This window comes from Choloepus didactylus, chromosome X, assembly GCF_015220235.1.
Source record: "Choloepus didactylus isolate mChoDid1 chromosome X, mChoDid1.pri, whole genome shotgun sequence".
NCBI lineage: Eukaryota > Metazoa > Chordata > Mammalia > Pilosa > Megalonychidae > Choloepus > Choloepus didactylus.
Genome location: NC_051334.1, coordinates 88,428,618 through 88,572,796, shown reverse-complemented (window position 1 = coordinate 88,572,796; position 144,179 = coordinate 88,428,618). Strand labels below are relative to the sequence as shown.

Below are 144,179 nucleotides of genomic sequence, written 5' to 3'. Positions count from 1 at the left end.
AAATTGATCTATAATGGAAAAATAAGAGTATGAAGTCAGGCAATAATTTGAAATTATTTTTCAGATTATCAGAGATGACAACATCTCATATTATATCTAAAAAAACAAAATGGAAAGAGATATATTTTATATGAGCAAAATATGTAATATGTATAAATACTAAATATTAAAAAATTATAAATTTTGAAAAATTTTTACATGAAAATAGATGCATAAAGTTTTAAGATAATATCAATCATTGAGTGATGTATCATTAATGATTGGAGGTGCAACAGAAAATAAATAGTTTATTATTTAGAAACAAACTATAGAAGTGTATAGACATAGAAGCATATAGACAGATAATGGGGAGAAGAACCCACTAACATATAAATAAACAGTAATCATGGCTTGTTTTCTGTAGGAAGTAACTTAACATCATGAACTAAATGCTACAATTCACCCTGCTAAATGCTATTACTTGGTTAATGTATGCAACCCCCACAGCAAAATATTTACATAGTTTGATATCACCTGATTTCCTGTGAGAAAGCCTAGGTGTCAAGAGGCTACATATTACTCTGAAAACATCCTATATGAAAGTGAGGAACCTGGATGAAAACACAAGTCTGCCATAATCAGTCCAGATTCTCTTCACCACACTTGCCTGACAGACTATTATTGATGAGATTTCTGTGTGTGACTTTCATAAGGAAGAAGTTACCCTAGAAAGCAATAAAGCTAAGAAAAATCTGATTAAAGTGAGAATTAAAGCATGTTGTAAAACAGAAGTATTCATGAAGACTGATGGTATATTATAAATAATCCAAGAAGCATTGAGGACAGAAAAACACTCACTGTACAAGTCCAGAAACCCATCACACTTCACGGTCAACATTAAAAGATGATAAGCTTGACTGATCTGTACAGGAAGTTCCTGAACAGGCAATCACCACTGGAGAAAACAAATCTCTCATCACAAAACTGACCATTCATCTGATTTTTCATATTTACAAGTAAATGTATAATATTAATTCATTATCTTAGAAAGAGTACTCTAGGATGTACAGTGCATCAGTGCTACACAAATATCTACATCATACTTAAATTTTAATTCTTAGAATATTTGTAATCATGAATCAAGATTATTTAACTCTTAATGCATGTTACTTCAGGCTTTGCTGATATGAACAATATAGTGTTTTAAGGAGGAAATCAATACATAAAGTCAATTTTACGTGTATGTTATTCATAAAAGCATTGATATATGTCTTGATGGAAAATATTACAAAAACCATAATTTCACAATATTCTATTCCATCTAGTAAATTCAGTTGTGATATTTAAAAGAGAAATACATCTATTTTTGTTGAGACCACCTGCTTTAGAATGCATGCATACCCACTATCCTGGCCATGATGGCTACTACATTCATCACTTATTGTATAAACACTTGGATACCCATGAATGAGACTGGGTGACCTTCATTGAATGAGTCAACCAATCCAAGATGTTGTTCAGTGACTTCAATTAGTGGATGATCTGTTCTAGTTTGCTAATGCTGTGGAATGCAAAACACCAGAGATGGATTGGCTTTTATAAAAAGGGGGTTTATTTGGCTACACAGTTACAGTCTTAAGGCCATAAAGTGTCCAAGGTAACACATCAGTAATCGGGTACCTTCACTAGAGGATGGCCAATGGCGTCTGGAAAACCTCTGTTAGCTGGGAAGGCACGTGGCTGGCATCTGCTCCAAAGTTCTGGTTTCAGAATGGCTTTCTCCCAGGACATTCCTCTCTAGCAAGCTTGCTCCTCTTCAAAATGTCACTCACAGCTGCACTGAGTTCCTTCTCTTTGAGTCAGCTCATTTATATGACTCCACTGATCAAGGCCCACCCTGAATGGGTAGGGCCATGCCTCCATGGGAATATCTCATCAGAGTCATCACCCACAGCTGGGTGGGGCACATTCCAAGCAAATCTAATCAGCACCAAAACATCTGCCCCACAAGACTACATCAAAGATAATGGTGTTTGGGGGACACAATGCATTCAAACTGGCACATTCCACCCCCTGGACTCCAAAATGACATTATCTTTCCAAATACAAAATACATTCATCCCACAACAATATCACAGAAACTTAAATCATTTCAGTAACAATAGTTAAGTACAAGATTCCTTCAATATCAATTATAGGCGTGGTCGGTCCTAAGGCATAATTCTCCTTTAGCTTTGGATCTGTGGGCTTAGAACAAGTTATATGCTTCCAATATACAAAGGAGGGACATTCATAGGATAAACATTCCCATTGCTGTAAGGAGAAACAGTAAGGAAAACAGGGTTAACAGGACCAAAACAGTTCCTAAAACCTGCATGACAAACTCCATTAGATTTCAAAGTCTGAGAGTCATTAACAAAATGACGTTGCATACTTGGGGCTTGAGAGAATGGGAGTCTAACCCTTCCTAAGGGCCTTTGCTGCAGGCCTTTCCTCTCCAAATGCTTGGGTGAATGCTCCAACATATCCACACACTGGGGAGACCACCTTCTCGGCCCCACCCTCCTCAAAGATTGGGGCAGCTCCCAGATTCCCTTCCATCTCTGGGGCACATGCTCAACCCCTTCAGAAAAGTGTGGTGGCAGCCAGGCTCTCCCCAATTCCCTGGGAATGTGCTTCACCCTCATTGGGGCTTGGGGTGGCAGGACATTTCCTGAGCATTGAGGTGGAAGGCCCGCCCTCAACCTCCAGGGCAAACTCACCCTTTCCATGCATGTGGGCCACTCTGCTCTCCCAGCCCAAAACCTCTTGACTCCAGACCTCAACCTCCATGGCTCTGTCTTTGAAGAAATTTTTCCTTCAGTTTGTTCCTTGTCTGTCTTCTCCAGTCCAGACTGGCAATAGCTCTGTCTGTAAAGATCTCGCAAAAATTCTGCTGGCTTTGCATGAAGCATGCAGGGGTCAAAGCCATCAGACAATAGGACTTTCCACCAATCCTTTCTGCTTAACTCCTTTTCCACTCTTGGCTTGTACTGAAATGGCAGCCAGGTTCCTTGTTTGGTTAAATCCTCACGTTGGGCTGTAGCTTCTGGGATTCCACCCCCTGGAAGCTTGTAATTATCCAAGCCATCAGTTTCTGGTCTCTTTGAACCCAAGAGTTCAGTTCTAAGTTTATCTCTCTCTGCTTGCATTTTACTATAAGCTGCAAGAAGCAGCCAGGGTACATCCTTCACATGTAGTCTGGAGATCTCCTCAGCTAAGTATTCCAGGATGTCACTTTCAAATTCTTCCTTCCATCTGACATGAGGATTCAATTTTGCCAAATTCTCTGCCACTTTAAAACAAGGATCGCCTTTCTTCCAGTTTGCAACAACACATTCATCATTTCTGCTCAAGTCCTCATCAGAAGTATCTTTAGAGTCCATATTTCCACAAACAGTCTCTTTAAAGCAGTTTAGGCCTTTTCTATCAAGCTCCTCACAATTCTTCCAGAATCTTCCCCTTATCCATTTGAAAAGCCATTCCAACATGTTTGGTATTTGCAGACTCAGCAGCAAAAGCACCCCACTTCTCTGGTACCAAAATCTGTTCTAGTTTGCTAATGCTGTGGAATGCAAAACACCAGAGACAGATTGGCTTTTATAAAAAGGGGGTTTATTTGGCTACAGAGTTACAGTCTTAAGGCCATAAAGTGTCCAAGGTAACACATCAATAATCAGGTACCTTCACTGGAGGATGGCCAATGGTGTCTGGAAAACCTCTGTTAGCTGGGAAGGCACGTGGCTGGTGTCTGCTCCAAAGTTCTGGTTTCAAAATGGCTTTCTCCCAGGACATTCCTCTCTAGCAAGCTTGCTCCTCTTCAAAATTTCACTCACAACTGCACTGAGTTCCTTCTCTTTGAGTCAGCTCATTTATATGACTCCACTGATCAAGGCCCACCCTGAATGGGTGGGGCCATGCCTCCATGGGAATATGTCATCAGAGTCATCACCCACAGCTGGGTGGGCACATTCCAAGCAAATCTAATCAGCACCAAAACATCTGCCCCACAAGACTACATCAAAGATAATGGCATTTGGGGGACACAGTGCATTCAAACTGGCACATGATCCATTACGGGAAAAGAAGTGAAACAGTGATCTTTGTGCCCACATTCAGAGGTCAATTTACAAGACTCTTTTTTTCATATTTCCTTGTCTCAAATTTTCCAATATTGTTCCTTCAAGGTTCCAAATAATCTATTCACTTTTGCCCAAGAGTTTATGCATATTTTTAACCCATGGCTATTTCTTTCTCTGAGACAAGTTGATGACCACATACCTTGCCTGAAAGTCAGTCCCAAGGAAGGTTTACCACTCATCACCTGTGTTTCAAAATCAATCCTGAGTGGGCCCTAGTGCAGCCAGCATTCTATACCATGCCAACGTATATAAATCTGTGAACATGGCCCAATTTTTCTTTCTTTCTTAATCAGTTAGCCATAAGGCACTTCTTAAGGTGCTGTGCCAGTTTGGATGTATTATGTCCCCCAAAATGCCATGTTCTTTGATGCAATCTTGTGGGGGCAGATGTATTATTGTTGATTAGATTGGTACCTATTGTTTCAGTGTTTCCATGGAGATATGACTCAATCAGCTGTGGGTGAGAAATTTCATTGGATTATTTCCATGGAGTTTTTGCCCCACCCGTTCAGGGTGGATCTTTATTGGATCACTAGAGTACTTTAAAAAGAGCCAAAGAGGCCCAGATGGAGAGCAACAGACAGTGACATTTTGAAGAGTGGCTACAGCTAAGCAAGGACAAGATGTCCCAAGAGCAACATTTTGGAGAATGACATTTTGAAATGCAAACTGGGAACAAGCAAACACCAACCACATGCCTTCTGAGCTGACAGAGGTTTTCTGGATGCCAATGGCAATCCTTCAGTGAAGGTACTCTATTGTTTACGCCTTACCTTGGACACTTTATGGCATTAAGACCATAATTTTACAACCAAATAAACCCCCTTTATAAAAGACAATCAATTTCTGGTGTTTTGCAAAATGGCAGCATTAGCAGTCTGGAACAGGTGCTATAGGAATCAGATATGGAATAATATTCAGTGAAACTGAGATAGGGAATGGGGTATGTGCCGGTTTGAGTGTATTGTGTCCCCCAAATGCCATTATCTTTGTGGTTTTGTGTGGGGCAGGCGTTTTGGTGATGGTTGGATTTGCTTGGAATGTGCCCCACCCAGCTGTGGGCAATGATTCTGATGAGATGTTCTCATGGAGGCGTGGCCCCACCCATTCGGGGTGGGCCTTGATCGATGGAGCTATATAAATGAGCTGACTCAAAGAGGAAAGAGAGTGCAGCTGGGAGTGATGTTTTGAAGAGGAGCAAGCTTGCTAGAGAGGAACGTCCTGGGAGAAAGCCGTTTTGAGGCCGGAGCTTTGGAGCAGATGCCAGCTGCCTTCCTAGCTTTACAGAGGTTTTCCGGAGGCCATTGGCCATCCTCCGGTGAGGGTACCCGATTGCTGATGTGTTGCCTTGGATGCTTTGTGGCCTTAAGACTGTAACTGTGTAGCGACATAAACCCCCGTTTTATAAAGGCCAATCCATCTCTGGTGTTTTGCATTCTGCAGCATTAGCAAACTAGGACAGATTTTGGTACCAGGAGTGGGGTGCTTTTGCTGCTGAGTTTGCAAATACCAAACATGTTGGAACGGCTTTTTAAATGGATAAGGGGGAATTTCTGGAAGAGTTGTGAGGAGCTTGATAGAAAAGGCCAAAACTGCTTTAAAGAGACTGTTTGTGGAAATATGGACTCTAAAGATACTTCTGATGAGGACTTGAACAGAAATGATGAATGTGTTGTACACTGGAAGAAAGGCGATCCTTGTTTTAAAGTGGCAGAGAATTTGGCAAAATTGAGTCCTGGTGTCAGATGGAAGGAAGAATCTGGAAGCAACAACTTGGAATACTTAGCTGAGGAGATCTCCAGACTACGTGTGGAGGACGTATCCTGGCTTCTCCTTGCAGCTTATAGTAAAATGCGAGCAGAGAGAGATAAACTTAGAACTGAACTCTTGGGTTCAAAGAAACCAGAAGTTGATGGCTTGGAAAATTACAGGCTTCCAGTGGGTAGAATCCCAGAAGCTACAGCCCAACCTGAGGACAAGCCAAGATTGGATAAGGAGTTAAGCAGAAAGGATTTGTGGAAACTCCTATTGTCTGATGGCTTTGACCCCTGCATGCTTCATGCAAAGCCAACAGAATTTTTGCGAGATCTTTATAGATGGAGCCATTGCCGGTCTGGACTGGAGGAGACAGACAAGGAAAAAATTAAAGGAAAAATCTCTTCAAAGACAGAGCCATGGAGGTTGAGGTCTGGAGTCAAGAGGTTTAGGGCTGGGAGAGCGGAGCAGCCCACATGCATGGAAAGGGTGAGTTTGCCCTGGAGGTCAAGGGCGGGCTTTCCGCCTCGATGCTCTGGAAGAGTTTTGCCACCTCAGGTCCCAAAGAGGGTGGAGCACATTTCCAGGGAATTGGGGAGAGCCTGGCTGCCACCACACTGTTCTGAAGGGGTTGAGCGTGTGACCCGGAGATGGAAGGGAATCCGGGAGCTGCCCCGATGTTTGAGGAGGGTGGGGCCGAGAAGGTGGTCTCCCCAATGTGTGGAAATGTTGGAGCACTCACCTAAGTGTTTGGAGAGGAACGGGCTGCCGAAAAGGCCCTTGGGAAGGGTTAGGCTCCCACTCTCTCAAGCCCCAAGGAAATGACTCTTGGACTTTGAAATCTAATGGACTTTGTCCTGTGGGTTTTAGGAACTGTTTTGCTCCTGTTAACCCTGTTTTCCTTACTGTTTCTCCTTATGGCAATGGAAATGTTCATCCTATGAATGTCTCTCCTTTGTGTGTTGGAAGCACATAACTTGTTCTAGGTTCACAGATCCACAGCTAGAGGGGAATTATGCCTTAGAACTGACCAAGCCTAAACTGATTTTGATGGGAATTTGTACTTAACTTTTGTTACTGAAATGATTTAAGTTTTTGTGATATTGTGATGGAATGAATGTGTTTTGTATTTGGAAAGATAATGTCATTTTGGGGTTCAGGGGGTGGAATGTGCCGGTTTGAGTGTATTGTGTCCCCCAAATGCCATTATCTTTGTGGTTTTGTGTGGGGCAGGCGTTTTGGTGATGGTTGGATTTGCTTGGAGTGTGCCCCACCCAGCTGTGGGCAATGATTCTGATGAGATGTTCTCATGGAGGCGTGGCCCCACCCATTCGGGGTGGGCCTTGATCGATGGAGCTATATAAATGAGCTGACTCAAAGAGGAAAGAGAGTGCAGCTGGGAGTGATGTTTTGAAGAGGAGCAAGCTTGCTAGAGAGGAACGTCCTGGGAGAAAGCCGTTTTGAGGCCGGAGCTTTGGAGCAGATGCCAGCTGCCTTCCTAGCTTTACAGAGGTTTTCCGGAGGCCATTGGCCATCCTCCGGTGAGGGTACCCGATTGCTGATGTGTTGCCTTGGATGCTTTGTGGCCTTAAGACTGTAACTGTGTAGCGACATAAACCCCCGTTTTATAAAGGCCAATCCATCTCTGGTGTTTTGCATTCTGCAGCATTAGCAAACTAGGACAGGGTATAAGCCATCCATTTGTTCATCCTGTGCCTTCTGAATCTTTTCCTCCCCAATCCTGGGTTTACCATTTTGATTAAACAAGGCATTGCTGCTCTGCCTGCCTATACTTATGCTTTGTTGGAACTTAAGATATCCAGACACAGAATTACTTGTTGTCTCTCTCTCAGGGCTCAGAAGCACAATAGCTACTTTATTTTTTAAATATATATATTTTTTTTTGCTGCAGGAATCATGCCATTACTCCAGAAACCCAGGATCCAATGGTTTCCTTTTCTTGAATTCCAGAAACTCAACACTTCATCCTTATTCACCATGAGTATTGTAGCCCCAAGGTTTTCCCAGGACACAAGACTTTGGCATCAAGACTACTTATGTCATGATGTGCATTTTTGCATAACCCCCCTCTAAAGGCCTTCTAAGTCAGATTATTATGAAGCTCCAACCAGTGTTCCCAAGTGCTTCTTGGGTTATATCCAATATCAAAAGGGACCTACCAAGAGCTGTCTCTTTTGTTCAGTGCTAAGAAATTGAAGGTGCAAAAATTTGCTCATACCTTGTAAGGATCTCTTAGAACACCTCATCCACTAGACAAAATCATCACCAATCTGTTAAGCCCCTGATTCTTTTTAATATTTGTTGTCTACCTTCTTGAACACATGTGACTTTCAAGGCTTTCTTAGTTTGCCAGGCTGCTTGATAAAAATAATTCAATGAGTTTGCCTAAAAGTGGGAATTTATTGCCTCACCATTTCAGAGGCTAGAAAACTTGCTTTGTCCTTGGGTCAGAATTTCTGGTCCTGACTTACTGCAATCCTTGTGATTCCTTGGTTTGCATCTGTGCCCCATATCATACAGTATTGTCCTCTGCCTTCTCATTTTGGTTCCTGCTGATTTCTTGCTTCTGGGTCTTCCCTGTAACTTTCTTTTTAAAAGGCTCTAGTAATCCAGATTAAGACCCACCCTGGTTCAGTTCATCACACCTTAACTAAAAATAGCATCTTCCAAAGTCCTATTTACAATGGGTTCATATTCACAGGAATGTGGATTAAGATTAAGAACATATATCAATTGGGGAAATTAATTCAGTCTCCCAAAGAGTGCATCCAGAACACACGCAATCTCTTAATCCCCAATTGTGAATAGTGTGATTCATCAATTTTGCAGGACAGCAAGTTGTTGGTGCAATATCCTGATGACCAAGGTCCATTTTTACTGTATTTTAACTATGAGGAAGACACTTAATATAGCCTGATGCCAAGACCATGGATGTGGACTTCTCTTTATCCCAGGGATTATGGACTGATTCTGATCCTATTTCCTGGTAGAAGTTATAAAGAATGCATTTGGGGGATCAAGGGCCACACAAAAGTCTCAAAAGCTGTGTAAATATATTCTGGTAAATATACTTCATCTCTCACAGAAACATCAATTGGAGGTAAAATTTGGTTGGTCCACCATCATCTGCATTGATTCACCAGGAGTTTTTAGGAGTCAGAAAGATAATTAAATGAGGATATACTGAGGATCACCACCTCTGCATCATTTATTTCTTTGAGATTGGCACTAACTGCTGCCATTCTACTCAGGATATACTATGTTTACTATTTTGGTCAATCAGGTTAGTGCAATTTTAAGGGTTTCCACTGGGGAATTATTTCCTTCATGACTTTTATACCACAAGTTATTGAATGAAAAGACCAGCCTGAGGATATCAACTCTTTTTAATACTCATAAACCTGAATATGATGCACTGTGATAACTTTTGAGCCAGGACTTCAGTTATCATCATTATTCCATTTATACCCTCTTAAACAAAAGGACCATGATGATAAATGGAGTTGGCTCTCCTCTTCTGTGCAACATCCTACAAAAAGATCAGGATATTTACTTGCCCCAATATGTAGTTACTCAAGAATATGTCCATATGTCCTTTAGGAGAAGAACTGGGGGGATTCACCACTGAGTATAATTGTCATGATGTTCTAGAGTTCTTCCTGATGTAATGAATGGCTTCCTCTGCAATAAATGGGATCTGGATCTAAGAACCAACTTAACTCTAGAAGCATGATGCTGGATCAGGAATTTCCACTGTTACTGATGAAATCAGCTTCTAGGTAAATCAACAAATGTTTTGATGATCTGCCCAAATATTTTACCTCTGGAAATACACCACCACTACAGATGCTTGCAAATCAGCCCAGAGATAATGACCATTTGGTGTTGCTCTTAATTTTGGTTAGCTAAACTTAAATTTTCCCTGAGGAATAGCTGCCTCAGATACTGCAGAATCTAGTCATCCTCACAGACACTAGGGTATCTAGTTCTGTAACAGCATCTGTTACTGTCACCTGACCTATGAAGGACAGCCATTAATAAACTTCCCACTGAGGTATTTCCCATTCAGTAGCATATTCTGTAACACTTTAGTGACATCTACAATGGTCTATAGTTATCTGGTGACATCTTTGATTTGAATATTTAATAGTTTTAATGTCAACACTTCTCAAAGTGTCTGGAAACTGTCTGCTAATGCCCTATGAAGGAAGGTCTGATGTCTACACCTCACATACTGTTGCAATTACTTTTTTTAAGTTTGAAAGTTCCTTTTTAACAGCATATTAAGATTGAGTCAGGATGTGTAAATCCTAAGTCCCAATAGAGAGCCTGTTGTAAAAGAAAATTCTCCCTTTTCTTGGCTCATATTTCATACTTACCTCCCTCTCCCCAGTTGAATATACTTAATATTCATTCCCATTCATGTCTTCCAGGTTCTTGCTGGTCAACAATAAATAAAACTTGTAGCTCTGTTAGTGAATAATCCCTTTTCTCTTGTAGCAGGGTAGTATTTCCCTGTCAGGCAATTTTGGGACTTGGTATTTGTCATTGTCCAAGAAGCAAAGGGGACAACAAAATGGCAGAGTAGGAAGCTTTAAGCACACATCTACTCACCCCTCCCCCACAGAAACTTTGAAAAATAAGCAGAAACTGTCAGAATGAACTTTCTCAGAATTCTGTAAATAGTCAAAGGTAAGTAGCAACAAATTGAATGCTGAATCAACAAAAGATCAGTCTAAAAATGGTAGGGAAACTGTGTGGCACTCTTACTTCCCCTGACCCCACTCCTCTGTCTTTTTCAAAAGTACTGGTGGGACAGCAGTTTGCATTCCTAAAGGTTTCCTTGGTATCTAGTTATGGAGGGACTACATCATGCCTAATGTACAAATTTAGTTTATATGTCTGTCACAACCTGTCCAGTGAGTCACTGAAGGAATAACTCAAGATTCTTATCTATTTTGCCTAACCTAAACCTAAATCAGGATGTCAAATCTGTTCAGAGAATTGACATGCATCTGAGCAAACTATAGCCACCTGTAGTGTAACAGTGAATTAGACATAAAATAAAATGTCTGGGACCTAGAAAGGAGAGCTAGGGAGAGAGCTTTTCTGTAGAGAAAACTAAGACATCCAAGGGAATTTGCACCTATTGGGGACTTTTTGAAACCTTCTATTCATGCCAAAGGCAAGATCCTGTTCAAAATGACAAAGGAAGAGCCTAACTTCACCATGGTCTGATTTATGATCCAAATATTAACTGGACTAAACATAAAGGAAGGCAGCAACACAGAGCCAAACTACACTAGAGCATTCAATAATAACAACATGTGAGGGCCCAAGGGCCCTGCCCCCTCTGCAATTTTGACAGCAACTCATGCAGCCATTTACATGATCAAAACAGTTGTTAAAGGTCAACAAACCTCTCACAGAGAAAGAATATATTGCCAAAGCATTAAAACTCCTCTCTCCTGTGCACCATTAATAACCAAATCTCATGAGACCTTGCTGAAACTCTGTTATCACACCCTATGGAACCTAAGCTTTTATAAGCCACTCCCTTTTCACTCCCCATTGCCTTTGTCATGCATCTCACTTCCCATGGCTGGCTGGAATCATGGAACTGTCTCCTGTCAGTAACTCCCAATTAAACCCATGTCCACTTCAGTACTGATGTGTCCTTTGGTCTTAAGGTTAAGCTGTTTTGAAAAAAATGGCAAGACAGTTGGTAGGGCCAAAGAGTCACTGGCCATAATGACCATGAGTCCTGGGAAAAGAGAATCTGAAGGGGGAATCCTGGAGTGGCCTGCTTCCTGGTTGCCCACTTGCTTGACTATGATGCAGTCAGCTGGCTGTTATGTGTGGTATGGTCAGCTATTGCAGACTGTCTCAAGAAGGGGAAATCCACAAGTCTATGGGGGTAATCCATAGGTGGCCTGCTGCCTTGATGCAGGGAGGGGTTGCCCATTTTCTTGATTGCATGGCAGTTGGCTGGCCATTATGTGTGAAGCAGTCATCTATGACAGACTGTCTTGAGGAAGAGAAATCCACAAGTTATCAAGTGTAATCCCAGGGTGGCCTGCTTCCTCAGTGTGGAGAGTGATCACCTACTTGCTTGAATGCACCACAGTTGGTTAGCCATTGTTATGTGTGGTAGGGCTAGCTATAGCAGACTGTCTCAAGAAAGACAGAAACTCACAGGATAAAAGAAAGTCAGAAAAAAACACATTTTGGGGCTCAAGCCCCCAGAGTCAGAGCCCTGGATCCCTCCATTCTCCCTGAAAAGGCATGACAAGTCCCTTTTCATTTTCCAAAGGAGGGAGGACAAAATTCCCAGTTGTGAACAATAGCTGGGGACCCCAATATTGGAGACCACATGTAGAATTATCCCTTTACTGGTCCCCTAATAACTGGCAGCAGTAGGTTATCAGGAGTTAGACATTGTAGCACCACAATTGTATACCACAGTCCAGAAAATCACTGGTTTATTACAAAAAAATTGCCTAATTGTGTTAATGTCATTTTGTATTAAATCTTCCTAATTCTTTCTTTAGTATAGTATATCCCTAGAAAAATCAAGGCAGGCTACATTTGCTTTCTCCAGGAGAGGCCAAGAATGGACTTTTACTGTGTTACCAAGGCTATATACATAGACAGACCACCTGCCATGGACTCATGGCAAAAGATTTGGCTAAGTGAAAAACTCCTGCAAGTATAACTCTATTTCACTGCACTGATAATGTCATGTTAATCTGTAACTCTCTTTTGGACTTAAAATGAGCCTCAGGCTCATTGCTATCTCACCTTAAAAGTAAGGAATATTCAGTCAATAGTGACAAACTGTAAGGCCCTTCCTATGTTGTCAAATTCTTGCACATTGTATGGTTGAGTAAAACACAATCTATACTTTCAGCTGTTGTAGATAAGGTGCAATGTTTCCCCACCCACAAACACCAAAGCAACTAATGGTTTTCTTGGGGTCATTGGGGTATTGAAAATTTTTTTCCTCACTTAGCCAACATGTTAAAATCTTTGCATGTTTCAATCTAAAAAGGCCATCCCTGTGAGTGGAATACATCCAAAAAGGCTGTGTTTGAGAATGTGAAAGTGGAAATAACACTGGCACAAACACTGGAGGCATAGATCTAGTCCTGCCCTATGAATTGGATGTAGCCAGCACTGCTATTGACTTTGGGTGGGGATTGTGGCAGAGACAACATTCTAAATGAATGTCTCTTGGCTTTTAGTCACAATTAAGGAAGGGACAAAACTGACATGCATGCCCCTGGAAAAGCAATTACATGCTGTATATAATGCCTTATTGCAAGTGGAGGGACTGACACAAAGATGCCAAGTCACCTTGAAAATGGCCATTCCTACTCAGGGGTGAATAAATGACACAGCTTATAAGCCACACTCTGGCAGTGCCCAACTGAGCACACTGGCCAATGGAAAGCTACTTGCTACAACACAGTATTTTCAATACCAGCCCTCTGAGTGCAAAAATGAATGCAATTTTAGCACCTGTGTCCTATATAGAGGATTCAACAGTTAAAGTTTCTGCACACGTGGTAGCTGTTGAAATGCCCATCACAGAAGGCACAGGTACCATTCCAGAGTCTGCTTGGTACACTAATCAGTCTGATATTGGGCAGCCTCCCACGTGCACTGCTGTGGCAGTGCAACACAATACAGACACTGTATGGTGGGAGACTGGTGCTATGCAAAGCAGTCAGTGGGCTGAGTTAATAGCAGTGTGGATGGTAATAGTGCATGAACCAGGAGACATGCTAACTGCCTGTACTGACAGTTTGGCTGTTTACAAAGGTCTCACAACCAGGATGGAAACCTGGAAGCAGGAACAAAGGACAATAATAGGTCACCCCCTCTGGGGATAAAAATTGTGAAAAGACACATGGGAAGCCTGCAAATGACAAAAGTTAACTGTTGCCAGGAGCTATTACACATCACTAGAGAGTGCCCCTCATGCCCTCTGCATAAAACTTTTAGGCTGCCACACCAGATAGAACATTTGAACTACATCCACTCTTGAAGGGGGTGAGGTAGGCTTTTACTGTTGTGAACATAGCTACAGGAATTTTGTTAGATTTCCCAGTATGGAAGGCTAAACAGAGGACCACCATCCACCGTTTATGAAAAGTGTGCAATTATATATCATACCGACACAAATAGGCAGTGATGGAGGAACCCATTTCACTGGACAAACAAACCAAGCATGGGAATATGGACTATCAAATCTCTACAAAATTGAACTAAAAAGTTCTATCAGACCTTAACTAACTTGAATGCAAAGCTGTGGGCTACTGCACCTGCCCCCATTGAAATGCTAATGATACTACCAATGCAAGCATTGAGAATACAAGTTAAAGGGCTAGCTGCTATACAGCCTAAAAGGGGGAATGGTAGTAACTTGTGGCTGCCTGTGCCTCAGACCATAAAAAAGGGAAGATAAGGTCCGTTGTCCTTGGTGCTGGCCTATGTAGTCATGTTGGTTAGGAATTCTAAGTACCTGTGGAATAGGTGTTACCCAAAATATCATAATAAGACCTAAATTCCTGTTAAAATCTTTATCACAAGTCTGAGACCTCGTATTCCCATGGGGAACTTTATGGATGCTTCTTATGCCCAGATTAACAATTGATTTAACTCTCAAAATTTGCAGAGGGAGAACATATAGTATTTAAAACCTCCTCAGAGTGTTCCTCTCTCTGGTACCCTGTTATCAACCAACGGATCTCTGACATGTAATTACCTCTTATTGTTCCCCATAAACATTTTCCTTTTTGGCCATAGCTCCCTAGCAAACAACTTTATAGACTGGGCTACAGCAATAACTCATGCACATGGTTAAACCCAAAGATTTGCATGGACTTGTCATATTCAGGTGCTCTCAGCTTTCTTTGGATTGTGGACCATGAAAATTGGACTGGGTCAAACACCCTGCTGGACTGGCTATTCAACACATTGAAAATCTGGAAAAAAAGTTAAATAAATTCCCTTTCTTGGCCATGGTGTCATCTCAATGTGAGTTTGTTCTCTCTGTGTAAAGGAATTCTAGTGTTCTGTTGTTTCTTACACTGCTGTTGTGGAATATGACTGCATTGTATATCCTATGGTCAACACAGTCTGATATGTGGGGGTGGAATGTGAGGACCCAGAGTCCCACTCCTCCATTTTGACAGCATGTCATACAGCCACATACACGACCAGGACAGATGCTAAAGGTCAATAAACCCTTCAGGGGGGAAGGAATGAATCAACAAACATTAAAACTCCACTCCATGATCACAGTTAATAACCCAATCTTGTGAGACCCAGCTGAAGTTCTTTTGTCACAACCTATGAATCTAAGGCTTTATAAGTCACCCACTTTGCACTCACCACTTTTTTAATTCAATTTTATTGAGATATATTCACATACAATGCAGTCATACAAAGTGTACATTCAATTGTTCACAGTACCATTATATAGTTGTGCATTCATCACCAAAATTAATTTTTAAACATTTTCATTACCACACACACAAAAATAATAAGAATAAAAATCAAAGTGAAAAAGAACAATTAAACTAAAAAAGAACACTCGGAGCCTTTTTTTTGACCTCATTTTTCTACTCATCTGTCCAAACACTGGACAAAGGGGAGTGTGGTCCATATTGCTTTCACAATCACATTGTCACCCCTCATAAGCTACATTATAATACAATCGTCTTCAAGATTCAAGGGTTCAGGGTTGTAGTTTGTTTCAGGTATTTACCACTAGCTATTCCAATTCATTAGAACCTAAAAAGGGTTGTCTATATTGTGTGTAAGAGTGCCCACCAGAGTGACCTCTCAGGTCCTTTTGGAATCTCTCTGCCACTGAAGCTTATTTCATTTCCTTTCACATCCCCTTTTGGTCAAGAAGATGTACTCCAACCCATGATGCTGGGTCTAGATTCCTCCCTGGGAGTCATATTCCACATTACCAGGGAGATTTACTCCCCTGGGTGTCAGATCCCATGTAGGAGGGAGGGCAGTGATTTCACCTGCCAAGTTGGCTTAGATTGGGAGAGAGGGCCACATCTGAACAACAAAGAGGCATTCAGGAGAAGGCTCTTAGGCACAATTATAGGCAGGCCTAGCCTCTCATTTGCACAACAGTTTTGCCAAGGACAAGACCCATGGTACAGGGCTCAGCCTATCAAACCACCAGTCCCCTATGTCTGTGAGCACCTCAGCAACCATCGAGGTGGGGAAGCCCAACAGCCCTGCATTCTCCACCAGCTCCTCAGGGGGGCTCTGCATATATTTTCATTGTTTTCGTTTTGTTTTAGTTTTATTAATTATTTTTTAAAATTAACTATATCAAAAAACATAAAATAAAAAAGCATTTCAAACAAATCATAACATAACAAGGGAGTAAGAAAAAGACAACTAGCCTAAAATAACTACTTTACTTCCAATATGTTCCTACTCTACCCCAAGAAAATAACCTAATATAGCAATATTTCTGTGAACTTGTTCATACCATTCTCACCAGAAATTAACAAACCATAGTCATTCCTGGGCATTCCCAGAATGTTAAATTTACCCACAATAGCCTATCTGTTCTTATTGGGTTATCATTCCCCCTTCATTAATTGCTCTCTATTGCTAGTTCCCTACGTTCTACATTATAATCCATTTATCTTACATTTTTCAATGTTCACGTTTGTGGTAGCATATAATATTTCTCTTTTTGTATCTGGATTATTTCACTCAGCATTACGTCTTCAAGGTTCATCCATGTTGTCCTACATTTCACAACATCGTTCCTTCTTACTACTGCACAGTATTCAATCGTGTATATACCACATTTTATTTATCCACTCATCTGTTGAAGGACATTTGGGTTGTTTCCATCTCTTGGCAATTCTGAATAATGCTACTGTGAACATTGGCATGCAGATATCTGGTAGTGTCACTGCTTTCAGATCTTCTGGGTATATACTGAGAAGTGCAATTGCTGGATAGAAGGGTAACTATATCTAGTTTTCTAAGGAACTGCCAGACTGACTTCCAGAGTGGCTGAACCATTATACTGGTCCCCCCAACAATTAATAAGAGTTCCAACTTCTCCACATCCTCTCCAACATTTGTAGTTTCCTGTTTCTTTAATGGCAGTCTTTCTATAGTGTAAGATGGTATCTCATTGTGCTCTTAATTTGCATCTCTTTAATAGCTAGTGAAGCTGAACATTTTTTCATGTGCTTCTTGGCCATTTTTATTTCCTCTTCAGACAACTGTCTTTTCATATCTTTTGCCCATTTTGTAATTGGGCTGTCTGTACTACTATCATGGAGCTGTAGGATTTCTTTATATAAGAAAGATATCAGTCTTTTGTCAGATACATGGTTTCCAAAAACTTTTTCCCATTGAGTTGGCTGCCTCTTCACTTTTTTCACAAATTCCTTTGAGGTACAGAAACTTGTAAGCTTGAGGAGTTCCAATTATCTGTTTTTTCTTTTGTTGCTTATGCTTTGGGTGTAAGGTCTAGGAGGTGGCTGCCTAATACAAGGTCTTGAAGACATTTCCCTACATTATCCTCTAAAAGTTTTATTGTAAAGACTTTTATATTGAGATCTTTGCTCCACTTTGAATTATTTTTTGTGTGAGGTAGGGGTCCTCTTTCATTCTTTTGGATATGGATATCCAACACTCCCAGACCCATTTGTTGAAAAGACTAAGTGCCAGTTCAGTGGCTTTGGAGGACTTATCAAATACCAGTCAGCCATAGATCTGGGGATCTATCTCCAAATTCTCAATTCAATTCTGTTGATCAATATGTCTATCTTTGTGCCAGAGCCATGCTATTTTGACTATTGTGGCTTTATAATAAGCTTCAAAGTGAGGGAGTGCAAGTCCTCCCACTTCATTTTTCTTTTTAGAGTGCTTTAGCAATTTGAGTTATATTCCCTTTCCAAATAAATTTGATAACTATCTTTTCCAAGTCTGCAAAATAGGTTGTTGAAATTTTGATTTTGATTGCATTGAAACTGTAGATGTGTTTGGGTAGAATTGACATTTTAATGACATTTAGCCTTCCTATCCATGAACATGGAATATTTTTCCATCTTTTAAGGTTCCCTTCTATTTCCTTTAGTAGAGTTACATTGTTTTCTTTGTGTAGATCTTTTACATCTTTAGTTAAGCTTAGTTGCTATTGAAAATGGTATCTTTCTCTTCACTGTCCCTTCACTTTGTTCATTTCTAGCATATAGAAACATTACTGACTTATGTGTATTAATCTTGTATCCCACTACTTTGCTAAATTTGTTTATTAGCTCTAGTAGCTGTATCATCACTTTCTCAGGGTTTTCCAGGTATAAGATCATATCATCTACAAATAATGACAGTTTTGCTTCTTCCTTTCCAATTTGGATGATTTTTATTTCTTTGTCTTGCCAGATTGCCCTGGCTAGAACTTCTAGCACAATGTTGAATAACATTGTGACAGTGGTCATCCTTGTCTCATTCCTGATCTTAGAGGGAAGGCTTTCAGTCTCTTGCCATTGAGTACTATGTTTGCTGTAGGTTTTTCGTGTACGCTGTTCATCATACTAAGGAAGTTTCCTTCAATTCTTACTTTTTGAATGTTTTCATCAAAAAGGGATGTTGGATTTTGTCAAATGCTTTTTCAGCATCTATTGAGATGATCATTTGATTTTTCTCTTTGGATATGTTAATGTGTTATAATACGTTGATTCATTTTTTTTATGTTGAACCATCCTTGCATGCCTGGAATGAACCACACTTGGTCATGGTGTATGATTTTTTAATGTGCCTTTGGATTCAATTTGCAAGTATTTTGTTGAGAATTTTTGCATCTATGTTCATTAGGGAGATTGGCCTGTAGTTTTCTTTTTTTTTTGTAGCATCTTTGCCTGGTTTTGGTATTAGATTGATGTTAGCTTCATGTAATGTGTTAGGTAGTATTCCATTTTCTTTGATGTTTCAAAAGAATTTAAGTATGATTGGTGTCAGTTCCTTTTGGAACGTTTGGGAAAATTCCACTGTGAAGCCATATGGCCCTTTGCATTTATTTGCGGGAAGATTTTCATGACTGATTGGAACTCTTTGCTTGTTTGATTGGTTGAGGTCTTCTATTTCTTCTCTGGTCCATCTGGATTGTCCATAAGTTTCTTGGAAATTGTCCATTTCCTTGATAATATCCAGTTTGTTGGCTTACAGTTGTTCACAGTATCCTCTTACTTTTTTTTTATTTCTTTGGGATCTGCAGTAATGTCACCTTTCTCATTCACTATTTTGCTTATATGGGTCTTCTCTCTTTTTGATTTTGTGAGTCTAGCTAGGGGCTTGTCAATCTTGTACTTCTCAAGGAAACAAATTTTGATGTTATTTATTCTCTCTAATGTTTTCTGTTCTCCATGTCATTTATTTCTGCTTTAATCCTTGTTATTTCTTTTCTTCTACTTGGTTTAAGATTGGTTTGCTGTTCATTTACTAGGTTCTTCATTTGTTCTGTTAGTTTCTTGATTTTAGCTCTTTCTTCCTTTTTGACATATGCATTTAGTGCTATAAATTTCCTTCTCAGTACTGCTTTTCCTGCATCCCATAGGTTTTGATTTGTTGTGTTCTCATTTTCATTTGTCTCTATATATTTAGCAATTTATCTTATTTCTTCTGTAACCCACTGATTGTTTAGGAACATGTTTCACTCCACATATTTTTTGGATTTTCTAAGTCTCTGATGGTTATTGACTTCTAATTGTATTCCATTGTGGTCAGAGAGTGAGATTTGAATAATTTCAATTTTTTTTTGTAAATTTATTGAGGCCTTGTTTTATATCCCAGCATATGATCTATTCTGGAGAAAGTTCTGTGAGCACTAGTGATGAATGTGTATCCTGGTGATTTGGGATGTAATGTTCTATAGATGTCTGTTAAATCCAATTCATCTTCCAGATTGTTTAGGTTTTCAATTTCCTTGTCTTCTCTCTTGTTGATCTATCCATAGGAGAGAGTGATGTTTTGAAGTCTCCCACAATTATTGTGGAAACATCAATTGCTTTCTTTAGTTTTGCCAGTGTTTGTCTCATGTATTTTGTGGCACCTTGATTGGATGCATAAACATTTTTGAATGTTATTTCTTCTTGTCAAATTGCCACTTTTATTAGAATGTAGTGGCCTTCTTTGTCTCCCATAGCATCTTTGCAATTAAAGTCTATTTTATCTGAGATTAATATTGCTACTCCTGCTTACTTTTGGCTGTAGCTTGCATGAAATATTTTCTGCATCCTTTCAATTTCAATTTCTTTGTGTCCCTGTTTCTAAATGAGTCTTGTGTGCAACATATTGATGGTTCATACTTTTTGATCCATTCTGCCAATCTATATCTTTTGATTGGGGAGTTTAATCCATTTACATTCAATGTTATTACTGGGAAGGCATTTCTTGAATCAGCCATCCTATCCTTTTGTTTTTGTTTGTCATATATTTTTCCCTCTCTCTCTTAGTGCTTTAATGTACACATACTGAATCTCTTTAGTTCTGAACCTTTCTGCATATCTCTATCCTTTCTTTGTTTCTCTGTCAGTAAGGCTCCTTTTTACAATCTCAAGTAGGGCATTTCTCTTATTAGCAAATTCTCTCAGCAATTGTGAAAAATTTAAGCTCTCCCTCAAATTTGAAGGAGAGCATTCTGGATAAAGAATTCATGGTTGACAATTTTTTCTTAAAATTTTGAATATGTCATGCCACTGCCTTCTTGCCTCCATGGTGGCCCTTGAGTAGGCACTACTTAGTATTATGCAGTTTCCTTCGTAAGCAGTGAATTGCTTTTCTCTTGCTGCTTTCAGAACCTCTTCCTTCTCTTCAGTATTTGACAATCTGATTGGAATATGTCTCAGAGTGGGTTTATTTGGATTTATCCTCTTTGGAGTTCACTGGGCATTTATGATTTGTGTGTTTCTGGTGTTTAGAAGATTTGGGAAGTTTTTCCTAACAATTTCTTTTAAAACTCTTCCTAGACTTTTACCCTTCTCTTCCCTGTCTGGAATACGAATGACTCCTATATTTGGACATTTTATATTACCTATCATATCCCTGAGGTCCATTTTGATTTTTTCAATTTTTCCCCATTCTTTTTGTTCTTTCATTTTGTGTTCTGTCATCCTCTAGGTCACTGATTCGCTGTTCAGCTTCCTCTAGTATTGTGCTATGAGTATCTAGAATCTTTTTAATTTGGTCAACAGTTTCTTTTATTTCCAAATGATCATATATTTTTTTATTTACTCTTGCAATTTCTTCTCTATGTTCTTCTAGGGTCTTCTTCATGTCCTTTCTATCCTGTGCCATGCTCTCACTGCTTGTCTTTAGTTGTTTGATTAATTGCTCCAAGTACTGTGTCTCCTCTGATCTTTTGATTTGGGTGTTTCAATTTGTGTTATCCATATCATCTGGTTTTTCCATATGCTTTAAATTTTTCTGTTTTTAGCCTCTTGGCATTTGCTTGATAGGGTTCTTTTAGGATATGTAGACTAATTCAAACAGTTATCTCTAATTTGTCAGACCACAGCTTGGTGGAGTACACTTTAACCAGAAGGTGGTGCCCATGAACCATCTATTCCCCTCAAGCCAGTTCTCCCCAACTTTGTCTCTTGGTGAGTGGGGGTGTGAGTCTTGTGGGGGTGCAATTTATGCACCAAGGTTGCATGTGTAGTTGGTGCTGCCTGCCCTGGATATGGGGCATGTGTCTGAGCACTTAGGGAGGGAGGGTGGCTTTAATAATCAAATCTCCAGGTTTTCCTGGAGATTTAAAGCTGTCACAATAGTCTAATCCTTCAGTTCAGTCTCACCACAGTTTGTCTCTGCCACTGACCCACAAGCCCTTGGTATTAGTGTATGGTCCCTGGGACTTGTGAGTGGGTCCCTCTTCCAAGCTGTGCCCTCCTAGGGCCTCTGCTGAGGGAAGACTGTGCTATGTCACAGGTGAGTGCCATCCCCCAAGGAAGTTCTGGGTCACAGGGCCATGTAGTTGTGTTCCCTATCTGCTGAAAGGATGGCTGAATGGGGCATGTTAATTTCTCCCTTTTCACACAGGTCTGCCTTCCCAGCTCCAGGACAGTTAACTGCAGGTGGGCAAAAGTCTATTGTCCATACCAGATATTGTCATGTAGGCATGTGTTGTTGGAAACACTTTCCATCAAAATGGGTTGTTTGGGGCCACTCTGGGCTGTTGTGCTGTGCCAGGCAGGAGCATTCCCAGCCAGATAGGAAGATGCTGTAATGAGACAACCCCATTTTCTTGGGAAGTTATGGTGTTTAGTGAATTTTCTCAGCCACTAGATTTATTGCTTTGTCTCTCAGAACTATCTTAGCTCTGCTCATGCCTGGGCCCAAATTGCAAGTCTTTGAGGCTTTCTGTAATGGGCTTCTTAGAGTAATTGTTTTAGAAAAAGAGAAAAATATAAAAGAAAGAGCAAAAGAAGGGCCTTCCTTGCAGATCTAATGGACTATTGAAATGCTAAGATACCAGATTAAGGCCATTAAGGAAAATCAAGAAAGCAGAGAAACCAGCTCTTCAGACAAGTGTCCTTACCCTCTGAATTTGCATATGCACCTGATCCTGTTTGAGCCCTGCCCTTCTCCATTTTATGATCACAGAAACTCCAAAAAGTCTCTGTTTTTATTTTTGGTTTTTTTTTTTTTTTGCTGTTTTTTCTGCCCTATCTCCTCTCTGCTGGGCTGACAGCTCCTGGATTCTCCAGTGTCTGGTCTCAGTCTATCCATGTTTGGAGTTTTGATCAGCAGTCTGAGTTTTCAATCAGAGCTGCAACTGCGGTTCTCCCTCCTGGTCCCCAGCACTGAAGGCCCCTCCTCCCATGGGACTGGGCCTGGCAGGGAGGGACACTGGTCCTGTGGCCACAAGAACTTACAGATTTAACTGATCTCAGCTGTTTCATGCATTTGTGAATGTTGTATGAAGTATGCCCAAAGTCAAATTGCTCTTCGGTGTCTGGTCCACACAGTTCCCAGCTTTCTACCTACTGCCTTGGAGGAGTAACTAAAACCTACACCTCACCACTCCACCTTCTTGCCCCCCCCACTGTCTTTTGTTGCACAGTTCAATTTCCATGGATGGCCACAAACATGGGATCATCTCCTGTCAGTATATCCCAGTTAAATCCATGTCCACCCCCATGTCTGTTGTGTACTTTGGTCTTAGAGCTAATCTGGATTGGAACAAAAAAAATACAGAAAATTTTAGGAAAATTTGAGAATATGACCTCCAGGGCTAATCCATCAAAATAATCAAATGTCCAGACTTCAACAAAAATTGTATAAGGCATACACCTAAACAGTCTCATTCAAATGAAGACAGCCACATAGAAAAGTCCTGATGCAGCTTAAATATTCAAATTGCTAAACAAAGTCATTAAGTCAAGTCTCATAAATGTGTAAAATAAGATAATTTTAAACATATTACTAGCACCAAAGTAATTGAGGAAAATGATACAGGAAGAGCAGTACAAATTTCATCAAGAGATAGAATTTTTTTAAGTTACTAAGCAGATATTCTGTCACTGAAAAATTCAACAACTTAAAAATATTTATGGCTTTCAATGGCTGATTTGATCAAGAGAAAAAGAGTCAATGACATCGAAGGCAAAATAGCTGAAATTCTTCATACTGAGGAGCAGAAATTAAAAAAATGAATTAAAAATATTTAAAGGACCAAAGGGACCTGTGGGACATCATTTTGCATACCAACATATGCAATATGGGAGTCACAGAAGGAGATAATAAATAGAAAGAGGCAGAAAGACTATTTGAATTCATAATGATTTAAATCTTCCCAATTTTGATGAAACCAAGAATATGAAATTTAAGGAGCTCAAGGTACTCCAAATAGAATTATCTCAAAATAATCATGTGGAGATATTATTATCAAATTGTCAAAGGCCTTAGACAAAGAGATAAAGCTAAATTAGCTAGCAGGTAACTCATCATGTACAAGGAATTGCCTGTTAGATTAAATGTCAATATCTCATTAGCAACCATGAAAGCCAGAAACCACTCTGAATAAAAATAAGGAAAAAACATTACAAAACCCAAACAGCAATTTGGCTGAAGTAAGTCCTACCTTATCAGTAATTACTTTGAGTGTGAAAGTGTTGAATTCTCCAGTAAAATGACAGAGATTTACAGAATGTATAAAAAGACATATGTCAACTATATGATGCTTACAAGAGGCTCACTTTGATTCAGAGATAAAAGTAGATTAAAAGTGAAAGGATAGGAGAAAATATTCTTTGATAATAGAAAATAATGAGAGCTGGGGTGGGTATACAAATACCAGACAAAATAGAATTTAAGTCAAAAGCTGTTACAAGAGAGGCAGGGCAAGATGGCAGAGTCATGAGGTGTGGGTTTTAGTTACTCCTCTGGGGCAGCATGTAGATAGCCAGGAACTGTGAGGAATGGACACCTCAGGGAAATCTGTGTTTGGACATGCATCATACAACAGCCTTGAGCACATGGAGCAGCTGAGATCAGTGAAATCTGTAAGTTCTTGCAGCCAAGATGCCCATGTCCCTCCCAGCCAGGCATGCCCAGACTGTTTTGTAGCTGGTTTCCTGAGGGAGCAGGGGCCATCAGTGCTGGGAAACAGGAGGGAGGCTCAACCCAGCCCCCATTGCAGAACAATTAACAAACTCAGACTGCTGAACAAAAACTCTTACCATAGATAAACTGAGACTAGACACTGGAGAATCTGGGAGCAGTCAGCCCAGCAGAGAGGAGAGAGGGCTAGCCAAAACAGCAAAAACAAAAAACAAAAACAGAGACTTCCAGATTTGGGGGTGAACATAATAGGGAGAAGGGCTGGACTCAAAAAATATCAGGCACATATGCAAACCCACTTGGTCAGGGTCCTTCTCTGAAAAGGTGTTTCTTCTGGTTTCTTGTTTGCTCCACAATTGCTCTCCAATTCCTTGTCTTTTTGCATTTTAGTAGCCCATCAGAACTGCAGAGATGGAATTAAAGCACTTTTCTTTAAATATTCTATATGAGGCCTTTCTTTTCCTTTTTTCTTATTTTTTTTATCTTTTCCTCTTTTTTTTAAATAACTATTCTAAGTAACCCATTACAGAAAGCCTCAATGACTTGCAATTTGGGCCCAGGCAAGAACAGACATAAGATAGTTCTGAGAGATAAAGCAATAAATCAGGTGGGGGAGAGAATTCCCTAAATGAAATTACTGGCCCAAGAAAAGGGGGATATGGTCCAGCTCAAGTGACAGCCCTCCTTCGGGGAACTCAGACTCCAGGGGCTGGAATTCAGAAACCAACTTCAGTCAGTCATGCCCCTGACAGGGTCAGCATCACTGGGAGAACCAAAGGCTCCATACCTCCTTACACTGGTGGGGGAGCTATTGGGCTGGCAAGTGCCAACTGCTGGACAGTATAGGAAAAGCACAGAATACAAAGGCCTCACAAGTGGGTCTCATTTTCAGGGAAACTATGTAACTTCTTCATGAGTCATGGGTCTCTTTGGACTGGGAAAACCTGACTGGGGCTGACCATATCTTAGGAGACCCTCACACAAAAAGGCTACATAGAGGCAGGGCAAGAAACAGAAAAACAAGAGGTAAAAAATCCTGACCAACTAAATAGAAGCTAAGTTAGAGGTCTAGAAATACTTGAAAAGAACACCAAAGGATAGAAAACAAAGCCAAATGAAAGAAAACCCTAGGGAAAGAGTGAAAACAGGCTCCAGAATAAACTAACCAAGAAAATCAGATGCATGGACCATTTAAGATAATGAATGATACTAGGAAACAAGAAAATATGGACCAGCCAAAGGAACAAACTAATAGTTCAACTAAGATACAGGAGTTGAGACAACTAATTAAAGATGTATGAACAAATTTCCTAAATCAACTTAGTGAACTGAGGAAAGATATGGCAAAAGAGGTGAAGGATATAAGGAAGACTCTGGATGACCATAAAGAAGAATTCATAATCTTGAAAAAACAAATGGCATAGCTTATGGGAATAAAGGGCATAATGGAGAAGATGAAAAAGACAATCAAGGGATACAACAGATTTTATCAGGCAGAAGAAAGGATCAGTGAATTGGAAGACTAGACATTTGAATTCATACACACAAAAGGATAGATGGTGAAGGAATGGAAATATAAGAGCACAGTCTTAGGGAGCTGAGTGACAATGGGAAGTGCATGAATATATGTGTTATGGGTATTCCAGAGGGAGAAGAGAGGGGAAAAGGGGAAGAAAGAATAATAGAAGAAATATTCACTGAACATTCCCCAACTCTTATGAAAGACAGAAAATTACAGATTCAAGAAGTACAGCATCCCCCAAACAGAATAGATCCCAATAGACTGACTCCAAGACATTTACTGATCAGGTTTCCAATGTCAAAGACAAAGAGAATTTTGAAAGCAGCAGGAGAAAAGCAATCCATCACATAAAGGGAAGCTCAATAAGACTATGTACAGATTTCTCTGAAGAAGCCATTGAGGTGAGAAGGCAGTGGTATCACATATTTAAGATACTGAACAAGAAAACCTGCCAACCAAGAATTCTATATCCAGCAAAACTGTCTTTCAAAAATAAGGGTGAGATTAAAATATTTTCAGACAAACAGACACTGAGAGAGTTTGTGAATAAGAGAGTGGTGCTACATGAAATACAAAAAGGAGTGCTACAAGCTGATAGGAAAATAAAGGAGAGAGAGGTTTGAAGAAGTGTGTAGAAATGAAGATTATCAGGAAGGGTAAAAGGAGAAAAAAAAGTAAGATATGACATATAGAATCCAAAACACAAAATGGTAGAAGAAATTACTGCCCTTATAGTAATAACACTAAATGTTAATGGATTATACTCCCCAATAAAAGACATAGACTGGCAGAATGGATTAAAAAACAGGACCCATCTATAGGCTATCTACAAGAAACTCACTTTAGACAAAAGGAAACAATAGGCTGAAAGTGAAAGTTTGGAAAAAGGCATTTAATGCAACAACTGGAAAAAAGCAGGAGTAGCTATATTAATATCAGATAATTGGGACCTCAAAAGTAAAACAATTAAAAGAGAAAAAGAATGACACCATATATTAATAAAAGGGTCAATTCATCAAGAAAACAAAACAATCATAAGTATTTATGCACCAAACCGGAGTGCCCCAAAATACATGAGGCAAACACCAAGAACACTGAAAGGAGAAATAGATACCTATACAATAATAGTTAAAGACTTCAATACAGCACTCTCATCAATAGATAGAACCTCTAGAGAGAGGATCAATAAGGAAATGGAGATGAACTAGACTTAACAGACATTTATAGAACACTAAACCTCACAACAGCAGGATACACATTTTTGTCAAGTGCTCATGGAACATTCTCTGGGATAGACCACATGTTGGGTTACAAAGCAAGTCTCAACATATATAAAAACATTGATATTTATACAAAACAATTTCTCAGATCATAATGGAATGAAGTCGTTAATAAATGACAGGCAGAAGGCCATAAAATTCACAAATATATGGTTGCTAAACAACACACTCTTAGAAAACCAGTGGGTAAAGGAAAGAATTAAAAGAGAAATTAGTAAATAACTTGAGGCACACGACAATGCAAACACAACATATACAAGCATATGGGATGCAGCAAAGGCAGTGCAGAGAGGGAAATTCATTGCCCTAAACACCCATATTAAAAGACAAGGGAGAGCAAAAATCAAGGAATTAACTTCTTACCTTGAGGAACTAAAGAAAGAACAGTGACCTAACCCCAAAGCCAACAGAAGGAAAGAAACAACAAAGATTAGAGCAGAAATAAATGAAACTGAGAACAGGAAAACAGTATAGAGAATCAACAAAACCAGAGGTTCTTTGAGAAAATTAATAAAATTGATGGACACCTAGCTAGTAGCTAGGCTAACTGAGAGAGAGAGAGAGAATGGGGGGAGAGAGAGAAAGAGAGCGAGAGAGAGATAGAGAGAGAGCACAGATGTAAATAAATACAATCAGAAATGGGAAAGGAAAGATAACTGCTGATACTGCGGAAATAAAAAAGATAATGAGAAGATACTATGAGCAACCATATGCTGATAAACTAGACAACTTAGATGAAACAGGCAAATTCCTAGACAAGCATACACAGCCAACATTGACTTGACAAGAAACAGACAACTTCAACAAACCAATCACAAGTAAAGAGATTGAGGCAGTCATCAAAAAGCTTGCAAAAAGAAAAGCCCAGAACCAGATGGCTTCACAAGTTAATTATACCAAGCATTCCAGAAAGAATTAGTACCAATCCTGCTAAAACACAAAAAAAATGATGAGGAGGGAAAGCTACCTAACTCATTCTATGAAGCAAACATCACCCTAATAACAAAGTCAGACAAAGGTACTACAAAAAATTTTATAGACCAATCTCTATAATGAATATAGATGCAAAATCCTCAACAAAATACTCACAAATTGAATCGAGAAGTGCGTTAAAAGAACTATACTGCATGACCAGGTGTGTTTTATTCCAGGTATGCAAGGCTGGTTTAACAGTTTTCAAAACAGTATGGTACTGACATAATGATAGATATACCAATGAACAGAATTGAATTGAGTGTTCAGAAATAGACACTCGCATATATGGACAGTTGATCTTTGATAAGGCAGTCAAGCCAAAGCAACTGGGACAGGGGAGCCTCTCCATTAAATGGTGTCTGAAGAACTGGATATCCATTTCTAAAAGAATGAAAGAGGACCTTTATCTCACACCATATACAAAAATTAACTCAAAATAGATCAAAGACCTAAACATTAGTGCTAAGACAATAAGACCCTCAGAAGAAAGTATAGGGCAATATCTTAAAGATGTGGTGATAGGAGGTGGTTTCCTAGACCTTACACCCAAAGCGCGAGCAACCAGAGAAGAAATAAACAAAAGGGATCTCCTCAAAATTAAACACTTTTGTACATCAAAGAACTCTGTCAAAAAAGAAAAAAGGCAGCTTACACAATGGGAAAAAATATTTGTAAATCACATATCAGATAGTTTAATATCCCAAATATATAAAGGGATCCTACAACTCTACAACAGAAAGACAAACAACTCAATTAAAAAATGGGCAAAAATGTGGACAGACACTTTTCTGAAGAGGAAATACAAATGGCTCAAAACATGAAAAAAAATGCTCACCTTCACTGGCTATTAGGGAAATGCAAATCCAAACCACAATGAGATATAATCTCACACCTACCAGAATGTCCATTATCCAAAGAACAGAAAATTGCAAGTGCTGGATAGGATGTGGAGAAAGAGGCACACTTATTCACTGTTGATGGGAATGTAGAATGGTGCAACCACTCTGGAAGACAGTGTGGCAGTTCCTGAGGATGCTAAATATAGATTTGCCATATGACCCAGCTATTCCATTACTAGGTATATATTCATAGGAACTGATAGTTAAGACACAAAAAGACATTTGTAAACTTATGTTTCTCACAGAATTATTCACAATAGCCAATAGATGGAAACAGCCCAAATGTCCATCAATAGACAAGTAGATAAACAACCTGTGGTATATACACACAGTGGAGTGTTACACAGCTGTAAGACACAACAAAGTCACAGAGCAGGTAATAACATGGATGAACCTTGAGGACATTATGTTGAGTGAAGTTAGCCAGAAACAAAAGGACAAATACTTTATCATCTCACTAATATGAACTAACATTAATGAGTAAACCTTGAGAGTTAAAAGCTGATAACACAGGATATCAGGAGATATAAAGAGGGTAGAAATCAGGTATTTGATGATGGACTACAGAATGTTCAACAGGATTGATTGTATAGCTTGACAAATATATAGCATAATACTGTGTGATGGCAGCACAATATTGTAAGTAGACTGAACAAAGATGTCTGTGAGGAAAGCTGAATGAGGAGGGCTAGGGCATGTATGACACCAGAGGGAAAGATAGGCAATAAAGACTGGAACTGTATAATTCAGCAAAACTGGAATGGTCAATGATTCTGACTAAATGTACAAATATAAAAATGTTTTTACATGTGGGAGAAAAAGTGAATATCCACCATGCAAAGTGTTGAGAACAGGGTGGTATTGGGGAAAAAGTATAATCAAAGCAATCTGGAATCTATAGTCAATAGTAACATTGTAATATGCTTCCATTAAATGTAACAAAGGCAATATAACAAAGATAAATGTGTATGAGAGGGAGATATAAGGGAGGGATATGGGATTCTTGGTAGTGGTGGTGTTGTCTGACCTTACTATATTGCATTGTATGATATTTTATTTTTATTTTTATTATCTTTTTCATTATTCTTAAAAAACAAATTTTTTTCTTGGTAATTGATATGTTCAAGTGATGACTGTGGTGATAAATGCACAGCTATATGATGATACTGTGAACAACTGATTGTACACTGTGGATAATTGTATGGTATGTGAATATATCTCTATAAAATTGTAGGAAAAATATAAATATGAATAAAAGCACTGGAGAAACATGGAGAGATGACATACCTACTTACTGTTGGTGAGGAGGCTGAATGATGTAGCCTTTCTGGAAGATATTGTGGTGGTTCCACAAGAAACTAAGTATGTGGGGGCCATAAGGTCCTGCAACCTCATTATAGGGTATATACTTGGAAGTTCTGAGAGCAGGGACATGAATGCTGTTTTTGCATGCTGGTGTTTATGGACAGAGTATGCATAATCTGCAAAGGGTGGAGGTGGCCCTAGGTTACATTGACTGATGTACACAATGGTGAACTGTGGTGTATGCATACAATGGAATATTGAGCAATTGCAAGAAGGAGTGAAGCTGTGAGACATGCAACAAGGTGAAAGGATCCTGTAGACAGCATTTTGTTTGAATTATGGCAGAAACAAAGGCAAACATAATAATGCCTCACCAATAAGGACTAACTACAATGTGTAAACTCAGAACTGAATCTTAGAGCACAGCTTTTCAGGGGAATGCTTATTGTAATGGTCCCTAGATTGTAAGCTCTTACAGCAGCCACATTTATTACTGAAGTGTAATGATTACCTCCAAATTCTGAGACGCTGATTCCTTTGTCTATAACCTGATTGGTCTCTGGAAATTCGGGTATCTGTTTGACAGCTGAAACTCAGAGCTAGAGCTCAGAAAATATGAATGTCAGTATTAGTGCATAAAGCAGCTGTTAAAAAAGCTGAAAAAGGGTCCAGACTTCAATTAGAGATATGAATGAAGCAGATGTGGTTTGGACTAGGGCAAACCTGGCCAAAGGGAAAAGGACAATACTGACTGTTTCAAAACTTCAACTTCTTTGTGAGACCTAGGGAAGAGATGTACATTTGGTGCAGGATATTTATTTTCTGTTGTACACTGAAACATTTAACTTGTACAGTCAGCTTGCTCAAACACCATAATTACATGCAACTTTGAATAAGAAATGAGACATGGCAGGTCTGTATAGGTCAGAGGTAAATAGCAACACATCCCAAAGTAATTTGGGTGGGGAATAAAAATATATATTTGGTGCCCCCCCTGAGGAGCTGGAGGAGGATGTGGAGGTGTTGGGCTTCCTCACCTGGATTGTTGCTGATGTGCTCACAGACATAGGGGACTGGTTGTTTGATGGGCTGAGCCTTCTACCATGGGACATGCCCTCAGCAAGACTGTTGCTGCAAAGGAGAGGCTAGACTAGCATATAATTGTGCCTAAGAATCTCCCCCTCAGTACCTCTTTGTTGCTTAGATGTGACCCTCTCTCTCTAACTAAGCCATCTTGGCAGATGATCTCACTGCCCTCCCCCCACTACATGGGACCTGCCTTCCAGAGATGTAAATCTCCCTGTCAATGCAGGATATGAGGCCCGGGAATGAACCTGGACCCAGCATCATGGGATTGAGAACATCTTCTTGACCAAAAGTTGGAAGTGAAATGAAAGAAAATAAAGTTTCAGTGGCTGAGAGATTTCAAATGGAGTCAAGAAGTCACTCTGGTGGGCATTGTTATACACTATATAAATATCCCTTTTTAGGTTTTATGTATTGGAATAGCTAGAAGTATATACCTGAAACTATCAAACTGCAACCAAGTAGCCTTGACTCTTGAAGATGACTATATAACTATGTAGCTTACAAGGGGTTTTAGTGTGATTGTGAAAACCTTGTGGATAACACTCCTTTTATCCAGTGTATGGGTGGATGGGTAGAAAAATGGGGACAAACACTAAATGAAAAATAAGGTGGGATGGAGAAGGTGATTTGGGTGTTCTTTTTTACTTTTATTTTTTTATTCCTGTTCTTATACTTTCTGGTGTAAGGAAAATGTTCAAAACTAGATTGGGGTGATTAATGTACAACTATATGATGGTACTGTGAACAGTTATTTGTACACCATGGATGATTGTATGGTATGTGAATATATCTCAATAAAACTGAATTCAAAAAAATAAAGTTTAAAAAATTAAAATAAAAAAGAAATCAGCCTCACATCCTTCCTTAATGTTATTTAAATTTTTAAAACAAATTAAGTATCATAATTCAAAATGAATAAAAGCAATAGTGATTTCAGAAAAGATGTGTTTATCTTGAAAATTAAACTTAAAATGTATATTTTAATTTCTCTATTGCTCATGGGGAAGTTAATAGTTATTTTTCACTATGTTTTATCTAGACTATTATAAACATACAGTACCTGTCACTAGTATAGGCTCAATATTTGGTTTATGAATGAATGATTAATATATGAAATAATGACAGAAGAATATACATTAGGATGGGCTGAAAAGTTAGTGGGAGGTACATCAAGCTACCTGTCATTGTTATTTCTGTATTCCCAGTGCTTAACACAGTGCCTGTTACATATTTTTCATTCAATATTTAACTATTTACTTACTTGATATGAGTATTAAGTCTAGGGGTTTTCCATAATTTTTCCATCATGGTTAATGTTAAAGATAGAGCACAGTGTGGGTCAACTTAAACAACAAGCCTAATGTTCTGTTTTATTTTATTATCTAGAAATACTGAAAAAACAGTTTTGCAAATGATTTATGTTAATTATGTTAGAAATGCTTATGCTTCTCCAGAGGTTATAATGTCACTCGCCTCACCTATAACTCCCAAACATACATTTATTCCCCCTGCCTCCCCATACTTACAACATCAATTTTAGAAGAATCTGCTTAATCATTTTCAGAGGTGAAACTGAAAAGTCTAAAAAGGCCAGAAACACAGGCTGCAATGAGGCTACCTAGAAAGGCAAGAAAATTTAAATTTATGTAAGCCTGGGTCTCATCTTGTTTCTGCTGTATTTTGATTCTCCAAATTTCTCTTTAGATGTGAACTATTTTATCACACTACTGAGTAAGACCAAATACATTACAAAGGCTATTGCATACAAGCTACTGGTTTGGAGTAAACTATCTCTAGATCATTTGTTGGTAAAGGATTGTCTTGTTCAACTCAGGGTCTGAACTGGGCAGTGGCAGAGTAGTGATGGAAAATATCCTACCCTTATCAGGTCAGATTTGGGCCCCAAATCCTGAACACAACAAAGGTTTATGTTAGGTGATGCAAAGAGGAAAATTTGGAGTAATTTGTACCCATTCAAAAGTGATGAGCTGGAAATATACCTGGTAAAGGAAGAACTGGAGTATTCCTTGATTCCTACATTAAGTCCACAATTGACTGAATTTTAATGGTTTTTATACGCCTCTTGCTGGGTCCCAGGGGCACAATAACCAGGCTTGATGGATTGGCAGGGAACTGGTGAATTTCCATCCAGGCAATAACTTTAAGGAAGCCCATTTTCTCTTTCTGTTTGGGTTTCTGTTTAATATTGGTAGGTACAATCACAATGTACCCATGCTCTTCCTGGCCTGATTCCCCAGAACACATTTTGGCTCAAATGTGAGCTTTAATGAAACCATGTGTAGACAGGTTTGGAATATAACGAAATCTAACTGCTTAAAACCAAGACAAGGATCTCATTTTCACTGAGGGAATATTAAGTTTTCAAAGTTTGTAAAAGTCTAGTTATAACCCTTTCATAAAAGACTAATATTTTCATCCAGAGCTGTGCCTATCATCAGAAGCCAAATTTGAATTCATAAACTACTCATTTTATTATATTTTATTTTGTTTTTCTCATCCATTTTCTTGACTAATTTACTTACAATGGCTATGGTAAATCAACCAGTTCTCTTAATTTTTGTTCCCTTCATTAAAGGAACTATTTATCTAAGAAAGAATGCAGGAGTCACTCTAAAACAAGCTTTCTATCAGCTTTCACAGACAGGTTAATGGGGATTTTCTAGCTATACAACATCCTATTTGATTGGGGAGTGGCAATATAGTGATATCTAGATTTCCAATACAAGGAAATGAACATAAAACAAAAATATGTTAACAATATTTCCTCTTAAATGATGTTGATGGTGTCTGAAGATCTTGTAAGGCCTTTAGGTGAATACCATAAATTTGAATTGTTATTGGGTAAGCCACAAGCTGTCGACTGACATAGCATTCCAAAGAGTAGAATTCTGGATTGCAGAGTTCAACTTATTTTTACTTATTGTCTATTTCTCCTTTCAGCACATAGTTTTTGAATGTTTACTGTGTTGCATGCAGTGAGCTAAGCATTGTAGACAAAAAAGTGAATATCTTATACTTGAGTGGGGCAGACATAAAAAACAAATAAATAAGAAAATTACAAGTTATAAGGAACTATGAGGGAAAAGTCAAGGTACCATATTAGAAATGAGCTGGTGTGTGTAGTGGTGTGGAACTATTTAGGTAAGGTGGTAAATTTTTAGAACTGAAGGACTTTGAGAACTAAAGGAAAAGACAAGAGAGCTGTAGAATGAACATTTTAGACAGAGGAAACAGGTACTGCAAAGCACTTTTGTAAGCCATTGTGATTCCTCAGACCGAGTGAATACAAGTTCTTACCCCATGTATGTTTTCCATTACTTCCATAAAAAAATTAACTGAGCTTGTGACCACCCAGAATAATGACTACATTTTCTAGACTGCCTTTCAGCTTGGCAGGACCATATAGCTGATTTCCAGTGTGTTATAAGCAGAAAGGACATTTACAACTTCTAGTCATCATTTTAAAGGGAAAAAACATGCTTCCCCTTCCCCATTTTTCCAAACCTACTAGCTGTACTTAGAATGTGATGAGATACCTTGGACCACTCAAATTAGGGAAACTCATAAGGCATGTTTCTCCAAACACTTGGCAATAAAAAGCCACCACACTGGCTCATATTTGAACGTAAAAGAGAAATATGTTTCCATCTAGTCTAAACCACAACTCTACCAATCACAGCCAAATCCATAGTCTAGTTAATACATCCTGTCAGAATAGATTCACAAGAAGAAAATGAGAAATGCCTGAGGGAAAGGTTTGAGAAATCCTCCCACCCAACTATCAGCAGTGTTCATAGTGTTCACCTAACTATGGCATAGATCTCAAAAATATTGCAGAGTGTACATTTACATAGATCCATTCTGATAGTATTCTAGTGGTATTGTTAGTGGATCATACTGACTAAAATGTAGAAATTCAGACTGTCAGTTTTGCTGCTTTTATGTTCTGTGGGGATAAAAGTCCTGAACTATATCCCATGAGAGCCATAATATATTTGGGCCAAGGAATCTTTGAACTGAAATCAATATTACTCTCTATCACACTTCTGCTGTGAAAGGAAGGACTGTCAAAGGGAAACAGTCAGGTTAATGAATGGTTTTATCTCAGTTGCTACTTGTTCAGGTTGATAAAAAGGAAATTCTTCTATGGATTTGAGTTTAGAGTTTGATGTCACTACTCAAAAACAATTCAAATCAATTTTCATTCCTTACCTGCTTTTACTCATACATGAACAGTTCCTTTAAATGTCACCATAACTTACTAAAGAATTTACTAAAAAAAATAATGTCTGAAATATGCTTTATTATAATCTGGGGTAGTGGAAGTACATGCAGGCATAAAGGAAAAAAAAAATTGCCCATGTGTTCATATTGGTTGAAGCTGAATAATGGATATATGGGTTTCATTATACCAATCAATTTTCTTTTGAATATATTTTAACTTTTCCATGATAGAATGTTTCATCTATTCAATGAGCAATTGACCAATTTAAGACAGATTTAAAATTTCTGTTCATGCATCTGAGTGAAAAGGTTCACGTGTTTAGTGACATAGGGAAATCATGTGATTCAGACAATTTTAATCCAGGATTACATGATTTACTTTACTTAATGATGGTGTGGGGAGTTTATAATAAGACCACTTCTTTCTTGCTTCCATTCCCTGAGCCCATAATTTGGACAATCATTATTCAAACTCTCTTTGTTTGCTTCTTCCTCTTCTTAGATTAATATTTAGAAAGGAATGAACACTACCTGTGTGTGCACAAGTTGTGGGTATTCAATATTATTTAGAGCAGGCTGAAAAGTCTCTCCATTATGGGCCGGAATGAAACTAAACAGGAAAGAACTGAGGTCTGGCTCTCATCTCGGCTTCTGAAGCTCCTGCAAACAAAGAAGATACTGGGGTCAGGAGGACAGGACTAATGGCAGTCCTCTCCATGGAACAGTGACTCTATTCATTGAAGAGATCCAAAGAGGCAAATATAAGGCCTTGAATAAAGGTTACCCTTATTGATGAATCAGCAGATGTGCCATAAAGAGTTGGATAAAGAGAACTTAGTAAAAAAAACAATATAGGAAGAAATATGATCTTAGCAACATTGAATAAATGTTTAAGGCTGAGGAAGTTCTGCTGAGGAAATCATCTGTGAAGTTCACAAATATTACTACCCACCAAGTCTTTTAGTAACTGAGGAATGAGAAAATTAAGACAGCCACAATTATTTGAACATTTACCTCCCTCCTTCTCCAAAAAAATGGTAGTGAAGTTACTTTGGGGATGGCTTCAGAACACAGAGGAGACACCTATATGATTTGAGGGCATTTGAAGCATGGATTAAGTCCTGTGTTTATATCCCATTATTTGCTTCAGGTATGCCAAAGCATCAGAAAATCTTCCTTAGGAAAGCCTTTACCACTAATATTATTATTGATAACTTGATTATTACAGAAGATAACTAGGCCTCCTAAATTCATATAGATATAGAGTGTAATGAGGAGGGAGTGTAATGAGGAGGGAGTCACTAAAGTGGAAGAAAGAGAGCTAGGATTAAGGGTAGGCCAGAGACAATTTTCCAGACTTCACATTTTTAAGTAGACCTCTTTGTGGAAGAACAGTGGCAGATGTGTTTTTTCCTGTCAATCTGCAAGAAAAATCAGACTGTCAAGTACTAACAATTTAAGAATAAAAAGAAAAATTTCCTCTGCCCCTCCTTCATCTACTTTTCTCTCCATAGACTATGCTGTAGCAAATACAGGGCTTTACATCATTTATGTAAACTTGGTCCAATCTTAGTATGGCCAGGAAGAGAAAGGGAGAGTAGAGACTGAGGGGATTTTCAACCATGTATGTGACAATACTAATAAAAAGCCCCACTTCTATCAGTTTGCTGAAAGGAGGGGTAAGATACACAATGACTTCTGGAGGCAGAAGCTTTCTATATAATTACAGAGTCCATCTTTATTATTAAAATGAATATTATAAATTATAGCCATAAATAAATTCTAAGTGCAACATTTTCACAGTATTTTATGGAAGTTAAAACAAAAAGTGACATGAAAATTAAGTTGCACGAGAGTTCTACTGATGAGCCCCTTCAAACCACAGCAGCTTGGTCTGCTGTTCTTGGGGCAGATGGCTCCTTTTCATGGCTGTTTGACTGAATGACAATGAAAAATATAAACAATTTGAGTGTAACAATAATAACAATTATGACAATAACAATAATAACTTGGGAATTACACTATCAAAATCTCTCCGGTTGGAATAGGTATATGCATATTTTAGAATAAAAACTCAAACAACTTTTATAGGAGATGTGAGATTATCTTAAAGTATGTATTACTGTAGTTGAGGGTATTCACTCTTTATACCCCAATTTCATGGAACTCCTAGTGATAAGTGGGAGGTCTGGAGAGAGGATTCCCCAAGGAAAGGAGAAGCTCAGAAAGTAGGCTGCTATCCGTATAGCAGTTGCAGCAGTGCTTCTCTCCTAAGTTTAGACTTTTCCCTGGAAATCAGGTCTGAAATTGAAAGGACAGAAAGCAAAAAGAAAAGCAGAAAACAGAGGTCTAAGAAACTGATATCCATATTTGTGGATATATTCCTTAGGATGCTATATACCTTTAGTATCCTGTTTATGGTAAGCAAAAATAGGGGTTCACCTGGTGTAATCTGAAAGGCACTGCTTCAAGACCCACTTTCTTCAAAATATCTTTCCCTCTGATTTGCTCTAGTACCTGCAATTCCTCCACTGAATATCATGACTTTGGGTTAAGGCTTAGTTCTCCATTATCATGAAATTCAGATATCCTTTGGTAAACTGATATTAAGCTAATATTAGTCATTAGCACCTTAGTGAGAATTATTTGATTAGATTACTGAGTAGATGAGCAAGGGAATACAGTATAAAACAAAAATATTGATGGTGGGGGAGAGGTGGATAAAGTAAATCAGGGCGCTAAATAAAAGCCTGGATGGGAAGGCCTTAGGAGAATGAGTGGCACTAGGTAAGCAGCATAAGAAAACTGGACACTTATCCTCTCCCCAAATGATATGAGATGCTAGTGCTTCTGGGCTGCTTAACAAATAGGCTCTAAGAAAGTAAGTAATATCCTGAAAATAGTTCTCCTCTCCTTTATAAAACTAAGATATTTTAAGAGTGAAATTAATATGTTAATAAGATTAAATCACTGGTTTCACAAATAGACTGTAAGAAGTATTAATTCATGCTAATCCAGAAAACAGTAAACACATATAGTATAGACAAGACTCTTACATTACAAGTACCCACAGTTGGTTCACAATTCCACAAAACTGTTACTTGCAATCCCATTACAATACTAAATTATATTCAAATTCAAATCATTTTAAAGCAGACATTCCAGACACATTTATAGTTTCCCTTTTAAAAATTCAGTTTAACACTGCTTTGGTACATCATAACTTGTACCTTACAATGAATAATGAGATACATAGATACCTTATTTCTAGCAGCACAAAGTTAGCTTTCTAATAGGGTATTATTTTAATGACAAAATGCAAGCAAATTCAACAGTTGTCCAAGGAAAATTTAAGAAAAGTTTCCATTAATCTCAAATAGTATAATTCATTAGGATTTCACCAGGTTTCCCCCCAAATTTATTAGTATCATAATTGCATGCCTAAAAAAATTCTTCCTCTAAATATGCTAGAACTCTTGGTTTGCTTCTACATTCCTGTGGCATGTGTCTTCATTATATAGCACACCGATTTTAAGTAAATTATTTCCTTAAAAATGTTACAGCACTTAGCTAAAATATGTTTTAAATATTCTAATACCTCAGGTTTAATTACTACTCATATTTTGTGTCTGTTTCCTGCATAATAATAGTAACAGAGGGTAGGCAAGGTATTGTAAAAGGTGTCCAAGACCGCCTAAATTACTCTTCTGCACATTTATTAAAAGGTGGAAAAATTGCCTTCTCCAGCTGCTAGGAAGTAAGCTGTACAAACTTCAGAATTACATAATTAGGGCAAGACTGGATCAGAAAAATCACTGCAGACTCTAGGGTTCACATGCCTAGCTGTCTTCCAACTCTGGCTTATGTAGGTGGCATGACAGTTGACACCTAGCTTAGAGTAAGAAATACAGTGCAGTGAGGTTTTGAATAGGCATATGAAACACTGCTTCATCTTTTCACTCTGGCCCAAGCCTATGGATTAATTAGTGCACTACTTCTACCACAGGCTCAGAAAATGCAATGACTAATGTAAGGGGTACCTCACTATCAGTCTAGAAGCCCAGTGGAAACTCTCTCTAATAGATAGTGCCATACATCTCCATAGATGTTTTTGGAAATAGTTTAAGGGTGACAGGGCTGTGAAGGTCACCTATCTGTTGTTTCCTGGGCCACTGGTGTCACACTGTATGGCTTGGGTAAGCTACCTGCCCTGGGTAGATTCAACATGGCATCTTATAGCATGATAGAAAATTATATTATGTGAATTTGTATATTGTTCTTACTTTAAACAAACCAGAGGCCTGAGTTCAGGTTTTCACTCTATGAATGGGTGTGCCAGATGATGTTTAATATTGACATTGAAATGAAGGAAGTAGCTATTTGAATCTTTAAACCCTGGAGTGTTATCACATGTGGAAGATAAAAAATGATCCCATGTTTATGACACATTGTTAACACAGAGTAACATACTGTCCATCTTAGAATACAACCAAAAATATACTATTATAAAATAAACTGTGATTATTGAGATAAACAGACAACTACATTGCCTCTGAATGCAATGTCCTTTCTAACAAAACCAAATCCTTATGGTAGCCCCAAGTCAACAGTCTCTCTGTGCCTTAGGTTCACAGATAAAATTACTGACTCCAGTTGAGAGCATAGGTTTACAGGATGTCACTGAAATTTTATAGCTTATGTCTTAGAGACTTGATAACAAATTTACTAAATATACTGTCAATATCAATGATTATGGAGCACAATACTCCAAATAGGTCCTATTATGAAGATATAAATTTCCCATATAGTTAAGATGGAACATAACTGTAAAGCTATATTTCCTTTGAGTAGTTTTCTGAGGCTTAGGATATTGCAAATGTTTTCTGATATGCCTGTACTTTGGGCCACATTTGGGATTTTTTTTAGCATAATTCATTTGTCATGGTAGAAGTGGTATGCGTGCTCATAATGGATTTTGCATGGAGTTGAATGCTATCATGCAAATCTTGTCTTGAAAGTCGTCTTCTGAACTCATTAGTGGTGAAGTAGTATATGATTGGGTCAAGGCAGGAATTCAGGCTAGCAAGACACAGGGCCACAGAATGAAATATCAGAATCACCCTTCTGGCCAGGCAGCTATTAATTTCATTAGACTTGACCAGGAAATCTAAAGGAAAACTGAAGTGATAAGGTGCAAAGCAAATTAGGAATACCCCTGCACAGGTTAGAATCATCTTCAGGGCTTTCTTTTTCTCTCCAAGGTCTTGGTTCACAGGATATTTATCTTGCAGTGATAAAGCTGTCTTCCAGGAACAATACAGGATGATCAGAAGAGGAGTAACAAACCCAATCAATTCACCAACAGTCATCATGGCAACTGACTGGGTCAGATTGACATTCCTGGTAGGAAGATCCACAAAGCATTTGGTTCTGTTGCCCAGGGTGTCATCACTGGTTCTGAGAAGAGGAAAGAGCAGACAGGCAAGGCAAATGATCAGCCAGCCAGCAATACTGATGTAAAGGTCATATTTTTGTTTGCAGTCATGGAAGCGAAAGGGGTACATGAGAAACCAAAATCGCCTCACACTGATGCAGACCAGGAAGTAGATGCTTGCATACATGTTTACATACTTCAGGTAGAAACAGAACATGCAGAGGCCAGGCCCAAATGGCCAGTTGTGATTCAAGTAGTAAAAGATCCTCAGGGGCAAGGAGAGAACTTGTAATAAGTCAGCTATGGCTAAGTTTATCATGAATATCACAGCCCGTTTGGTTTCTCTCATGTAGCCATAAAATACCCACAAGGCTAATATGTTCCCTATGAGACCTGGCACAAGAATGACAGTGTATGTTACTGCATAGATAAAGTATCGAAAATCTGTTTTGTCCCCATCTGGCCCAGTACACGTGTCATTAGCAGGCATGTTTCTTACTGGAGAAACTGTCTTTGCCAAATGGTGACCCAATGCCTAATTTCACAGCCAAGTTCTGTTCTTTCTAAAAGATTGATAATAGATGGGTTGGAGATACTGAGCATAAAAAACCTAATTCTTTACCACAACTCTCTGAGTCTCTGCATGTGATTTGGAAGGCTTTTCAAAGAACTGTCTGCATGTTTGCTTTGGATTAGTATACAGAATAACTATATATAAGTCTAGTGTGCAAGCACAGATGACAAGCCATAGCCTCCTCTCCTTTTACTCTTATTAAGATGTCTTCTGGGACATGATAAGAGTTGATCCTCTCCAATTTCAATTGTGAATGTGCCATATAGCAGCTCCTCAAATTCCCATGTGATGACAGATATCTCTTTACAGGTGTTTTGCAGGCTGTTTTTCTGTTTTGGTTCACACAGAAGATAGGTTTGTTTTAGTGCATAGTGGGACCACCACTCTTCAGGGATGATTAACTTAGGCAGATCAGCTTTCTGGAACTTTTTCAGTTTCGTATCAAAAGCTGAAAAGTGGGAAACAAAGAGCTGCAAATGAAAGAAAACAATACAGTTATTGTCTGGCATTCTTTTGCAAAAAGAAAAAGCCTACTTTAGAAAAAATATGTATTAGTTTGAATGTAAAGTTCTGAAGTGAGTGAGGTTGTGCTACAATTTCTATAAGGCAAAGGAGCTTTAGATTGGCAGGAAGGTGTAACTAGAAGGAACCTGAGAGGTGATCTAGATCCTTGCTACTCAAAGTACGATCTATGACCCAGCAGCATCAGCATCAGGATCACTTGTGAGCTTGTTAGAAATGCAGAAGAATCTCAGTCCCCAACCTGGAATTTCTGAATCAGAATCTGCATTTTAACAAGAACACTAGGTGATTCTTATACATATTAACATTTGAAAATCGATGATCCATACCACTGTTTCACAAATCTCATTGATTGTCACATTCATATGGGGAGTTTTAAAAACACAGCTTTCTGGGTGTCCCCAACAGAGATTCTGATTCAGTGTGTTTGGGATAGGGCCTAAAATTTGTATTTTTCAAAGCTGCCTAGATGATTCTGATATAGCTAGCCCAGAGTAGGTCTTTGAGCCATCATTTAGGGCCACTGATGTAGTCCAAATCCTTCCCAGATGTTTGAAAAATAAGTAGGCAAGCAGCCTCTTTTAAGTACTTCCAGTTAGGGAGTTGTGTAGTCACTTCTCAATTATCTAAGACAGCAAAGCATGGTACCAGCACAAAGAATCAAAATCCCCAGGAAGTTGACTCAGCTGGGCCCATGACCCTTGTTCTGAGGTAAACAAATTTTAGCTTAGGTAATTAGATAGTTGCCTCAAAGCTGCTGAAATTTGGTAGCACTTAACTGACTTTAAAGATATGTGTGAAGAACAAAATTGAATATGAATTATGAAACATCCTGCTTTGAATTACCAAATCTGTGTGGATTATCAAATTAATTTGGTTTGAAGTGTGCTTGCTTTGACCCCTGAAGGAATTGTTATTGTTATTATTTTACCTCAATTACCTGTTAAGCAAAATGGCATGTTTCATTCAAAAATAAGGTGCACATTTCATTTAAAAGCTTTGATGAATGATATGAACTATGCATTCAGGTTGAAGGGTATGATGATTAAGTTCATGCGTCAACTTGGCTAGATTGTGGTGTACAGTTGTTTGGTCAAGCAAGCACTAGCGTGATTGTTACTGTGAGGATATTTCATGGATTTGAATCATTAGTCAGTTGATTGCATCAGGGATTGATTACATCTATAATCAACAAAGGATACTGCCTTCAGCAATGAGAGAAATCTCATCTAAACAGTTGAAAGCCTTAAAGGGAGAATTGATGATTTCAGCTAGTCGTAAAGAAGAATTGCTATCTCTGTTCAGCAAGGCTGCTTCTCCAGGGAAACTCATCAAAAACTTCATCAGGGTTCCCAACTTGCAACCTGACTTACAGAATTCAGATCTGCTAAGCCCCATGGTTGTGTGAGCCAATTCCTATGAAATCTGATAATATTTATTTATAGTAATACAATATGTATATATTTCCTGTTTGTTCTGTTTTCCTGGAGAACCCTGACTAACATAGATTTTGGTACCTAGAGTAGTTCTTAAGAAACAGAATTTTAAATATAAGACTTTTGATTTGGTTCTGGGTTTGTGGAATTGGCTCTCAAATCTGATTTGATTAAAAGCTACTAATGATTCTATTTCCAATAATGAAGATGACACTGATAGTCCATGGTGTGAACTGGTAATAGAGATATGCAAAATATCACCACTTGATACTGCCACTCACTTATAAGATGCAAGGCCTTGGGTGAGAGAGTATTTGGTAACTTAATAGAGTTTTGTGGAGTTAATAAGTATAATTATGTTGGCTGGTTGCTCCTAAATATACTGGATACAGTTGTTAAAGGAAAAGATGAGCTCAAGGCTTCAAAGTCCTAGGTCAATTCTGCACAGATATGAAAGTTTCTATGTGTGCCCTGAAAATTTCTATGTATGCTCTTATTTCTTATCACTGCAGATGTGAGACTTCTGAAAAACTAGACCCAGAGTCTTATTGTGTGATTTGCTGAGTTACAAAGTAAATTGAATTCCTAAGCTTACAGGATGTCTGCTGTTAAGTGAGGAAATTGATGGAGAAGGAAAGGGTTCTTATAATTTGGAATGGGGACATATGAACTGATAATAATGATGATAGTGACATTGAAGCCCTAGTTTCTCCTGAGTGGTTTTTGACGTATAAAGCTGTAATGGTCTTCCCTGAGAAATAAACCACCCAACCTCTTGTCTGCTCTGAGGAATCGGCCATCTGACTTCCACCTAAAGAGCTTAACCAGGCCCTACATGATAAACCTGTAACTGCCTCCCCTGAGGAAATAGCTCTCACAACTCTGTCTGAAGAGATTAGAACTATAATGGAACGCCCTGAGATAGTTGGCTTGCAAGACACTGCTAATTCCTCTCATGACCAACCCCCACCACACCTCTTTACTTCCAGACCTATAACTAGACTGGAATTCCAACAGGTCAAAAAGGTGAGGTACTAAGTGTGATCCATGAGGAGGCACACCACACTCCATAAAAACTGCATGCTTTTTTTAATTTCTATAAACAGAAATCAGGGTAATAGTTGTGGAAATGGGTATTGAGTCTTTGGGATAATAGTGGAGGGAACTTAAATTTGGATCAGGCTGAATTTATTGATATAGGCCCAATAAGCAGAGATTCTGGATTCAATGCTATAGCTCAAGGAATTAGAAAAGGCTCTAGCAGTTTGCTCAGATGGCTGGTGAAAGCATGAACCAAACGGTTGCCTATACATTAACTGAAGTTTAAATGCCGTAACTGCCCTGTTACAATGTACATGAGGGAATAAAAATGCTCAGAGAGATTGGAATGTTAGAGATGATTTATCACGTAAGACCTGCTCACCCAACCCAGGAAAATCCAGGAGATACATGTATAAACAGGACTGAGAGAAATAAACTTGTGATAGCAACTCCATCATCCCTGAAGGGCTCTGTGGTTGATCTCTGTAGGTCAGATATTACTGAGGTAACAGTTCCACTGAACTTGGACCTAAAACACAATGGGATTATTAGATCTCAGGTTGGCAGGAGTGAGATGGTGACACTTAATTGCCAAACACAAGGTGGGAATGGCTACTGTAATGGACAACAGAGTCAAAGCAATAATCAGAATAGTTGCAGGGACATATGGTTTTGGCTAACTGATTATGGGGTGCCCAGGAGTGAAATAGACAGGCTGTCTACAAAATTCTTGCTTGATCTTTATAAGCAGAAGTGTTCCAAGTCAAGTAAACAAATGTCTAACTGAATCCCAAAAACAGAGAGTTATGGACCTCAATACATTCCCAGACTTGAAACAGTTTACAGACCCAGTAGCACTTGAATGAAGGAAAGGCCAGGTCCCACTGGGAAAGGACCCTGCTATACTAGTAAGCTTATACTTAGCCTTCCCCAAAGGGATCTATGCCTTTTACCAGGGTGTCTGGTGCATTGGGGAACAGGATTTTATGCATGATTATTCTGTAAATCCATAACTTTGAAAGGAAGGAAGGAAGGAGGGGGGAGGAAAGGAAGGAAGGAAGGAGGGACGGAGGGAGGGAAATGCTCAGTCATTTCAGGGATTATTAGACACTGGCTTAGAAAAGACATTAATTCCAGGAGACCCAAAACATAACTGTGGTCCACCAGTTTAGGAGCTTATGGAAGTCAGTTGAGCTATGGAATTTTGGCTCAATTCCAACTCACAGTGAGTATGACAAATCCACAAACACATTCTGTGGTTATTGCATGGTTCTGCAATGCATAATTGGAATAGACATACTTTCAACCTACTTGTATCTTTGACTTAAGGTGAGTCTCTTGCAGACAGCATATAATTTGGTCATGCTTTTTTAACCATTCTGCCAATATCTGCCTTTTGACTCAAGAGCTTAATCCATTTATACTTAAAGTCACTACTGAAAATGGAGGGATTTCTTTTGCCATTTTGCTATTTAGCCCAAGTATTTTATTACCTTTTTAATCTTTCAATGCCTACTTTTACATATTTTTATATTTTTATATCATATTAAGTGCCTTCTTTTTTCTATCTGGATATATGTTTCAATTTTTTTCTTGTGGTTACCATGGGGTTAAAATGTAACATCCTAAATACATAGCAATCATATTGTTATACCAACTTAACTTCAACAGCATACATGTATACTTTTTCAATACACTTCTGTCCCCACAACTTTTTTTCATTCTTGTTACCACTTATATATTTGTATGTCCTAAACCATAGACTTATCATTACTTTTAATTACATTTTAGCATCATAGAAGTAAGAAGTGGAGTTGCATGCCAAACAATGCACTACAGCATCACTGGCATTTACAATTACCCAAATGTTTATCTTTGCCACATGTCTTCATTTATGCCACTTTGAGCCAGTCTTTTGTCCATTATTTTCAGTCTGATGAACTTCCTTCAGCATTGCTTATAGGGCATGAGCAGTAGTGATGAAATTTGTCAGCTTTTGTTTATCTGGTAATGTCTTTATCTCCCCCTCATTTTTGAAAGAAAGTCTTTCTGAATATAAAATTCTTGGTTGGCAGTAGTTTTCTTTCAGCACTGTAAGTATTTTGACCCACTGCCTTCTTGCCTTCATGGTTTTCTGGTGAGAAATTAGAACTCAGTCTAATAGGGACTCCCCTGTATTTAACATGTTGCTTTTGCCTTGCAGCTTTCAGAGATCACTTCTTGTTCTTTGCATTCAATAGTGTGTTTAATATGTGGTGCAGTGTATTTTTCATCATGTTTAACTTGTTTGGTGATTTCTGGGCTTCTTGGATGTGCATATTCATGTCTTTTGCTAAGTTTGGGAAGTTCTCTCATTACTTCTTTTTCAAAAATACATTTTATTGTGATATTTAACATATATACATAACAGTGATAACTTTCAAAGTATGATTTAATAAGTAGTTAGCAAATTTCAAAGAATGTTATGACTTACAGTTCCACAATTTCAATTATTTCCTTATTGTGAAATATATGTACAAAAAGGTGATAACTATCAAAGTACAACTTAAGTAGTTATACAGATAATTTCAAAGAATGTTATGGGTTACAGTTCCACAGTTTCAATTATTTCTTTCTTGTGAAATAAAGGATATATATGGAAAGGTGCTAACTGTCAAAGTACAATTTAATGAGCTGCTATAGAGGAAATTTCAAAGAATGTTATGGGTTACAGTTCCACTATTTCAGTTATTTCCTTCTAGCTATTCTAATACCCTAGCATCTAAAAAATATTTATATAAAGATTCAGTATTCATAACCCTTTGTTAAATCCTACCTTGTTTGTTGCTACCCCTTCTTCTTGTTTAATCACTTTCTTGATCTTTAGGGGTGTCTAGGCAGTGACCACCCTAACCTGTTCATATTGAAAAAGTGTGTTGAAATTATGGGGAATGGGGCTGCCTCTGGTTGGTGTTCTTAAAGAGGTTGTTGCCTCTGGGTTTTAGGACTTTTCTGGTACAGGATCCCTCTGGTGTATTTAAGTTTCTTAAAGATAAACTTAGTGAGTTAAACTTTTACAGAATCTCAGATAGGGACCTCTTATTACTTCTTGAATATTGCTTCTTCCCCTTTCTCTCTTTCATCTCCATCCAGAGCACCCATTAGGCACATATTATTATACTTGATAGTGTCCCAGAGGTGTCTTAGGCTATTTTTGCTGTTTATAATTCTTTTATCTTTCTGCTCCTCAGTCTGACTCATTCCAAATGTTTTCTCTTCAAGTTCATTAATTATTTCCTGTGCCAGCTCCAATCTGCTCTTGAAACTCTCCTTAGAATTTTCCATTTTATTTATTGTGGTCTTCAACTCCATTACTTCTGTTTGGTTCCTTTTTAAAATTTGTATCTCTTTTCTAAGAGTCTCATTTTGTTCATTCATGTTTTCCTGAAATCCTTTAGTTCTTTCTTTGCATTTTCCTCCATCTTCTTGAGCATTTTAAAGATCATTTTCAAAAATGTTTTGTTCTATATGTCCACATTCTGGTATTCTTCATTGATGTTTTCTGAATTTTTATCCTATTCCTTTGGATGGGATATAATTTTTTTCCTTTATCTTTTTCCCTTTTGTGAACATTGTACATTTTAATATTGTAAGTGTTATCTCTTGGATTTATTCACTAATATGTCTGTTTCTTGATTTTATAACCACCTGGTGATAAGTCAGAGGTTTTCTTGAGCTTTAACCCTCCTATATGGAAAGTCTGACCAAGGTAAATACAGTGTGTATGATTTTCCCTGTCATTCTGGGTCTATATCTTGTTCTGGGATTTTGCTTATAAGTTGTTTTGGGGTTCCCCTGTTTACAAGAATTTGGTTGTCTCCTCTGCTACCCTGGAGACACACCTTCCTCTCCAGTGTGTTTGAACCTGTCAAGCTTTTGCCTCAAACTCTCTGCCTCTGTAGTTTCTTACACTCCTTTCATTTTCTCAGGCTGCTTTTGCATGGAGGGCAAATTCTGACAGAAGAGGCACACAGTAGATTATTTTCCCAAGTCAATCATTACCAGTCAAAATTAAGTCATGGACCCAGAAAGGTGGTGCAGATTAGCTTCAAAGTACCATAGGGAGGGAACCATATAGGGTGCCAAGAACTTCTTCATTTGTTCCCCAAAACTGAACTATCTTGGCCCACCCAGCAAGTGCAGCCCTTCAACTATCCCCTGAAGCCCTGAGAAAGTGTAGCATCTTTAATTGTCCTCCACCAAGGCCTTTGTCTGTTTGAAACAATGGCTGCCGTTAACATTGTCTGGAGTGGGTTGAAACAATGGCTGCCCTCAGAGCCAGGACCCCAGTGATCCATAGTTGCTAATTAAAAGTTGTGATCAGTGATTGGCCATGCCCACCCACCATTGGTCTCAGGGAAGAGGTTTTTTATGTCCCTTTCTGTCACCAGCAAGCTAGCCATGAGCTGGACCTCATGGCAGTCTGCAGAAAGAGTGGGGGATGTGTGCTGGTAGCCACTGTGCAGAGAGAGCAATTTTCTGTTTTTACCATAATTTATTAGCCTCTTCCTCCTTCTTTTCCCTAGATGCTGTATATATCTTCTGGCCACTGAAGTTTCAAAATGGTTGTTTTGGATACTTCCTTCCTGTTTAATAGTTGCTCTGGTGGTAGGACTGAGTCTTAGGGCACCCTACTCTGCCCTCTGCCATTTTCCCAAAATTATTCTTGCCTCTTTGGATTTGGGAGGCAACATATTCCTCATTTGTGTTTGGTAACCTGGACCATTTTCTGAGTGATCCAAAAATCCATTAGTTTTTAGTGGTGACCAGATCAAGAGGAAGCTCTGCAACATGTCTAGGCTGCTGTGCCATTTTGTCCAAATGATCCAGCAGATGCAATGGTAATGGAAGTTGCAGTTACAAATAGAGATGCTGTTTGGAGCCTTTGGCAGGCCTCTGTGGGAGCATCACTGTGCAGACTCTTAGGATTTTGGAGCAAACCCCTGCCATCTTGTGCATATAACTGCTCTACTTTTAAGAAACAGCTTTTGGCATGCTACTGGGTCTTGGTAGAGACCTAGTGCTTAACCATTGACCACCAAGTTACCATGAGACCTGAGTTGTCCATCATGAACTGGATGGTGTCTAACCCACAAAGTTGTAAAGCTGGGCATGAACAGCAGCACTTTATCATTAAATGGAAGTGGTATATGTAATATTGAGCTCAAGCAGGCCCTAAGGCACAAGGAAGTTTCAAGAGGAAGTGACACAAATGCACATGGCCTCCACTCCTGCCACATTACCTTTGCATTCTCAGTCTGCATCTATGACCTCATGAGTAATTTCTTATGATCAGTTGACTGAGGAAGAGAAAACTCAGGCCTGGTTTGCAAACATTTCCACAAGATATTTAGGTACCACCTAAAATTGGACTTTTCAGCACAACAGCACCTTTCTGGGAAATTCCTGAAGGACAATGTGAAGGGAAATCCTCCAAGTGGGCAGACTTGAGCAGTGCACTTAGTTGTTTATTTTGCTTGGAAAGAAAAATGGCACGAGGTTCATTTACATACTCATTCATGTACTTTGGCCAATAGTTTGGCTATTTGGTCAGGGACTTGGGAGGAGCATGATTGAAAAATTGATGGCAAAGAGGTCTGGGGGAGAGGTAAATGGATAGACCTTTCTGAATGAGCAAAAAACTTGAAAATATCTGTCACCCATGTGAATGCCCAAGAGAAGGTGACCTCAATAGAATAAGATTTTAATAATCACATGGTTAGGATGAACATTCCGTGAATATCAGTCATCCTCTTTTCCCCAGCCACTTCTGTCATTGCAGAATGGGTTTTTGAACAAGGATGCCATGGTTGTAGGGATGGAGGTTATGCATGGGCTCAGCCACCTGGACTTCCTCTCACCAAGGCCAAACTGGCTACAGCCACTGCTGAGTGCCCAATCTGCCACAGCAAAGACCAACATTCAGTCCCCAATATGGCACCACTCTCTGAGGTGATCAGCCTGCTACTGGTGGCAGGTTGATTACATTGGAATATGGATTTTGTTATTACTGGGATAGACACATACTCTGGATACATATTTGCCTTCCCTGCATGCACTGCTTCTGCCAAAACTAACATCTGTGGATTTACAGGATGCCTTATCCACCATCATGGTATTCCACACAGCATTGCTTCTGATCAAATAACCCATTTCACAGCAAATGAAGTTAAGGAATGGGCACTTCCTTATGTAATTCACCAGTTTCACCATGTTCCCTATCATCATGAAGCAGCTGGAATGATAAAAAGGTAGATTGACTTTTTTGAAAATTCAATTACAGTGCCAACTGTTTGGCAATATCTTTCAAGGCTGGGGCAATGTTCTTCAAGAGGCTGTATATACTCTAATTCAGCATCCACTTGTGGAGACCCAGGGCTGGGTTTCCCCCTCCATATTGAGAGTAAATCACTGCACATAGCTGCCTACATGACAGGGACAGAAGTTAAAGGTCAACAGACCTCCTCAAGGAGGAAAGAATGTGAAGACTGTATCAAAAACCACTTATCTTGTAAAGATTGAAACTCCCCTCCCCTGATCACACTTGATAAATATCCAGACCATGTGAATCTACCTGGCACATTCTGCCTCAAAGCCTTTGTATTGGCTGTTATCTTTGCCTGGAATATTCCACCCCAGTATTTACTTGGTTCAACTCTCTCACCTTCTCCAGGTTTTTATCCAAATGTCGCTTCTCATGAGGCTTCCTCTGACTTTTCTATTTAAAACTTCAGCTCTTTCCTAACATTCCCCATCTCCCTTCAGTGCTTTATTTTATCCATAGCAAACAGCACTAACATGCTCTATATTTAAGTATAATTTACTTTATATATATTTTCCCTAATATAATGTAAAGTCTGTGAAGACAGGGATTCTTGTGTGTTAGCTTATTTGCTATACCCCCCAACCAAGAACTATACCAGACACAAAATGCTCAGTATTTGTTGAATGAATTAATTTCATTAAATAATCATTAATTGACTGTGGCAGGCAATGCCTGAGCCCCTTTCTAAAAGCAAGTAACAGACCTACTTTAACTAAGGACAAAGGGCAAGAAAATAAACAATTTCCCCAGAGGAGGAAGAGTGTAACTACAGATATAAAAAAAACAACACTGATTGTATCTTAGTTTTAAACACTAACCTTAGTAAAACATCAGGTCTTAGGTAGATCTCTTTAATGATCATACTAGAGACCCAATGTACTCATACCATGTTGAAAGTCTTTGCTCTGAAATCATATATTGCTTTGTGCATTTCTGTTCCCTTTGCAGAGCACTAAACATCTGGCTGGCAAAGCCAGAAAATGTCTCCTGTTCATAAGTCCCAATAAACCTGTGTCCACTTCTGTGCCTAGCATGTTTTTATTCTAGCAGCTGAAACCTCCCATGTTTTGCAAGAGCTTGGTCTGGGCCAAAGCAATTGGAAAGCCAGCCAGAAGATCAACGAGCTGCTGGCAGCAGTAGGCATGGGTCCATGGAAGAGAGAATCCATGGAAGAAATCCCAAGTTGGCCTATATTGTTCATTGGGGAGGGCAGGCTGCCCTTCTGGACTAATGGGGACTACTGTGTGACTATGGAGATGCCCTGAAAACTCTGGTGGTGTTGCTGTTTTCCCACAGATAGCAGGACTACTAAATCTTAGCAAAAGGAAAACACCAAGTAGCAGCAGCCGTAGCCTGGCCCATTTTTTGGAGCCTTACATATGGCCACAGAGGCAGAACAGGCAGCAAAAGCAAAAACCTACCATCTAGAGGAAGTATTAAAATTAGAGAGGGACACATGGCTCACTCAAGCAGACATGAAACATGCCTTAACTGAGTGCTTGATCATGTGATTGATCAATTAGAACATAACCAGTAGATTTGCTTAAGCCTGTGGTAGAAAACTACCCCTGGTTTGAGTCTGGACAATACTAACTAATCCAGCATGGGATACAAAAAGTTGGAATCCCATAGATTCTTCATCTGATGATGAAGAGAGGGAAAGGAAGAGGTTTGGGAAGCAGAGGAAGAGCCTCCCCCAGCAAGTATGCCAGTCCTGCAGCAAAAATAAAAACAGCACAGGAGCAAACCTGCTGTGGTGGACCTCCGGAATTTACAACCTCTGTGCAGAAACTCCATGTTACCATGAGATATTATACCACAATGGAATTAGGGGACCTTGGGCAGCATTATAAGCAGAAAGCCAGGGCATCATTACCTGATTGGCTTTTACAATTATGGGACAGAGGAGTTGAAGGTTATTTACTAGTGTGGAAATGAGTAAAGTAGCACCTATCACAATACAGCCATCCCTAGGCCAGTGCCTGTATGCTATCCTAAATCAGGTAGAAATGATATCTTGTTAGCCTGGCTAATAGCTGCATGCAAGACTGCCTGGCCCAATGAGGGAGATATTCACACTCTAATCCACACTGGCAATCTATGGAGGAACTGCAAGGTGTTTTTTGGGGCCTTGGGATGAAACACACAATGTATTATGCAAATTTTGCAAGCGTTGGCAATAAATCTTTTACAGCAGGGATGAAAGACACTCTCCTGCACACCACTCCTAATCATTTCTATGGACTCCTCATGTCCATTTTGAATCTCCTAGTGAGACAGCCCATCTTGGGAGTGCTCCAAGACAGAGCAGATCTTGGAAAATCCTAGTAGCTACAAAAAAGAGGAGTAAGAGCCATGGGAAAAACTCTCCAAGAACATGATATGTCTCATGTAAACAAATGTGGGCTGATCTAAGTGGGGACAGAAGTAGAAACCATAGATAAACAACAAATGCTGTTTTAGTTAAATTGTGGAGAAAATAACCCAAGGACAAGATATTTACTAAAATAAATCCCCAAACAGCTGAAGGGGAAAATAAACTGGCTAAAAATGCTCCTTTCAAAACACAACCCTCTGCACCCCTGGAGGAGACTTGGCAATCTCCTTTTCCCCTCCCATGGGGGAGGTGATAAAGACTCCCAGATGTGAGTAATAACCAGGAAACCTGGGGATTGGATGCCACATGTAGAATTAACTATTTACTGGTCTAACTACAAACAGAAAGTGTTGGCACTAGTGGATACAATGGCTGAATGTACTCTAATTTATGGAAATATAGTCTGACTTAACAGACTTGTGCTGGCCATAGATGGTTATGGGGGAAAGACAATCAGAGCCAAACAGCATAATTTGATCTTGCAAATTGAGAGATTGCCCCCCCCTTGGAATACATTGTGTATATTTCTCCTATACCTGAATATTTATTAGGAGTTGATCTTCTCTTAAATTACACATTACAAACTATCCTATAAAAATTCTGCCTCTGATTGTAGAGTGGAGAAAGCAGTCTTAAAGAGGCAGGCAAAATGGTCTGCTGAAAAAGTACTGCAACCTAGGGAGATTGTAGGGATGAAATAATATAAGCTCTCAGGGGAAATCCAGAGATTTCAGCAACCATTAAGGAACTAGAAAGAGTGGGAATATTAATAGCAACCCATAAACCCTTTAATAGCCTTGTGTGTCCAGTAGAGAAGCCTGATGGAACCTGGCATATGACAGTGGATTACAGTGGATTCAATTAAGTAATGGCATCTTTGTATGCAGTGGTTCCAAACATTGCCTCTTTACTACAAGAGATTAGCACTTAATTATGCCATTATCACTTTGTTTTATATTTAGCTAATGCTTTCTTTAGTATTCCCTTAGGTAAGTCCAGACAACCTGCTTTTACCTTCATCTGGGATAGATGACAAAGGACTTTCTCCATGCTCCCACAAGGCTATTTACATAGCCCAACCATTTGACATGGCCTAGTAGCAAGACTTGGCCAATTGGGAGAAACCCAAGTCTGTGACTTTATTTCATCATATTGATGATATTATCTTAACCAGCAATTCTATTTCAGAACTAAAAGGGGTGTCAGAAACATTAATAGCCCATCTCAAGAACAGGGATGGACAATCAATCATGACAAGCTGCAAGGCCCTAGCTGCTCTATCAAATCCTTGGGTGCTGTATGGCCAGGTGAGACAAAAATCATTGCTTCTGAAGTAATTGAAAGGTACAATGTTTTCCTACACCATAAATGTCAAAGCAATTAATGGCCTTTCTAGGACTAATATGATATTGGAGATTTTCATTCCTCATTTAGCTCAAATATTAAAAACATTGTATATGCTAATTAGAAAAGGTTGTACTTGGGAATGGGATGAACCCCAGAAGGCTACTTTTGAAAAAGCAAAAATGGCAATAGCACAGGCACAAGCATTGAGGGGAGTAGATCTTGATTTACACTTTGAATTGAATGTAGCTAGCACCAACATGAACTTTGGGTGGGGTTTGTGGCAGAGGCAATATTTTAAATGAGTACCCCTAGGGATCTGGTCACAAATATGGAAAGGGGCAGAATTAGGAAAGCAAATGTGTTCTGCTTATAATGCTCTATTGCAAGTGGGAGGTCTGACACAGAAATGTCCTGTCACCTTGAGGACTGTCTTCCCTATACAGGGATGGATTACAGACATAGCCAATAAGCACACTCTGGCAGTGCACAATTAAGTACCATAACAAAATGGAAAGCTTACTTGTTGCAACACAGCCCTCTAGTACAGAGATGCACAAAATTTTAGAACCAGTGTCATATGTAAAGATTCAACACTTAAAATTTCTGCACCTGAAATGGCTGTTGAAGTACCCACTATGGAGGGCACAGGAACAATTCCCAAGTCTGCTTGGTTTACTGATGGATCTGATAGCAGGCAGCCTCCCATATAGGCAGCTGTGGCAGTACAACCCAGCACTGACACCATATGGTGGGAGACTGGCACTATGGAAAACACTCAATAGGCTGAATTAAGAGCCATATAGATGGTAATAACACACGAACCAAGAGATGTGCTCTCTGTACCAATAGCTGGGATGTTTGCAAAGGCCTCATGACCTGGATGACAACCTGGAAACAAGAACAATGGACAGTCATAGGTCATCCCCCATGGGGATGAGAGTTGTGGGAAGGACATCTGGGATGCCTGCAAGTGATAAAGTTAAACTGTTTACCTTTATCATGTACCTGCCCACACTCTTAACACACTACCCAGGAACATTGAGGTATATGCCCTCATTCAAGTCTGGAGCCACACTACTGAAATTTGAGAAGCAGCAAAGTGGCTTTATGAAAAGAATAGACACAAAGGGTATCAAAACTTATGGCATTTAACTCAGAAGTTACAGCTACCCATTACATGCCAACAACTAATAGACATCATACAGGAGGGCCCATCATGCTCCCTGCAACATATATGCTCTATCAGATGGGACACATTGGCCAATCACAGGCTGCAGTTACTTGGTGGCAAGTGGATTACATTGGCTCCTTTCCACTCTCAGAAGGGGCAAAGTATGCATTCATTCCGGTAGATACTGCCATTGGTCTTCTGGTAGCTTTTCCAGTGGGGAAAGCTAATCAGAAATCCACTATATGTTGTCAAGAAAGGGTAAGTTCCCTCTACAGAATACAAAACAAATGGGCAGTGATCAGGGAACCCCTTTTACTGGACAAATGATCCAAGTATGGGCTATGGACTATGCTGTAATATGGACCTTTCATCTACCCTATAACCCCACAAGTGCAGGCCTTATAGAAAGAATGAATGGCTTCTTAAAGGAACAGTTAAAAGATGATGAAAAATCTCTACAGCAATGGACTAAAAGAATTAATCAAGTGGTAACCCACCCTAAACTCCACACTGCAAACTGCAGCCCCAGCTCCTATTGAAATGCTAATGGCAGGACCAATGCAGAAACTGAGAATACAATTTAAGGCCAGCCACTCTTTACAGCCTAACATAGGGAATAAAAATTTATTGTTGCCTATGCCTCAGGACCATGCAAACCAGGGGAAATGAGATCTTTGGTTTTTGGTGCTGGCCTATGCAGCCACGTTGGTTAGGAATCTTAATTCATAGGGAATAGAAATCACACAAAATACTGTAATCAGCCATCATTTTTACAAAAAAATGTCTGTTAAAAATTTTATCACCAATCTAGGGTCTTTTATTCCTGCAGGAACCTTAGTATAACTATGGGGACCCTTCTTATGTCTAGACTGTTGATTAATTCCATGGTGGAGGACTTTCAAAAGTTACAGGGGGAGAATATCTGGTATTTAAAACCTCCCCCCAATGTCCCTTTGCATGGTACCTACTATCTACCAATGGAACTCGTGCAATATTATTATTAGATCAACAAATTTACCTCTTATTTTTCCCCATAAACATATTTCTTTTTGCCTATAGTGTTGTAGCAAAGAGCTTTCCTACAGTGGCCTTCAGAAGTAATCCATGGCCTACAATCAAACCCAATACTGGGTTTTCACAGACTTGCCATCTTTAGGTGCTACCAGCCTTCCCTGGACCATAGCTCATGCTAACTGTACTATGTGGAATGCCCTGTTGACATGGTAGAATTCAATGCACTGATTGATCAATTATCTACTGACCCCCCTTTCTACTTGGTTTAATTCTCTTACTCAGCCCTTGGTGGCATGCCTTTATAGAATTATCTGCCCTATGTGTTGGATTATACTATTCTGTTGTCTTTTTAAATTGTTGTGGTATATGGATTGCATTGTCTGTCCTATTGTCAATGCAGCTGTTACGGGGAGGTGGAATGTGGCAACCTGATGACCAGGCCCCCTCCTAAAATCCCATAATGGACCTGCTTTAGCCAGGGACAAAAGTCAAGAAAGTAAACAATCTCCCCAGGGGGGAAGAATGCGAAGAATGCATTGCAGACGTAAAAACAGAATTGATTGGAGATATTAGAGAAGTTGTGGGCTTACAGAATAACCAAGCATAAAATACAGGATTCCCATATACCACCCACCACCAATAGCTTGTATTGGTGTGAAATGTTTGTTACAACTGATGAGAGCACACTTTTTTTTTCAACTGAATGTTCTCATTTAGATTTTCCATTTTTATACATTTTAATTAAAATAATTTTAAATGTACTGGACAGTTGCAAAAATAAAACAAACCATACAGAGAACTCCAACATATCCCTCACTCAGAACCCAGAGCCATCAACTTTTAATATTTGTCACATTTGCCATATACATGAGAAGTATTTTGTAATCCCATTTTTAACACTCAGAAAAGCAACACATAGATATATAATTGATCCAAACATCATCAAAAATTCTAAATAAAACTATACAGTAACATAAAGTGCATATATCCTGTCATTCATTCAGTTAGTCAACATATGTTTCATTTCTTTAGCTAAGTATGTGGCACTGCTAAGGCACTGGTCTAAAGAAAGATAAAAACTGACAGAAATCTCTGCTTTCATGAAGTTTACATTTCAGTATGGAAAGAAGAAAAAGATAAAATGATCAATTATATTTTTTAATACATCAAAAAGTATTAACTGCCACAAAGAAAATTTAGGTAGGAGATTCGGATAAGAAAAGTCAGGAAATTTTGCAATTTTAAGTAAAATTATCAGTGAAGGGAAAGTTGAAAATGTGGCATCTGGGCAAATACTGAAGGGAGAGAGGAAGTGAATGAAGAGGATATATGGGGATGAATGTTTTGGAAAACCAGAGAAGCAATTAAGGATATGCTGAAGAAAGGACATGCTCTGCTTAGTCAAAGGAGTAAACTGTCAATAGTTGGAAATGGCTGGGGGTAGTAGGGCCATAACTTCTTGCTGTGCAAGAGATCATAGGATTGTGGCTTTATTCTTTTCTCTTTCCCCATTTTTCTACTCATCCATCCATAAACTAGCAAAGGGGTGTGTGGTCCATATGGCTTTCCCAATCACATTGTCACCCCTCATGAGCTACATTTTTATACAATCATCTTCAAGATTCAAGGGTTCTGGGTTGTAGTTTGATTGTTTCAGGTGTTTACTGCTAGCTATTCCAATTCATTAGAACCTAAAAAGGGTTGTCTATTGTGCATAAGAGTACCCACCAGAGTGACCTCTTGGCTACTTTTGGAATTTCTCTGCCACTGAAACTTATTTCATTTCCTTTCATGTCCCACTTTTGGTCAAGAAGATGTTCTCCATCTCATGATGCCAGTCTAGATTCCTCCCTGGGAGTCATATTCCACTTTTGCCAGGGAAACTCACTCCCCTGGGTGTCAGATCCCATGTAGTGGGGAGGGAAGTGATTTCACCTGCCAAGTTGGCTTAGCTAGAGAGAGAGGCCACATCTGAGCAACAAAGAGGCATTCAAGAGGAGGCCCTTAGGCACAATTATAGGGGAGCCTAGCCTCTGCCTTGCAGCAACCATCTTCCCAAGAGCAAGTCCTGTGGTAGAGGGCTCAGCCCATCAAACTACTAGTCCCTTATGTCTGTGACACAGGAAGCCCACCACCCCTGCATTCTCCATCAGCTCCTCGGGGGGCTCTGAATTTTTTCATTTTTTTAATTAACTATTTTTTAAATCAACTATATCAAAAAAATTTAAAAAATACAATAATAAAAACATTTCAAACTAAACATAACAAGGAGTAAGAAAAAGACAACTAACCTAAGATAACTACTTTACTTCCAACATGTTCCTACTCTGCCCCAAGAAAATAACCTAATATAGCAACATTTCTGTGAACTTATTCCTACCATACCCATTAGAAGTTAACAGACCATAGTCATTCCTGGGCATTCCCAGAATGTTAAATTTACCCACAATAGCTTATCTGTTCTTATTGGGTTATCATTCCCCCTTCCTTAACTGCTCTCTATCCCTAGGTCCCCTACATTCTACATTATAAACCATTTTTTTTTGTGTTTTTGTTTTTTTTACATTTTTCAATGTTCAAATTAGTGTAGCATATAATATTTCTCTTTTTGTGCCTGGCTTATTTTGCTCAGCATTATGTCTTCCAGGTTCATCCAGTTGTCATATTTTGATGACATCATTCCTTCTTTCAGCTGTGTAGTATTCCATTGTGTGTATATACCATATTTTATTATCACTCATCTGTTGAAGGACATTTGGGTTGTTTCCATCTCTTGGAAACTGTGAATAATGCTTCTATGAACATTGGCATGCAGATATCTGTTCATTCACTGCTTTCAGATCTTCAGGGTATATCAAGAAGTGCAATTCTGGATGAATGGTAAGTCTATATCTAGTTTTCTAAGAAGTGCCAGGCTGGCTTCCAGAGTGGCTGAACCATTATACAGTCCCACACAACAATGAATAACTGTCCAATTTCTCCATATCCTCTCCAGCACTTGTAGTCTCCTGTTTTTTTTTTAATGGCAGCCACTCTAATTGGTGTGAGATGGTATCTCATTGTGGTCATAATTTGTCTCTCTAATAGGTAGTGAAGCTGAACACTTTTTCATGTGTTTCTTGGCCATTGGTATTTCCTCTTCAGAGAATGTCATTTCATAACTTTTGCCCATTTTATAATTGGGCTGTCTGTACTATTGTCTTTCAGTTGTAGGATTTCTAATATATGCAAGATATCAGTCTTTTGTCAGATTCATGGTTTCCAAATTTTTTTTTTCCATTGAGTTGACTGCCTCTTCACCTTTTTGACAAATTCCTTTGAGGTGCAGAAACTTCTAAGCTTGAGGAGTTCCCATTTATCTCTTTTTCTTTTGTTGCTTGTGCTTTGGGTGTCAAGTCTAGGAAGTGGCTGCATAGTACAAGGTCTTCTAGGATTTTATGATACTGTCTATTATATTGAGATCTTTGATACACTTTGAGTTAATTTTTGTGTAGGGTGCAGTAGGGGTCCTCTTTCATTCTTTTGGATATGGATATCCAACTCTCCCAGCCCCATTTGTTGAAAAGACTTATGCCCAGCTGGCTTTAGGGGCCTTATCAAAGATCAGTTAGTCATAAGATATGACGGGTCTATCTGGGAGGTCTATCTCTGAATTCTGAATTCAATTCCATTGATCAATATGTCTATCTTTGTGCCAGTAGCACAATTTTGACAACTGTGGCTTTATCATAAGCTTCAAGTCAGGCAGTGTAAGTTCTCCCACTTCATTTTTCTTTTTTAGAGTGTTTTTAGCAATTCAAGGCATCTTCCCTTTCCAAATAAAATTGATAACTAGCTTTTCCAACTCTGCAAAGTAGGTGGTGGAATTTTGATTGGGATTGCATTGACTCTGTAGATGAGTTTGGGTAGAATTGACATCTTAAAGACATTTAGTCTTCCTATCCTTGAACATGGAATATTTTTCCATCCTTTAAGTTCCCCTTCTATTTCTTTTAGTAGAGTTATGTATTTTTCTTTGTATAGGTCTTTTACATCTTTGGTTAAGTTTATTCCTAGGTACTTGATTTTTTTAGTTGCTATTGAAAATGGTATCTTTTTCTTGACTGTCTCTTCAATTTGTTCATTCCTAGCATATAGAAACATTACTGACTGTGTGCATTAATCTTGTATCCCGCTACTTTGCTAAATTTATTAGCTTAGTAGCTGTATCGTCGATTTCTCAGGGTTTTCTAGATATAAGATCATATCATCTGCAAACAATGACAGTTTTACCTCTTTGTTTCCAATTGAATGCCTTTTATTTCTTTGTCTTGCTGGATTTCCCTGGCTAGCACTTCCCCCATGTTTAATAATAATGGTCACAGTGGGCATCTTGTCTTGTTCCTGATTTTAGAGGGAAGGATTTCAGTCCATCATCATTGAGTACTATGCTGGCTGTGGGTCTTTCATATATGCTCTTTATCATATTGAGGGAGTTTCCTTCAATTCTTACCTTTTGATGTGTTTTTATCAAAAAGTGATATGGATTTGTTGAATGCTTTTTCAGCATCTATTGAGACGACCATTTGATTTTTGTCTTTTGATTTGTTAATGTGTTGTAATACATGATTGATTTTCTTATGCTGAACCCTCCTTGTATGCCTGGAATGAACCCCTCATGGTCACGGTGTATGATTTTTTTTAATGTGTCTTTGTATTCTATTTGCAAGTATTTTGTTGAGAATTTTTGCATCTATATTCGTTAGGGAGATAGGCCTGTAGTTTTCCTTTTTTGTAACCTCTTTGCCTGGTTTTGGTATTAGACTGATGTTAGCTTCATAAAATGAGTTAGGTAGTGTTCCTTTTTCTTCATCTTTTGCAAGAGTTTGAGAAAGAATGGTGCCAGAATGCAAAACACCAGAAATGGATTGGGTACCTTCACCGAGGATGCCCAATCATGTGCAGATGAAGACAGTTTGAAGACTGCTGTTGAAAGCAGACTCTTGCTCTGGAGAAGCTAAGAGAGGACAAACACCCCAAGAGCAACTAAGACTGTTTTTGAGGAAATGAAGCCTAGAGAGGAACATCCTGGGAGAAAGTCATTTTGAAACCAGAACTTTGGAGCAGATGCCAGCCATGTGCCTTCCCAGCTAACAGAGGTTTTCCAGACATCATTGTGCATCCTCCAGTGAAGGTACCCAATTGCTGATGTGCTACCTTGGACACTTTGTGGCCTTAAGACTGTAACTGTGTAACCAAATAAACCCCCTTTTATAAAAGCCAAAACTATCTGGTGTTTTGCATTCTGGCAGCATTACCAAACTAGAACAATATGGCAAAAGGGATGAAGCATATAATGAAAACACTGGGTGTACATAAGTAGAAATTGAAGGTTCAAAAAAACAACTGGTAGAATCTATGGAAAAGAAAGGCACCACACAAGGGATGAAAGACAAATGGAGACATACTACAGCAATGTCAAGAGATGGAAGGAAACACTGAAGAACTGGAAACAAGAAACCTGAAATCCTACACAGGGAAGAAATGATGGGGAAAGGAATGGAAAAATATGAGCAACTTTTCAGGGAACTGAATGACAACATGAAACACTTGAATGTACATGTATGGGTGTCTCAGAGGGAGAAGAGAAGGGAAAAGTGGCAGAAGCAATAATAGAGGAAATAATCAATGAAAATTTCCCATCTCTTATAAAAGACATATTATAGATCCAAGAAGCACAGCATACCCCCAAAAGAATAGATCTGAATAGGCCTATGCCAATACACTTAATAATCAGATTTACAAACTTCAAACACAAAGACAGAATCCTAAAAGCAGCAAGAGAAAAATGATCCATCAGATACAAAGGAAGCTTAATAAGACTATGTGCAGATTTATCAGAAGAAACCATGGAAGCAAGAATGAAGTGGTGTGATATATTTAAAATACTGAAAAAGAAAAACCACCAACCAAGAATCCTATATCCAACAAAACTGTCCTTCAAATATGAGGGAAAGTTTAAAATATTCTCTGGCAAGCAGACAATGAGAGTTGTGAACAAGATACCTCCTCTGCAGGAAATACTAAAGGGAGCACTAGAAACAGATGGGAAAAACAGGAATGAGAGGTTTGGAGCACAGTTTTGGGTGATGGAAGCACAGCAATGTAAGTACACTGAACAAAGATGACTGTGAGTATGGTTGAAAGAGGAAGGTTAGGAGCATGTGGGACACCAGAAGGAAAAAGGAAAAAAAAGACTGGGACTGTATAATAACTCAGTGAAACCTAGAGTGCCCAAAAAGTGCGATAAAATGTACAAATATGTTTTTTCATGAGGGAAAGCAAATGAATGTCAATCTTGCAGGGTGTTAAAAATAGGGTGGGATTGGGGAAAATACAATCAATGCAAACTAGGGACTATAATTCACAAAAACATTGTATTATGCTTCCTTTATGTAACAAAGGCATATATACCAGAGCTAAATGCATGTAAGTGGGGTACAAAGGGTGGGTATGGGACTCTTGGCATTGGTAATATCTGACTCTTTATTCTACTTTAGGCTAATGCTATATTTCCTTTTGTTGCTTCCCAGCTGTCTTGTTTTTTTTTTCTCTTTCTTTTTTTCTTTTTCTTTTGTCTCTCTTCCTTCTTTGACTCTTCCTCTGCTTTGTGAGGAAATGGACCTGTCCTTATATAGATAGTTGTGATGGTGGTCAATATATAAATACATGACTCTACAGGGAACCATCATTCTTTACTCAGTATGGAATGTATGGTGTGTGAACAAAACCATATTTACAAAATGCATTGATGAAGAAACCTTGAGGGCACTATATTGAGGGCAATAAGTCAGACACAAAAAGACAAATATTGCAGGGTATCAGTGATATGAACTAATTTACTATGTAAACCCATAGACATGAAATATAATTTACCAGGATATAGAATGAGGCTAAAGAATGGGGATGGTTGCTTATTATGAGCAGAATGCTCAACTTGGTTGAACTTAAATGTTTGGATATGGACAGAGATGACAGTATCACATTGTGAGAATAACTAACAGTGCTGAATGGTGCATGAATGTGGTGGAAAGGGTAAGCTCACAGTCATGTATGTCACCAGAAGGAAAGTTGGAGGTTAAAAGGTGGGAATGTACAAACAATGAACCTTGTGTTGGGCAATGTCTGTGATTACCTGTATAAATATTAGAAATTTCTTTCATGAACCAGAACAAATATATGAAACTATGGCTAGAAGTTAGTAGAGGGGCAATAGGGAAAAATATTACCTGTTGCAAAATTTTTACTAGACTTAGTAGTATTTTAACATTTTTTCATCGACAGTAACAATGTAGATACAAATATGAGTCAACAATGGAGGGGGCTGGTTAGGGTTATGGGAGGATTTGAGTTTCCTTTTAGTCTTATTTTTTTCTGGAGTAATGAAAGTGTTCTAAAAATTGAAAAAAAATAATTGTGGTGATGAATTCACAGGTGTCTGATAGTACCATGGGCAATTGATTGCACTTTGGATCTTTAGATAATTGTATGGTATGAAAAATCTCAATTAAAAAAAAAAACATTATACTGTAAAACACAAGAGTGAACCCTAACATAAACTATGGATTTTACTTAATTGTATGATTATAATAATATTGTTTTATCAATTCAAACAAAGTTGCCACACAATGCAAAGTGTTAATAATAGGGAAAATTATGAGTATGAGGGGGTGGTATATGGGAACTCTGCATTTTCTTCATGATTTTTTTGTAAACTTACAGCTGCTCTAATAATAAAAATCAATGATAAAAACTAAAAAAGTGACAAGATGATCAAAAGTTATGTTACAGAGGGAAAACTCTATGTATTTCCTGTTCTCATTGCTAACATGGCTGTAGGGATTTTCCTCAGCTCTTCTGAATGTTCACCTTGTATCTCAGACCAGAAATCAGAAATAGGCATTGGACAGGAAGGTTGATTTTTTAAGGAAAGTTATGAGCTTCCAAACTTACAGAAAATAAACTAAGACCTGAGATAATCAGTTCCTACTGTCCCTTTTCACTTTTTACAGACCTTCTTGCAATTTTCTTTTTGTGAGTGTGTCCTATCCATTTATTCACAGGATTAACAGGCTACAAAAGTGGAGGAGTAAACCAACATTATGTGGTCTGTTTGAAAGTACAAGGGTGTAGTGGAAAATAAACCCCATCTCCAGGGCCTTACCCCAGGGCTGGCCGTGAATGTAGGTGTGGATGGCTACCTAATGTGGCATGATTTCAAGGGCTTAAAAAATCCTTATTTAAGAAAGACGAGTATTTCCCACTTGTTAGCTGGGGCCAAAACTCCTTTTTCTTAAGGATAAGCCCTTTGCCATTTAAGTTTAAGCTTTGGAATGACAAACTCCCACCTTTAAATATGGGACCCAGGAATTTAGACCTAGAAAAACTTTCCTGTGGAATGTCAGGGCCTGACACAAACTTAGAATATCTGGAGCATGTGTAATAGACCCCAGACTTGCATCCTTTGCCTTTAAACTCAGTGATGGTATCAGCTATTTCCAGACTTGGTGATAGTTGTTTTGGGGATTCCCCTCATAGTTACTTCTGTTTTTCTTATATTTGGGGTCCATTTTTTCCACACAAAGTTAACCAAAATCTATAGCATTCTGTATTAAAGAGCTAAGGGTCATATGAAGGCCACTAATTAGGCACTTTGTTCTTTAGAAACTGCAGAAAGTATCCTGATGGAAAATGGATTATAAATTTAAGATTTTAAATACTAAAAATACAATTGTCAAAAAAGGAATTATTTACCCCTTAGTAAGCACCAATTTCTTAAAATGTACCCATGGAATACTGATACTCTAAGAGCTAGGCAATTGATCTAAATTATGGAGAGCTCACTCTTGGAATTTAAATGAGAGACAGTAGATCTTGTTCTGAGATTAGGTTTTGAGGGAGGTATGGGAGATAGATACAAGATATGGAGAAACTGAACACTCTTATCCCAGATGATTGAATATAAACCTCCTCTAGTGGCACAGATATGACTTCTGCTGGACCAGTACTATTTTCTGGATCTTGGTAGCACATTTCCTCTAGTAAATAGGATTCTAGATGGTTACTCCTCAATCTTCCACCATGCTTCTGTGCTTGGAGAATGGATTCCACAAATTAGGCAAGACTCTGCAAGAGTCTACTTTGAATCTCACTACAAGAAAAGTAAGGAGTTCACTTTGACCCTCACTAGCAGTGACCACATGTCAGGGACAAATACTATGGTCTTAGTCTTCTCCTTCCAATAGAAGAAATCTCCTGATTAATAGTAGCAAACCAAGTATTCTAGCAGCTCTCAGCTTTTAGAGACATTGGTTACTAAAACTGAAGTGTCATATAAAATGAAGATTGCTAGAACCCTTGACTGATCATTCACCCATGATGGCAACTCTATGACTGGTACATGCCCCCTGGCTTGGGTGGAAGCAGAGAGGGTGGCACATTATTGATAATGCATCTCCTCCCTACAGTCTTTCATTCCTTTGGAAACCACATTTTTGCAAAAAGCTCTAACTATAAAGTGCTGGGGGTAAGTAAGTGTCTGTTGCCCTCCATCCATCCCCCAAAGGAGAGTACAAGATTGAAGTGGAGAAAGTCCTAGATTAACCTCAATGACTCTGCTACCAAACCTATTATACCCATGAACAAAGAACCCAGGTAATGACACATTCATTTGGAGGTCACTCTATCCCAGAATAGAAACAAAGATGTCCCAGGTATGAACTATCATATATTACTCTCTATCTTTCATCAGAACTATTGTTACATCTGTCTGAGATGGCACCATATATGTATATTGATTGAAAGAAGTTGGTGTGAAAACTGAGTCAAATGAGACCCTGTCACATGATACACTCTCTTCTTCCCACACCAAATTTTTAAGCCTAAATCCATGGAGATCAAGAAATTTTACTCTCCTCTAGATCAGGGAAGAAATATCCTAAAGGATTGCACACCCTACTCCATGTCTAGCCTGGGTTCAGGCCAGCCTTTGGAGCTTGGTGCATGGACAATATTTATCTGGCATTTTGAATACTTGTATTCCTTACATAATGTCATGTTATCAAATTAAGTGACTTTTCAGTAAATGGCATTATTTGCAATATTTGGTTTGTTTCTTTTGAGTCCTTATTTCATTGGAGTGAAAAGTAATAAAATTCAACATTGAGAGCTAATGAAGGACCAGAGAGGCCAATGTTGTGTGCTTCTGTACTTTGGTTTTAAAATCAGAAATATATTATCCATTCTGTTCTTGCAATCTGTAGTTTGAGTTGACAAATATCTAAGAAGTGAAGATGGCAGAGTGGGGAGGTGTGTGTTTTAGATACTCTTCTGGGGCAGTTGGTAGATAACCAGGAACTGCATGGACCAGACACCACAGAGGAATTTCAGTTTGGACATATTTCATACAACACTCACAAAGGCTTGGAGCAGCTGAGATAAGTGAAATCTGTAAGCTCTCAAAGCCAAGGGGCCAAACCCCTCCCTGCCAGGCACAATCCCAAGGGAAGAGGGTCATCAGTGCTGGGAACCAGGAGGGAGAACTGCAGTTGCAGCACTGATTAACAAACTCAGAATGCTGAACAAAAACCCCAACCAAAGATAAACTGATACAAGACCCCAGAGAATCTGGGAGTAGTCAGCTAGGTGGAGAGGAGATAGGACTAGCAAAAACAGCAAAAATAAATAAATAAATAAATAATAAATAAATAAATAAATAAATGAAAACAAAGACTTTTAGAGTTGGGGTAAACATAACACAGAGGAAAGCTCTGAATAAAACAGAACCAGGTACATAAGCAAACCCAGGGGGCTGAGCCCTTCTATGAAAGCCAATTTTTCTGGTTTCTTGATTGTTCCTTAATTGCCCTTAACTCCTTGTCTTTTTGCATCTGAATAGCCCACCAGAACTGCAAGGACTGCAAATAGTCTATACTGGGCCTTACTTTTCTTTTTTTCTCTTTTTATCTTCTCTTTTATTTAAATAACTATTCTAAGAATCTAAGAAGCCCATTACAGAAAGCCTCAAAGACTTGCAATCTGGTCCCAGGCAAGAGCAGAGCTAAGATAGCTCTGAGAGACAAAGCACTAAGTCTAGTGGTGGAGAAAATTCACTAAAGACCATAACTTCCCAAGGAAAGGGCAGCATGGCCTAGCTCCAGTGGCAGCCCTCCTTAGGGAAACTCAGATCACAAGGGCTGGAATTCAGAAACAAACTTCAGTCAGCCATGCCCATGACAGGGTCAGGGTCACCAGGAGAACTAAAGACTCCATACCTCTTGTAAGAAAGGGTTAAGTTTAGCTTTCACATGAAGACAATGTGGAATAGGGAAAAAAGGAGGCTGAACAAGGCTGGCTCAAATGGGCTCCGTGGTTGGGAGGAGGGAAAGGGCCCTTGACGTAAGCCTACAGTTGGCTCTCTCAGATAGGCTGTACAATTTAAAATTCCAAAGGTGGGCTAGTTAGCTCTCTTGGACAGACTGTACCCCCTGGAGTATCCAGCCAATGGAGAAACAGGGGAGGGACTGGTGTTAGGCCTGGAATATAAATTTTCACTGTGTTCTATTGTTCAGTGTGCCTGCTATGTGTCTGGCTGTGTGTCTGTTATTGCAAGATCATGAATAAATTATTTTCTCTTCCACAATTGGGTGAGAATTTTTAAGTTATAATGCTTATTTCTAACAACTTGGAGGCTCATCTGGGATCTGAAGCATCAAGGGGGACCCCCAGGATGGAAGAAGGGAAGGCGCACCCTGCTGTTTGAGTGGTCTCAGACTCCGTGGCTGGGGGCCCGCCTCTGAGTGCTGGCGAGACTTGCGATCAGATGCTTAGGTCTGCTGGTTGTGGACAAGAAAAGGGGAAGGGAAAATGTGCCTGAACAGCAACCCAGTAACTCTATGCATAGACCAAGGTAAGAAAAAAAATGAATATTGAATATTACCTTGGTGGTTGAAACATTCTAAGAGTCTGAGGCTGATCCTGAAGGAAAGATGCCCAGGCAAGACTCAGAATGGGGAATTGAGGCAGTTGGCTGGCCAGGAATAAAGGGAAGGGGGTACCTTTAGGGTCCCCTGGGATCATTCCTCTAAATAATCCATTGGGGAGCATGTTAAAACATTAGGATGAAAGTGATCAGACCAAGGGAAAGGATAAAAGAAAATGATCAAATATTGTTGTTATGTTTAAACAAAAGAAAGCATTTTGCTGCCAGATGTATTCTGGCCAAAATATGGGGCAGATAAGGGTTGGCCCTGTGCTGACCTTGTGCATTATGTTAATGAAAACAAACCTTTTTCCAAGGTGAAATCTGACTGTGCCATGTGCTGGCTGCAGGGAAAGGAGAAACTAAAACCTGAGATAAGCATTCCCCATCTTATGTTTCCCCTCCCCCCCACTGGGGCAGGAACCATTGAAGCCTGGGGATTTGGTAGGACCATTCTATGCCCCCAGGCAATTGGAGAGCCAGTTGATCTGACTGCTCCAGTGGTTACAACCCACCAACAGTTAAGAAAAGAATTGAGGGATATCCAAAAGTTTCCATTTCTGAAGGTTCCTAAGGAAAGGAGGGTGAGAATCATTAATGAAAGACCCAGGAAGGCTAGCTGAATAACAATTAAATTGATTCTTAGACCCCAGTTTATGTAAATATCCCCTTTTGGGAGAAGAAAAGGGAATGGCAAAGAGGGCAGCTTTGAGAGAAAGGGAGAGGCAGCATCCACCCAAAATAAAATTGGCCATACCAAAATCCCCAACAGAGCCATGGAAGTTGAGGTCTGGATTCAAGTGGTCTTGAGCTGGGAGAGTGGAGTGGCCCGCATGCATGGAAAGGGTGAGTTTGCCCCAGAGGTCAAGGATGGGCCTTCCACCTTGATGCTATGGAAGAGTTTCACCACCCCAGGCCCCAAAGACAGTGGAGCACATTCCCATGGAATTGGGGAGATCCTGGCTGCCACCCCACTGTTCAGAGAGGGCACAGCTTTTGCCCCAGAGAGGCGGAGTCTGGGTAGCAGCCCGATGTTTGAAGAGGGTGGGGCCAAAAAATGTGATCTCCCCATGTGGCTATGTACACACCCAGAGTTTGGAGAGAAAAGGGCTGCCACAAAAGCTTTTAGAAAGGGTTGGACTCCTGCTCTCTCAAGCCCCAAGGATACAACGTCATTCTGTTAATGACTCTCAGACTTTAAAATGTCAGCTATATAAAGGGATTTTGGCTTAATATTCAGAAAAGATCCAGAAAATGGATGAATGGCTAGATAAGCCATTGGAGGAGATATTAAGAGAGTCTACAAGGCAGGGAGGAAACAGACAGAGGCAAGATAGAGAAATAGTCAGGGCCAGATTGAAAAAAAAAAAGGAAGAAAAAGGGGGGAATTTGTGGCATGGGGTTTGTGTGATTCTCTATTCATATACTTAAGTAATGTGGGGCTGAATAGGTATTGGTAAATACATTTACATATTTTAGTGTGTTATGTAATTAAGTCTAAGGCAGATGGAAGCTGCATTTATATTTCATTTATGTGTATATCAGGGTGCACAGGAAGTCATATGCACATTTTCTAAGATTGTGTATTTGGATGCATTCTGAGAGTTAAAAATTCATGTATCTAATGGAAGTTTGAGTTGTATGTTTATACACGGATGTGGGATAATTGTATTTGTATGTAATGAAAGCATGTAATTTAATTAGGTAGAAGTCTTTGAAACTCTGGAAGTTTGTCAGTGTATAATTTGAGACATGGCAGAAATTTCCTGTATACTCATCTATAGTAAACTGGAGATATTTCTTTGTGTCTTTGTAGTGTATACTAGTTTGTGTGTACTCTAGAGCTGGGCAATTGTGTGCAGGTTCACAATAGTGTGAAGAATGAGAAAAGTGAGAAAGACTGTGTCAGGGTTTTCTGTGTATACATAACAGTAGTGTGTTGGCTATACATGCTTGTAAATGGGCATGTGTGTGTTTTGTATGGTTATGGGTGTGTATGTAAGTTATATATGTCTGTCTGTATTCCAGATATATGGGACTGTGTGTTCTTGTGATAAGCAGTATGGTTTTGCTGATATGCTTTGGTAAAAGAAAAAGGTTCATACTCAAAGTTCAAGTAAATTGTATGTACATGTTCCTGTAAAAGGGGTTGAGGTTCACTAAAGCTGAATCAAACAAACTTGGGACAGTGAGTGGTGCATATCTCTTTCCAGCTTTCCATTTGGTGATGCCAGGTTGCTAGATTGAAATTGGCTGTAGTGGGAATAAAGACACCACATATATTGTCAAATGCTACACACCAAGGCTTGTCCTCTTCCTAGAGAGTGGGTTTTTACTCATCTGACAGCAAAACTGGTGTATGTGTTCAAGGTATACATATATTGGAATCAAGTATTTTCAGGCATCACTAACCTGGGTGTACTTAAAACTGGATTTTGAGTGGGCATTTAAGAATGGTGAGCCTTTTTGTGTTCATTCATCTTGGGTTATTGTAAATTATTGTTGTCCTTTATCTAATTGTTCCAGCCTTAAATGTTGGTAAATTTTTGCTGCTCTTCATACAAATGAGTTCAGGAGTGTCTGTACCTAAAGGAGGTATTAGCAGTTTTACACCAGGGGAGTCATTGGGGGGTACAAGCCATGTGTGATTTAGCACTTAAACAATTTGGAAGTATAAGCCTTTATACAACTGCTAAAAAAATATGTGAATGGTGCATAATTTGTACACTGATATGTCCCCAATAAGTCATGTAAAGTATATTTTGGTGATTGTAGACCATCTTACTGGATGGGTGGAAGCCTATTGTCTATCCTCAGTCATAGCATTGAGAACCTCTAAAATTATCCTTGGACAAATCATTCCCCATTACGGGTTAGTGGAAAATATAGACTCTGGCAGTGGTAGTCACTTTACCTCCAGTTTATTGCAGAACATCATGGGAAGCCTAGGTGCCACTTGGGACTTCCATACTCCCCAGCATCCACCATCCTCTGGGAGAGTGGAGAGAATGTTGGTTTGCCTTTTCCCAAGAGTACTGCAGAACTCCCTTCCCTAGACATAAAAGATCTCTTCCTTAAAAATTATATACTGGCCTTGTCTTCTACTTTATCATTTGCTGGCCCAGACCCTGCCTCTTGAATTTGCTGCTCATCAACATAAGCCCAGCAGCTGGGTTCTGATCCAGTCATGGAGAGAATCCAAACTTCAACTGATCTGGGACAGACCCTATCAAGTCTTGCTGATGACTGAGATGGCAGTCCAAACAACAGAAAGAATCTGGACTCATTACACATGAGTAAAGGGACCAGTGCCTGAACTAGATGATAAGTATCCAGCAACTCAACCCAAATCTTGGAGAGTGACTCCCACCTCAGATCCCCTAAGGATCACTCTAAATAGCCAATAGTTGAAAGAACATACTAGAAGGGAGGAAGGGCTTGATTAAACCCTGTGTTTGCATTGTGCTCTGTGTATAGCTTAATCATAAAATTGCTTGTACTGATTATAATGTTCTATATTCAAGGATTAACAGGTTCTGCTTAACTGGTTGTAAGTGTAGCCAAAGGCTTAGAGTCCCAAACCTACAATTTGGCATTTGTCAAGTAATTAGCTGTGGAAATCTAGAACATCAGTGACAACTGAGGGAGAAATATAAGTATGTGAGCAGACTGTTCAAATAGAGAGCAAGATTGTTGGGGGGTGAACATTTAGGAGTACAACATATGAGTCACCTAACCCCTGTTATTCTTGGAACAATAAGAGATGGGCCCCACCCAGGTTAGAGGGAAAACCATTAAGGGAAACTCAGATGGAGTCCAACTCTCCAGTTCAAAATGACTCCAAGGTCATTAGAGTACTTGAGGCCAGAAACTAAAAGCAGACCATAGAAATAGACAGGTTATGGAGATACAAATGCCTGGGTAGAATGGGTCAAATATACCATCCAGAGTCTAAACAAAAGCAACTGTTAACGCTTGTGCAACCAGCTGACCCACTGCTCAAATTGTGCTCTTCCCCTTGGGTATGGAAAAGCATGAAAAGGAGTTTAAGGGTATGGTACTCCTCTTTCAAAATGCTACTCCTGGTGAAAGTTGTAATACATTGTCCTCCCTTTTCCCTCTAGTCTGGAAGGGAAGTGTCAAGGCTCTACTGGCTTCTCATCTTGGTTTCGGAAACCATTCTGCTTGTCTCTCCAGATGGGAAGAAGGGCTGCAGAATCTTGAAACCACGGTCTTGTGTACATGAGTGTGGAACATGAGTAAGGATAGTACTGGCAACTTCTCCAGCTTAGCTATACCCCAAGCAGACCTCTGGTGGTACTGCAGGAAGGGTATCCTCTGGCCAACATGACCTGAAAAGTGGGGAGGAAAATGTGCTCTGGTTTAATTGGCTATCCCATTCACCCTGGCATTTAAAAGTAAAGAAAAATTACCAACCCAAGGGAAAAGAGATAAAAAAATGGATAAAATGTACCTAGTTCAAACCTTTAATAAACAAATCTATTTAGATAGTGTAGGGGCTTCCCAGGGAGTTCCAAATGAGTTTAAAGCTAGAAATTAAGTAGCTGCAAGATTTAAATCATTCTTATTCTGGCAGAACACCATCAATAAAAATGTGGATTGGATAAATTATATCTATTATAATCAGCAAAAATTTATCAACTATACCAAAGATGCCATTAAGGGAATAGCAGTACTGTTAAATGCCACTAGCTGAATGGCATGGGAAAATGAATGGCCCTGGACATAATGTTAGCTGAAAAGGGAGGTGTCTGTATTAGAATTGGGAGAAGTTGTTGCACGTTCATCCCCAAAAATATGGCACGTGATGGAACTATCACCAAAGCTTTACAAGGCTTAACAGCCTTATCTCAGAAACTAGCAAAAAATCTGGCATTAAAAACCCACTCATAGGGTAGTTGGAAAATTAGTTTGGGAAATAGAAACTCCCCTTATCATTTCAGCTGAAGTGTTCACAGTGGTTGGATGTTACATTATCCTGTTGGCTCAGGGGTTAGATCAGACTCATTGAAACCACCCTAACCAAGAATATCAGCAGAACAATCTATACCCCCCTCAAAAAGAAAGATCCTTATGAAAAGGAATGTTAAAAAAAAAGGCTCAGCAAATTTAAGAAACCAGAATGTGAAAACTAAAAAGAGTTTAAAAACGAAGAGGAGGGAATCTGTAAGAAAGGGTTAAGTTTAGCTTTCACATAAAGACAATGTGGAATAGGGAAAAAAGGAGGCTGAACAAGGCTGGCTCAAATGGGTTCTGTGGTTGGGAGCAGGGAAAGGGTCCTTGATGTAAGCCTAGAGTTGGCTCTCTCAGATAGGCTGTACAATTTAAAATCCCGGAGGTGGGCTAGTTAGCTCTCTCAGACAGACTGTACCCTGTGGAGTATCCAGCCAAAGGAGAAACAGGGGAGGGACTGGTGTTAGGCCTGGAATATAAATTTTCACTGTGTTCTATTGTTCAGTGTGCCTGCCATGTGTCTGGCTGTGCGTCCGTTCTTGCAAGATCGTGAATAAATTATTTTCTCCTCCACAACTGGGTGAGTGTTTTTTTTTTGTTTTTTTTTATTATTTATTTTATTGAGATATAGTCACATACCATGCAGTCATACAAAACAAATCGTACATTTGATTGTTTACAGTACCATTACATAGTTGCACATTCATTATCAAAATCAATCCCTGACACCCTCATTACCACTCACACAAAAATAACCAGAATAATAATTAAAGTGAAAAGGAGCAACTAAAGTAAAAAAGAACACTGGGCGCCCTTGTCTGTTTGTTTGTTTGTTTCCTTCCCCCACCTTTCCACTCATCCATCCACAAACTAGACAAATGGGAGTGTGATCCCTATGACCCCCCCAATCCCACTGTCCCCCCCTCATAAGCCACATTTTTATACAATTGTCTCCAAGATTCATGGGTTCTGGGTTGTAGTTTGATAGTTTCAGGTATCCACCACCAGCTACCCCAATTCATTAGAACCTAAAAAGGGTTGTCTATATTGTGCATAAGAGTGCCCACCAGAGTGACCTCTCAGCTCCTTTTGGAATCTCTCTGTCACTGAAGCTTATTTCATTTCCTTTCACATCCCCCTTTTGGTCAAGAAAATGTTCTCCATCCCACGATGCCGGGTCTACATTCCTCCCCGGGAGTCATATTCCACTTTGCCAGAGAGATTCACTCCCCTGGGTGGGGTGAGCATTTTTAAGGTATAATGCTTATTTATAACACCTCTCCTCACACTGGTGGGGGAGCTGCAGGTTTGCAAACACCACCTGCTGGACAGCATAGGAAAAGCACAGAGTCTAAAGGCCTCACAGGAGGGTCTCTTTCTGAAAGAAACTCCATATCTTACCTCTGAGACCTGGGCCTCTCTGGACTGGGAAAAACTGACTGGGGTTGACCATAACTGAAGAAAACCTCACTCAAAAAGGCTACATAGGCATATCCCCAGTGCCTGGAATAGGGGTGGCACATAAGTGTCTTGGAGCTACTTGTCCCCTCCCTCCTTCCAGGGCAGCTATTGACAGTCATTTCTGACACTTTCTCCCCTCAGCCCCAATTTAACCTCAGAATCCTCTTGGACACAGTGCCTGAGACAGTTGGAACTAATCAGATGAAACTGGCACATAAAATAAAACCTCCTAGGAGGCGGGGCAAGATGGCAGACTGGTGAGCTGTATGTTTTAGTTACTCCTCCAGGAAAGTAGGTAAAAAGCCAGGAACTGCGTGGACTGGACACCACAGAGCAATCTGTCTTTGGGCATACTTCATACAACACTCATGAAAACGTGGAACTGCTGAGATCAGCGAAATCTGTAAGTTTTTGCGGCCAGGGGACCCGTGCCCCTCCCTGCCAGGCTCAGTCCCGGGGGAGGAGGGGCTGTCAGCTCCAGGAAGGAGAAGGGAGAATTGCAGTGGCTGCTCTCATCGGAAACTCATTCTACTGATTCAAACTCCAACCATAGATAGACTGAGGCCAGACACCAGAGACTCTGAGAGCAGCCAGCCCAGCAGAGAGGAGACGGGCATAGAAGGAAAACAACACGAGAAGCTCCAAAGTAAAAGCAGAGGATTTTTGGAGTTCTGGTGAACACAGAAAGGGGAAGGGCGGAGATCAGGCCTTGAGGCGCATATGCAAATCCCGAAGCAAGGCTGATCTCTCTGCCCATGGCACCTTTCCTTAATGGCCCTGGTTGCTTTGTCTATTAGCATTTCAATAACCCATTAGATCTCTGAGGAGGGCCGTTTTTTTTTTTTTTTTTTTTTTTTTAAATCCTTTTTGCTTTTTCTAAAACAATTACTCTAAGAAGCTCAATACAGAAAGCTTCAAAGAATTGAAATTTGGGCACGTCAAGTCAAGAGCAGAACTAAGAGAGCTCTGAGACAAAAGGCAATAATCCAGTGGCTGAGAAAATTCACTAAACAACACAACTTCCCAAGAAAAGGGGGGTGTCCGCTCACAGCCACCATCCTGGTGGACAGGAAACACTCCTGCCCATCGCCAGCCCCATAGCCCAGAGCTGCCCCAGACAACCCAGTGTGACGGAAGTGCTTCAAATAACAGGCACACACCACAAAACTGGGCGTGGACATTAGCCTTCCCTGCAACCTCAGCTGAATGTCCCAGAGCTGGGAAGGGGGAGCAGTGTGAATTAACAGAGCCCCATTCAGCCATCATTTGAGCAGACTGGGAGCCTCCCAACACAGCCCAGCAGCCCAGAACTGCCCTGGGGGGACGGCACTCACCTGTGACATAGCACAGTCATCCCTCAACAGAGGACCCGGGGTGCACAGCCTGGAAGAGGGGCCCACTTGCAAGTCTCAGGAGCCATACGCCAATACCAAAGACTTGTGGGTCAGTGGCAGAGACAAACTGTGGCAGGACTGAACTGAAGGATTAGACTATTGCAGTAGCTTTAAAACTCTAGGATCATCAGGGAGATTTGATTGTTAGGGCCACCCCCCCTCCCCGACTGCCCAGAAACACGCCCCACATACAGGGCAGGCAACACCAACTACACACGCAAGCTTGGGACACCAATTGGGCCCCACAAGACTCACTCCCCCACTCACCAAAAAGGCTAAGCAGGGGAGATCTGGCTTGTGGAGAACAGGTGGCTCGTGGACGCCACCTGCTGGTTAGTTAGAGAAAGTGTACTCCACGAAGCTGTAGATCTGATAAATTAGAGATAAGGACTTCAACTGGTCTACAAACCCTAAAAGAACCCTATCAAGGTCAGCAAATGCCACGAGGCCAAAAACAACAGAAAATTATAAAGCATATGAAAAAACCAGACGATATGGATAACCCAAGCCCAAGCACCCAAATCAAAAGACCAGAAGAGACACACCTAGAGCAGCTACTCAAAGAACTAAAGATGAACAATGAGACCCTAGTACGGGATATGAAGGAAATCAAGAAGACCCTAGAAGAGCATAAAGAAGACATTGCAAGACTAAATAAAAAAATGGATGATCTTATGGAAATTAAAGAAACTGTTGACCAAATTAAAAAGATTCTGGACACTCATAGTACAAGACTAGAGGAAGTTGAACAACGAATCAGTGACCTGGAAGATGACAGAATGGAAAATGAAAGCATAAAAGAAAGAATGGGGAAAAAAATTGAAAAACTCGAAATGGACCTCAGGGATATGATAGATAATATGAAACGTCCGAATATAAGACTCATTGGTGTCCCAGAAGGGGAAGAAAAGGGTAAAGGTCTAGGAAGAGTATTCAAAGAAATTGTTGGGGAAAACTTCCCAAATCTTCTAAACAACATAAATACACAAATCATAAATGCTCAGCGAACTCCAAATAGAATAAATCCAAAAAAACCCACTCCGAGACATATACTGATCACACTGTCAAACATAGAAGAGAAGGAGCAAGTTCTGAAAGCAGCAAGAGAAAAGCAATTCACCACATACAAAGGAAACAGCATAAGACTAAGTAGTGACTACTCAGCAGCCACCATGGAGGCGAGAAGGCAATGGCACGATATATTTAAAATTCTGAGATGAGAGGAATTTCCAGCCAAGAATACTTTATCCAGCAAAGCTCTCCTTCAAATTTGAGGGAGAGCTTAAATTTTTCACAGACAAAGAAATGCTGAGAGAATTTGCTAACAAGAGACCTGCCCTACTGGAGATACTAAAGGGAGCCCTACAGACAGAGAAACAAAGACAGGACAGAGAGACTTGGAGAAAGGTTCAGTACTAAAGAGATTCGGTATGGGTACAATAAAGGATATTAATAGAGAGAGGGAAAAATATGGCAAACATAATCCAAAGGATAAGATGGCCGATTCAAGAAATGCCTTCACGGTTTTAACGTTGAATGTAAATGGATTAAACTCCCCAATTAAAAGATATAGATTCGCAGAATGGATCAAAAAAAATGAACCATCAATATGTTGCATACAAGAGACTCATCTTAGACACAGGGACACAAAGAAACTGAAAGTGAAAGGATGGAAAAAAATATTTCATGCAAGCTACAGCCAAAAGAAAGCAGGTGTAGCAATATTAATCTCAGATAAAATAGACTTCAAATGCAGGGATGTTTTGAGAGACAAAGAAGGCCACTACATACTAATAAAAGGGGCAATTCAGCAAGAAGAAATAACAATCGTAAATGTCTATGCACCCAATCAAGGTGCCACAAAATACATGAGAGAAACATTGGCAAAACTAAAGGAAGCAATTGATGTTTCCACAATAATTGTGGGAGACTTCAACACATCACTCTCTCCTATAGATAGATCAACCAGACAGAAGACCAATAAGGAAATTGAAAACCTAAACAATCTGATAAATGAATTAGATTTAACAGACATCTACAGGACATTACATCCCAAATCACCAGGATACACATACTTTTCTAGTGCTCACGGAACTTTCTCCAGAATAGATCATATGCTGGGACATAAAACAAGCCTCAATAAATTTAAAAAGATTGAAATTATTCAAAGCACATTCTCTGACCACAATGGAATACAATTAGAAGTCAATAACCATCAGAGACTTAGAAAATTCACAAATACCTGGAGGTTAAACAACACACTCCTAAACAATCAGTGGGTTAAAGAAGAAATAGCAAGAGAAATTGCTAAATATATAGAGACGAATGAAAATGAGAACACAACATACCAAAACCTATGGGATGCAGCAAAAGCAGTGCTAAGGGGGAAATTTATAGCACTAAACGCATATATTAAAAAGGAAGAAAGAGCCAAAATCAAAGAACTAATGGATCAACTGAAGAAGCTAGAAAATGAACAGCAAACCAATCCTAAACCAAGTAGAAGAAAAGAAATAACAAGGATTAAAGCAGAAATAAATGACATAGAGAACAAAAAAACAATAGAAAGGATAAATATCACCAAAAGTTGGTTCTTTGAGAAGATCAACAAGATTGACAAGCCCCTAGCTAGACTGACAAAATCAAAAAGAGAGAAGACCCATATAAACAAAATAATGAATGAAAAAGGTGACATAACTGCAGATCCTGAAGAAATTAAAAAAATTATAAGAGGATATTATGAACAACTGTATGGCAACAAACTGGATAATGTAGAAGAAATGGACAATTTCCTGGAAACATATGAACAACCTAGACTGACCAGAGAAGAAATAGAAGACCTCAACCAACCCATCACAAGCAAAGAGATCCAATCAGTCATCAAAAATCTTCCCACAAATAAATGCCCAGGGCCAGATGGCTTCACAGGGGAATTCTACCAAACTTTCCAGAAAGAACTGACACCAATCTTACTCAAACTCTTTCAAAACATTGAAAAAAATGGAACACTACCTAACTCATTTTATGAAGCTAACATCAATCTAATACCAAAACCAGGCAAAGATGCTACAAAAAAGGAAAACTACCGGCCAATCTCCCTAATGAATATAGATGCAAAAATCCTCAACAAAATACTTGCAAATCGAATCCAAAGACACATTAAAAAAATCATACACCATGACCAAGTGGGGTTCATTCCAGGCATGCAAGGATGGTTCAACATCAGAAAAACAATCAATGTATTACAACACATTAAAAACTCGAAAGGGAAAAATCAATTGATCATCTCAATAGATGCTGAAAAAGCATTTGACAAAATCCAACATCCCTTTTTGATAAAAACACTTCAAAAGGTAGGAATTGAAGGAAACTTCCTCAACATGATAAAGAGCATATATGAAAAACCCACAGCCAGCATAGTACTCAATGGTGAGAGACTGAAAGCCTTCCCTCTAAGATCAGGAACAAGACAAGGATGCCCGCTGTCACCACTGTTATTCAACATTGTGCTGGAAGTGCTAGCCAGGGCAATCCGGCAAGACAAAGAAATAAAAGGCATCCAAATTGGAAAAGAAGAAGTAAAACTGTCATTGTTTGCAGATGATATGATCTTATATCTAGAAAACCCTGAGAAATCAACGATACACCTACTAGAGCTAATAAACAAATTTAGCAAAGTAGCGGGATACAAGATTAATGCACATAAGTCAGTAATGTTTCTATATGCTAGAAATGAACAAACTGAAGAGACACTCAAGAAAAAGATACCATTTTCAATAGCAACTAAAAAAATCAAGTACCTAGGAATCAACTTAACCAAAGATGTAAAAGACCTATACAAAGAAAACTACATAACTCTACTAAAAGAAATAGAAGGGGACCTTAAAAGATGGAAAAATATTCCATGTTCATGGATAGGAAGGCTAAATGTCATTAAGATGTCAATTCTACCCAAACTCATCTACAGATTCAATGCAATCCCAATCAAAATTCCAACAACCTACTTTGCAGACTTGGAAAAGCTAGTTATCAAATTTATTTGGAAAGGGAAGATGCCTCGAATTGCTAAAGACACTCTAAAAAAGAAAAACGAAGTGGGAGGACTTACACTCCCTGACTTTGAAGCTTATTATAAAGCCACAGTTGCCAAGACAGCATGGTACTGGCACAAAGATAGACATATAGATCAATGGAATCGAATTGAGAATTCAGAGATAGACCCTCAGATCTATGGCCGACTGATCTTTGATAAGGCCCCCAAAGTCACCGAACTGAGCCATAATGGTCTTTTCAACAAATGGGGCTGGGAGAGTTGGATATCCATATCCAAAAGAATGAAAGAGGACCCCTACCTCACCCCCTACACAAAAATTAACTCAAAATGGACCAAAGATCTCAATATAAAAGAAAGTACCATAAAACTCCTAGAAGATAATGTAGGAAAACATCTTCAAGACCTTGTATTAGGAGGCCACTTCCTAGACTTTACACCCAAAGCACAAGCAACAAAAGAGAAAATAGATAAATGGGAACTCCTCAAGCTTAGAAGTTTCTGCACCTCAAAGGAATTTCTCAAAAAGGTAAAGAGGCAGCCAACTCAATGGGAAAAAATTTTTGGAAACCATGTATCTGACAAAAGACTGATATCTTGCATATACAAAGAAATCCTACAACTCAATGACAATAGTACAGACAGCCCAATTATAAAATGGGCAAAAGATATGAAAAGACAGTTCTCTGAAGAGGAAATACAAATGACCAAGAAACACATGAAAAAATGTTCAGCTTCACTAGCTATTAGAGAGATGCAAATTAAGACCACAATGAGATACCATCTAACACCGGTTAGAATGGCTGCCATTAAACAAACAGGAAACTACAAATGCTGGAGGGGATGTGGAGAAATTGGAACTCTTATTCATTGTTGGTGGGACTGTATAATGGTTCAGCCACTCTGGAAGTCAGTCTGGCAGTTCCTTAGAAAACTAGATATAGAGCTACCATTCGATCCAGCGATTGCACTCCTCGGTATATACCCGGAAGATCGGAAAGCAGTGACACGAACAGATATCTGCACGCCAATGTTCATAGCAGCATTATTCACAATTGCCAAGAGATGGAAACAACCCAAATGTCCTTCAACAGATGAGTGGATAAATAAAATGTGGTATATACACACGATGGAATACTACGCGGCAGTAAGAAGGAACGATCTGGTGAAACATATGACAACATGGATGAACCTTGAAGACATAATGCTGAGCGAAATAAGCCAGGCACAAAAAGAGAAATATTATATGCTACCACTAATGTGAACTTTGAAAAATGTAAAACAAATGGTTTATAATGTAGAATGTAGGGGAACTAGCAGTAGAGAGCAATTAAGGAAGGGGGAACAATAATCCAAGAAGAACAGATAAGCTATTTAACGTTCTGGGGATGCCCAGAAATGACTATGGTCTGTTAATTTCTGATGGTTGTAGTAAGAACAAGTTCACTGAAATGTTGCTATATTATGTAACTTTCTTGGGGTAAAGTAGGAACATGTTGGAAGTTAAGCAGTTATCTTAGGTTAGTTGTCTTTTTCTTACTCCCTTGCTATGGTCTCTTTGAAATGCTCTTTTATTGTATGTTTGTTTTCTTTTTAACTTTTTTTTTCATACAGGTGATTTGAAAAAAGAAGGGAAAGTTAAAAAAAAAAAAAAAAAAAGAAAAAAGACAAACAAGGGAAAAAAAAAAAAAAAAAGATGTAGTGCCCCCTTGAGGAGCCTGTGGAGAATGCAGGGGTATTCGCCTACCCCACCACCATGGTTGCTAACATGACCACAGACATAGGGGACTGGTGGTTTGATGGGTTGAGCCCTCTACCATAAGTTTTACCCTTGGGAAGACGGTTGCTGCAAAGGAGAGGCTAGGCCTCCCTGTATTTGTGCCTAAGAGTCTCCTCCTGAATGCCTCTTTGTTGCTCAGATGTGGCCCTCTCTCTCTGGCTAAGCCAACTTGAAAGGTGAAATCACTGCCCTCCCCCCTACGTGGGATCAGACACCCAGGGAAGTGAATCTCCCTGGCAACGTGGAATATGACTCCCAGGGAGGAATGTAGACCTGGCACCGTGGGACGGAGAACATCTTCTTGACCAAAAGGGGGATGTGAAAGGAAATGAAATAAGCTTCAGTGGCAGAGAGATTCCAAAAGGAGCCGAGAGGTCACTCTGGTGGGCACTCTTATGCACACTTTAGACAACCCTTTTTAGGTTCTAAAGAATTGGGGTAGCTGGTGGTGGATACCTGAAACTATCAAACTACAACCCAGAACCCATGAATCTCGAAGACAGTTGTATAAAAATGTAGCTTATGAGGGGTGACAATGGGATTGGGAAAGCCATAAGGACCAAACACCACTTTGTCTAGTTTATGGATGGATGTGTAGAAAAGTAGGGGAAGGAAACAAACAGACAAAGGTACCCAGTGTTCTTTTTTACTTCAATTGCTCTTTTTCACTCTAATTATTATTCTTGTTATTTTTGTGTGTGTGCTAATGAAGGTGTCAGGGATTGATTTAGGTGATGAATGTACAACTATGTAATGGTACTGTAAACAATCGAAAGTACAATTTGTTTTGTATGACTGCGTGGTATGTGAATATATCTCAATAAAATGATTAAAAAAATAAAAAATAAAAATAAAAAAATAAAACCTCAAAAAAAAAAAAAAAAAAAAAAAGGCTACATAGAGGCAGGGCAAGAAACAGAAAACAAGAGGTGAAGAACAACAATCAACTAAAAAGAAACTAAGTTAGAGGCATAGAGTAAGCTGAACTAAACACCAAAGTTTAGAGAACAAAGCCAGCCAACAAGAAAACCCTAGGTAAAAGAGTGAAAATGAGCTCCAGAATAAACCAATCAAGAAAGTCACATGCCTAGGCAGCTCAAGATAATGAGCCATACTAGGAAACATGAAAATATGGAACAGCCAAAGGAACAAAGAGTTCAACCAAGATACAGGAGTTGAGGCAACTAATGCTAAATCAATCCAATGAACTGAAGGAAGATCTAATTAAAGATATTCAAACAAATCTCCTAAATGAACTCAAAAATCAAGTCAATGAACTGAGGGAAGATACAGCAAAAGAGGCAAAGGATATAAGGAAAACTGGATGGCCATACAGAAGAAGTCACAAACATGAAAAAACTAATGGCAGAACTTATGAGAATGAAGGGCATAATGGAGGAGATGAAAAAGGCAGTCAAGGGATACAACAGTAGGTTTGAGCAGGCAGAAGAAAGGATCAGTGAATTGGGAGACCAGACATTTGAATTCATACACACAAAATAAAGATGGTGAAAAGAATGGAAAAATATGAGCAGGGCCTTACGGAGATGAGTGACACCATGAACTGCACAAATATACATTATGGGTGTCCCAGAGGGAGAAGAGAGGGGAAAAGGGGGCAGAAAGAATAATAGAAGAAATAATCACTGAAAATTTCCCAACTCTTACAAAAGACAGAAAATTACAGATTCAAGAAATACAGCACACCCCTAACAGAATAGACTGCAATAGACCTACACCAAGATGCTTACTGATCAGATTGCCCAATGTCAAAGACAAAGAGAGAGTTCCAAAAGCAGCAAGAGTAAAGCAATCCATCACATACAAGGGAAGCTTGATAAGACTATGTACAGATTCCTCCACAGAAACCATGGCAGTGAGAAGAGAGTGCTATGATATATTTAAGATACTGAAAGAGAACTGCCAACCAAGATTTCTATATCCAGCAAAACTCTCCTTAAAAATGAGGGAGAGATTAAAATATTTTCATACAAACAGACACTGAGAGAGTTTGTGTAAAAGATACCAGCACTACAAGAAATAGTAAAGGGAGTGCTACAGGCTGATAGGAAAAACAGGAGAAAGAGGTTTGGAGAAGAGTGTAGAAATGAAGAGTATCAGGAGGGATAAAAAGAGAGAGAGGAAAAAATAAGACATGACATACAAAATCCAAAAGAGAAAAGGTAGAAGAAATTACTGCCCTTACAGTAATAGCACTAAATGTTAATGGATGAAACTCTCTAATAAAAAGACACAGACTGGCAGAATGGATTAATAAACAGGACCCATCTATATGCTATCTACAAGAAACTCACTTTAGACACAAGGGCAAAAATGGGCTGAAAGTGAAAGGTTGGAAAAAGATATTTTATGCAAACAGCAACCAGAAAAAAGCAGGAGTAGCTATATTAATATCAGACAAAGTAGACTTCAAAAGGAAAACAATTAAAAGAGACAAAGAAGGACACTATATATTAATAAAAGGGTCACTTCATCAATAAAACATAACAATAATAAATATGTATGCACCGAGCCAGCATGCCCAAAGATTCATGATGCAAACATTGGGAACACTGAAAGGAGAGGTAGATAAATCTACAATAATAGTTGGAGACTTCAATATACCTCTCTCATCAATGGACAGAACATCTAGGCAGAGGATCAATAAGGAAACAGAGATGTTGAATTGTATGATAAATGAGCTAGACTTGACAGATATTTATAGAACATTACACCCCACAACAACAGGATATAATTTTTCTCTCAAGTGCTCATGGAACATTCTCTAGGATAGACCACATGTTGGGTCACAAAGCAAGTCTCAGCAAATTTAAAAATATTGATATTATAAAAAACAGTTTCTCAGGTCATAACAAAATGAAGTTGGAAATAAATAACAGGCAGAAGTTTGTAAAATTCACAAATATATGGAGACCAAGCAACACACTCTTAGAAAACCAGTGTGTAAAGGAAGAAATTACAAGAGAAATTAGTAAATACCTTGAGGCAAATGACAATGAGAACAAAACATATCAAAATTATGGGATGCAGCAAAGGCGGTGCTGAGAGGGAAATTTATTGCCTTAAACACCTATGTTAAAAGAGAAGAGAGAAAAACATGGAAAAGTAGAAAACATTGAAACTTGTGGTGGGCAACGTTCATGATTAACTATACAAACATTAGAAATCTCTTTTATGAACCAGAACAAATGTATGACACTACAACTAGAAGATAATAGATGGGCATATAAGAAAAAATATATACCTATTGCAAACTACATACTACAGTTAGTAATATTTCAATGTTCTTTCATAAACAGTAACAAATGTACTATATCAATACTATGAGTCAACAATGGAGGGGGGATGGTTAAGGTTATGGGAAGATTGGAGTCTCCTTTTATTGTCTTCATTCCTTTTCTGGAGTAATGAAAACATTCTAAAAATTGAAAAAATATTTAAATGTGATGGATGCACAGCTCTATGATGGTATACTTTGGATCGTTGGATAATTTTATGGAACATGAACAATCACAATTAAAAATGTGATAATACAAAATAAAATTAAAATAAAATAAAATAAAACAAAATAAAATAAAATAAAAATATAAAAATATCAAATGAGACCCTGCCATTGTGAAGCCTTCCTTCACTTAAACTATCCCTGGAAGGACCTCATGCCTCTGAAATCCTGTTGCATATATGATGTGAACAACTAATTTAGCACTTCAATAGTAGTAAAAAAGAGCTAGAATAAGCTCTTTTTTGTCCCCAGTCCCTTTTACACTGGGGCAGTAGCTTAAATTTCTAGATGGTACCTAGCTCTGTTGTTTATGCATATAGGTTCTTGATAAGTATTTATTGATTCATTATTTAATTACATATTGATTTATTTGTTAACAGTTGAGATTTTCAGGTGATTCATTTTTTTACCTTTTCAGCTGTTAGTTTTTAGCCAGTGATTTCAGTTACCCAGATGCTTTTTCTCCAATCAATAGGCTATGTATCTAAAAAGAAGTCTGAAGATATTTGTGTGTGTGTGTGGAAAAATAAATTGAATAAAAATGTTCAGATTTTAAATTGCAAAAAAAGAGAAGAGAGAGCAAAAATTGAGTAATTAACTGTCCACCTGGAGGAACTAGAGAAAGAACAGCAAATAAACCCCAAAGCAAACAGAAGGAAAGAAATAACAAAGATTTGAGCTGAAATAAATGAAACTGAGAACAGGAAAACAATAGAGAGACTCAACAAAACCAGAAGCTGATTCTTCAAGAAATTCAACAAAATTGATGGATCCCTAGCTAGGCTAACAGAGAGAGAGAGAGAGAGAGAGAGAGAGAGAGAGAGGAGAGAGAATGCAAATAAATGCAATCAGAAATGGGAAAGGAAACATTACTGACACTACAGAGATAAAGGAGATAATGATAAGATAATATAAGCAAATGTATGCTAATAAACTAGACTGCTTACATGAAATGGGCAAACTTCTAGAAAAGCATAAACAACCCACATTGATCTGAGAAGAAATAGACTACCTCAACAAAACAATCACAAGTAAAGAGATTGAGTCAGTCATCAAAAACTCCCAAAAAGAAATCCCAGAACCAGATGGATTCACATGTGAATTCTACCAAACAATCAAGAAATAATTAATACCAATCCTGCTCAAACACTTCAAAAAATTAAAGAGGAAGGAAAGCTACCCAACTCATTCTATGAAGCAAACATGACCCTAATATAAAAATCAGGCAGAGGTAATCCAAAAAAAATTATAGACCAATCTTTTTTAATAAATATAGATGCAAAAATTCTCAACAAAATACTCACAAATTGAATCCAGCAGCACATTAAAATAATTACACACAATGACCAGGTGAGGTTTATTCCAGGTATGCAAGGCTTGTTCAACACAAGGGAATCAATGAATGTAATACACCACATCAATAAATCAAAGCAGAATAACTACATGATCATCTCAATTGATGCAGAAAAGGCATTTGACAAAATTCAACATCCTTTCTTGATGAAAGCACTTCAAAGGATAGGAATAGAGGGGATTTTTCTTAATATAATTAAGGCAATATATGAAAAAACACAGCTAACATCATACTTAATGGGGAGGGACTGAAAGCTTCCTCTCTAAGATCAGGAACAAGACAGGGATGCCCACTGTCACCACTGTTATTCAACAATGTGCTGGGAGTTCTAGCTAGAGCAGTTAGGCAAGAAAAAGAAATAAAAGGCATCCAAATTGGAGAGGAAGAAGTAAAATATTCACTGTTTGGAAGTAACATGTTTCTATACATAGAAAATCCAGAAAAATCTATAGTAAAGCTATCAGAGCTAATCAATGAATAGAGCAACATGGCAGGTTGCAAGATCAACATGCAAAAATCTGTACTGTTCTTATACAGAAGTAAGGTGGAACAAGAGGAGGAAATAAAAAGAAAATACATTTACAGTAGCAACCAAAAGTATCAACTATTTAGGAATAAACTTAACAAAGGCCATGAAAGACCTATAAAGAAAACGATAAGAAACTGCTAAAATAAATCAAATGTGACCTGAAAAAATGGAAGAACATATCATGTTCACAGATTGGTAGACTAAATATAATTAAGTTGTCGACTCTACCTAAACTGATTTTTAGATTCAACGCAATACCAATTTAAATCCCAAAAACTTACTTTTTGCAGAAAGAGAAAAACCAAAAACCAAAATTTGTTTGGAAGAACAATGTGCCCTGAGTAGCCAAATATACCTTGGAGGAGGGTGGGGCAAGATGGCAGAATGGAGAGCTGTAGGTTTTTGTTACTCCTCCAGGGCAGTAGGTAGAAAGCCAGGAACTGCATGGACCAGATATCACAGAGCAATTAGACTTTGGGTATAATTTATACAACAATCATGAATGTATGGAACAGCTGAAATCAGCAAAATCTATAAGTTCTCATGGCCAGGGCCTGTGCCCCTCCCTGCCAGGCTCAGTCCCATGGGAGGAGAGGCCATTGGTGCTGGGAATGAGGAGGGAGAACTGCAGTTGTGGCTCTGATTGAAAAACCAGATGCTGATCAAAACTCCAAATATAGATAGACTGAGACCAGACACTGGAGAATCTGGGAGCAGTCAGCCTGGTGGAGAGGAGACAGGGCTAGCAAAAAGAGCAAAAAAAAAAAAAAACCCAAAAATAAAAACAGAGACTCTTTGGAGTTCTGGTGAACATAAAATGGAGAAGGGTAAGGCTCAAACAGAATCAGGCTCATATGCAATTCCAGAGGGCAAGGTCCCTTGTGTGAAGAGTCAATTTCTCTGCTGTCTTGATTGTTCTTTAATGGCCATAATCTCCTTGTCTCTTAGCATTTCAATAGCCCACTAGATCTGCAAGGAGGGTCTTCCTTTTTTATTATTGTTTTATTTTTCTCTTTTTCTAAAACAATTACTCTAAGAAGCCCATTACAGAAAGTCTCAAAGACTTGCAATTTGGGCCCAGGCAAGTGCAGAGCCAAGATACCTCTGAGACACAAAGCAATGTCTAGTGGCTGAGAAAATTCACTAAACACCACAACTTCCCAAGAAAAAGGGGGCATCTCCTTAAAGCCATCTTCCAGGAGGGATGGGAATTCTCCTGCCCATGGTGAGTGGCACAGCCCAGAGCTGTCCCAAACAACCCAGTGTGTTGGGAAGTGTTTTCAACAACACATACACACACCACAATATAGGGTATGGACAATAGCCTTTTGCACACCCACAGCTAATTGTCCCAGAGCTGGGAAGGTGGAGCTGTGTGAAAAGGGGGAAATTAACATGCCCCATTCAGCCAGCATTTCAGCAGACTGGGAATGTCCCTACATGACCCTGCAGCCCAGAACATCCCTTGGGGGACAGCACTCACCTGTGACATAGCACAGTCTTCCCTCAGCAGATGCCCTGGGAGGGCAGAGCTTGGAAGAGGGACCCACTCACAAGTCCCAGGGACCATATACCAGTACCAAGGACTTGTGGGTCAGTGGCAGAGACAAACTGTAGTGAGACTGAATTGAAGGATTAGACTATTGGAACAGCTTTAAATCTGCAGGAACACCTGGGAGATTTGATTATCAAAGCTGCAGTCCCTCCATAACTGCTCAGACACATGCCCCCACATTCAGTGCAGGCAGCACCAACTACACATGCAAAATTGGTGCACCAATTGGACCCCACAAGACTCACACCCCCACTCAACAATAAGAAAAAGTGGGGGAGAACTGCCTTGAGGAAAACAGGTGGCTCGGGGAGGCCAGCTGCCTGTTAGTTAGAGAAAGTGTACTCCACAAAGCTGTAGATTTGAGAAATTAGAGATAAGCATTTGAATCAGCTTACATATCCTAAAAGAACCCTATCAAGTTAAACAAATATCAGGAGGCAAAAAACAACAGAAAAATTTAAAGCATATGAAAAAAACAGATGATATGGATAACCCAAACCCAAACACCCAAATCAAAAGATCAGAGGAGACACAGTACTTGGAACAATTAATCAAAGAGCTAAAGACAAACAACACAAGAATGGCAGAGGGCATAAAGGACATGAAGAAGACCCTAGAAGAGCATAAAGAAGAAATTGCAAGAGTAAATAAAAAAATAGATGATACTAAGGAAATAAAAGAAACTGCCTCCCAAATTAAAAAGATTCGGGGTACTCATAGTACAAGACTAGAGGAAGCTGAACAGTGAATCAGTGACTTTGAGGAAAACAGAATGGAAAATGAAAGAACAAAAGAAAGAATGAGGAAAAATTGTAAAAATCAAAATGGACCAAGGGATATGATAGATAATATAAAATATCCAAATATAAGATTCACTCATGTTCCAGAAGGGGAAGAGAAGGGTAAAGGTCTAAGAAGAGTATTCAAAAACTTGTTGGGGAAAAATTCCCAAATCTTCTAAACACCATAACTATAAAAATTATAAATGCCCAGTGAACTCCAAATAGAACACATCCAAGTAAACCCACTCCGAGACATATTCTGATCACACAGTCAAATACTGAAGAGAAGGAGCAAGTTCTGAAAGCAGCAAGAGAAAAGCAATTCACCACTTACAAAGGAAACAGCATAAGACTAAGTAGTGACTACTCAGCAGCCACCATGGAGGCAAGATAGCAGTGGCATGACATATTTAAAATACTGAGAGAGAAAAATTGCCAACCAAGAATTCTTTATCCAGCAAAGCTCTCCTTCAAATTTGAAGGCAAGCTTAAATTTTTCACAGACAAACAAATGCTGAATTTGGTAACAAGAGACCTGCCTTACGTCAGATACTAAAAGGAGCCCTACTGACAGAGAAACAAAGGAGAGAGAAATATGGAGAAAGATTCAGTACTAAAGAGATTAAGTATGGATACATTAAAGGACATTAAGAGAGAGAGGGAAAAATATATCTATCAAACATAAACCAAAGGGTAGTATGGCTGATTCAAGAAATGCCTTCATGTATTAACATTGCAGGAAAATGGATTAAACTCCCCAATTAAAAGACATAGATTGGCAGAATGGATCAAGAAATATGAACCATCAATATGTGGTATACAAGACTCATCTTGGACACAGGGACACAAAGAAATTGAAAGCAAAAGGATGGAAAAAATATTTCATGCAAGCTACAGCCAAAAGAAAGCAGGAGTAGCAATATTAATCTCAGATAAAATAGACTTTAAATGCAAGGATGTTATGAGGGACAAAGAAGGCCACTACATACTAATAAAAGGGGAATTTCAACAAGAAGAAATAACAATCATAATGTTTATGCACCCAATCAAGTTACCACAAAAGACATGAGACAAACACTGGCAAAACAAAATAATGCAATTAATGTTTCCACAAAAATTCTGGAAGACTTCAACACATCACTCTCTCCTACAGATAGTTCAACCAGACAGAAGACCAATAAGGAAATTGCAAAGCTAAACAATCTGGTAAATGAATTGGATTAAGCAGACTTATATAGAACATGACATCCCAAATCACCAGGATGCACATTTTCTCTACTGCTCATGGAACTTTCTCCAGAGTCGATCATAAACTGGGAAATAAAGCAAGCCTCAATAAATTTAAACAAATTGAAATTATTCAGAGCGTATTCTCTGACCACAATGGAATACAATTAGAAGTCAATAACCATCAGAGACTTAGAAAATTCACAAATACCTGGAGGTTAAACAACACACACCTAAACAATCAGTGGGTTAAATAAGAAATAGCAAGAGAAATTGCTAAATATATAGAGACAAATGAAAATGAGAACAGAACACATCAAAACCTATGGGATGCAGCAAAAGTGGTACTGAGGGGGAAATTCATAGTACTAAACACATACATTAAAAAGGAAGAAAGAGCTAAAATCAAAGGACTAGTGGAGCAACTGAAGAAGCTAGAAAATGAAAAGTAAAACAATCTTAAACCTAGTAGAAGAAAAGGAAAAACAAGGATTAAAGCGGGAAGAAATGACATAGAGAAGAAAAAAAAACAAGAGAGAATAAATTACACCAAAAGTTGGTTCTTTGAGAATATCAACAAGATTAACAAGCCCCTAGCTAGACTGATGAAACAAAAAAGAGAGAAGACCCAAATAAACAAAATAATGAATGAGAAAGGTGACATTACTGCAGATCCCAAAGAAATTTAAAAAATTATGAGGGTACTATGAACAACTGTATGCCCAAAAAATTGGATAATTTAGAGGAAATGGAAAATTTCCTGGAAACATATAAACAACCTAGACTGACCAGAGAAGAAATAGAAGACCTCAACCAACCAATCAAAAGCAAAGAGATCCAATCAGTCCTCAAAAAGCTTCCCACAATTAAATGCCCAGGGCCAGATGGCTTCACAGGGGAATTCTACCAAACTTTTCAAAAAGAACTGACATCAGTCTTGCTTAAACTCTCTCAAAACATCAAAGAAAATGGAACACTACCTAACACATTTTATGAAGCTAACATCAGTCTATACCAAAACCAGGCAAAAGAGCTCCAAAAAGAAAACTACCGGCCAATCATCCTAATGAATACAGATGCAAAAATTCTCAACAAAATTCTTGCAAATCAAATCAAAGACACATTAAAAAAATCATATACCATGACCACCTGGGGCTGATTCCAGGCAGGCAAGGATGGTTCAACATAAGAAAATCAATTAATGTATTACAGCACATTAACAAATCAAAGAGAAAATCAAATCATCATCTCAATAGATGCTGAAAAAGCATTTGACAAAATCCAACTTCCTTTTTGATAAAAAAAAAACACTTCAAAAGTTAGGAATTGAAGGAAACTTCCTCAATATGATAAAGAGTACATATGAAAAATCCAGAGCCAGCATACTGCTCAATGGTGAGAGACTGAAAGCTTTCCCTCTAAGATCAGGAAGGAGACAAGGATGCCTGCTGTCACCAATGTTATTCAACATTGTGGTAGAAGTGCTAGCCATGGCAATCTAGGAAGACAAAGAAATAAGTCATCAGAATTCAAAAGAAAGAAGTAAAACTGTCATTATTTGCAGATGATATGATCTTATATATGGAAAACCCTGAGAAATCAATGGTACAGCTACTAGAGCTAATAAATTTAGCAAAGTAGCAGGATGCAAGATTAATGCACATAAGTCAGTAATGTTTTTATATGCTAGAAATGAACAAAGTGAAGAGACACTCAAGAAAAAGATATCATTTTCAATAGCAACTAAAAAATTCAAATACCTAGGAATAAACTTAACCAAACATGTAAAAGATCTGTACAAAGTAAACTACATAACTCTACTAAAAGAAATAGAAAGGGAACTTAAAATGGAAAAATATTCCATGTTCATGGATAGGAAGGCTAAATGTCATTAAGATGTCAATTCTACCCAAACTCATCTACAGATTCAATGCAATCCCAATCAAAATTCCAACACCTCACTTTATAGACTTGGAAAAGCTAGTTATCAAATTTATTTGGAAAGGGAAGATGCATTGAATGGCTAAAAACAGTCTAAAACTGTAAAATGAAGTGGGAGGACTTACACTCCCTGACTTTGAAACTTATTATAAAGCCACATTAGACAAAACAGCATGGTACTGCCACAAAGATAGACATATTGATCCATGGAATTGAATTGAGAATTCGGAGATAGACCCCCAGATCTACAGCTGGCTGATCTTTGATAAGGCCCCCAAAGTCACTGAACTGGGTCATAATGGTCTTTTCAACAAATGGGGCTGGGAGAGTTGGATATCCATATCTAATAGAATGAAAGAGGACCCCTACCTCATAGCCTACACAAAAATTAACTCAAAGTAGATCAAATAATTCAGTATAAAAGACAGTACCATAAAACTCCTAGAAGACAATGTAGGGAAATATCTTCAAGACCTTGTATTAGGCTGTCACTTCCTAGACCTTGCACCCAAAGCACAAGCAACAAAAGAAAAAAATAGATAAATGGGAAGTCCTCAAGCTTACAAGTTTCTGCACCTCAAAGGAATTTCTCAAATAGGTGAAGAGGCAGCCAACTCAATGGGAAAAATATTTTGGAAACCATGTATCTGACAAAAGACTGATATCATGCATATATTAAGAAATCCTACAACTCAATAACAATAATACAGGCAGCCAAATTATAATATTGACAAAAGATATGAAAAGACAGTTCTCTGAAGAGGAAATACAAATGGCCAAAAAACACATGAAAAAATGTTCAGCATCACTAGCTATTAGAGAGATGGAAATTAATACCACAACGATATACCATCTCACACCAATTAGAATGGCTGTCATTAAACAAACAGGAACTACAAATGCTGGAGAGGATGTGGAGAAATTGGAACTCTCATTCATTCTTGGTGGGACTGTATAATCATTCAGCCCCTCTGGAAGTCAGTCTGGCAGTTCCTTAGAAAACTAGATGTAGAGTTACCATTTGATCCAGCGATTGCACTTCTCGGTATATACCCAGAAGATCTGAGAGCAGTGACACCAACAGATATCTGCACACCAATGTTCATAGCAGCCTTATTCACAGTTGCCAAGAGATGGAAACAACCCAAATGTCCTTCAATAGATGAGTGGATAAATAAAATTGTGGCATATACACACAATGGAATACTATGAGGCAGTAAGAAGGAACAATGTCGTGAATCATATGACAACATGGATGAAACTTGAAGACATAATACTGGGCAAAATAAGCCAGGCACAAAAAGAGAATTATTATAAGCTACCACTAATGTAATCATTGAATAATGTAAAATAAATGTTTTATAATGTAGAATATAGGGAAACTAGCAATAGAGAGCAATTAATGAAGGGAGAACGATAAACCAATAAGAACAGATAAGCTATTGTGGGTAAATTTAACATTCTGGGAATGCCCAGGAATGATTATGGTTTGTTAATTTTTGATGGGTATGGTAGGAACAAGTTCACAGAAATGTTGCTATATTAGGTTATTTTCTTGGTTTAGAGTAGGAACATTGTACAAGTTTGAATGTATTATTTCCCCCCAAATACCATTATCTTTAATGTAAGCTTGTGAGGGCAGACTCTTGCTCTGGAGAAGCTAAGAGAGGACAAATACCCCAAGTGGCATTTTTGAGGAACTGCAGCCTAGAGAGGAACATCCTGGGAGGAGAAAGCCACTTTGAAACCAGAACTTTGGAGCAGATGCCAGCCATGTGCCTTCCCAGCTAACAGAGGTTTTCCTGACACCATTGGCCATCCTTCAGTGAAGGTACCTGATTGCTGATGTGTTACCCTGGGCACTTTATGGCCTTAAGACTGTAACTATGTAACCAAATAAGCCCCCTTTTATAAAAGCCAATCCATCTCTGGTGTTTGGCATTCTGGCAGCCTTACCAAACTAGAACAGATTTTGGTACCAGAGAAGTTGGGTGCTTTTGCTGCTGAGTTTGCAAATGCCAAACATGTTGGAATGGCTTTTTAAATGGATAAGGGGAAGATTCTGGAAGAATTGTGAGGAGCTTGATAGAAAAGGCCTAAATTGCTTTGAAGAGACTGTTTATGGAAATATGGACTCTAAAGATACTTCTGACAAGGCCTTGAACAGAAATGATGAATGTGTTGTTGTGAACTGGAAGAAAGACGATCCTTGTTTTAAAGTGGCAGAGAATTTGGCAAAATTGAGTCCTGGTGTCAGATGGAAGGAAGAAATTGAAAGTGACAGCATGGAATACTTAGCTGAGGAGATCTCCAGACTATGTATGGAGGATGTACCCTGGCTTCTCCTTGCAGCTTATAGTAAAATGCAAGCAGAGAGAGATAAAGTTAGAACTGAACTACCGGGTTCAAAGAAACCAGCAGCTGATGGCTTGGAAAGTCACGGGCTTCCAGGGAGTGGAATCCCAGAAGCTACAGCCCAACATGAGGATGTAACCAAACATGGAACCCAGCCACCATTTCAGTACAAGCCAAGATTGGAAAAGGAGTTAAGCAGAAAGGATTTCTGGAAAGTCCTATTGTCTGATGGCTTTGACCCCTGTATGCTTCATGCAAAGCCAACAGAATTTTTGTGAGATCTTTATAGACAGAGCCATTGCCAGTCTGGAATGAAGGAGACAGACAAGGAACAAATTGAAGGAAAATTTCTTCAAAGACAGAGCCATGGAGGTTGAGGTCTGGAGTCAAGGGGTCTCAGGCTGGGAGAGCCGAGCAGCCCACATGCATGGAAAGGGTGAGTTTGCCCTGGAGGTCAAGGGTGGGTCTTCTGCCTCAATGCTCAGGAAATATTCTGCCACCCCAAGCCCAAAGAGGGTGGAGCACATTCCCAGGGAATTGGGGAGAGCCTGGCTGCCACCACACTGTTCTGAAGGGGTTGAGCATTTGCCCTGGAGATAGAAGGGAATCAGAGTGCTGCCCCGATCTTTGAGGAGGGTGGGGCTGAGAACGTGGTGTCCCCAATGTGTGGATATGTTGGAGAACTCACCCCAGCATTTGGAGATGAAAGGGCTGTCAAAAAGGCCCTTAGAAAGGGTTAGACTCCTGCTCTCTCAAGCCCCAAGGATGCAACATCGTTCTGTAAATGATTCTTAGACTTTGAAATCTAACGGAGTTCGTCCTCTGGGTTTTAGGAACTGTTTTGGTCCCTTAAACCCTGTTTTTCTTACTCTTTCTCCTTCTAGTAATGGGAATTTTTATCCTATAAATGTCCCTCCTTTGTATATTGGAAGCACATAACTTATTCTAAGTTCACAGATCCACAGCTAAAGAAGAATTATGCCTTAGGAATGACCATGCCTATAATTGCTTTTGATGGAATACTTGTACTTAACTATTGTTACTGAAATGATTTAAGTTTCTGTGATATTGTTGTGGGATGAACATATTTTGTATATGGAAAGATAATGTCATTTTGGGGTCCAGGGGTTGGAATGTACCAGTTTGAATGTATTATGTCCCCCCAAATGCCATTATCTTTGATGTAATCTGGTGTGGGCAGGCTCTCACTCCAGAGAAGCTAAGAGAGGACAAATACCCCAAGTGCAAATAAGAGTGACATTTTTGAGGAACTGCAGCCTAGAGAGGAACATCCTGGGAGAAAGCCATTTTGAAACCAGAACATTGGAACAGACGCCAGCCACATGCCTTCCTAGCTAACAGAGGTTTTCTGGACACCATTGGCCATCCTCCAGTGAAGGTACCTGATTGCTGACGTATTACCTTGGACACTTTATGGCCTTAGAACTGTAACTGTGTAACCAAATAAACCCCCTTTTATAAAAGCTAATCCATCTCTGGTGTTTTGCATTCTGACAGCCTTAGCAAACTAGAAAAAACATGCTGGAAGTAAAGTAGTTATTTTACGTTAGTTGTCATTTTCTCACTTCCTTGTCATGGTTGGTTTGAAATGTTTTTTTATTGTATGCTTTTTTTTAATTTTTTGATATAGTTAATTTTAAAAAAAGAGTTAATTTTAAAAAAAAAAACAATGAAAAAAACATGCAGAGCCCCCTTGAGGAGCCTGTGGAGAATGCAGGCGTGTTGGCCTACCCCACCTCGATGGTTGCTAACATGACCACAGACATAGGGGACTGGTGGTTTGATGGGCTGAGCCCTCTACCACAGGACTTGCCCTAGGGAGGACTGTTGCTGCAAGGAAGATGCTAGGCCTCCCTGTAATTGTGCCTAAGAGCCTCCTTCTGAGTGGCTCTTTGTTGTTCAGATGTGGCCCTCTCTCTCTAGCTAAGCCAACTTGGCAGGTGAAATCACTGCCCTCCACCCTACGTGGGATCTGACACCCAGGGGTGTAAATCTCCCTGGCCACATGGACTATGACTCCCAGGGAGGAATCCAGACCCAGTATCATAGGATGGAGAACATCTTCTTGACTAAAAGGGGGATGTTAAATGAAATGAAATGAATGTCAGTGGCTGAGAGACTCCAAAAGGAGCCAAGAGGTCACTCTGGTGGGCACTCTTATGCACAAAATAGATTAACCTTTTTAGTTTCTAATGAATTGGAATAGCTAGCAGTAAATACCTGAAACTATCAAGCTACAACCCAGAACCCTTGAATCTTGAAGATGATTGTATAACAATGTAGCTTATGAGGGGTGATAATGTGATTGGGAAAGCCATATGGACAACACTCCCCTTTGTCCAGTGTATGGATGGATGAGTAGAAAAATGGGGGCAAAGAAAAAAAGGCACCCAGTGTTCTTTTTTACTTTAATTGTTCTTTTTCACTTTAATTTTTATTCTTATTATTTTTGTGTGTGTGGTAATGAAAATGCTCAAGAATTAATTTTGGGGATGAACACACAACTATATAATGGTACAATGAACAATTGAATGTATGCTTTGTATGACTGCATGGTATGTGAATATATCTCAATAAAAATGATTTTTTTTGACAAAAAATTGCTTGAGAAAGAGGAACAAAGTGGGGTGTCTCACACTACCTGACCTTGAAGCCTGTTACAACATTACAGTTCTCACAACACAATGGTCCTGGCATAAGGATAGAGATACCAATGAATGGAATTGAATTGACTGTTCAGAAATAGACTCTTTCATCTATGGATAATTGATCTTTGATAAGGCAGCCAAGCCAAAGCAACTGGAACAGAGCAGTCTCTTCAATAAATGGTGTTTTGAGACCTGGATATTCATTTCCAAAAAAATGAAAGAGGATCTCTATTTCACAACTTATTAAAAAAAACTTGAAATGGATCACAGACCTAAACATTAGTGTTAAGACCATAAGACCCTTAGAAGAAAATGTAGGGCAAATTCTTAAAGATCTTGTGATAGGAGGTGGTTTCCTAGACCTTACACTCAAAGCACGAGCAATGAAATAACTAATAGATAAATGGGATCTCTTCAAAATCAAACACTTTTGTACATCAAAGAATTTTGTTAGAAAAATAAAATGGCAGCCAATACAATGGGAGACAATATTTGGAAACCACATATCAGATAAGGGTTTAATATCTTGAATATATGAAGTGGCCCTAAAACTCGACAACAGAAAAACAACCCAATTAAAAAATGGGCAAAAGACATGGACAGACACTCTTCTGAAGAGGAAATACAAATTGCCCAATAACATATGAAAAAATGCCCAACTTCACTGGCTATTAGGGAAATGCAAATCAAAACCACAATGAGATATCATCTCACAGCTACCAATATGGCCATTATCCAAAAAACAGAAAATTACAATTGCTGGAGAGGATATGGAAAAAGAGGTACACTTATTCATTGTTGGTGGGAATGTAGAATGGTGAAACCACTCTGGAAGACAGTGGGGAGATTCCTCAGGAAGCAAAGTGTATATTTGACATATGAACCATCTATTCCATTGCTAAGTCTATAATCAAAGGAACTGAACGTTAAGACACAAATGAACATTTGTAAACTAATGTTTATCATGGCATTATTTATGATTGCCAAGAGATAGAAACAGACCAAATGTCCATCAACGGATGAGTATATAAAAAAGTGTGGTATATACACATGATGGAATAATTTTGCAGCTGTAAGACAGAAAAAAGACACGGAACATGTAATAACATGGATGAACCTTGAGGACATTATGTTGAGCGAAGTTAGCCAGAAACAAAAGGACAAATACTGTATGGTCTCACTAACATGAACTAACATTAATGAGCAGACTTTGAGAGTTAAAAGCTGATAACACAGGCCACCAGGAGATTTAAAGGGGGTAGAGATTGGGCATTTGATGCTGAAGGCTACACAATATTCAGCAGTATTGATTGCATAGACACAGAAATAGACAGCATAATACTGTGTGATGGTAGCACAATATTGTCAGTACACTGAACAAAGATGACTGTGAGTAAAGTTGAAAGAGGTGGGATAGGGGAATGTATAACACCAGAGGTAAAGATAGATGATAAAGACTGGGAGTGTATAATTCAGCAAAAAGCTGGAGTGGTCAATGATTATTACTACATGTACAAATATAAAAATGTTTTTACATGTGGGAGAACAAATGAATGTCAACTATGCGGAGTGTTGAAAAAGGGATGATATTTGGGAAAAAAACATAATCAAAACAAACTGGATTCTATGGCCAACAGTGACATTGTAATATGCTTCCATTAAATGTAACAAAGGCAATACACCAAAGCTAATTGTGTATGAGAGGGTTTTATAAGGGAAGGATATGGGATTCTTGGTAGTGGTGTTGTTTTCTGTCCTTACTGTTATATTGTACATTTTACTTTTATTGTTATTATATTTTTTATTATTCACTAAAAAAATCTTTTTCATAACAATCAATATGTTCAAGTGCTGACTATGGTGATAAATGTACAACTATATGATTATACCATGAACAACTGACTGTACACTGTGGATGGTTGTATGGTATGTGACAATATCTCTATAAAATTGTAGAAAATATTAAAAATAGGGGTAAAAGTGCTGGAGAAAACATGGAGAGAGGGATGTACCTAGTTACTGTTGAGGAGGCAGAACGGTGTAGCATTTATGGAGGTCACTGTGGTGGTTCCACAAGAATCTAAGTATTGGGGCCATAAGTTCCTGCAACCTCATTATGGGGTATGTACTTGGAGGATCTGAGAGCAGAGATGTGAATGGACATTTGCACACTGGTGTTTATGGAGGCAGTATTCATAATTTGCAATGGGTGGAGGTGGCCAAAGGGTACATTGTCTGAGGAACAGCATGGTGAACTATGGTGTTTGCATACAATGGGATATTGAGCAACTATGAGAAGGAGTGAAGCTGTGAGTCACACAATGAGGTGAATGGATCCTGTAGACAGCATTTTGAGTGACGTACACCAGACACAAAGGCAAACACTATAATGCCTCACCAATAAGGACTATTATGTGTAAACTCTGATTTGAATCTTAGAGCACAGCCTAACAGGGAAATGATTATTGTAATGGTCCCTCAATTGTAAGCTCTTAGCACAGTAAAATCTATTCCTGAATTGTAATATCTATCTCCAAACTCTGAGATGCTCATCTGTTTGTGTATAACCTGATTGGTCTCTGGAACATTCAGTATCTGTGACATCTGAAACTCAGAGCTACAGCTTGGTAGATATGAATGTTATTATTAATGCATACAGTAACTGTTTTTAAAAAAGCTGAAAAAGAGCCCAGAATTCAATTAGAGATATGAATGAAGTAGACCTGGGTAAGAGCAGGGCAAATAGGGTCAAAGGGTAAAGGTTGAAACTGACTGTGTGTTAAAACTTCAAGTTCCATGTGAGAACAAGGGAAGAGATGTTTATTTGGTGTAGGATCTATATTTTCTATAACTTCTACAGTCAGTTTGTTCAAACACCACAATTACATGGAACTTTGAATAGGAAGTGAGATATGGTAGGTTTGTATAGGTTAGAGTGAAATAGCAACACATCCCAAAGTAATTTGGGTGGAGAATAAAAATATATATTCAAGGCCCCCCTGAGGAGCTGGGGGAAATGTGGAAGTATTGGACTTCCTCAGTTGGATTGTTGCTGATATTCTCAGAAACATTGAGGACTGATGGTTTGATATGCAAAGCCCTCTATCTTGGGCCTGCCCTTATGAAGCTTATTACTGCAAAGGAGGGGCTAAACCTGCTTATAATTGTGCCTAAGAGTCTCCCCCTGAGTACCTCCTTGTTGCTCAGATGTGGCCCTCTTGCTCTAACTAAGCCACCTTGGCACGTGATCTCACTGCTGCTCCCTCCCGACTATGTGGGACCTGACTCCCAGGGATGTAAATCTCCCTGGCAATGCAGCATATGACTCCCAGGGATGAGTCTGAACCTGGCATTGTGGGATAGAGAACACCTTCTTGACAAAAAGGAGGGTGCAAGATGAAACAAAGTCAAGCTTCGGTGGCTGAGAGATTTCAAATGTAGTCGAGAAGTCACTCTGGTGGACATTCTTATGCACTATACAGATAACCCTTTTTAGATTTTAATGTATTGGAATAGCTAGAAGTAAATACCTGCAACTATCAAACTCCAACCCAGTAGCCTTGACTCTTGAAGATGAGTGTATAACAATGTGGATTACAAGGGGTGACAGTGTGATTGTGAAAACCTTGTGGATTGCACTCCCTTTATCCAGTGTATGGATGGATGAGTAGATAAATGGGGACAAACCTAAATGAAAAATAGGGTGAGTTGAGGGGATGATCTGGGTGGGTTTTATTTTTATTTTTACTTTTATTTTTTATTCTGATTCTGATTCTTTCTAGTGTAAGTAACATGCTCAAATATAGATTGGGGTGATGAATACACAACTGTATGATGGTACTGTGAACAGTTGATTGTACACCATGGATGATTGTATGGTATGTGAATATATCTCAATAAAACTGAATTTAATTAAAAAAATAAAAGAAAAAAATCTAAGAGGCACAGAAAACCAAAACCTTATCTACCAAAATCTTTCCCAGATAGTCTTACAAAAAGTCTATGAGCTCTGGTGAACATGAGCTGTGATGGCAGCACAGAGAGGCCCAGGGGAGGTGTTCTTGCTTTTGGACTCATGCAGCCAGATGGTCATATCTTTCCTGCAGTGGATCCTCAACAGCCACTGCTTTAACAGAGAGAAAGAAAGGGATAAATCCAGTGCCACCATCCATGCCAGCCTCACCATTCAGCTCCTTAGCTTGCACATCTGCTGCAGCAAAGCTGTGAGAGTTCTAGGGTTACCCTTATTTGCTGTAGTAACCTGGGTCCTGGGCATCTGTGAGGCTGATGTTATCCTTCACCCATCCCTGAAGATCTCAGGTGGGTGAGGGAATAGTCAGAGGGATCACAGTCTCAGTAATTTATTTTACTTTGATATTCAGCTGAATGTAACACAGGAACTAACATCTAATAACAAGACAAGAAGGTTTAATGTCCAGTCCAGGCTCACAGATGCCAAACACATCAACTGGAGAGAGGTGCTGAGCTACAACAGCCTCCACATCGAGATCCCAGGCAGAGCTCTGTGGGAGGGAGCAAAGAGAGTTTTGCAATTCTCTTCAAGTTTGCTGAGGAGCAGCTCCATGTTGACCACGGCTTTACTTGTTTCCACAATAAATGAGATGACAAAGTCTTCCATCTGTCTGTCAGACAGAACCTCCACACCTTCAGTTTTTTGGGTTTGATTGTGAGCCTGGGTTATCACCCTTGTGCCCAGGAGACCAGATGCTTGCTCCATGGCCTACACTTTTGAAAGAGAGTACTCTGCAGAGGAGTAGCTGGGATGCATGCATCTTTAGAGCTTCACTGTTGCCTGTAGAGGAGTCTGGAGATGACACCTTTGATGGCATCCATATACACGTTGTGCTTTTTAGGAGATATTGTAACCAATGTCTATGCTAATAGTAGGATGACACGTCTGACTCATTCTTCCCTTCTGGATTTGTCTGCAGGTTGTAATGGGGCAAATAAATGCTCACTCCAAATTATCAGTGTATTTCTTGAAGTTTAATATTGTTTCTGTGATACTTAATTATTTGCTTTAATTCTAAATTCAAAAATATATTTTACTTTTTTATTGCTGGTTCAAGATGATAAAGATGATCCTTGTACTTTGAGGCAGAGTTTCCCATTTGAATATTTTGGAAACAGTCAGGCCTAAGACCTCTTAACTTAGAAATATAGGTATTAATCTACCCTTCTATTGCTCTCAAAGATCAGACAAAAAGTGATTACACATCAAAAAAATACTATGAGCTTCTACTATGGCTTAACTGAAAGGACACAATGGCACTTTCTGCCCAAAATGAAAAGGTAGAAAATAAGGATCTCCAGTGAAAAATGAAAACTTTTTTACTTTTCCATTAACAATATCAGTAATATTCAGAAATATTTCAGAATTAAAAGAAATGTTCGTATTTTTTCTCTGTTTACATTTTGACATGAACAAGTTTTACTTTCTTTTTATTATGCTAAACAGCATAACTTTCTTGGTTTAGAATGACAGATATTGCTGCAGTTTTCTTTATCAGGTACAGGTTGAATCATATCATGCTCTTGCATAAAATCCTGCATGTTCGTATTGAGTTGTCCTGAAAACCTGGTATTCAAAATGTCCTATTCTCTCTTTCTAGCCCGATCTCTTATTACAGTCTTCCAAATGCTCTATTCTTCTACCACACCAGCCTGTTTTCTGTAATAAGATACATCATGCACCTTGATACCTCTGTTTTTTACTTTAGCTCTGAATGTCCTTATGTTCAATTTGCCCCCTCCCACCTTCCTACCTTGATGGGTAGGAAAGTCCTTGATAGGAGAATTTCAATAGTCTCCTCATCCTTTGAGACTCAACTAAAATGGCATTTCCTTCTCCAAGATTTCCTTTGTTTTCTTAGAGCATGTTGTTGGTACCTCTATTATAGCTTGATGTGTTTCATGCTGCCTGATAGTATAGTTTTCTAAACAATTCCTAGATAGTAATCTCATTGAGTGTAGAGCTGACTTATTCATCTGTGTATCTCTCATAATACTTAGAATAGACCTTTATTAAATTCCCAGTAGTAGCCCTTCAGGAAATGTCTTTTAAATGGACAATACAAATGTCCCTATGTATTTGTGGGACTATTTTTTCAGTTCTCCAGTTCTACATAATTTTATAATCTTTACATGTAGATTGTAGAAAGAATGAAATGCATGGTAAAGCATTTCAAAGCCATTCAAGTTATATGATCTAAAAACATATTTAATGATTTCTATCTATTGTTTTAATCATTGATATTGGCCTTAGAAAAACATCTGGAGATCAGAAAAGACACCTTCTTAAGAAATTTTCAGACTGTTTATTTTTCTGTACAGGCTTATCTTTCATTTTTCCCAACAGGGAAATTCGTTCTTACTTATTATTGGTCACCTGCAAATGAATAAATGCAAGTGCTGTGGATGCCATCCCATTGAACTGATTAAGATTTCCTCCATGATCTTCCAAAAATAATCATGACCTGATTGCTTGTTATATGTGTTTTGGAATCAAATGAAGAAACCTCAGTAACAAGCAAAAGGAAAGCGCTTCACGCATAGCAACAGTGGCCCCCAGAAACTCCATGTGCATTTAAAATTTTAAAAATCATACAAGTAGAAATTTACCATCTTTATCTAGAAGCCACAACCTAAGGCAGAGCACACAATTTAAAGCACACTTATTGCCATTTTATCTCAATTCTTGAGAATATACATTTTAGCAGCCACATTGTATCTGAATCAAAGAAAATAAAAATAAAAGAAAATCAGGTTTAAAAAGCATAGCCCTTTCCCTCCACACATAACAAAATGGAGTAGAACACACTTTTTCCTAGCAATGTGGTGCTATTTACACTTATTCTATCACAGCAGCTGCTTTCCTATGGTAGGAAATGACAAGTTCCTGCCCCACCATAGCCAGGGCACTCATCAAGTACCTAAAAATTTGTTCAGCAGGGGCTGGTCTCCAAAACATGCTGCTGTGAAACATAATAGTTTTTCTCATTTAATTTAACTGCTGGTTTGCTCACTTTGATTTCTGCCATAGGCCAAACTCTACATTATTACCCACTCCGAGAGTCAGGCTAGACTCTTGGTCACCAGTCAGTCTAGGGATTTAATTTGGGTCCAGTATCACTGAGGTGAGCATATATCTTTGCAAACTGACTATTTTGAAGATGGAATTTATTCAAAAATATAAATGGTGATATATTTATTTAAATTAGCCATAGCACAGGCAACTTAGTGTAATGAAAAGAGCACTGGATAGGGAATGAGACCTCATGAGTTCTTGCTCTACCTCTGGCACTGAATGTGTGACCTTGGGCAAGTCACTTTACTTTTCTGGGCTTCCATTTTGCCTTTGAAATGAGTAAGATAAACCAAATAACCTTTAAGAGAACTTTCTAGTTCTATATTTGGTCATTTTACTTCTGTATTTTAAATAGCCCTGGTATTTCATGTGATATATGTATATGCATGTGTGTGTGTGTGCATTCAAATGATGCATATAAAATTATTATAAAATGTATAGATACCATATAAATAATGAAGCATCATTTATAATGGTAAGAGCATGGACTCTGGAGACAGTATTCCTGGACTCAAATCATTGCTCTGCCACTTCCTAACCATATGACTTTGGGCAAGTTACTTAAACATCCCTGTGTTTCAATTGTCTCATCAGTAAAATGAGATGATAACTGTACCCATCTCTATGAGTATTTAAAGAGTTAATAGTTCTGCAGTGTTATAGTAATTGCTATATAAATATATTAAATAAAATGAACAAAATCAGCATTTTAAATAGTGTAAAATAACTGCATGCATTCCTAAATACTAAGACCAAAGACTGAATTATGGCTAATGTCCCAAGAGGAAAGAATTTAAGCAAATTTCACTGATTTATTTACATATCTTATAATAAAGGTGTTTTGTTGTTGAATGTCTGGTTTGGTTTGTTAGTAATAGTAGTTGGGTGTTTTCTCTCTTCCTCTTTCTCAAAGATTTTGCCTTGTTTAGGGCATATCATGATTAATCAATAAAAATACACCTGATTATCCTCAGTTAATTTGGATTTCATATCACACCATGGAAGCAGGCTCAACCAATACTGTCATCTGTTAATACTTCTATATTGCATCACTCGAATAAGAAATGATTACTTTTCACAATAAAAGGATGCTATTAACTATTTAAGATACTCAATCTATATGGCTCACTAATATATGAGTTTTTTAAACACAATAATGCCTCAGAGAGGTGCCTGATTTTTCTCCTGTCTCATTGAGCTCTCCAATTATATATATTTATTCTGCTTACATCATGTAGAGAAGGTTCAAGAAGTCTTGAACAGAGGCTTTTTCCCATTTTGTGAGAAAGTACAGTAACAATAAAGGATGTTATGGCTTCAATTTCCCAATTTATACACTTAATATGTTAATTTTGGACACATTCATATAGAAAGGATATGTACACTGTTATATTCATTATAAAAATCTTACCTCCTTGCTAGGGATATAACCAAATGCTACCATGTTTAGGGTCTTTTTATCTTCATTTTTATGCAATGTGTGCATCATTTTGTCCAAGATTTTTAAAATTGGTCTTAAGCACTCTATAGGTCCCCCTACAATGGTTAGATTCCCAGGCTGGTTTTGAGTGACAGATTTCTTCTAAGAATAAGCATCTAGCCATAGAAGCCATAAGCAAACATAACAAATACTCCCCTCACCTTGAAATCTGTTTTCCAAATTTGTACCTAACCTGGGACTCATTGGCTTTTCAGCTTAACAACCAATGCACAGGCAATTGCCTAACATTCCTATGATTCACCTGCAGCTATTGCAAATTTCCTTCTCAGCAAACAGCAGCCCCTTCTCCAACACAGACACACACACATACACACACCCATTCCTGTACCATATGAATAGAGTGGGAAATACATGTTGGGTGAAATATCTACATAGATAGATAGATAGATCCTAAATTTTATCATTGAAAGTAATAATCTGTTTTTAGATTTACTTTCAGAATGAGAATAATGGTTTGGTACCCTGATCCCTAGTTCTCTCTTTGAAGGCTAGGAAATAAATCATAACAACACTTAAAAAGCAGGGCCAGGATGAGATGAGGCAAGTGTGGTACTCTCCTTGGATGCAAAAGTTAAGGGTCTACCAAAAAAGCTCAGTAATCAAGATAAAAATATTTGAATGTAATATTTGTAAAAATAAAAATTGATGCAAAAAATCTATGATGAACAAAATATCAAAATAGTAAATAAAAATAGGATCAATATGACTCACTTTTCCTTTTGCCCCACACTTCAATATGGCTCAGGAGGACACTAGCAAATGGACACTGAATTTTACCAAATATTTCAGAAACCACAGCCTTTCATGTTCTACAAGACTGCATGCCTAGATTGACAGAAACTGACCATTACATGGTACTCTATCAAGAGGGTCAGCATACATGGGCCAGGGTGGCTAATGAGAACTCTGTCTAGGATCCACAGGGTGAAAGAGCACCTTTTTAGCAAGGATGCATAAAAAAGAAGTCAAGACCATTTTTACTGTTTTCTCCAGTGCTAGTGGAACTCCTTAATCAGAGCAGTAGGGTCTCCTGCAGAAGCTGTGAGGAATCTGGCTGAATCAATTAATTCATGCCTGAAAAAACAGAAGAGCTGTGATCAATTGCAGCATGGAGAGGATGCTAATAAAGGACTGGGAATTTCAGCCAGTGGGTTCTGAATCACCAAGAGTGGATTACCCTGGCAAAGTAAAACATGGAGATATTTACACTTAAGTTCTTAGTGGTAGCAAAGCAGAGTGACTAGGAATTACTTTATCATCTGACATCTCTTTTTAACTTGGCAACCCTTGGGAAGGGCCAGAGAAGGTAGGAATGACAGTAGCAGAGTTCAAAAGCCACTCCTTGATCACAAGTAGTTCTTAAATAAGATGAGCTATATTAAAAAAATCCCACAGCCTCTAGTCAAACTCACAGCACAGTTAGAGGGTAGGTATTTTTGCTTGGTCAGGGATCTTTTCTGAGGTAATTCTCCCAGCCAAAACTATTTCACTGATTAGTGAATACACATTGTGGGAGACCCAGCTGCTCACTGGCTGTCCACAGAGCTAGTGCTAGGAGTCATATGAATTCTTCTACACAGAGTTGCCTTATATGTACCCTTGCAATGTGTATACATAGCTAACTATATGGGGTGATTTAGGGGCACCAAAAACCTGAACAGACCCCTCTGTGCCTCACTATACCAACAGGCCTGCCATCTAGCCTGAAATGTCCCCTTATAGATTCAGTCCTTCAAGGAACAGTGTCTCCAGGAATCTCCTAATAAAGTGAAAATTCTACAACAAAGGGTTGCATGTTAGACCATTAACTATAATCAAACAGATGAGCTAGAATTGACCTTAGAAAATTGAGGGGACAAAATATAAAGAGAGACATTTTAATTGGAAGAAGAAAGTAATTAAAGGAAGATAGAGGAGAATAGTCCTAGGTGGGGCAATATACTAGGATTACTTGGGAAACCAGATTGCATCATCAATATTGGCAGAGGACTCTACAAAGTGGAGGAAAGGGGAGGAAAGGTGTGGGGAAGACAATTCAATTTTGCTTCAAGCTAATATTTATAGCAAGCTGTTTCTCATTTAGACTGCAAGTTCCTTGAGGTAGGGACCCTTTTTAGAGAGACTTGGGCTCAAATGACAGCTTCATTTAGGCAATCTTGAACTAGATGGTTGTCTCTCCCTCTCTCTCTCTCTCTCTCCTTAATAATGTAGTATCTAATTACATGAGAAATCCCAAGATCTCAAGTGAAAGCCAGTAACAGTGTTTGGCACATAGTATGTGCTCAATAAATGTTATTTCTCCTTTCATTCTTGCCATTAGCACCTAGCAAAGAGGGCTCTGGGCACACAGAAACTTCTCAATAAATGTTTTAAAAGGGCCTAGTGAAGAAAAAATGGTGGTGAGGATAAATTCGTTTACTTTCTGCCTAGGGAAGAAAAAATGGTGGTGAGGATAAATCCATTTACTTTCTAAATCCATTTGTCTTTAGGAGAGGGTAGCAAGGTGGGAGAAACAGACCTGAAAAGAGGATGAGTAAACAAAAGCATAACCAGAGGGCTCAGAATATGAAGCCCCTATGACTGAAAGGTCAGTCATGGGGGCTAAGAAATAGAGCCCAGACAGGGAGTTTTGCCTAACATTCCAGGCTTTTTATTTTATTTTCTAGGGGTGCTGAGGGGGTTCAGATCTGTTCTTCTATATCTGCTTCTTGCTGGCCAGGGACATAGAGTTGTCCCTAGTTTTGTTGTGGGGTAGTGGCTGGGAAGGTTATGTTCATTGGAGGAGCAGCATGTCATCAACCACTTGGTTTGTTACAGCTTGTACAGTTCTGTGAATATACTTGGTTAGAAATTGTACAAAACAAGATTTTAGAATGAGGAGTAGGATGATTATGAAGAGTGGAGTTAAAAGTGGAATTAAGATTGCTCTCAAATGGGAGGAGATTAGTATATTATTTGATATTAACGTTTTTAGATAGACCCATCAAATTTTTCTTAACTTTGACTATGATTTCCTTTTCCACAAACCTTCTTTGACTTGCTGTATTTATTTAGGATTTGTCCTACAAATTTTTCTTTTTCATTCTGTAATGACCAGTCATTTAGGACAAAAAACTCCCCACCTCCAATATAACCCCACTAACATAGACCCCTCATCTTAACCCTGAACACCCCTGATATCAACTCCTCATCTTACCCTAAACACCTCTGACATCAACTCCTTAACTTACCCTGACATCAACTCCTTATCCTACCCTGAACAAATCAATCCCCTGACTCAACTCCTCACTTCTCTATCTTACCCACTGTGCTGGTTTGAATGTATTATGTCCCCCAGAAAAAGTCATATTATTTGATGCAGTCTTGTGGGGAAGACGTTTTGGTGCTGATTACATTCGCATGGAAATGTGCCCCACCCAGCTGTAGGTGATAACTCTGATGAGATATTTCCATGGAGGCATGGCCCCACCCATTCAGGGTGGGCCTTGATCAGTGGAGCCATGTAAATGAGCTGACAGGCAGTGGGAACTCAGTGCAGCTGAGAGTGACATTTTGAAGAGGAGCTACAGCCAAGAGGGACACTTTGAAGAATACACAGGAACTGAGAGAGGAGCTGCAGATGATAGGGCAGTTTGAAGACAGCTGTTGAAAGCAGACTTTTGCTCCAGAGAGGCTGAGAGAGGAAAAGTATCCCAAGAGCAACTAAGAGTGACATTTTTGAGGAATTGCAGCCTAGAGAGGAACATCATCCATGACTGTTCACACATCATACACCAGTCAGGAATTGGTTGAACCACTGAGATTGCAGCATAAAACTATAAACTAAAACTGCAGAGCCAGTGCCCTTCACCCCAACATGGCATGCTAAAATGCAAAACCTCGCTGTGGTAGAAAGAAGCAGTCAATTCAGAAAGGGGTTAGCTCAACCAAACCCCAATTGTGGTTTTACTTTAACAAATTTGGACTGTTGAATGCAAGCTGCTGGCATGGATGGGCCCTGAACAAGTAGGAATCTGAGGTTCCTCCCTCCAGAGAGGAGGCAGTGCTGAATAAAAAAAATGTATGACTAAATGAAGACAGAGGCTTTTGGAGATTGCTGAACTCAGAGTGCTGGTAAGTGGCTGTTTCCCAAAGAAAAGGGGCACAGAGAATGGGGTACAAACTCCAGTCAACCAGTGAAACTGAGGAGCAGGGGACTGGCTCTGAAAAGGGGCTTCTGCTCTTTTTTCTTTGTTTTCTCTCATTCTAAGCAGCTCATTAGAGAAAGCCTCAGGCATTTCCAATTGTCAGCCACTGACCCAGGCAAGGGTGGAATTAATAGATTTAGAGAGAAAAAGGAATTCAAGTGTAGAAGAGAACTCCCTGGGGGGGTGTATTTTCCCTAGGAAAGGGGGGGAAAGGTCCAGCACAAGAGATTGCCTTTCCTCAAGGAATTCAGACCCCAAGGTCTGCAGGAAAACAAACAAACCATAAACAACTTAAGCTTGGCTTCTGACAGCACTGGCCCAGGCCAGGATAGGTACACTGTGAATTAAGGGGAACATGCTTCTTTGTGCTGGCGGGGAGCTGCAGGCTGACAGATGCCGCCTGCTGGGCAAGATCAGAAAACACTGGGCTTAGAGGCTTCACAGAAAAATCTGTCAAACTTCTAGGACACACCCTCAGGAAAACCTTATACTGAATACACCTTTCTCCTGAGACATGAGCCAATCTGATCTGGGAAAATCAGATTGGGGTAACCAAGGTAAACAGATGCCTAGACAACAAAAGATTTCAGGTCACCTTAGGAAAAATGAAGATATGGCCCAGTCAAAGGAACAAAGTTACACTTCAACTAAAATACAGGAATTGAAACTGCTAATTAAATATCTTCAAACAAATATGGTAAAACAATTCAAAAATCAAATCAATGAATTTAGGGAATATATGACAAAAGAGATGGAGGGTATAAAAAGTCATTGGGTGAACATAAATAATCAAAAGTATGAAAAAACAATTGGCAGAACTTATGGGAATGAAAGGCACAATACAAGATATAAAAAACACAATGGAGACATACAACAGCAGATTTAAAGAGGCAGAAGAAAAGATTCATGAGCTGGAGGCCAAGACACCTGAAATCCTACACACAAAAGAGCAGATAGGGAAAAGAATGGAAAAAATGAGCAGTGTCTTAGGTAAGTGAATGACAACATGAAGCACATGAATGTATGTGTCATAGGTGTCGCAGAAGGAGAAGAGAAGGGAAAAGAGTTAGAAACAATAATGTAGGAAATAATCACTGAAAATTTCCCATCTCTTATGAAAGACATAAAATTACAGATCTAAGAAGTGCAGCATGTCCCAAAAAGAATTGATCCAAATAGATCTATGCCAAGACTCTTAATAACCAGATTATCAAATGTCAAAGACAGAGAGTTCTGAAAGCAACAAGAGAAAATCAATCCATCACATACAAGGCAAGCTTGATAAATCTATATGCAGTTTTCTCATTAGAAACCATGGAGGCAAGAAGGCAGTGGTATGATATATTTAAGATACTGAAGGAGAGGAACTACCGACCAGGAATTCTATAGCCAGCAAAGCTATCCTTCAAAATTGAGGGGGAGTTTAAAATATTCTCATATAGACAGACACTGAGAGAGTTTGTGAACAAGATACCTGCTCTACAGGAAATACAGTCAGATAAGAAAAGATAGGAGAGAGAGGTTTGGAGCAAAATATTGAGAGATGGTAACACAATAATGTAACAACACTGAACAAAGATGAGTATGAGTAAGGTCGAGGGAGGAAGGTGAGGGGCAGGAAGGATGACGGGGGAAGGATAGAAGATGAAGATTGGTACTGTATAACTTCGTGAAACCTAGACTGGTCAATGATTGTGATTAAATGTACAAATACATTTTTACATGAGGCAGAGCAAATGAATGTCAACTTTCCAAGGTGTTAAAATGGGGTGGTATTGGAGAAAAATAAGCAATCAATTATAGATAATGATAACATTATAATATGCTTCCACTAATTGTAACAAAGGTAATATATGAAAGTTAAATGCCTATAAGTGGGGGATATAAGGTAGGGGTTTGGGGATTCTTGGTGTTGGTGTTGTTGTCTATTTCATTGAATTTTATTTTTTCTTTTGTGGCCTTTTAGTTTCACTTTTTTCTTTCTTTCTCTTTTTCATTTTATTTTTTTCACCTCTTCCTCTTTCTGTATGAAAGAAATGGAAATGTCCTTATATAGATAGTATTGGTGAATACATAACTACATGATTATACAGGGAAGCATTGACTGTTTACTTAGGATGAGATGTATGGTATGTGAATAAAACCATCTAAAAAGCAAACAGAGGGATACAAGTGCTGGAGAAAATGTGGAGAAAGGGATTACCTAATCACCGCTGGTTGGGAAGTAGAATGGTGAAACCAATCTGGAGGGCAGTGTGGTGGTCCCATAGGAAGCTAAGCATGGGGTTGCCATGTGGTCCTGAAACTTGGTTATTGGGTATATGCTTGGAAGAACTGAAAATAGTGACATGAAGAGACATTTGCACAGTGGGGTTCATGGTGTCAGTATTCATAATTTGCAGTGGATGGAGGTGACCTAAGGGTACATCTACTGATGAATGGAATGGCAATCTGTGAATGGAATATTTAACTGCTACAAGAAGGAATGAAGTTGTGAGTGGAATGGACATTGAGCAAAGTATGCTGAGTGAAGTAAACCAGAAATGAAAAGAAAAATATTACAATGCCTCACTAATACGGACCAAATATAATGTGCAAACTCCATGAATTGAGTCTGAGAGCATAAGTTATCAGGAGAAAGCTTATTGTAAAGGTTCCTAGATTGTAAGCTCTTACAGCAGTTACATATAATCCTGAGCTGTAATGGTAGTTTCTAAACTTTGAGATGCTGAGGTCTTTGTGTATAACCTGGTCAGTCCCCGGAACTTTGGTTATTGGTGTGACACCTGAGACTCAGAGCCAGAGTCTGGCAGCTATGAATGTCAGCATTACCCCATATAGCAAATGTTACAGTCTGAAAAAAATAGATCAGACCTCAATTAGAAGTATTAATGAAATGGACTTTGTGAGTACTAACGTAAATCAGACTGAAGGGTAAAGGATAATATTGATGGTGTTTTTGAAGCTTCAGCTTCTGTGTGGGACCAAGGGAAGAGAGGTTGATTAGGTGAATGCACTATATTTTCTGTAACACATTATATAATTTGACTTGTATGGTCAGTTTATTCCAACAACATAATTATATGGAGCGTTGATTGGGGAGTGAGATCTGGTTGGTTTGTGCAGGTTAATGTGAAGCCACAATACAACCCAGAACAATTCTGGTAGAGAATGAAGTTGTATTTCCAAATCCCCCTTGAGGGACTGTGAGAAAATGTGGAAATATTAAATTTCCCCACCTGGGGAAATAATGATATTCTCACAAACATTTGGGGCTATCAAATTAGAAGGCCAAACCTTCGATCTTGGGGCATGCCTGTATGAAATTTGTTACTACAAGGAGAGGCTAAGCCTTCTTAAAACGATTCCTAAGAGTCACACCCAGAGAACCTCTTTTGTTACTCAGATGTGGCCTCTCTCTCTAAGCCAACTCTGCAGGTTAGCTTACTGTCCTCCCCCCTACGTGGGACGTACTCCCAGGTATATGGAACTCCCTGGAAATGTAGGGACATAACTTGTGATGAGCTTGGCCTTGGCATTGTGGGATTTAGAAGGCCTTCTTGGGCCAAAAGGAGGAAGTGATATGAAGCAAAATAAAGTTTCAGTGGCTGAGAGATCTCAAATAGAGTCAAGAGATCATTCTGGAGGCTATTCTTATGCATTATATAGATATCCTTTTTTAGTTTTTAGTGTATTGGAAAAGCTAGAAGGAAATACCTGAAACTGTTGAACTGCAACCCAGTAGCCTTGATCCTTGAATATGATTGCATACCTATATAGCTTACACTGTGTGAGTGTGTGATTATGAAAACTTTGTGGCTCCCATTCCCTTTTACAGTGTATGAACAGATGAATAGAATAATGAGGACAAAAATAAATGAATTATAGGGAGGGATGGGGGAATGGGATGTTTTGGGTATTCTTTTCCACTTTAACTTTTATTCTTATTTTTTTGTGTGTATGGCAATGAAAATGTTCAAAAATTGAATGTGGTGATGAATGAATAACTATATAATGGTGCTGTGAACAATTGACTGTACACCAGGGATGATTGTATGGTATGTGAATATATCTCAATAAAATTGAGTTAAAAAAGAAGTTGAGGAGACAGGATAAAAGCAAGAATGTATGTTCAAGAAGCCCTGGCTGAATTTCAAGAGGATTATGGTCATGATACAGGCTCTGGAATAAGATCCCTGCACAGAAAGTTTGGATCAGTCTCATACTGGCCATACAATCCAGGGAAATGACTTATAATCCAGGAAAATGTGGAAATATTAAATTTCCCCACCTGGGGAAATAATGATATTCTCACAAACATTTGGCGCTATCAAATTAGAAGGCCAAACCTTCGATCTTGGGGCATACCTGTATGAAATTTGTTACTACAAGGAGAGGCTAAGCCTTCTTAAAACGATGCCTAAGAGTCACACCCAGAGAGCCTCTTTTGTTACTCAGATGTGGCCTCTCTCTCTAAGCCAACTCTGCAGGTTAGCTTACTGTCCTCCCCCTACGTGGGACATACTCCCAGGTATATGGAACTCCCTGGAAATGTAGGGACATGACTTGTGATGAGCTTGGCCTTGGCATTGTGGGATTTAGAAGGCCTTCTTGGGCCAAAAGGAGGAAGTGATATGAAGCAAAATAAAGTTTCAGTGGCTGAGAGATCTCAAATAGAGTCAAGAGATCATTCCCTGTCCCTCATCTAAACTATAAAGAGGTTTAAATGAATTAATATGTGACTGAGCCCCAACAGGTTACAGAGAACTGGATTCTGGTGTCTGGCAGACCTGCTTTTGATTTCTATATCTTGTCTAACTGCCTGTATAAACTTGAGCAAGACACTGGGCCTCCATTTCCTCATCTGAAGTCTTGGGTTAATACTGTTGTTGCAGTGATTTTTCAAGTAACATAAGTGATATATAAGCACCCAATGAGATGTCTTACAAAATAATGATGGCTGCTATTATCATTGGCACTATTTTATTGTCATTCTTAAATCAACCTTCACTGTTGATATCAGTTTGACCTGTATCCACATTCTACTAACTGGGTTTTTCTGTGACATTCTTGTGCCCATTTTCTGCCTTTCCTCCTGGTTCCTCCAGAATGGGAGCCCTGTATTTGTGTAATATGTATCACCCCCTAAGAGAAGGCCAACTTGTAAAAACAGCATTTGATAAAGGGGATTGGGGCAAGGCTTAACTGCTCTTGTACTTTCAGGGCTCCAAAATCATGACTTTAAAGGTTAAGTAGAATACACCTAGTTCAGGTATTGTCCTAGTTTGCTAATGCTGCAGAATGCAAAACACCAGAGATGAATAGGCTTTTATAAAACGGGGGTTTATTTCACTACACAATTACAGTCTTAAGGCCACAAAGTGTCCAAGGTAACACATCAGCAATCGGGTACCCTCACCGGAGGATGGCCAATGGCCTCCGGAAAACCTCTGTTAGCTAGGAAGGCAGCTGGCATCTGCTCCAAAGCTCCGGCCTCAAAACGGCTTTCTCCCAGGATGTTCCTCTCTAGCAAGCTTGCTCCTCTTCAAAACATCACTCCCAGCTGCACTCTCTTCCTCCCCCCGAGTCAGCTCATTTATGTAGCTCCACCGATCAAGGCCCACCCCGAATGGGTGGGGCCACGCCTCCATGAGAACATCTCATCAGAATCATTGCCCACAGCTGGGTGGGGCACATTCCAAGCAAATCCAACCATCACCAAAACGCCTGCCCCACACAAAACCACAAAGATAATGGCATTTGGGGGACACAATACACTCAAACCGGCACAGGTATCAAGTAGAAGAATTCCAAAGGAAGTTAGCACAAAATAAGACTTTAAGATGCCATCAGACGTTTTGGTTGAGAAAGGCTAAGTATACCACCCAGGGCCAGCTATGCATATATTTTTCTTTTCCTTTTTTAACAATGCCACATAAAAGGCATTTAGTGGATTCTGGTGTTAACATTCAGTTTCCCCACACTATGGAACTGGTGACAAACATGAATCATATGGGTAAGTGAAGAGCTTCTGTGTGCTTTAGATCCAGTGCTCCTCTCAGGTGTACACTGCTCTAGGTAAATGCCATATGTATTGGATGTCAGCTACCTAATTCAAGGTCTTTATTACTATCCCTTAATCAATGTTTGCATACTTACTGAAAGTACAGTCCATAGGAAATGAGTTCTGTAACAGTTCTTTTCTATGAAAGTGTTTCTCCCCTCAATTAAAATTTACAAGATGGTGGCTGTGACTAAGCAATGGGAATTGTTTGCCAAAACTTGGAAAAAATGTTTTTTTTTTTGTCTTTTTGATATGTTGAAACATTTCTTTATAAATTCTGGATATGAAATTTTTATTGAATATGGTGTTTCCAAATATTTACTCATATCATTTAGGTTATTGTATTACTTTCATGATAATTTCCTTTGAGGAACAAAAATTTTCAATTTTGATGAGGTCCCATTTATCTTTCTTTCTTTCTTTCTTTTGCTGCTTGTGCTCTGAGTGTAAACTCTAAGAAGCTATTACCTAACATGAGCTCCTGAAGATGTCTCCCTAACTTTTCTTCTAGGAGAAACTCTTTTGTTGCTCAGATGTGGCCTCTCCCTCTAAGACAACTTGGCAGGTGGATTTGCTGCCTTTCCCCTATGTAGGACATGACTCCCAGGGGTGTACATCTTCCTCACAACATGGGATATGACTCCCAGGGATGAGTCTGGACCCAGCATTGTGGGATTGAGAAAGCCTTCTTGACCAAAAGGGAGAAGAGAAATGAAACTAAGTAGAGTTTCAGTGGCTGAGAGATTTCACATGGAGTTGAAAGGTCATTCTGGAGGGTAATCTTATGCATTATATAGATATGGCTTTGTAGTTTTTAGTGTATTTGAATACCTAGAAGGAAATACCTGAAACTGTTGAACTGAAATCCAGTAGGCTTGACTCTTGAAGATGATTGTATAACTATATAGCTTGTAGGGTTTGACCACGTGATTGTGAAAACCTCATGGCCCACACTCCCTTTATCCAGTGTATGGACAGATGAGTAGAAAAATAGGGACAAAAATGTAAATGAATAATAGGGGGCTGGGGGAATGGGATATTTTGGATGTTTTCCTTTACATTTATTTTTATTTTTATTCTTTTTATTCTTTTTTTTTGAGTAAAGAAAATATTCAAAAATTGTGGTGATGAATGCACAACTAGATGATGATACTGTCAACAACTGATTATACACTTTAGATGATTGTATGGTATGTGACTATATCTCAATAAAATTGCAGGAAAAAAAGAACATCCAGTACAATTTTGAATTAAAATGATGACAGTGGGCATCCTTGTCTTTTTCCAGATCTTAGGGGGAAAAATTTCAGTCTTTCCCATTAAGTAGAATGTAAACTGTGGGCTTTTCATTCACATCTTTTGTCATGTTGAAGAAATTTCCTTCTATTTCTAAGTTTCTAAGTGTTTTTATCAACAAATTGTGCTGTACTTTGTCAAATGCCTTTTCTGCATCAAGTGTCATGATCATGTTTTTTTCCTTCATTCTGATAATGTGGTATATTACATCAATTGGTTTTTTTATGTTGAACCATCCTTGCATACCAGGGATAAATCCAGCTTGATCATGGTGTATAGTTCTTTTATTATGCTTTAGGATTCAGTTTGCTAGTACTTTGTTGGGAGTTTTTGCATCTATATTCTTAAGATAAATTGGTCTTTTCTTGTAGTATATTTTACGAGCTTAGGTATGATGGTGATGTTGGCCTCATAGAATGAGTTTGGGAGTGATCCCTCCTCTTCAACTTTTTGGAAGAATTTGAGCAGAATTGGAGTTAATTCTTCTTGGAAGGTTTGGTAGAATTCACCTGTGAAGCCATCCAGTTCTGGCCTTTTCCTTGTTGGGAGGTTTTTGATTACTGGTTCAATCTCTCTAGTAGTAATTGGTTTTGTTGAGATCCTCTATCTCTTCTTGAGTCAATGTATGCAGTTGGTGTGTTTCTAAAAATTTGTCCATTTCCTCTATGTTATCTAATTTATTGGCATACATTTCAGAGTACCCTCTTATAGTCCTTTTTATTTCAATGGGTTTGGTAGTAATATCCTGCTTTTCATTTCTGGATTTTTGTTATTTGTATCTTCTCTCTTTTTTCTTTGTCTTTATAGCTAAAGATTGGTCAATTTTATTGATCTTTACAGAGAAACCAACTTTTGGTTTTCTTAAATCTCTGTTGTTTTTGTTTTTTGTTTGCTTGTTTTCTATTTCATTTATCTCCACTCTAATCTTTATTATTTCCTTCCTTCTGCTCACTTTGGGTTTCATTTACTCTTTTATTTCTAGTCCTTCCAAGTTTGAGGTTAGGTCTCTGATGTGAAGTCTTTCTTCTTTTTTAATACATGCATTTAGAGCTATAAATGTTCCCCTCAGCACTGTCTTTTCTGCTTCTCATAAGTTTTGTTATGTTATATTTTCATTTTGATTCACCACAAGGTATTTCCTAATTTCTCTTCTGATTTCTTCTTTAACCCATTGGCTGTTTAAGAGTACATGGTTTAATTTCCACATATTTGTAAACTTTCCATTTCTCCCTCTGTTATTGATGTTTAGCTTCATTCTGTTGTAGTTGTAGAATATACATTGTATTATTTCTTCATTTTTTGAATTTATTGAGACTTGTTTTGTGATCCAACATATTGTCTATATTGAGAATGATCCACGTGTACTTGAGAAAAATGTGTACTCTGTTTTCATTGGGTGCAGTTTCAATATACGTCTGTTAGTTTTAGTTTGTTTAGCCAGCATTTCTACTTTTATGCTCAAAATCATTGAGATTTGATCAGTGGATTTAACTCATGCATTAATGACAAAGAACTAGAAGACTTTTTCTGGGACTCTTACAGGGAGCATGTAGGTATTTTTCCCAGTTGTCTTCTTTAAATATCTCATGAGGACCATTGCAGCTCCAGGTGAAAAAGAGTACAGTATGGCAGAAATGTGGGGGAAAGGCTTTAGACTCATTGGACCACTCATATCATGCATTGAATCCTACTCTTCAGCTTATACATGGAGTAATTAAACAAGTTCAGTCAATACATATTTATTGAGTACCTGGGGCAGCCTGCTGATGAGCATGCTGTTTTCATTGATAAGCCCAATGGTGACATGGATAATGATTCACTGAGCTTATAGTAATTTTTCATTTGCTAACAGAGCTGTTTAAGCATATTAAATACAATTAGAATTTATTAATATTTATTAAATCTTCATTAATATTCTATTATTATTTAGATCCTTTAATGATTTTCAGATGAGGTAACTGTGGCCCAGAAAGGAACTAATTCTGAGTTATATATCAAATTAATGGCAGAGTCAGGACTAGAAACTAAGCTTTTAACTCACATCCTTTGTGCTCATTTATCCACATCACAGGGCTGGGCTCCCCACTATACATTCTCTAATACGTACATGGATATTTATCATTTCCTCATATTGTAAAACCATTTGTATATAAGCTTTATGTTGGTAAGGTTGTCAAATTTCTAAATCAAACAGCAGTTTACAAATCACCAGAAACAATTTTCCTTGTTTTCTTTCTGCAAAAGCATGGGAAAAAAGCATTCTTTACTATGTGCAAGAATAAAAAACAAAATAAAATAAAACACCTATTCCCAACTCATCTCCATATTCTCCCCAACCTCCCTCTCTGCCTCTCCATGCACAGAAACACAGACTCACAGGCACTGTTTAAACTTAGTTCATCCATTTACATTGGCATACAAAACTGGAAGAAACCAATGGGGAGAATTTTGTATTTCCCTTTGGCCCCTTTCCTGCTGCTATAACTTCCTGAACTATCAAATGAGTACAAATAAGTTGAGTGATGAGATGTGAAATACCTTATTGTAAATCAAGACATCATGCTAGGTATCAAAGGAGATTAAAAGGAAGGAGACAAGTCCCTTGCCCTCAAGAAACTTGTAGACAACAGCAGTGTCACAACAGATACAACAAGAGAGAATTGTAAAATCAATTTCTTAATTGAACAGAAAAAGTGCTAAACTTTATGGAAAGTTACCAAATATTTAGGGCACAAGTCAATAATAGTCCTTAAGGTGGTTGGGCCATTCCATATGTCATTTCCAAAATCAGTGATTTAACTGATCCTTAAAACTAATTATTATGTTTCTCATTTATTTGGTTGCAAGCTTTCTACCATTCTGCTCCTCATAAGCATTTCAAGTTGCAAGCTTGTATGCCTTCTATTCTTACTCATACTCTACTGGAAGAAAAACAGTAAGCATGTCATAAAGATTGGTTGAACAGAATAAAGTATTTCTTCTGTAGGTTTTTAAATCCATAATTTGATCCATTTTATTTCTTATTTTACTTGTTTTATCCCCCCCCCAATATAAAGGTTCACTTAGGCCAAATATAATAAAAGAATCATATATTTTGAAAATGTATATGTCTTCCTCAATTATGAACTATCCCTATTCTTAAATGGAAAAAAGAAAGATAGTGACTTGTGGTTTTGTCATATAAAGACCAGTTAGCATAATGGAAAGAGTTTTGGCAACCAACAGACCTGGGTTTGAAATTCAACCGAGATGGTTGTATAACTTTGGGCAAGTTTATTTAAATCCTTTAACATTAGTTTTCTTATTGGTAAAAATGAAAAATAATAGAGTGGTTGTAAAACTGTAAAGCATGTTGTCCAATGCTTAACACATCATAAATGCACAATAAATAAGAATCATTATTATCTTTGATGGCAGAGTACACCAAATAAAAATAGTAGTAGAAAGGCTCCAAAAGCCTGCTAAATCCTAAATTCTTGGTAGCTGCTTAGATATATAGTAGCATTTTCTGGAGTTACTACTAGGTGAGTAACTTGATTTCAAATAGGACATAAGTACTTTAGGGAGAAAATCAACAGCTCAGGGCAAGCCTGCATCTGATGTTGACTCAGTCCATGGTGAGGACTTTGTCCCTGTTTTTAAATTCACACCCAGAGCTGAGAGGAGACTCTGGAAACTCTTTAATGCATCCTTAAAACCCAAACTCTGTTGAAGAATTCTGATTCTTTCCCTTTGCTAAGAAATCATAATGAACTCACAGAACTGTGGGAATAAAACAAGGTAAAAGATAGCATTCTCTATCAAAGAAAATGCAGCATTCATGCTTAAGAATGAGCTGGGCAAACCAAAACTACTTTACATTCCAAAATGAATTTTTCAAACCTAAAAATAATTCCACACTCACAAAAACATTACTTTGAAAATAAATCTTAAGATATAAAAATAAATCAATTCTATCTTTTTTAATAAATATGCTAAAATTTTACAGAAAAAGATGAATGGATTACCACTTCTAGAAGTGTTTCATATTGTTTGGCTCAATATGACAAGCAGGGTTAATGCATATGAGTATTACTAGAGTAGAGTTAAAATTTCCAAAACAACATCATACAGCCTTTGAGGGGAGTGGATCAGAGGGTGTTTCAACAATGATTACCATTTTTATAGGTATCCAAAATATTTACAACAAATTCCTAAGTGTGTCATTAATGAAAAGGGTTGGGAGAAGACTGCCTCTGTATCTAGCATTTTCAAGCAGCCTGCATAATTGAGATCCCACAGTGCATTGGGAGAGAAGAAAACATGATTAATCATCATGCCCATATTCTCAAGATACTGGTTCGGACTGAAGTGTTACACCAGCTATATATGTTTGGTCCAAGTTCCAGACAGGAAGTAACATAACCCAGGATAATCAAACTTAATACCTCTTCCCTACTGGACCATATCACAAGGACTTACAAATTTAATGATTCCTGGAGGTCAGACAGCTTTAAATTTCCTGAGTGATTTTTCCCCTTAGGAAATGCCCAAACAGCACAGATGACATTTCTCAATTCTTACAAATGTAACTTAGAACTAATATGGTTATTAACAAGTTATTCTATGTCAGTTAGCAGTTTTGGAATAGATTGTCTTTTCTTCTCATAATCCAATTTGGTAACAATATTTAATTGTGAACAGCACATTTACCAAATAATAAATCAATCTTTCTTCTACAAGTCATTCATTTGTCAGCACATTTTCTCTCACACTTCAAAATAGAGTAGACACCCAGTATAACAAATTTTTAAAGTACCAACTGATGGGTCACCTGTGTTACCTAAAAAATTATTAAACACTACAAACAGTATATAACTATCGATTCTGTTACCCTATAATTAACTTGTGAGAATTATTTTGTCTTACAAAAATATGTCATTAGATTAGAAATAACTGGTAATATATTATTAGCTTATGAGAAATATCTGAATCTGATCTGTCCACTAAAGCTGGAAAGGAATTCAGCTAGTTAGTTATAATTACAACAGTGTTAAAACATTTTTTCTGTTGCTGAGAATGTGGAGAAAACCTTGATATTGTCTGTCATAAATTTTGTGAAGTCAAGCAACTTTTTGGAGGAAACAAGCATATTGTCAGGAAGGGAGGAAGGAGTCAAAGGGCTTTAGATTTGTTGGCAGACATTTGCATATATTTTAGATACTCAAGTAGTGATTATACTGTCCAAGAAGCATCTGAGCCTGAATTGGCAGACCTGACTAATGCTCTGGGCACAAGCCATGCCTCTACATAATCCATGTAGTGATCATGGCAAATAATTTAAACTTTGGTCTCCCTACTAGATAATTAGAATTAGTGAAGTTCTTGACATATATTCAAGTTTCCAGAGTCTATACAGACTTGATTGTGGCTAATATACCACACTCATGATTGTTTCTCAGGACCTCTGCCTGCATATTGATTCCTGGCTGAAGCTAATGCAGCTGTGCTACAAAATGAAACTGATGCCTCTGAAGCACATCTTCTTGCCCACTTGTCCTCCAATGGCTATACCAACAGATGCCACTTTAACTTTCAAATCCCAGATAGAACCTGGTTATAAGAGAAACTTTACCAATAGTCAAACCACTAACTATTGGATTCTCTCCAGGATTCACATACCACCAATTATTATTATTGTAATTCTTTATCTTCCTCACACTCTATCCTTAGTTGCTAAGCCCTTTATGCCTGTTTTAGCCATTCAGACACCTTTCTTCAAGTCAGGAATCTCCCAGGCCTCAGGACTTCCTGAATACTCTGTCTTGTCATTTCTCGGCCAAGCAGTTGCCCTGGAACTTGATGTAGCACATAAGCATCTGGTCTGTGTTAGTGCTATGTTACAGCACTTACTGTGTATCAGTTTTCATTATGGCATTTCATTTCCCTCTGGGCATAGTACAGATAACCTCTTTCCTAATATTCCAAAGAAAATGTAGTAAAGTGCAGCAAATCAATGTTTGCTAAATTATCAGGGCCCTTGGGAGAAGCCTGAGATATGCCCCTGGTATTGAGAGGTACTTTAGTGATTTCAAAATTACGTCTTTTAACATTTCCCAATGACTAATGCAGGTCTTTTAACCTTCAGCCTTGTGAGGCAGCAAGAAGAAATAATACAAACACTGGTCAAGAGCCCTGGGTTCTAGGCTTGTCTCTGTCACAGGCTCACACAGTGACTTGGCCCAGTCACTTCAACCCTCTGATTCTCAGTTTTCCCGACTGTAAAATACAAACTTCAATATATTTCACTTCCCAAATTATAACAGAATCTTAGATGTTTGTCATTGCTTCTGCGAGTGTCAGGATCTGAATCTGTTTCTGATAAATTTTCACTCTCTGATTAGGTGTCTGGAGTCTGATTCTTGAAACATATGGCACAGGAAGAAGGCCTTTGGGAGGTCACTGTAACGGGGAAGAGAAAGAGCACTATCTGTGTACCCTCCTCCCAGAATTGGGTGGGAGTCAAGAGAGAGTTAAATTTCCTTTCAGGATCTGGGGATCTGACTGGTGCCATCATATCTGTGAGAGGAAGGCAGAAAGCGTACATTTATTATTAAAAGTCTCTAGGTAGAATTTAAGTGAGCTCTTTGGAGCACTCAATGTCCAGCCTTGTGTTTACTCAACTTTACAACATTCAGCACTATGTTGTTACACTGGCCCCAAAAGAATAGATTCACTAGTGGTTCCTGTCCCACAGGAATATTACTGCAAACATAAAGCAGGTTAGAGAAGTACATGTGTATGAGTACAAAGCACATAGACATTTCTGGAATTAATAAAAAACATCGCCATCTCAGACACAAATCTCTTAGAAGATGGCTTTTATATGATCCAGATATTTACTAGTATGGCTGATAGAATCTTTCGCTGAATTGAAGAATTTGAATGCTATCTATGAGATCCATGGTTTTGCCTCCATACTTGAGACTTACAGCAGTTGGAAGAAAGAAAAGCTCCTTGATGAATGACCCAGAATCTCTCTAATAAATATAGTTCTGCTAATGAAATAAAATAACTTCTTTCTCCTCTGGAAAGAATACAGCAGTAAAAAATTAAGTCCAGGCACACCACTTTTGAAGGCAGAGAAAGGAACAAGAAAATTATTTGAGATATAATCCTGGGTCATGTTGCCCACATCCCTCCTCATTCCCACCCCCATGGCAAATGGAAATTATTTCTTTCCTTTCTTTAAATCTCTGAATGCAGCTCTTGGCAGCTATTACATGCTACTGATAGCCTGATTGTTTGATTTAAAGTTAGAAGGCATCTTTCTGCTTTCTCTTTGAGCTCAGAAGAGAAAAACATGCAAACCAGGAAACAATTTGATGTACATTTTGTCAAAATAAGCCACATCACTTGCAAATGTCTAAAAATGTAAATTTAATCCAAAATCCTTCAATCCATTATTGATTTTTGAAATGTACTGATTATTTCTTCTGAAACATACAGCTTTACAAGAAACAGAGCAACTGTGTTTGTTGTCTTTCTTATTTCCCCTCTCTAATTATAAATGTGTATTCCCCCATATTGTTTTCTTTGACAGAGTATCTACAGCTACCATTAATTACACAATTCACTTTTACACTGAAAATATGCAATTTAAACGAGCTGATATGTGTGTGCATTCATGTCGGTAAATGTCCTGAGACATTACAGCTCTTTTATTTTCTTAATCATGGCTCATTTTGAAAAGGGTAAGATACATATATTTAACCATTTTAATCCTACTGCAGATAAAAATATTATCCTCAAAGACTTATAGAAAGAAGAGTAGATAGAAACAATACTACACATTCCTGCAAGTAATTCTACTTAATGTATTTGTTGAGCAAAACACATTTTGATAGTTATGAAAAAGTTATGGAAAGCTCTGCATATGAAATTTACATTTCACCAAGTTCAACGTTACATCCCCCTCCCACCTCTGGCTGCCAACCACATTATTTTTGTTTGTTAAAATACTAAGTAAATGGCATGTAAGGATGGTCTACCTTCATTATATTCATAATCACTCTTAGATCTGACTGGCTGCCCAAAGTCTGGAGTGAAGAGCCCAATTCTAAATATCAAGGGTGAAAGGTACAAGAGAACTAATTATGCATGAAAATTTTGGATCCTACCGTTCAAGTTTTCTGTTTCCCCAGAGATATCCAAAGAATTCATGCGACAGTCACTCCAAAAGGACACTACCAATCAGTGCAACAATTCCAGGTCCTCGTTCTGAAAGCAAACAATCCAATCCCCCTTCACTACCAAAAAAAAAAAGAAAGAAAGAAAAGAAAGAAGGAATAAAGGAAGGACAGAAAAGAAGAAAGAAAAAAAAGAAAGAGTAAAAAGAAGACAAAATGAAAGCCCAAAGAAAACTGAAGAAAGCAAAAGGGAAAAAAAAAAGGAAATACAATTCTCAGTATTATTTAACCACTACCATGGTGGTGGTGAGATGTCAGAGTGAAATTTGCAAGCCACTCTGTGCACACTGAACATTTCCGTTTTCCAGGGGGCAGCCTTCACCTCACTCTTTTTTTTCTCTGATTAATGATGCAGGGCTAAACTAAGGGCTGCATATAGAGCCTGTTAAGCTTTGCACTTAGTAAGAAAAAAATCTCCTTTCTATTTATAGGGCCAACAGCTCATTGTCTTCCAGTCCTGTGGTTGCACTCAGCTTTGAGCTTGTGATAACACACAGCCCTTGTTTATAGAGTCCTATGTTGAAACAGGTGCCCTCTGGCCCATTCCACAGATAGTGAACCACTGCAATCTTCACTGTGATCTTTTCTCACAGGTCCTCAGTTGTGTGCAGGAACCAAAGTAGACACTTACCCATGTAAGGATGTCCTATAGAAAACTTATAGGAGAGATCAGTGAGGGGATGGACCCTGCATAGGACATTCTTGGATGAAAATCTCTGAACTCATGACATTGAAATAAATTCTCCTTCCCTTAAGAAGAATTTGGAGCTACTTAACACAGCTCCCACTTCCTGTACACTCCCTCCCCCTTCCCTTCATGGTCCCTGTGACCAGGAAATGCAGTTAAGGCCACATTTCCTCCCAGTGGTTAGGAAGAATTGGGTGAAAAGAGGCTGGTTTCCTGTGGCCTAAACACATACCCATAGACTCTTGAAGATGGTGTCCCAAGTTGTCCCAGAACCTGGAGCCACACTGTATTAGGCATTAACATCCCAACACCACCTCCAGCACAGGGAAATAAACAGAGGGTAGCTGTGGGCAATCTACAAACTTTGAGTAGTACTTCTAGATTAGAGTAATGGAACCATTCTCAGAGGCCATGGGAGGAAGAGGTAGGTTAAGGCAGGGTCAGCCTCACACCATGACATACCATTGTGGCATATTATGGGGAAAGAATGGGGGTGGGTGCTCTTTGTTTTACAATACCTCTCCCACAATTGACTAAAATACCAGTCCTTGGGTAGTAAGAAGCCCCTTCTTCCCGAAGTCTTGATTTTCAAATCTTGATGCTTCTAGAAATATACTTATTTGGAAAACCATGGTGTGAATGAGTTTATCAGAACTGGAAAGGTGAGAGTAAGATGGTGGGAACAGGATGTAAAGGAAAGCTGAAGAGATCCTAGGATAGGAAAACTGAACTGCTAAAAGTAAACTTTAATGATTTTGCCCTATGGTGAGAATAGTCATGAGTAAGTGAGGAGAAATATAAGGGGGAAAGGGTAAATTAACCTAAATTTACATTAAGACAAGTATGTTGAGAGCAGATCAAAATATATTACTCCTGATTTGTCTTTTCATTCTGTATTCCAGGGTCTGGCAGAAGATATGGATAATGTTTGGTTGGTTTGTTTAAAGAAATTTTTTCTACTTGCTTTTGGTGTGTCTAGAGTTTATTTACCATTATGCTCTCTCTCCTCACATGGCCTTACCTCCATTCAGCACACATTTAATGAGTAACTGCTAAATACAGAGCAGTGGACCAAACATTGCTAGGGACAGCAGAATGACTGAAAGAGAGAGGGAGATGGTTGATGTAAAAGAAAGTGTGTCATCAGCCAGCAGCTTTTAGAGTCTAGTTTGGTAACTAAGTTATTATGCAATTGCTTCAAAATAGAGCAGCATATATGTGATATGGACCTAAGAATGTCATATCTAATGTTGTAAGATTTCAGAGAGGAAGTCAGAGAGACAGGAGGGTTGGAGCAAGGGGTGGAATGTAGGGATGAAAGTGGAGGCAAGTCTTTCAGTAGGAAAATAGACTTGGGCTGGGCCTACTAAGAATGGCAGAATTTCAGTAAGTAGAGAACAGAAAATTAGATATTATTTGGGTTCCTAAAAGCCTATAAATCTTGTTGCTTTGTACAGGTCCACTTTTGGAATTCTCTTACTCCTCCTGCTTGCTTCCACCAAATGAATTTTGGGTACAGGCATAACAATTTCCTTGTATAGAACACACATCCCTCATATTCTCTGTCTGCTACCTTAGATGGAAATCATAGGAGCTAATATTCATGTACTTTGAAATAAAAGGCCTGATGGTGAATTTTCTTGAGCTATACTGTACTTTTTTTCCCTATTTATGTCCTGGAATTTTAGCATGATTACAACCAAAGTAAAGGCCCCATAGGATGCTGGTTAAATTTCACTACAAATTGGTCAAATAATAGCATATCAGAACTAAAGAGGATATGAGTGATGATTTTTTTTAAGCTCTCATTTTAAATAAGAAAGTGAGAAAGAAGGAACTACATTCAAGTTTCACAGTGAATTAATGATTCAGCTGGGAACTGAACCCAGGTTTCTTGATCCTTAAGAAAATATCCTCACTGAAGTCATTTCCATCCAGCCAATGCTCCATTATATCTATGAAATAAGGGGTGGATTTGCATTTATATTACCTGTGGCAAGGCTTTAACTTATTTAGTTATAGAGGAGAGCTCAAATATCAAATGGACTCAAAATGCTAAGCTCTATGATTCTGACTGTATGCATGAAAGGGGATACATTTTGACTCACATCTATTTTAAAAAGAAAATGATCAAGCCCTTCCAAATTAAGGATAGTCATCCAAATAATTCCTTTAACTTTTATACTATAATTATGAAATTTTAAATGTTTTAAAACAGGAAATAAATGAAATAATTAATATTTTCTTATTTTTTCTTCCTTTTAAAATTTATTATTTTGTTTTGGATTTGAAAATTAACATTTAATTCCATTGTACAGACTTTTGAAATGCTCCATGCTTTGTTTTCAATTACTTTTTTATTGAGATATATTCACATAATACAATCATCTGAAGTGTACAATCTACTGTTCACAGTACCATCATATAGTTGTGCATTCATCACCACAATCAATTTTTGAAAATTTTCATTACTCCAAAAAAATCAAAATAATAGAAATTAAAGTAAAAAAGAACATTGAATACATCCCATCCTCCATCCCCCTAATTATTCATTTAATTTGTGTCCCTATTTTTCTACTCATTTTATTATTGCTTTGCGAAGGGCATTTTCTTTTCAATAAATGTTTCATCATCATATAGGGCTTACCTTATGATTCTAAAATTAATGTTTCATCATAGTTCCTTTGCTGTGTGGGTCATAAAATATTACATACTACAATATTGATAATCTTTAATGTAGTTTTTCTGAACATATACATACCATTAGGCTTGAGAGAGTCTCCTGTTACAAGAATTTTCTATATTTTAAGCCTTTATTGGCTGTGATTTAATAACAAATAGAATTTTTCATGCTCTGTAAACTGCAAAGTGCTTTATGCTTTGCTGTGTAATTGCACAATAAATCATCATCAATACAATAACAAAAAGCTACAATTAAAGGTTAAAGTTTGATTTGAGAAATTGTTCATCTAAATTACCTTTTTTGGGAATTTGCTGGTAATTGTTATTTGCCAGTAGTAATTATAACCATTCCTTGTTTTAAGCAAAATACTTGTTTTGTGGAAGGGGAGGGTATTTTACATGCATTATCTTATTTAATCATCAAAATAGCCATATATGGTAGGTACTATTTTGTCCCCATTTTGCAGTTGAGAAAATAACCTCAAAGATGTTAAGTAACTTTCTCCAAGATACACAGCTACTATGGTAAAAAAATGTTGAGTGTTGATTTGCAGGTTTGAAATTAAGGAAATTTCAAGCCAGAGAATATCATTGCCAACTCTCAAGCTATAGTAGTACCTACTGGTAAAGTTGTAATAATGCAACTTGATTCTATTAATCAGAAAAAGAACCTATAAATATAGATTCAGAAGAGGAGATGCAAAAAGCTGAGCAAAAAATCCCTATAGGGGAAAATGGCATTAGGGAGAGCAGATATTTGGAGAACTCCCACATAGTCCTAATGGACTACATAATATTTCTCAGTACTATAATTTCAAGCAGTCACAAAGGCTAGTCACAAAGGGTAGACTACCTACTCCAGTCCTTCCTTCCTGCTGTATCTGATGGCTGTGTGATTTGTTTTGCCTTGGGGGACAATCTCTGATTTGATCATTGAAAACAGTGAGAAAACAGAATTCATTTTACAGAAATTCACCAATCCTGGAGGAAAGTGGAAGGAGATGGGTGGAGAGCTGTTTTTGATCCCAGACAGTAGGCTAAGTGGCCAAATGCAGAGTCAATTTCCTGAAGACCATGCTCATTTGCAAAACAAATGTTATGAAGTTTTGTTAATTGAATTTTCTTATTTTTTTCCAGAAAATAAAGGAAAAGACAAATGGTGTATAACACAGTGCCCAAAATAAGAAACAAAGCTGTCATCATTTGTTGGGGCAAATTTGGGGCCTGAAAGGGACATAATTTGCTATTTGAAAAGTATCCAGAGAGCTATAATAGAAGCCACAGTATAAATGCAAATGAAAACTGGATTTTCCAATCAAAAATAGTAATCAAGGAAGGAGAGTTAATGGGTGTTGTTTGCATATGCATGCTCAGACTAGAATCTAAGTCAGGAGTGGTTTGATTGTTATTGATTTTAAACACTTATAATTAGCAATAAACAGAGTGAAAGTATCTATGCACTAGACACATGGTGATAGAGAATTCAGCTGGAGCCCACAAAGGTCACTTTGTACAGCATGTATTCAAGTATGCACATGTGGACAAGACCCTAAATAGGAAGAACAAGCCTTATCCATATGAACATTGGAAGGTCACTTATAACATTAAAAAGAAAAGAAGAGCTAAAATCAAAGAAGTAATGAAACAACTGAAGGTGCTAGAAAATTATCAGCAAACTAATCCTAAAGCAAGTAGAAGAAAAGAAACAATGAGGATTATAGTAGAAATAAATGATATGGAGAGCAAAAAAATAGAGAAAATAAATATAAAACTAACAGTTGGTTCTTTGAGATAGCAGCAAGATTGACAAACCCTTAGCTAGACTGACAAAGTCAAAAAGAGAGAAGGCCCCCCAAAAAACAAAATAGTAAATGAGGGGGCATTACTGTGGATTGCAAAGAAATTTAAATATTCTAAGAAGATGTTCTGAACAACTATATGCCAACAAACTAGACAATTTAGAGAAAATGGATAATTCCTGGAAATGCATGAACAACCTAGACTGACCTGAGAAGAAATACAAGACCTCAACAAACTAATCACAAGTAAAGTGATCCAATCATCAAAAGCTTCCTACAAATAAAGTCCAGGGCCAGATGGCTTCAAAGGGAAATTCTACCAAACTTTCCAAAAAAGAACTGACACCATTCTTACTCAAACCCTTCCAAAAAATTGAAGAAAATGGAAGTCTACGTAAATCATTTTTATGAAGCCAGTGTCACTCTAATACCAAAACCAGAAAAAGATGGTACAAGAAAGGAAAACTACAGACCAATCTCCCTAATCAACATAGACATAAAAATTCTCAAAAAAAAAATACTTGCAAATCAAATCCAAAGTCACATTGAAAAAAATCATACATCATGACCAAATGGTGTTCATCCCAGGCATGCAAGGGTGGTTCAACATAAGAAAATCAATCAATGTAATACAACATATTAACAAATCAAAGGGGAAAAATCAAGTGATCATCTGAATAGATGCTGAGAAAGCCTTCAACAAAGTTCAGCATCCTTTTTTTGAAAAAAAAAAAAAAACTTCCAAACGTGTGAATTGAAGGAAACGTCCTCAATATGATAAAGGACATATGTGAAAAATCTACAGCCAGCATAGTACTCAATGATGAGAGACTGAAAGCATTCCCTCTGAGATCAGGAACAAGGCAAGAATACCCACTGTCACCATTATTATTCAACAATGTGCTAGAAGTTCTACCCAGGGCAGGCTGGCAAGACAAAGAAAAAAAGCCATCCATGTTGGAAAGGAAGAAGTAAAACTGTCTTTATTTGTAGATAATATGATCTTACATTTGGAACACCCTGAGAAATCAATGACACAGCTACTTGAGCTAATAAACAAATTCAGCAAAGTGGCAGGGTACAAGATGAATGCACAAAAGTCAGTAATATTCCTATACACTGGAAATGACCTAACTGAAGAGACACTCGAGAAAAAGTCTCCATTCTCAATAGCAACTAAAAAAATAAAGTACCTAGGGATAAACTTAACCAAGGATACAAAAGACCTCTGCAGAGACAATTTCATAACATTACAAAAAGAAATAGAAGGGAACCTAAAGAGATGGAAAGATATCCTGTGTTCATGGAAAGGAAGGCTAAATGTCATTAAGATATCAATCCTATACAAACTGATATACAGATTCAATATAATTCCAATCAAAATTACAACAAACTACTTTGTAGACTTGGAAAAGCTAGTTATCCAATTTATTTGAAAGGGAAAAGGACCTCAAATTGCTAAAAAAGAAAAATAAAGTGGGAGGACTTACCTTTCTTGACTTTGAAGCCTATAATAAAGCCACAGTATTCAAAAACAGCATGATATTAGCACAAAGATAGACATATTGATCAATTGAATTGAATTGAGAATTCAGAAGTTAACCCCCAAATCTATGATGACTGATTTTTTATTAAGTCCCTAAAATCCACTGAACTGGGACAGAAGAGTCTCTTCAACAAATGGGGTGGGGAGAACTTGATATCCATATCCAAAATAATGAAAGAGGACCCCTATCTCACACCCAAAGCAAAAATTAACTCAAAGCATGTCAAAGACCTCAATATAATAGATAGTAACATAAAATTTATAGAAGATAATGTTGGGAAATATCTTCAAGAGCTACTATTAGGAGGTTGCTTCTTAGACCTTACACCTAAAGTACAAACAATAAAAGAAAAAAAATAGATAAATGGGAACTCCTCAAAATCAAAAGTTTCTGTACTTCAAAGTAATTTGTTATAAAGGTGAATAGATAACCATCACAATGGGAGAAAATATTTGGAAACCATGTAGCTAATAAGAGACTCATATCTTGTACATATTAAGAAAGTCTACAATAGTAGAAATAGCCCAATTATAAAATGAGTAAAAGATATGAAAAGACATTTCTCTGAAGAGGAAATACAAGTGGCTTAAAAATACATGAAAAAATGTTCATCACTTAGCTATTAGAGATATGCAATCAAGAACAAAACAAGTTATCATCTCACACCAAGAAGAGTGGCTGCCATTAAACAAACAGGAAACTACAAATGCTGGAGAGGATTTGGAGAAATTGGAACTCTTATTCATTGCTAGTGGGACTGTTTAATGGTACAGCCACTTTGTAAGACAGTTTGGTGGCTCCTCAGAAAACTAGATATTTAGTTACCCTATGATCCAGCAATTTCACTTCTCAGTATATACCCAGAAGATCTGAAAGCAGTGACATGAACAGATATTTGTACACCATTGTTTGTAGTGGCATTGTTCACAATTGCCAAGAGATGGAAACAATCCAAATGTCCTTCAACATATGAGTGCAAACAAAATGTGGTATATACACACAATGGGATACTACACAGCTATAAGAAGGAATGATATTGTGAAACATATGACAACATGGATGAACCTTGAAGACATAATGCTGAGTGAAATAAGTCAGACACAAAAGGAGAGATATTGTATGTTACCACTAAAGTGAACTCTGTGATAAATGTAAAATAAGTGTCTTATAATGTAGAATATAGAGGCCCTAGAGATGGTCATAAGCTAGTGAAGGGGGGATGATAATCTAATATGTACAGATATGATGAGGGTGAACTTAATGGCATAGGAATGGTCAGATGTGACTATGGTTTGTTAATAGGATTATAAGTATCAGTGATGCATTGAAGGTGAATGTGCTCATAAATGGTTGCTTAAAAGCATGTAACCCAAAGAGTAGCACCAGAAACCTAAATTAGTGTTAACATGATATACTTATAAGGTACGACACTGCTGTAGAGGGTTAACAACAGAGTGGTATGGAAAAACTACCAATTACATACTAAAGACTATATTCAATAGTAATGTTTTACCAAAACTACAGTAATACTAGAGATGAATAATTAGCAGCTGATAAGACCTCTGGGATGTATTATGTTTTGGTAATTGCTTAAAGTTGAGAATGATGATTGTACAACTAATTGAAGATAATGTAAGAAACTATCTATCTTGGGATAGAATATATCTTAAGTGTAATTAGAAATCCACTATTTAATAAATCAAGCCCTTGACTTTAGGATTGTTTTTGTGAATCTTAGAGTTGTAAATGGGATGCTGAGCAATTGTATAATTATGCCTAAGAGGCACCTCCAGGGAACCTCTTTTGTTCCTCAGATATGTCCTTTCTCTCTCTAAGCCCAACTTGGCAAATAAATTGATTAACCTCCCCCCATGAGGGACATGACTCCCAGGGTAATGAATCTCCCTTGTGATGTGGGGCATGACTCCCAGGAATGAGCCTGGCCCTGGCAGTGATGGCTTGAAAATGCTTACTCGAACAAAAGGGAGAAGAAGAAAGGTAATGAGCTGAGGTCACAGTGGCTGAGAGATCCCAAATAGAGTTGAGAGGTTATCCTGGGGATTTCTGTTACCAAAAGTAGTTCCCAAATACCTAGGTCCCTACCTAAGATCCTTTAAAAGATTTACTCACTAAGTTTTATCTCTCAGAAACTTAAATACACCAGAGTATTCCTATGCCAGACAAGTCCTAAAACCCAGAGGCAACAGTCTCTTTATGATCAACAATCAGATGAAGCCCCCTTACCCAGACTGTTGACACTTCTTTCAATATTAAGAAGTTAGGGTGCTCCTGCCTAGATACCCCTGAAGATGGATGAAGAGATTAAGTGAAAGGAAGGGGTAGCAACAAACAAGATAATATTTAAAAAAGGTCTATGAATAGCAAAATTTATTTATATATATATATAATGCTGAGGTGTTGGAGTGGCTGGAGGGAGGTGAATGATGTGGTCCTGGGGCCTATGGCTTCCTTTGAAGTTTTCTCTATGGCTACTTATTGAATTGTGCATTGAGGGTCTCCACCTTTCTGTGTATACCTTATATTGCATAGTGGGGAGGGGGCTGGGACTGTGGAATTGTAGCCAATGGCAATTTTTGAGGTTGCCTATATAACTGCATGTCAAGCTGTACATCAAAAGTTGACAACTTTTTGTGGATATATTTTACAGTAATGGAGATGGCTGGAGTTGTGGAGCTGTGACCTCTGATATTCTTTGGGGTTTGCTCTCTGACTACTTATTGAATCATGCTTTGAAGGTTGTCACTATTATGTATGTGTGTTGAAGTTCATAATAAAAAATAAAAAAATAAAGAAATTTAAAAGAAGAGAAATGGGAAGAGTGTGGGGAAGTATCCGCTAAACAATTTTCTCTTGGGCCAAACCTGCTGACCACAGATACTTATGAAGTGCTGGAGGTGAAAGGATTCCTAGATTTATTTCTGAGCATGAGCATGGGTTTTTACTGGTGGACTGTGTATGGACTTCTGAATCTCTAAAAATATTTATGAAATTTCCTGTAGGCACTCATATGTGTATTTTTCTTCAGAAGACTTTCATAGCTTTAATCAAATTTTGAAGGGATCTAGGACAAAACAAAAATTGTTAAGAATCACTGGACTGACAAGCATTGCCACCTTGGACTGTCAGTCATCAGGAAGTACTACCTGACAAGAAGGACCCAGCAGAGAGGGTTTTCAGATAGTAACCTCCAAATGGTTACAAACCACTGATTTTTCCAACTTCCTCATTCTTCCAATGAAGAAATTGAAGCCCAGAGAGTTACAAGTCTTACCCAATATAACATAGTTAATCAGGCTGTTCTAGTTTGCTAATGCTGCTAGAATGCAAAACACCAGAAATGGATTGACTTTTATAAAGGGGGGTTATTTCATTACAAAGTTAGTCTTAAGGCCATAAATTGTCCTAGGTAAGTCATCAACAACTGGGATAACCTCTGTTAGCTGGAAAGGCATGTGGCTGGCATCTGCTCTGAAGTTCTTGTTTCAAAATGGCTTTCTCCCAGGATGTTCCTCTCTAGGCTGCAGTTCCTCAAAAATGTCACTCTCAGTTGCTCTTGGGATGTTTGTCCTCTCTCAGCTTCTCCAGAGCAAGAGTGCTTTCAATGGCCATCTTCAAACTGTCTCTCATCTGCAGCTACTCTCTCAGCTTCTGTGCATTCTTCAAAGTGTCCCTCTTGGCTGTAGCAAGCTTGCTCCTTCTGTCTAAGCTTATATAGTCCTCTAGTAAACTAATCAAGGCCCATGCTGAATGGGCAGGGCCACACCTCCATGGAAATTATCCAATAAGAGTTATCACCCACAACTGGGTGGGGTGGATTTCCATGGAAACAACCTAATCCAAATATCCCAACTTAATCCCCACTAATATGTCTGCTCCACATGATTGCATCAAAGAATATGGCTTTTTCTGGGGGACATAATACATTCAAACCAGCACACAGGCTGAGCTCAATGGAAATTTTTGTGAGTCTAATGAGTCATGGTCTCTGTTACCTCTTGTTTCTATTTTCTTAGATATTTGCTTCCTAAAGGTCACTGTGGGTGCTAAAGGGAGTGCTGAATGTGTTTGATTACAGCTTATGCTGGTATTTTCAGATATCAAAGATACAGGAGAAATGAAGTGGTGAAAATATTAACTACTAGTGCTGTAGCCATAACATTTGTTGTAACTTTACAGCAAATGTTCTTTAGCCAAAAGAATCCTTGAAATTGTACAAAAATGTTGAGTGTATGTGTATGTGCATGCCTACATGTACACGTGTGAATCTATATGTGTATTTAGTTAGGAAAAGTTTCCACAGCTATCACCAGATTCTTAAAAGAGTTAAGAAACCACTGACTTTATTTTCAGTTAAGGAAACTAAGGCCCAGAAAAGGGACTTTCTCATGTTCTCATAGCTAGTAAGTGGAAAAGCCAAGACTAGAATCCAGTCTCTTAACTTTAGTTCAGTGTTATTTACACTGCCTCAAGCAATCTCTTTCTCCACTACCTTATCTCTCTAAATAAGATACAGTTTGGTCTTTCCCCTATTGAATATAAGATTTGTGGGAACAACCTGATCTGATGTACTTAAGACCAGGGCACTGCAGACCAAGTACAGAAAGAGCTTTTAAAATGAGTGCAAGGAATTCTTTTGAACCCTAAATTATTCAATTAAAGCATTTCAAATGGTTCTAGTCACTATGGTTAGGATGAGGGGTTTAAGCTACATAGGCTATGTTTTTAATTATAAAAATTACACTCTTCTTAATTTATACAGCAAGTGATTTATTATAAATTATTAGGATCTCAGTAAATCTCTAGGAGAGACAAAGAACCAGGCTTAGATGCCCCACAGCCAGTGACAATTCAGCCAAGAATGATGCCCAGTGTTTTAGTCAGGGTTCACCTCAGAACCAAATCTGATAGGAGATATATATTATCTACATATCATGAGATTTGTTATAGGAATTGGCTGTCACATGACTGTGGGGGAAGGGCAAGTCCAAATTCTGTAGAGCAGGACTCAAGCAGGGAACTCTGATGGAGGTTTTCAATGAATTCCTCAGGAGAAGCTGGCTGGCTAAGGTAGAAATGGGTATTCTTCCTTCTATACATCCCTTCTCTGTCCCTTTCAGTCCAGATTTGCAGTGGTTCTGCCAATACAAATTTTGCAAAACCGTTATCAACTTTGCATGAGGTTCCCAGAGATCCAAACAGAAGGACTTTCCACAGATCCTTCCTACATAACTGCATTTCAAATCCTGACTTCCACTGAAATGGCTGACTGAATCCATGTTCAGTTTAATGCTCACACGGAGCCCTATTCTCTAGGGACATGCTGTCCAGCTCAGATGATAGATCCACTTCTGTTCCTAGTCTTAGAGCACACAATCTGTATAGGCTCAGAACACTTAAAACCATCAATTTCTGGTTTCTTTGCACTTAGAAGTTCAGTTTTCAGCACATGCGTATCCTCCCTCATTTTGCTATAAGCTGCAAGGAGAAACCAGGCTGCACTTTCCATGCTTAGCTTGGTAATCTCCTAAGCTAAATATCCAAATTCATCACTTTCAAATTCTGCCTTCCATCCAACATCAGAACTCAATTTTACCAGGTTCTATGCCATTTTAAAACAAGGATAGTCTTTCCTCCAATTTTCAATAACACGATAATGTTTCCTTTTAAGTCTTCATCAGAAGTACCTTTAGCATCTATCTTTCTACCAGCAGTCTTGTCAAAGAAATCCAGGTTTTTCTGTCAAGGAACACACAATTTTTCCAGCCTTTACCCATTACTCAATTCCAAAGTTGTTTCCACAAATTTTGGCATTGGTAATAGCAGCAACCCACTCCCCTGGTACCAACAACTGTTTTAGTTTCTTTGTTGCTAAAGTAAATACCATGAAATGAGTTGACTTAAACAATGGGGATTTATTGGCTCACATTTCTGAGGCTAGCAAAAGTCCAAATCATAGTATCATCAAGGCAATTCTTTCTTCATGAAGACAGGCATTCTGAGGCTTACTGTTGGTGATCCTTGGTCCTGGGCTCCTCTGTTACATGGCAATACACATGAGAGCCTTTCTTGGCCTCTCCCTTCTCTTCCCTATTCCATTGACTTTTTGCTTCTGGCTGCTCTCTCTGGGGATTTCCTCTCTCTGTTACCTTCCTTATAAAGCCTTCAGTAATAAGTTTAAGACCTATTCTGGCCACACCTTATCTGAAGTAACCTCATTAAAATATCCTATTATTAAGGGATCACAGCCACAGGAATGGATTATGTTTAAGAGCATCTTTTTTCTGGGGTACGTAGTTCCAAACCACCACACCAGTCACATGTGAGATTAATCTATCAGAAACATGATTACAATCTCCATCCACCACTTAGTACCTATGACACTGGGGTCTACATGTGACACTCTACTCAGCTTCTCTACAAGAACCAGATGCTTCTGTCACAATGCTTTCCAGATGATCCAACATCCCCATATGGCCACAGTCTCATATTGCTTTTGTTCCACATCCAAGTCTCATGAAAGTTTATCAGCTGAGGCAAACCTGGGTCATATGCCAGTATGCCAGATGCAAAAAGATTAATTTATATATAAATAATATAAAATTTTAGCTTTACAGACTTAATAGAAAGGAAGATAGATTAGAAAGGGGATGGGAGAGGTGTTAGGTAATCAACATTGGGTATCTTCCATGGGAGCTAATCTTGGTCTACTCTTTTAAAATCTAATGGGGGGGATTGTTCAAGGAACAAACAATTTAGAATCAAGACTTGTTGAGATACCTTAGATATCCTTAAGTCATCAAACTCCATAACGGATTGGTGAGATACAAAAGTCTTTGGGATTTTAGTTTAAGCCAAATAAGATTAAGAAGGTGAAATATCCTAAAGCAATGTCAGCAATCCTCTAATTGGAATGTCTGTTGTTTTATGGATTGTTTGTGCCTGTACATTGTCCTCATAGAGAATTGACTATATCAGGGATTTTGGAAACAAGGAGATGGGACCCTTTGAGCTCAGGAATGCCTTGTCCTGGTTCAAGGCTATGGTGAGGTAAAAAGGGATTAACAATGTAGGAAATGGAATGAGGATAGATAACTGGGTGCCAAGCATAGAGAGACTATAAAGAGGCTAATAATAGAGGGAAAAGGAAGAAGGGAAGATGGAGTGTAGTTAGAGGTTGTGAGATGGTGAACAAACACATTTCAGCCAGAGTGAAATACAAGATGTTCAGAGGCATCATTCTCTGTGTCCATAATGAACTCTGAAAGAAGATAAGTCACCTTGGGCAGCCCAAGAATGGAGTGCTGGCTAGAGTTCAAAGTATGTTTGCTTTTATGCCCTGAAACCCAGCTCTGACTTAAAGTGGTAAACAGAGGCAGATTGTGAGAATGCTTTTCTTTACTGGGATGTATGGATATACAGCCTTTTGTAGGTTTAGTCTCCAAATATTACTCATACATAGTAGAAAACCAAGAATGATCAATAAGGAACAATTCTTCCTTGACTCAGGGAACTAAGCCAAATTGGTTTCATCACTCCCTTCTAATATGAAGGGTTTGATGAAGCTCCTTTTGGTTGGGGAACAGGAAATTAATTGAACCATCTATCAGAGCAGATTATCCACACACAAATTGACCATTTATATTTATCCTTAAATAACTGCATGTTTCATGTGCCACACTGCCTGTTTCCATCACTGAAATTCAAAATATGCCAACAAACAATCTGCCCCTTTTTGGAGCCTTCCCATGAATTTTGTTAGTTCCTTTCCCTCTGCCTTCCATTTGCCTTGGCCAAGGGAAGGAATAATAGACATTGGATCCCCAGGGATTAACATTACATTAGCCCAGGTATCCTCTACCCTACTCCAGAAGAGTCAGAGTCAGGACCTTTTTTTTAAAAACCAGATATCATTTTATTTTTTGTTTTCTGATAGGTAATCTGTTTTTCCTCTCTGATTGTTTATAATCTCTTTGTCTTTGGTATTCAGCAGTTTCATTATGGGATGTCTAAATTTCGATTTATTTTTATTTATCCTGCTCTAGATTTACTGTTCTTCATAAATCTGAAGATTCATTTCATTTATCAATTCTGGAAAAAATATCTTTTAAAATATTACCTCTCCCTCATTCTCTTTATTTGTTCTTCCTGAAATTTCAATTGGTCATATGTTGGACCTTATCATTATATGCTTCATTTTTCTTAATCTCTCTTTCTTACTTTTCCATTTCTTTATCTCTACTTTATGAATTCTGGATAGTTTTCTTCATTCTTTTATATTTTATTTTATTGTTAGAGTACTTATAGGATTACAGAAAAATCATGCAGAAGGAACAGATTTCCCATACTCCCCTCCCACACACACACACTCTCAGATTTCCCTATTATTAACATTTGGCATTAGTGTGGTACCTTTGTTTCAACTGATGAAACATTATTATAGTATATTATTAACTACAGTTGTGATGGTTAAGTTCATTTGTCAACTTGGTTAGGTTATGGTGTCCAGTTTGGTGAAGCCAGCACTGGCCTGATTGTTACTGTGAGGATATTTTGTGGATTTAAATCATCAGTAGGTTGACCACATCTATGGCTAATTATATCTACAACCAACTAAGGAGATTGCCTTCAGCATTGGGAGAAGTCTCATCCAATCAGTTGAAGGACTTAAAGCCAGAACTGATGATTTAAGCAGTCAGAAGGAAGAATTTCCATCTCTAATTCAGCCAGCCATTTTCTCCTGGGGAATTCATCAAAAACATCAGCGTTCCCTGCTTCTGGCCTGCCCAACCCCACTATTACATAAGCCAATTCCTTTATTAAATCTCATAATATTAAAAATATTTACAGATTAAGATGAAACAATAACCATAGTTTATGTAAGATTTCACTCTTTGTGTTGCACAGTTTAAATTTTTTTTAATTTTCTTCAGACAACCTAAAATTTCCCATTTTAACCACTTTCAAGTATAAAGTATTTCAAGATTCTTTTGGTTATTCTGGGATCCTTGCATTTCCATATGAATTTTAGGGTCAGGCTGGAAAAGAAAGCCATGTTTTTTATTTTGATATGGATTTCATTGAATCTATAAATCAATTGGAAAGTATAGCCATCTTAGAATATTCATTTTTCCAATATATGGGATGTTTGTATATTATTTATATCTTCCTTAATTTCTTTCAAAAATATTTTTTAGTTTTCAGAGTATAAGTTTTGTGCTACTTTTGTCAAATCTGTTACTAATTTTATTTACTCTTTTTCATGTTATATTATAAATTATACATGAAATTCCTTTCTTAATTTCATTTTTGATTGCTCATTGCTAGTGTAAAGAAAAATAATTGATTTCTGCATATTGAAATCATATCCTGTACACTTACTGGCCTCATTTTTTAGTTCAAAACCCTTAGAACTTTTATTGGTTCTCTAGTTTTTAGTGGATTCCTTAAGATTATATCCTGTGCAAATAAAGATAGTTTTACTTCTTCTCTTACTATATGGATGTATTTTTTTTCTTTCCTAATTTCCTTGGCCAAAATTTCCAGAAAAACATTGACTATAAGTGAAAAGAGCAGATATTCTTGTATTTTTGCTGATCTTAGGGGAAAGAATTCAGTCTTTCATGATGAAATACGGTGTCAGCTGTAGGTTTTTCATAGATGATATTTTTAGGTTGAAGAAATCCACTTTTATTCCTATTTTGTTGAGTGTACTAATCATGAAAGGGAGTCTGATATTGTCAAATAATTTTTATGTGTCTACTGAAATAATCATATGTTATTTGCCTTAATTAACATAATGCATTTTATTGATAATTTTTGGATGTTAAACAACTTTGAATCTCTCTGATAAATCCTATTTGTTAATGACAATACTCCATTTTATATTTTTCTGAATTTGATTTACTAAGTATTTTGATGAGGATTTTTGCATCTATATTGTTAAAGGATGTTGTTCTATCATTTTTTATCTTGTTATGATTTTGTCTTTCTTAGTGTTCTCTCATCCTTTTTTTTCAAGAGTTTATGAAGGATTGGTATTAAATCTTATTTAAATGTTTGGTAGACTTCACTGGTGAAACTATCTGGGCCTGAACTTTACTTTATTGGAATGTTTTAAATATTAACTCAATCTCTAGGATATTTACAGGTATATTGACATTTTCTATTTCTTATGTGATTTTCATTAGTTTATGTATGTCTAGGAATTTGGCTCATTTCTTCTAATTTGTCTAACTTGTTGGTTACAGTTGTTCATAATATTCCTTTACAGTCCATTTTATTTCTGTAAG

At 38.4% G+C, this 144,179-nt stretch overlaps 1 protein-coding gene and 1 pseudogene across 2 annotated transcripts; one reads left to right on the top strand and one right to left on the bottom strand.

The window, feature by feature from the left end:
• Positions 1–33,084: 33,084 nt before the first annotated feature.
• GPR174 (G protein-coupled receptor 174) lies at positions 33,085–127,239 on the bottom strand. Of its 2 annotated transcripts, XR_005214636.1 has the most exons (3): positions 127,085–127,239; positions 36,407–42,353; positions 33,085–33,248 (listed from the first exon to the last, which is right to left on the bottom strand). XR_005214636.1 is itself a non-coding variant. In XM_037822322.1 (2 exons), the coding sequence occupies exon 2, from the start codon at positions 41,797–41,799 to the stop codon at positions 40,798–40,800; it is 1,002 nt and encodes a 333-aa protein (XP_037678250.1). In that variant the 5' UTR covers positions 41,800–42,353; positions 127,085–127,239; the 3' UTR covers positions 36,015–40,797. The 2 variants fall into 2 exon arrangements, 1 of the variants encoding a protein (XP_037678250.1); XM_037822322.1 differs by lacking the exon at positions 33,085–33,248 and having other exon boundaries at positions 36,015–42,353.
• On the top strand, positions 102,855–103,547 carry LOC119523517 (annotated as a pseudogene).
• Positions 127,240–144,179: the final 16,940 nt, after the last annotated feature.

Bases quoted from the DNA above. Each gene is read 5' to 3' on its own strand.
- GPR174 (XM_037822322.1), bottom strand. From the start codon at position 41,799: ATGCCTGCTAATGACACGTGTACTGGGCCAGATGGGGACAAAACAGAT.